Below are 119,067 nucleotides of genomic sequence, written 5' to 3' on the forward strand. Positions count from 1 at the left end.
CGGATTAACGGTTTGATTTTTATGCGCGAAAACGTAGAAGTTGAATTTTGCATAGTCTGCTACTGTCAAAATCATGAAGCGATCTTACAAATCGTGAGATGATTTTGACAGAAACAATAAATTTTCTGCATAGCCTGGTGTTGACGAATCATGAAGCGATTTCGCAAATCATGAGGCGATTTTGACAGCAACATCAAATTTTTCTACTCAGTCTGATGCTGTCAAAATCATGAAGCGATCTTACGAATCATGAATCGATTTTGGCAGCCTAGAAACCTTAAAAATGCAATTTTCTTTGATCCAATTGTTTTCAAACTTATTTCTAAGTATAAGGACTTTATCCTAATCATCTAGGGGTGTTTTTATGAGAGATTTAACCTTGTGAGAAAGGGGTCTCGTGGATTCTTATGTTGTTTTGTCTTGGAACTTCTCATACGAACTTAAGCTATCCTTTGAACTAAATTCTAATAGTTTGTAGGTGGCTTGAGTCCTTGACTACATGATTGATTAAGATTGAATTGTAGGATTTCAAACTTAAATAAGTTGCCTAACTTTGAAAATTATCAATGTTGGCCGTTTGTCACATGATTTGGATTTTTGTCGGAAATGTTTCTTTAACAAATTGTCTTGTGAGTTATTGAGATTATTCTTGTATGACTAAGTGAAGTTGTATGAATGAGTGATTATATTTTGGATATGATGCTTATCATGAGATATGTATGCTATCTTACTTGGAATGTGAGAAATGCTTGAATTAGTGAACTATATGTGATAGTTGATGTTGAATGACATTGTTGATTATTGATAGTCATGTTTATGTATGATGAATTGTGGATGTTGAATATGATATTTATCATGAGATGTTGTTTTCCCTATTACTTGGAATATGAGAATGCTTGAAATGGTGAAACTATATGTGATAGTTGATGTTAAAGGACATTGTTGATTATTGATAATCATGTTGATGTGTGATGGTGAATACTATGATTTATTTGTGTATGGGCATGTTTTTTTGATAATGCAAATGATGTGGAGATGAACAATATAATTGGATGTTGTCCTATATATTGTGGAGAAAATTGTGGATTGTTGTCGCATTATCAAGTCTTTATACATGTCCATGCATCATAGTCGATGTTGCTGTAAAAGGGTTGAGCTCTTTTACTTCGAGATTATTGTAAGGCAGAGGTGAGCCTTACATACGATGTGCAAGTGGCATCGAAAGGTGACGACCTTGTTGAGATTTGGTACCACATGCATTTATGTGTCAATAAGTGCATATCATAACATGAGTCTTATGTGAAATATGTGATTGATGATGAAATGAGATGAATGATTATTGATGATGTTTGTGATTGATGATTGTGAATGAATATTTGTGAATTGATATTTGTTCCTCATACATGTGATTGGTGATTGTTCATGAAATATGATTAATGATTGTTCATGGCTTATGATTGGTGACTGTTCATGATGTATATGATTGGTGATTGTGTATGAATAACTGTGAATTGATATTTGTTCATGACACATGTGATTGGTGATTATTGATGCGAGATATTGGGATGTGATGTAAGTATTAATGTGTGATTATTATTGATCAAATGCATGATGTTTATCTTGAAATATTCATGTTACCTGTTATTTGGATTATGATAATGTAATACTTACCCCCAGTGGATCTGTTATGGACCGCCTGCCTATCTGTATGGATGGGTAGACGTTGTGCAGGTTTAGTTGCTTGGTGAGTTCTTGTGCTTGGTGGATATCTGGAGCTTTCTCCGATATCGGTGTTTAGAATTAGTCGGCTCTGATCTAGGTTTCGTTGTGTCGGTCTAGATTAGGTTATCTTTGGTTTTGTTATGTTTGGAGATGACCCGTTTGTTGGGATTTTTGAGAAGTACCTATGTTGATGTAATTTATTTATTCATAACATGTATATTTGAATTTACTCTGGTTTATATTCCGCCGCGACTGTTGAGGTTATATACATGTTTATTGGTTTTTAAATTTTGAATGTGGCGTAGCCTCTATTTCTTGAGTATTATTCGCATGTTTAATTGCTTTAATAGAAGTAGGGTGTTACATATAGCACATGTAATTTAAGTTATGCAACATACATTAAATATAAAAAAATTCAAATACATTCAAAAATTAAACAATACTCAATTATACAAGAACGTAAAACATATAATAAAACGAAACATAACAGATCACAAATAAGCCAAACAACTTCTTCATCTCATTCATCTCTAATCAACGAAACGTCAAATTCAATTTTCCACTTAATATTGTACTGACTAAATATCGAGAATAAGGTTCTGACATCGTCGTCGTTCTTGAGCTCTATTTGGGTGAACTTGGTGCTTCCAACTGAGTCGGTCCATTAATGACGATACTCAAATTTGACAACCCTACTTGTGTCCCTGTGGTTGAGTAGACAACTGATTTAATCTAGCTAATCCTTCAAGCTAGACAACGTTACCTCAACCTGGACCCGGAACATATTTGGTTTTCCCTCGTTGTAGTAAACTACAGTCAGCTTGGTGGTTGAGATCAATGATTCAAGGGTCCATGATTATTTGATGTTTTTTTTATCACAACAAATGAACCAAACACATCTATTTATACAAGTTTATGTGTGTCGTGGTCCACAAAAAAAATCATGTACTTAACTGGTTCAGATTGTAAAATCTGAAATGTTCTTAACCTTACAAAGTACGCATTTTAACACAGCCTAAGTGCATATCATATTATAAAATCCAAACAATTCTGGGGATATTTTGGTTTATGGAATTTGAACCACCATAGAAATTGGATTGTGCCTTGGTCAACATGACTAACTCATTAAACACATTGTTCTTTGGTAAGACCAGTTTTAACATGTTTTTTACTTAATTAATGTATTGTTACTCTCTATGCACCACCCTTCACAAAATCTCTCCTATAAATACCCACTAATCCTTTACAATTATCTTTCCACATCTCATATTCTCTCCTCTTTTCTTCGACAATGTGCTTCTACCAATGACGTTTCATATAAAAAGGCTACTCTAGTATTTTAAGGATTGTATGAATGGTCAAAGGACATGTTGCCGCTCTATAGGTTGGCACCAATTGTTTAGGTGTAAGGTTGATCTGTCTGGATGTAAGGTTGATCATCAAAGTCTTCTTCTCTCTAGATAGGAAACAAATCTTACTCCAATCTCATTCCCCCCTCCATATTTTTGTATCAGATGTTTGTTTTGATAAATTAGCATGTGCAATAAACTTCGATTTTAACGTGAACATACTATGAATGTATTTATATATTAATAAAATGAGAATTTATGTCATCATGTTTGTCTCTTTACTTATCTATCTATTTATATATTTTTTTTCTCATTTTCAATTATGACATCTTAATAATATATGTCACGGTTGTTCTCAAAATTTGGATGATAAAAGGTTTTAGATTATAAAATTCGAAAATTCCTATAATGTTGTTCGGAGTATATAATCCGAACAAAATATATTTTTAAAAAAAGAAAGGACGCACGAGAAATAACTAAGATGATAAAAGTTATAGTCGAAAAATGATGGTCTTATAGTTTTTTTTTCTTTTTAATTAAAAGATGGCCTAAGCCCAAGATGATGTTACAGTTTCTAAGCATAAGGAACTTGCAAGGGCAAATAGTCAAGGAGGAACAAAGCAATAATACTCAAGGAGTCAAGAATGTGAGTGTTCGTGTTAATAAGACAATTACGAGAGCATTGCCCGCCAAATCAAACTCAATCTATATCTTATGGGTCATAGAGTTTAGGGTGATTAATCGATTATAACCATGGTGATGTTGGATTATATATATATATATATATATATATATATATATATGAGGTTTGTTAACTCAGACCAACAAAAAACATGAAGGTCCAAGTTAGCAAAAGTATACCTTTTTAGTTGGACATAAAAATCAATATCCACTAGTTTAAACCAATTTAAAGTAAGGGATAGTTTAGTAAATATCCCTCAAGCTATTTGTTATAAAATAAAAGTGGGTCTAAGTTAGCAAATTGGTGCAAGTTAACAAATATGTTTTAATAAAAATTACTAAAGTAACTTTCAAGCTATTATTAGGGACGGATCGACATTGGGTCTATGTGGAGCTTTAGTTCGCTACACATGCTTTTGCCTTTTTTTTTTTTTTTTTTTTTTTTAAAATACAAAACAGCAGCAACACACTCACTTTCACTTTCACTTTCTCTTTCTTTTTTCCTTCATACGCATCTCTTCTCTTCTCATCATATCTCTCAAATTTCAATCTCTCTCAACTGATAGCAGCTCTCCATTTCCCTCCTTCTCAACTCTCACCTCTCACTCATTCTAAGGTAAGCCATTGATTCTTCGATTTTTCCTTCATTCTCCAATTTCTTGTTTTAGGGTTTTAAAATTGGGAATTTGAAAATGGGATTGATGCTTCGCTGCATAATTCATTCATTGTTTCGATTGTTTTATTTCCTTATTATGAAAATTAAATCTGTTTTGTTAGGGTTTCCTTTGTGGTAGAATTAAATGTTATATTTCTCATAATCTTGCTTCAATTTGATGGACTTCATTTTCATTTATAGCATTCTCAACGACAACAATTAGTATTTGTTTTGCATGATTATTTATTCTCTTTAAGGTTTGTAGTTAATGTGTTTGATGAAAACCGCAATATTGTTTTGATGATGGTTTATGTTGCAAAATTACCTATCCACATTTGAGTTTCAAAACTAATTTGAGAGCAGCTCCTGAAATTAAATTGATAGAGGAATGTTGCATAGTGCATACATACTTGCTTAATGAGATGACTTGTGGGTATCTACTAGACTTACAATTAGTTCATATTTTATAAAGGGTTAATAAGCCTTTAACCCTCTGTAATATAGGTTACTTTTGATTTTGCCCCCTGTAAAAAATAATTTGGATTCGGTCCTTGTAATATTTTTTTTGTTTTGAAAAATCCTCTTAGGCCAGCTGACTGTGTATTTTTGCTGATGTGGCATGATGCATCACCTTTTTCGGATGAGGTGGCGCGCTGATTGTATAATTTTTTTTATTTTTTATGGGGTACACGTGGCATTTATGATTTTTTTATAAAAAATTCTTAATTTTTTTTTTAAAAATGAAATAAATTCTAGAAAAATGATTTAAAAAATTTTAAAAACGAAAATAATTATGGAAAAAATGAAAAACATTAGAAAATTTAATAAAAAAATCTAGAATATTTTATAAAAAGATTGAAAATAATATGGAAATATGAATTTTTTGAAATATATTATTTTTTTTTAATTTTCCAGATTTTATTTTATTAAATTTTCTAGATTTTTTTCATTTTACCAGATTTTTCTAGATTTTTTCATTATTTTTCATTTTACCAGATTTTTTTTTCTTTTTTATTATTTTTTTCATAATTATTTTTGTTTTTTTAATCATTTTTATTTTTTCAGAATTTATTTCATTTTTGTATAAAAAAATTTAAGCAATTTTTTTTAAAAAAAATAAGAAATGCCACGTGTATCCCATAAAAAAAATTATACAGTCAGCACACCACCTCATCCAAAAAAGGTGAGACATCATGCCACATCAGTAAAAATGCACAGTCAGCTGGCCTAGGGAGGTTTTCCAAAACAATTTTTTTTTACAAGAACGAATAGAAATTTTTTTTTTACAGGGGGAAAAATCAAAAGTGACCTAAAGCTTATTAACCCTTTTATAAATTCTGCTTTCATGTATTAATGCTATTTGATGCGCGAGTTTTTGTGTTTCTTACACAATCTCGACGAGATTAATTTGTAGCGATTAAAAAAAAATAGTCTGCATTATTATTTATTGGGAAATGCTAACCGGTGCCCCGGGGGCACCGGTTAAGGATATGAAAAAAGAAATTATATAATAGTTAATGCATTGAAATAGTGTAATTAATTGATAATAAAGTCAAAAACAATTTCCTTTTATGGTATGCTTAACCAGTGCCCCGGGGGCACCGGTTGGCAGGACCCTTATTTATTTGAAATTTTAGCTCCATATGTACTTAAAGTCTGGATCCGCCCCTGGCTATTAGTTTTAAATAGTAAAGATGAATGATATTATTAGAAATCGTGGTTGGGCCTAACACAACCCCACAAAAACGGCTTATGAGGTGAGAATTGCCCCCACTTATAAACAAATTGTTAGGTCAACTCCTAATCGATGTGGGACTCTTAACATGCCCCTCACGCTCAGGATTGCACATCTGAAGCGTGAACATAAATGACGGGTGGCCCGATAACGGAAACCTGATAACAGGTGGCCCAAAGAATCGTGAAGAGGCTCTGATACCATATTAGAAAGCGTGGTTGGGCCTAACACCACAAAACGGCTTGTGAGATGAGGATTGCCCCCACTTATAAACAAATTGTTAGGCCAACTTCTAACCGATGTGGGACTCTTAACATATATTTTTGTCCAAATGAAAAGGTGCACTTTTGCTAACTTGGACCTTCAAGTTTTTTGTTGATCTAAGTATTTATATATAGACACACACACTATCTATAAAAAAAAAAAAAAATCAAACCACTTTGGACTGACTTGTTTTCTTTCCAATTATACCCTTAATTTGATCTTAATAATATTTTGTTGGTGTCGTTCAAAAATATAAGAATTTATATTATATTTGTTATACTTTTTGAAAGATATTATATTTGTTATATCGAAAAAAAATAAGTCTAATTTGTTACAATATAAAAGTACAAAAACATATATTATTTGTATCTATAATTTTATTCAAAATCAATATAGTTTTGATCAAAATTCCATAAAAAATACCATTTATAATTTATATGCATTAATGCAATAAAAAAAAATGGACAGATGTACATAGAGTGTCCGTCTAAACGATAGTCTATATAATTTTTCATGACATACATGGTAAAATTACAAATAAAGTCATTTGCACCAAAAACATAGTAATCTTTTTCATATAAAAGTATAGATATTTGGTAAAATAGGTTATTTAATAAAATAAAGAAATATTAAATTGTAAATAAAATATATTTTTTTGGCAAAAAAATAAAGTCGTTTATATTAATGGTAAAATTAAAAAGGATAAAAGCTTCACCGAAATATTCGAGTTCCATTTATACATAGGTATAGTTTTTTTTTTTTTTTTTGAAAGAACATATAGGTATAGTTAAAATATGAGAAAATATTTTAAGATTTGGTTGTAATTTATTTATGTATATCATCAAGAAGAATTTTTTTACCAAATATTCCAATCAATAAATTTATTTACACTGAAAAAGATATATACCATCAAAATTTACTTTTCTTTTTGGCTGCAAGTTTTCATCAAACTATTTATTTACGATATTATTTTGTGAGTAAATAAAAAACGTGTTCTTATATATTAAGGCTCTAAGACTGGTCTTCTTCTTCTTCATATATATACGTTAGTTATTACCGGTTTTGTTTTTGTGTTTGTTTCTCCGTCAATATTTACAGTTTCAAGTGTTTGTTCAATGGAGTTCAAATTTCGTGCTATCGACAACATCAATCCATCAACCATGCAGCCTTCTCTTCCCACCGTCACATATCTCCCTGATCGATCTCTTCCAAGTAATTCAATAGGAAAATCCTTTTCTTTCTTTTTCTTCTTCTTTTAATTCTTGATATTTATTTATTTATTGTTGTTATGATGATTAGTGGACGGTGGTTTTTCTGGCTCCCGGGTACCGTTGGCCACCAATGAGGCGGCATTACGACGAGAGATCGAGAAGGAACAAATCCGGCGGGATATGTTGAGGCGGATGGAGTTGGAGGAGGAAGTGAGGAGGGAGCTTGCAATGGAGGGGGCGTTTGGAACCATGCAGAGGCCTCTCAATTCTCTATGGTCAAATTCTACACCGACCTGTGACAAGGACAAAGTTATTCTATTGGTCAGTTTCATTACGTTTTCTACTCTTTTCTTTTGTCTTTGTTTTGTGTACTGTAATTGTTAGTTATATTGACACCCATGTACAAAACCATCAATTTAATCTAGGACATCGATAAATAGACATCTCTAAACTTAATATAATACATCCTTTTAACATCTCACTTTTACTCATGTTTTTTCTTTCAATCGAATTATTAAACTATGACATCTATCATATCACTTTATTTTTTTTCTCTTATCCACACGGGTATCAGATACCATCATATTTTTTATCATAAGTGTTAGTGTTATCAAGACAATCAATAATTTAAAGTATAATCTTTAAATTATATGAAAGTGTTAAATCTATTCTTAATAATAGAGACCAGATGAATGAATTTTATATACTTTAAATTATTGACTGTCTTGATAGCACTGACAGTTTTGATCGAAGACATAATCGGTATTTAATATTTATTTGTGTTTGACACTGACACATATAATTATATACAATTTTCTTTTTCAATGAAGTTCCTTAATAGGTTGAACGGTTGAAGTAAATGACTCATCATTCAAGATATTTTAAATTGATGTTTTATTCTGTTGTATTCTTTTTTTTTTTTTTTTTAGGGATATTCTCTTGTATTCTATCAACTCTTTTTTTTGTCTACTAGATTTTGCACACATGTTTAACATGATTAATTGAACGAGTGGTTAACTAGTATATCAAGATTAGATCATTCATTAACCAAAAACTAAACTTAATTAACTACAAATTTTAACATCATTATCTATATGATTCGAGATTTTCTAATTATATATAGATTTGAACACTTAAAAATTAAGATTAATCCCTTTAAATTTCTCGTTAATAAATTTCACTAGATGGCTAATAAGTTGCAATACTTGATATGTTTCTGAACTATTTTAACCGTTTAAAAAGTTTGTTTTTGGAGGAACCATTTAAAAAATTGTAGAGTTTTGTTGTCCCAGATAAATGTTGAGATAACATTTCTAATCTATCTATGTATATCATTCGGTCACTGTTATAAATAAAAATCTACGTTTTAGATTCATTCAATAAATGATGTTTGTGGTTTATAATAAAAACCACATAAATCATTAATTATATGAATATAAATCCTACCATTTTGCTTATAATAGTGACTAGAGGTGTATATAATTGGGTGCCGTTATTAAATTTTCTTGTATAAGTAGGTTAAGTTTCATTGTTTGGTTTTAATACGTAGTTGATCCTTGCAAATATATTATTTTTCGTTTTAATCTATGCAAAAGAAAATTTGCTCTTCGTCTTTGTAAAAATATACTAAATTTTGTTTTTGGTCCCTTGTTTTGGCAAAATTTAATTATATAAGAATTGCAGAGTCTATTATTATGTAGAGTATTTGATCCGATCCTTCTAATATGAGTAAGATAATGGACTGTAATACATATTCAACACAATACATGGATCAATGCCTATATGAATAAATTTTGCAAGAATTAAAACAAAACAACAGGGAATAAAAGCGATATATTTGCAAGGCCTAAAATAAAAATAAGAACAAACATACTATAACTCAAGCATTTATACATTCTTTCTTAGTTAATTTTGAAAACTAAAGTTTGATCAACGATGGTAGTGAAATCATTTGTAGGCTATCTTTCATAAGTAAAAATTTCAAGGCTATTTAGATCCTTGGTTAACATAATGTGATGATAAAATTTGAAATGTAGTGTATTTGAACAAGTAGTGAATGTTTAAGTTCTTAATTGGTCAGTGAGCATGTGATGTTTTATCTGAGTATCCTAATTACAGGCTAAGCCAGACCTTGGTCTCGATAGTGCAAAGCGAAAAGCAGTGACACATGATATTGTTCTTGACGACGAGCCTTCTGCAATTGGTTCGAACAAAAAGCTGAAGAAAGAGTGGAGTTGTGAACTGTGTCAGATTAAAGCCTCAAGTGAGAATGGCTTGAATGATCATCTGAATGGTAAGAAGCATAAGGCTAGAGAAGCAAGACAGAAAAGTGAAAAAACTGTGAAAAATGCTACTGATGCAGTTGTTAATACAACAATATCAAGGGTTGATGAGAATGGAGTTGATGCAGAATCAAAAACTGAGGAGCAGCATGTGGAGACTATGGCTGGTAATGGTTTAAATGTAACAGAATCTAAAACTGAGGAGAAACTTATTGACACAATGATTGATAAAAGTGTCGTTGAATCTAAAAATGAGGAGCAACTTGTGGAGATGATGGCGGAGAATGGTGTAAGTGTAACAGAATCCAACAACGAGAAGCTCGAGGAAATGATGGTTGATAAAAGAGTAACAGAATCTAAAAATGAGGAACAGCATATGGAGAAAAACGAAAATGTAGATTCTTTTGAGAGTATAAAAGGTGCTGCGACTGAGGAAGTAGGAAGGAAAAGTGCATTGACAGAAACAATTAAGGTTGGAGGTTTATGGTGTGAACTCTGTCAAATTGGCACTACCTCAAAAGTTGTGATGGAAGAGCATAAAAAAGGGAAAAAACACATTAAGAAAATGAAGATGTTCAATCAAAAAAGTCTTTCATCAGCATCCTCTGTATCGTAATATGCTCCTCGGTTGATCAAAGATACATTCATTCAGCTGTTGGAACTTATGAAGGACTATATGAGCACATGCAACTTCATACATTTGACGTTTACTTACATTATTGTGTTTATGAACTTATTTATTAGGTTATTTTTGAGGAAATGAACTTATTAGGTTATATCTTTCATGTCATTTTTCGCTATGGTTTTTCTTTTTGGTTCTTGCTAACAAGTGCTCTAGGACACTTGTAAATGATTCAAAAAATAAAAATAATTAATAACTTTTATATAAAAAAAAAGTAGCTTTTTATATTTCAATGTAATGCTTGTTTGTTTTAGTTGTCAACTAACTCTGATGTAATGCAACTTAGGAATGACTATCTTCAACTAAATTGCATATGCTCATTACTAAAACATAAATTTCTTTTAGTTTCTTTAAAAAAAAAAAAAAAAAATTAGTTGAAACAATATCATGCTCCAAAAATGCTCATTTTTCTTTTCTTATATGGTAAAGATGATTGAATGGGTGATTTTCTTGTAGAGGTAAAAGATAATTGAATCACATTTTAACGGATACTTATAAAAATTATGGCAATTCCTAGATGTTAGTCATCAAATGGGTGTAAACTCTGGTCTAATCTGTTATTTCATTTTTGTCATTCAAATTATAATTTATAAATAAATATAAAATATAATGTTATTTTTGTCAAATGAATGTGTTTGATCCGCTAAAAAATAAGAAATGGACTGATATATGACAGTAAACGAGTACTCATATGGATCATTATGATAGTAAGTAAGTATATAAAATGATTGATATAACAATATTAACGAAACATTTTCACGTTAGGGACTATTTTGACTAACGTGGAGCACAATCAGAGACCATTATAACTATTTGTTATACATTAGACACGTTATCCATTTGAAATAGTTTTAGAAAACAAAAAACCAAAAATTTAATCAAAATACCCTTGGTGTTTATGATGTTCCTCATCTAATTTAAAAGTTGTTGTAATTTATTATTTACCAAAAAATTACATAACAAATAGTATGCGATTATTTAAAATAGATTAAATATGTTTTTTATCCATGTAAATACAATAACTTTTCTTTTTAGTCATTTTAAAAAATTTATTCGACTTTTAGTCTCAAAAAGTTTTCTATCACCATTTTAATCCTTACTTTGAAGTCAACTCATGTATAGCCTTTATATTTTTTAATGAAGTTTTGTAGAATGTTATAATAGTCTCTCCATTTTTTTTTTAACAAAATATAAATTAAATATGAATTTTTAAACGCCACGAACATAAAATTTCATATTTAATTCTTAAAAAATACTTATTTTTTTTTGAGAGAGTAAGAGTGTATATCATTGCATGGGATATGCTTGATATAAGCAGAAAGATGGAGGAATGGGTTTTCGTAACCTATATACTTTTAACGTGGCTCTTTTGGGAAAACAAGGTCGGAAGTTAATTAAGCAACTGGATTCGTTGTTATCACATATCTTTAAGACTCGTTATTTTTCATGTAATAATTTACTTGATGCAAAGGTTGGAAGTAATACAAGTTGACGTTCTTGATGTGCAGCAGAGCCCAAAAGTGCATTGTACTTGTTCTTCTTCAACTACTGTGTTTTGCATCAGCTTTCATGTGATAATAGAGGTCCTTTTGCAGCAACATTGTGGAGCTTGTGGAAGAGTACAAAGTACAAACATTGCAGTTTGGGAGAATAAAGTTGAACGGCCAGCTGAGTTTATTTATAGGGGATTATTTTATTGGACGAATGGAGGAGGGCAGCTAGAGCAATTGACACAGAAGCATGGGAACAATGAGCATTTCTATTTTCTAACTTGAACAAATAATGGCAGCAATTTGGTTGATGCTGAGTGATTAGTTCTATATCAGTTTGTAAACAAAAATAATTAATTGATAATGTCTCTACTCTCTGCTCAGCTTCTTTGAAAGAAAATGAGTGAAGATGACATGACAACAAACAGAAATGTTAAGGGAGGGTGTTAGAGACAAGGGAAGTTTGTGTTCATTGGAAAAATAGAGGAGGTGTGGATTATATTTTAAAAGACCATACCAGAGATTAATGTAATTTTCCTTAAATTTTAGTCAATATAAAAGAGTTTGTTGAAACATGCGTTAAAAGAGAAGAATGTGGCTAACATCCTCAAATAAAGAATAATGCCAGTAACAATCTAAATGCAGTGGGGCTGTGGGGCCCATTTAAAACCGTGATCATTATTCATCACTCACGATTTGCTTGACTAATTTTAGTTCACAGTTTCCTAATTTTAATTATTGCTTTCTTTATGTGGGGAATTGTTAGGGTAGGTTGGAGGGATGGAGCTGATAAGTTTAAGATTAAATTCAATCTTCTGAACAAAGAAAATAATCTATAAGAATCATTATATTAGCTTAAAATGGAAAATGGTTTCAAGAATTTGTGGATCAATGAATATTCATAAACTGCCTTATTGATCCACACCATGACTCGGTAAAGATAATCAAATGTATTCAAGAAAATAAACCAACAAAGTGTTCAAGAATTTCCATGTCTCAGAAGTCACAAGGGTATCAAACACACATGCTTTCAAAGTGGTCCTGGAAAAGTCCCATTGTCCCTCTGTTCATTCCACTTGTCAACCTGCAATTTTGCATCAAACAAATTTTAAATAGAGAAGCACGGTAACAACAAGAATTTCAGTATAATAGTATTTTGTAATGGATGTTTGAGTGATAACTAACCACCTCACGTGGTGCACTACCAGAATTCAAATTTGTAACAAAAATTGACATAAGTTGGACTTTGCACAACTGGGAAAAATATATTAGTAGTAATGTAATAACTAGTGTCATGCATTGAGTCTATGTTGGGGTGAGTATATGTCTAGAGTTTTAATTAGAAGGGCATAATTTTTTTATGAATAAGCAATGTATTCCAAGCAAATTCACTATCCTAGATTTCTAATCCTAACAAAATATACAAACATCGAAATTGGAACATATTTTACGCATCATAGTTACAATTTACCAAGGACTGATGTATGGGCACATTTGCAAATATATGAATTAAAAAAAAGAGATCACAACCAATTTATCTTATTCAAATTATGTAAATAAAACACTGCCTGAAGATTAATTTCAAGCAACCATGGCTCTTGGAACAAGTTAACTTCACTGAAGATAAATGTCTAGGAAGGGAAAAAATGCAATGCCATCATTATTCATTAGTCAATACCGAATACTAAAATAAATAAGTCCATTTGTCGACAAAGAAAATTGCCTAACATGTGAAATCCTAAAGAACTAGACTACATATATTGAATCTTACGGAGGTTTGACATAGAGGGCAACAGATAAATGGCACACTAGTAATCCAAAACCAGAATAGTATATCAGCAAACAATTGTCAGAAAATAACTTCCATTAAATGTTGTAGAATATATTCTAAAAACATAGATAGACAATTGCATCAATTAGTAATACTACATAAGGGCAATCCAAATGCATAAAAAGTTGAGAATTGAACTGAGAGTTCATTGATTCTTAACACAACAACAAAAAAATTCCAGTTCCTAAATGTTTAAAACTGGCTGGTGGAAAGGACTAACTCTCATGGAGTGTTAAACACCATAAATCGCATTAAGTTTCGCTAACATCAATCTTTACATTAAGGTAAATCTGCAGTCAGCCCGAACCAAGTAATCCAGTAAGTTAAGAAGCTTGCTAATAAAACAAAAATTAAGGGATGCTTACCCATTCACCAGGGCAAAGAGAACGGTAGTATTTGGCAAATTTCTCACATTCGCCTGAGTTTTCACCTTTTACTGTCATGCACCTGTAATTAAAGTCACAATTAAATTAAAGACTTAAAAAACTCTTTTTGCTGAACATATAGCCAAGAGTCGGGAAATCCACCTATGAAACTCTATGTAGCGAGTGAAACAGTGTCGGGTTTGATTAGTTGTAGGAAAACGAAAATCAACAGGTGCTGTTTTTAGCTCAATCTGGAAAGGAAGCAACACAATATTAAGTCAGGAAAAAGACTACAGGACAAGATAGAAAGATGTATCCGGCATTAAAATTAAAACACAAATGGGATAGTATCTCGACAGATAGCTAGTGAGTGATCATGTAACATACTAACTATGTAGTTTTAAGCAATGAATATTAGCATGTCCTAAATATATGATCCATATGAACGACGAAAATGTAAACAGACAAAATACACATCTTGATTCAAAATTATATGTAATGTAAATTGTGTCATAGGGGGGTCAATGATATTGAAGCAAAACTAGAACCAACTTTAGACAGCTAACTTAAAACGCTGTGATCAAATGTCAAAAAGTTCAGCCAAATTGTTACATGACATTTTTTTGTGATAACTACGATATAGGTGAAATAAATCATAATAAGTAACATACCACCAATATAAAGAAAATCATCATTGTGGAGTCAATATTCAAAAAATAAATTAATCCCTGAGGCAGTTGTGACATACTGACATACCACCGTCCACCAATACACTATAAAATGGTTATGGCTATTAATTTAGACCTTTTAATTTGATTAAATAGAGCAGCAACCATACTAACAAAATCTATAGTTAAATTAAATTGTTGTAAGTCCTTTCTCTTTCTGGGATGTTCAATTAGACCTCCACCGAACTAGGTCCTTATAGTTTTAAAATTGTCAACTGCAATTCGAATAGATTTAAGAATTTACAATCCGATCCCTACCATTAGAGCACTGATTATAAGAAAGCAAATAGAAGTTATTAAAAACTATATAGATTTTAATAGTTTGAAAGTTGGACCCTTGTCCCTCTAGCTGGAAAATATTAAATTGCTACCCTCAATCCAAACTACCAGTGAAGGACTACGTCTGTATATCAGTGCTCCAGCGGTAGAGATCCCTGTAAGGTTTTTATACCTACATGAAACTATTAAGTCAATAACTATTAACTATTCTTCTAAATATAAAACGTACTTTCTTTGTCTCGATTATAAGCAAAAATAATTAATCACACACTAATTAAGTAATTTAGTTAAATACTTCATCTCATGAAAATATAAGTGGATTCTCAAAAAGTACTCTTTACGGTCATTGAAAATAAAACTTATAATAATTGAGGGGTATTTCAGAAATGATTTCGTTGAATCCAGTGAAAGTAGTTAAATTTGCATATTCGACAAAGCCAAATATATGTATTTTTAGCTTATATATTATTTCAACATCCAAAAAGTAGAAGGGAACTAAAGATTAGTTTAAGAGTAAATAACCAATTCTCCCCTGAAATTGTAAAGGTTGGACATTTACATCCCTGATATTTGAAAATAGGTATAAAAGACCCATTTTGAATGATGTTGGGCAAATTGATGATTCTTTAATTTGTAAAGACTAATTTGACAATAAGCGATATTATTCGGAGATATAAGTGATATAATTCAATGACTAATTTGACATTAAATTAGATACAAGTTATTAGAAGGACCAAGCTGCTCCACATAATTCAAAATCGGGGCTTTCTTATCTATTCGCACATTTAAATGGTGTAAATGCTCGAACCATACAATTTCAGGGAGTGAATTGGCGATTTACTAATCTTAATATATTAAAACAAAATTGAACAACTGAACTATAAGAAAACCAGCAACAACGTTAATTTAAAATTAAAAACCACGAAAATGCTGCAAACGTGCAATCCACAATCTTACAGGAAGGATAAATACTCAAAGGAAACAAAAGGATTGAATAGATCAGCGAGAGAATACACATTTTATAACATATGAATATGCAAAAGCGAAAGAGGAAAAGGAATCAGAATTATTGAAAAGCGAAAAAAGGAAATTAAATTGAAATTAAAAATGAATATTGGGTTGTGATTCAGGAGCGTACCTCCGCCATGAGTGAGACAGACTCGATCGATCAGCAATTCAACAGAAAGAACAGAGAAAACGAAATGAAATGCAAGAAAAGTGCAACTTTTTATAGAGGATGGTCATATCAACGGGCCTTCGTTAGGCCCAATTAGTTGTATGAAAAACCATAGTTCAATTTTTTTTTTTTTTAAGATAGACGAAATGACAAAGTTATTGTAAACTCACACATGGATGAAAATGTCGCAGTTCAAACTCCGGTTATGATGTCCGACCTAACAATTTCAGCATTTTTTCGAATTGAGTTAAGACGTGTGGACTAGTTCAAAAAATTATTAACGAAAAATTATGCACAAATCACTTGGCTTGATTTTCACTTTCCTTTTCTTACTCTTTTTTGTGCTAGATATCATTCACGCACAACTTCAAGATCATTTAAAATGTTGAATTTGAATGTCAGCTCAGATGGTTTTGACAATGCATAATATATGCGATGCAAGGTCCGAGGTTCAAACCCCAGTCACCACAAAAAAAAAATATGTTGAATTTGAATTCAAGATCTACGATTAAACTTATCGAGACTTGAGCTATCTCATCCAAGTGCTCTTAAGTTTCATACTTCTTTTGTAAGATTTTGAAAATTAGAAAAGCTCTAAAAAAAAAAGACAACGTTTGATTTTTAGATCCATATTTTTGTTACTTTTATCTTGAACTTTTAGTATTAAAAAAAATTATATTTAATTCATCTAATGCTAAAATATTTTAAATTTTTATAGAGGAACAATTTATAATGTCATAAACATGTGTACAAAAAATCATTTAATGTAGGAACTAGAGTGTGATTTTTGTAAAGGGACGGAAAATAAAATTTAAATTTTTGTAGTAAACTACAAAAAAACATATTCAACACTTATATTATTGTTTAATATATCCAAGTCTCACTAAATACATATATGGTTGTAGCTCAATTGGTTGAGTCGAAAACTGTTATTCAACGGTCCAAAGCTGAATCCCTGTTATTGGAAAATTTAAATTTAAATCTAAATTAAATTATTTATTTTTAACATATATGAGTAATTAATATATTTATAGTTTAATTTTGTAAAACAAAATTTGAAAGAATTTTGTAAAAATCTTATTTGTTTTCATTACTCTCACTTAAAAATGTCTGCTCCAACTCCATTGTTTTGGGACGCGAAGTTGAGATTTTTTTTGGTAGATAAAGGAAAAGAAACAAAAGAAAAGAAATGGAACTAATGCCTTAAAAAGGTCAACATTGATGTGGTCAGACCAGTCTGAGGGTCATCAAAATTCAGCAATCTATCATTGGAATATGCTTCCATCTTTGCATGAAAATCAGCCCATTGATTTCCCTCACGCAGTGTGTTTGACATGAATATTTCAATTCTACTGCAGAAGATATAATATAATGAAGCTAAGGGCGACATAGATGTGGTAAGGAGGAGACACAATATCATAAATTAGCTCAATGTAATGTAGAGTCAGAGTAAAGGCTTATAAAGCTCAACGTACATGCTTAAAATTTCAAGGCTACCTGACATACTAGAGCCAATTCCCCACAGAATTTTTGGTAACAAACCCCAACCAGCATGCTCTGGGTTCCTAAAACAAATGACATCCACATTAATATTGAAAGTTTCCCCTGAAGGGGGTGCCAAGAAACAAGTTTGCTGTCTCTATCCTCAAGAATATGGTAAGGAAAACAAACATTTAAAGTTTTAACCATCTCATTAATATTGGACAAGGCTGCGTTAAGATAAACCAGCTTACAAATACAATGGGTGCTTCTGGATCTCCAAATCTACCAAAGGCCAACAACTAAAGCGTTGGAGATAATTCCCAAGACTCAAATCATGATTTGGAGTTAATTCAACTGAGCATGATATTTGTTTGCAAATAAAAACTCAAATCATTTAACCCTAAGGTATGCCATATTCATGAGGAAGCACACAATCCCTTACACAATGGAGCACGTCTCCAACTTAGGTCTGACATTGCGGACGACAATTAGAGGCACTCATTCCTCTGTGATGAGAAGGGACAAAATTGTGACAAGCCTGCTAAATGGAGAATTTAATATTTTCAATGACTTCTAATTTCCAACTCCTCAGTTCAAATCTCATTTAAATGCTAGGACAAAGGCCAAATGCAGCCCCTCCTTTGTTAGGTAGGGGTGTACACTCCCTTGTAGAGATGTTTTTTAGTGCTGTAATAGGAATTAGGAAGCTATTCCTGATGACAGTAAGGTTAGTTGTTATTGTTGTTGTTGTTGAGATCTTAATAAGATTTAGTTCTTCAGGACATACTTTTGTTGATGTAAGTTATTTATTGTTTGTATAAGATTTGATGAAAGTATTTCTAGCTATTCGCATATTTTCCTAAAATTGTCGAGGGTGTTTTAAGTTTACCTGCTTATATATAACTAGGAGAATGTCTAATGTGCCGGTTACCCTAGAATCACTTGGTTGAAAATTTGTTCTTCAACCTTGGTGGCCTAGGTTTTATACTCTAGCACACCGAAAAAAAATAGAATATCTGATGTCAATTTCCTAGACCTAGTTATATGTGTAATTGTTGTAAATAAGTCTAGTATCCCGGAGAGTATACACTGCAAGTTATAGCTCAGGCATCTGCAATTGCTAAATGGAAATCAAACTCAAGTTGCCAATTTTGAGTATTGATGTGAAAAGTTAAGTAAACCGTTAAACGAACAAAATCCAGATATGCACCACAAAAGGAAAAGAAGATTTGAGTGTACTCGTTAGTATCCATAATGATTTTCAAACAGTCTCATCATTTCTGATGGAAAACAAATCCTAAGCATGTTTCATAAGATTGCTTGCTTCCTCCAGGTTAAAATCTTAAAAATCAATAATATATGGCTCACTAATACATGGATATGCTTACGAGACTTACAACTTCACCTACCATAAGTTGTTTGAGAGACATATCTCTGACCCACCCCTTCATTTGCAGTCTAATTCAACAATTCTCAGAACTGCATTATGTTTTAAGAAAATGAGCCATCAATAAAATCATCACATCCTCATTGCATTGTACCAATAAAAGCTGAAATCAAGCTGCATTTGATTGATCCTCACTCATTAAACTTCATCTCCCAGCAACTGATGGGTCATATTGACCTGCCCAACCAGCACCGCTACCATCATTACTATTTACAACTCCTGCTCCATTGCTGTCGCCAACCGGTACCATAGACTCTCCTACTTGCCCAAAAGCCATTTGACCATGAACTCTCCCATAAGGATCAAGAAAGGCACCACTGCCATCTGCTGGGGTAACAGCTCCAAACAGATTAGGTGCTGTTTACATAATATCAAATATCAATGCATCAGAAACATATATGTATAGGAGTATCATACAGAGAAACAACAACCTACTGAAGCCAGAGACTTACCATTTATTCTTTTCTCAGCATTTGAAATCTCAGCCCGCAACATTTCAACTTCTCTTGCCATCCCTATTAGTTTCTTCTCTTTTGCTTTCAATTGATCGACTAGCTCAACATTTTTGCTCTTTTCGTACTCGAATGTGTCACTATTAACCAAGCAGAATTGAACAATTACAAGAGAGGTTTAACATAAAAAATTCAAGGCAACAATCTGCGACAGAAAGTAAGCAATATGATGCAAAAGAGTAACAAATGATTTAATATTTTAGGCATATAATGGCACAAATTGATAGATATCGAAAACAATTTCACCACATCCTCAAGTGATTCAGGAGTCCTCCGTACAAGTTTTGAACTGACTTAGTGATTTTCAGTCCACCCAATGCTAGTTTCACCTAAGTATATCATGACAATTGACAATAGGAGACTCAAATTATCATACCAGACACGATACCCACTTCAAAGACAACATGACATATCCTGAGTGCAGTCATACGGAGAAAGGAATAGTCCTTGTCAAGAGCACATGGGCCCTAACTTCTCTATTGCTGCCCTTACCATTGATAAACTAACAAGAATAAATTTTTTAGATTGTTTCATATTATTTTATGTTACGGGAAGGGATAAAATATGCAGCTTTTGCTGATAGAAAACAGTGTAATTATGTTCGTTCTCATGGTATATATAACAACTAGTATATATTCAAATTGGTCCTTGAAATTGTACAGTTGTCTCAACCTAATCCCTACATTATGAATATTCCAAAATTTTCCTTGAAATTGCAAAATATTAATCAAATTTGTCCCTCTGACTAGGGGCCTGTTTGGATCGACTTATTTGAGCTTATGACATAAGTTTTGTGGGACTGTTTGGTAGGATTTTTGAAAACAGCTTACAACAATTTTCATAAGCTGTTTTTAACTTATTTTCATATGTTCTTCAATATAACTTATAAAAACAAATTATAGCATATACAAAAACAATTTAACATTATTTTATCTTTTGATATAAAAATAGCATATGCAAGCTTATACATAAGTGCTTTATCACAGTAAGTGTTTGTGCTATAAGCTGAAAATAAGTTGATTCTCCAAAGAGGCCCTAGATTTGTTGTGAAGCGTTATAGACATTATTCACTTAATTTCAAATTCATCTGATACTACCAACTTAACATCAATCTAGTCCCCGTAAATACCAACAGAAGAACAAATTTGATTAAAAATTGTACATTTTCATGATCATTTTGGAATGCCAGTTATAAAATTGACTAGAACAATACATTCCTACAATTAAAATCAACAACTTAGGTATTTACTGATATAACAACTAAAACAATAAAAAAAAAAAAAAAAAAATCATACATGGCGGAATCATCTGCATAGATCAAACAATGCCAATATATTATGCGTAAAACTAAGTTTCTCTGGCGCTTACCGTATCCTCTGATGCTCCTGCACTAAATTCTCCAATTCAGCGTGCAAATCCGGCAAACACTTAACATCACTAATAACCTTCTTCAATTCCTGAGTAGCCAATTGAATTTCCCCACTCAATTCCTGTCTCGATGCCGCTAAACTCTGCGCCTCAATATGCGCCTGTTGAAGCTCTTTCTTAACACTATCACTAGCTCTAATATCAACCTCCATTTTCGCAATCTTATCTAACAACACTCTAATTTGAATATCACTTTCAGTTTGTGTGCTTCTAATGTGTGACTTAATCTTCTGCACATCTTGTGCAGCGGAAACAAGTGCGTCTCTTAAGGCTTTGTGTGTGTTTGCTAATCGGCGATTGTCGCTAATGAGTCGCTCGATTTCTGCTTCTTGAGCGGCGAGTTTGTTTTCTAAAAGATGAGGATGAAATGAACCATGGCTATGCCTCATTGTGAACTTCAATCGATGATGGTGCAATAGCGTCCCTGTGGCGCGTAGCCTGTTGCAGGGGCGGTTATTGATGAGGCAAATCGTGTTGAAATCGCGTCATCCCGCTTACCAGGGGAGAGGGTAAGGAATTGGACGGAATTTCTCACTGTTTTTCTGATGACCGGCGATGAACAACTTCGTCTGTGTTTTCCGGCGAGTTGAGTTTGGTGCGACTCTGATCCAACTTGTTTCTGATAAACAATAAACAACAAGAGCAAATTGGCAGCGTTTTTTTTCTTCTTTCCCTGCTGCTGAGTTCTGTTATTTTGGGTTTTAATTTATTAATTAAAAAAAGGGCTAATTTTATCTATAAAAATAAATTGATTATGGGTTTCAAACTCGGTATTCCACTTAAAATGTAATAATGGGGACCAAATAGATATAAATAGATTTGACATGGTTATTGTACCTATATAAATTTGAGCTCATGACTCGTCTGAAAGCACCTACACGTCTTGAGCCCCATATATGAACTACTTGGCCTACATTCGAGCTCGACAAACTCACTCCTAAATTTTGACAACCCTAGTCATGATTGTCCTAGTACAAGTCATTTTGGCTCGGTCATAATGGGATTAACCATGTGGGCAAAATCCCGAGCATAAGACTGTGTCCATTGGTATAGACCTAAAGGAAGCTAATCGGGCTATGAATACACCATATAGGAGGTGATTGTGATACAATCCTAATTCTCATCTGCCTCTTTGCATTGAAGAAGCGGGTAAACTTACATGCACACCACCCATTGCTAATTCTAGGAGGAACACTTGGTGTCATATATGGAAAAAAAATAGTCACAGTAACCTCAGATCATTTGAGAAAAGATGGTATGATCAACAACCAAATGTAAACATGAAGAGACGTTGACGGCAATTCAAACGACAATTAATGAGTTAAGTCGGAAAAATGAATACATCAAAATGCAAATAAATATAACATGAGAGGCTATCAAGAATAAGAAGTGGAGGTCCAAGATCCACAACCCCCTATGCCCCAAAATATGGGATGTTGTGGTCATATTAAACTTTAAACCCTCACATTTGGAGAACTTTAACAAGAAAGGATATATTCCATAACATCCGGCAGTCTTCAACACTTTGATGGCCATAATAGGAGCCTCGAATCTTTGAAGTGCAAGTTGTTATTTGAAATCCTAAAGGAGAAAGCACTCAAGTAGTATATGAGCTTACCTAGACATTCGACCACATGGTACGTAGATTTCATTAACAAAATAATGCACCAGTTTTCTACAACTAAACACCGACAGGTAATTGCGACAAGCATGTTTAACGTGAGATAAAAATTTAAATCACGAGAATTAAGTATGTTTAACTCAATTTGTTCAAAAAAAAGTATGCTTAACTAAAAAATTTACATTACACAGATTAATGAGAACAAACATCATAGACAAACGCATGAAAGAATAAACGATGACACTACTAAATCAAAGTTCAAAACAACAAAATAAATAAAACAAGAAGAAAAAATAGATGCCCGACTCAAATGGGACTGAAGTCCTAACCAAAGTATTGGTCCTCACGTAATACGGAATCTACCTTATTTTGTTGGAGATGAAACTCCATAGGTGGATGCTAAGGATAAAACTTGGGAAGAGGATAAGTAATTTTCACAAACCCGATGAACTTAAATCTACAAGTCTAGGTGATTTTCACCATAATCAAAATGAACCCCTAAATTACAGTTAAAACTATATAAATTAATAATGTTAGGACCGGAGAAATTTATTAATTTAGAGAGTTATTAATTTATCGATAAATTAATAGTTATTAATTTAAAGAGTTTTTAAGTAATTATATTGTACAGGTGAAAATGAACTATGTTCAGAGGTTCAGAGTTTAAAAGATATTGTAGGTACTATCATTGAGAACAATGCAGAGGATGACAGCGAAGATGATACAGTGTCTTTGGAGCCTATTACGCGAAAGGAAGCACTTATGGCGTCGAACACTCTTCACAACTTTATGATACAATACAAAAATACAACACCTGAGCTATTGGATGCAATAAGAAAAGTTAGAGATGAGCTCAAAACAGACTTGAACTTTAAAGGAAAACAGACAACTATTGAATCATATTTCAATAGAGTGTAATATATTTTTTTTCAGTTTCTATGAATTATTAATTTATGATTTTTTTGGGACCGAAAATTATAAAGGGATCTCCCGAAAAATTATTATCTTATTATTTTATCGAGTTTTTCAATTTTTTACATTGGCCTAAGTCGGAACCGAACAAATTTATTATTTTAGAGTTTATTAATTTACCGAGTATTAATTTAAAGAGTTTCTCCCGTGATGGAAGTCTAATGCCAGAATGAAATCGATCTCATCCTAAAGTGAAAATACTCAGTGCTGTTACCGATCAAAAATCATAATCCATCGGGTTCGTTGCACAGTGATTTACCCAACCTACATCAATGGCTTTCTTAGGCATCTCAAACATGTCATCATACAAAGTTTCAATTAACTCATGCATTCAAGTAGAGTTTATAAATAATAGGCACATCACTAAAACGGGCTTTGTTGTCATTTGTCAACAAAGCAGTTCTCCAAACTCATCCATCTCACCACACCAATTCCATTAAAATTTTCTCAATCTTTCTCCTTAGTTGAACCAAACATTCTCTTACACTATTAGTTCATGGTCTTTAAACAAAATTGAATATGATATAACTTTACATTTATTGAAATCAAATGCTTAACCCTTATGATCTATATAAAAATTATCATAGGAAAATAATCACAATAATTTTTTTCTATTGAGTATGATCATTTTATTTAATCTATCTATCTATAAAAATAAAAGTAACTGAAAAAATAGTTATAAAGGAATTACTACCTGAATAGTATTAGCACTATCGCCAATATAAAGAGCATTCATCCTTTATATTTGATTAGGAAAATGCTGAACGACACGAGAGAGTTCTCGTATGGATCCCGCGAATGCATAAAATGTCCAATTTACCCCTGTTTTATTTGTTAAACTACCAGTAACCATGAATTAGATCTCCGTATCGCTTCTGTTCTTCTGTGACAAGAAGCTTGATTTTTGATTTCCACCGTCAGCCTCTTTCTCCTTGTTCTTCATATTTCTTTTAGGTTTCAATTTTCAATTTCCACACTGATAATCTTTCTCTTTCTCTATTTGATTTGTTTAGGGGAAAATGGGCAAATCCTATAGATTTACACTCGATTCTCCGTAGTTAAATGTTACCCACCGAATAAAATTGGTCAGTTTACAACTCCATCGTTGACAGTGGTATTGAGATCACAGAAGCTCTATGACTGCAGATGGAGTTCCAGAAACAGTTGCATGAACAGCTTCAGGTTTGAATTTATTCTTTTTGTGAATTTTCTTCTGATGTGCTCATTTGATTGTTAAAAGATTAGAAATGTGAATCGAAGACTTATAAGCAAGCTATATTTGTTGCAATTGCCATGGCTTTTAGAAAACTTTCATCTATAACTTAATGAAATTAGTGTGAATAAACTATTTATGATTTACTAGGATTATGTACTTCAACTGGTGTTGTGTTTATGAGCTTAGTGAAGAAAATCAAGGAAATTAGAATGTAACTAGCCTGTATAGGAAATTGGATTAACTAATGTAGTTAATTTTGTTTTAATTCACAAACTTTGTGGTCAAAAGCTGAATTTTTAACAACAAAAAAATACTGCAAAAAATCATCAAGATAGTGAGACATAATTGAGACAACTGAATTTTTCATGGTGGGTTTTGCAGGTTTTCACATAGTTGTGTTAACATTGGATGCTTTGCATAGTGCAACAGGGTAATTGTGTGGAAGGAGTTAACCTTGGTTACATTTTAAGCATGTTTTGCCGTTGTGTAGAGGTAGCGAGACAACTTAGATTTTGTTAGAATAACACAGAGAAAGAGCTTGTTGCACATATTGTGTACATTGAAAGTTTTTGAATAAATTGTCATTATATTGTGCATCTGTTTGGTATTTTTGTTTCTCTATTTTATATCATACTCCTCAAACTGTATTGTCTTTGATAATTATAGAACTATTACAACTTACGCTTTGCTAAAAATTCAATTGATACTTCTATTTATTTCTTCTGTTTGCAGAAGCTGAATAACACAAGAGAATCAGTTATCCCAAAGCTGTTTGCAGAAGCTGAATAGCACAAGAGAATCAATGATGCTAAAGAGAAATGATAAAATAGATAGTGTTGTTGGCCTAATATGGAATGGTATCTTGTACTTGTGTTTGGGAAAGTGCTGTCAAAAACACAATGTAACGGTATCATGGTCTAGTGCATACTTGTGTTTGTGTTGTCTCTGCTGCTCCAATGTTGATGCAGTTGTTGTCGGTTTTTAACCTTATTGCTCAACCTGCTGTTGTTGTTTCTGCTATGAGTGGTGCGTTTGCAGCTGCTGTTTTGTTTGAGGTTTCCGACGGCTTTCTTGGTTTATATAGTTTATGTTCAGCACGGCTTTTTCTTGCTGAGAGGCTGCTGTGTAGGCATTGTTCTGCTCATGTTTTTGACAGCTTCTGCGGCTTTATTTGAGATTGATCGATGTATTATTCCTATTGAGCAGAAACATTTGTCTGTCTTTTTGATTTTCAGGGTGATCCACCTATATATGGCGCCCTTTATATTGTTAATGTAATTACATAATTGTAATGTTTTTTTAGAATAACTTTGTTGTAATATTTGAATATTTAATATATTGAAGAATGATACTTTCCGAAATCAAGATTCAACATGTTTTTTCTTAGAAACGGCTAAATTTATTCATGTCGAGTGTGTGCAAGAAGCACAACAAAAACTTGCGGCCACAAATAAGAAAAATACAAAGGGCTCTGATATAGCAGAAACCCCGAACCTCCACATGCTGCCGACAACACAGACACAACAAAAATAAAACGTGAAAAAAGGCAAGCCAAATGCGCGAACAGCAGAGGGCAAAGAAACAAAACAGAAAAATGAGGCTACCATATGCCTGCTAACAGAAACTCAATTTTTCTCCATATGCCTACTAACATAAACTCCATATGGCTGCTAACAGAAACTCAATTTTTCAACATGATTGATAATCTCTGATTCAAAACCAATTACATAAAAAGGACCGAAATTGAAATATATTAAAACATTCAACCAATCAGAAAGAGTGCAATGATGGAAAAATTACAAAAAGTTTAAAATGATAAATGAAGGCTAAGCAACGTTAAAGCCAAAATGAAACTAAACTAGACCAAACTGAAATATGGCACTACGACAAAACCAAGAAAAAAAGCCAACAACAGCACTTAATCAGGCTCTGCAACACAACAACCAGGCTAGCACAAAACTCCCACACCCGCTGCTCCTCCAACCTATTCTGCACAAACAGTCCCAGCACCAAACAACCTTAAAGCACAAAAAAATAACCATTTTCACTCCATCATGATGATGGATGATCATTTATATGGTGTTGTGCCTGCAAAAAGCACACATGAATGAAATAATTAGTGACTTATGTTGAAATTTGACTATATTACCAAAACAAATCATAAATCAATACCTGTAAAAGCTCTAAATATGAAACATCGTGGTTTATGCTTTGAGAATAATATGGAACCTAAAACCAATATATTTTGAATGAGTTATTTTCATATTATAGATTTATATGTGTAAATAAAATTGAAGAGTGTTGATATCTATATTCACCTTATCAACATCAAGATATTTTTGATTTGGATTGAAGGGAGCTAACATTTGTTTTACATGAATGCTCTCTTGTGTGTCGATCACATCAAGATCAATGGTCTGAGATATAGAGAACTCTTGATTTTCTTGAACTTTAGATATACTAGGCCCCTACATAAAAATAAATAAATTAGACATACATTTTGTTACTTGTAAATGAGATAAAATAAACTTGAAAATTTCAAGATTACCTCTTCTTGACTTTGATAAGTGTTATTTTTTTTGTTGCTTTTTTGTCCTTTCTTTCCAGCAAGCTTCCTTTTCACACTTTGATCAACTTTAGAAGCCTTCCTTTTTGAAGGAGGACGCCCTTTACTTCGAGTCACTGCAGGATCAAGAATTTTAGTCATCTGATTCTGAACTAAGTTATCTCCTTCAGTGATCTCTGAAAAACTTTCTTGACATGTCATCTCCAGTTTTAAGTTCTCTATTCTATCCATTACTTTCGATAAATCTTTTTCAGTATGGATACATGAAGAAGCAACTTCGTAAAAGGCATCGCAAGCTTTAGCTACACGCTGCAACTCTTCATTTTCGGATAATTGATCAAAACCACTTTTAATAAGTGTGTATCTTCGCTTAATATCCTTCCTCCATCTCGGCAATATATAACAAGAGGGCACTGACTCTGTTTTAGCTGTGAGCTTAAGAACACAAAGGATATGTCTACATAAAATACCCTTAAACTCAAATAAACAGCATGTACATCGTATTTCAAAGTCTTTCTCATTGAAGAATACCTTGAACATTATGTCTTTAACTTCATCAAATACCTTTTTACTTTCTGTAACACAGTATGTTAAGTTCATAGCCTCTATTCTCTCAAAGAAAGCATGGCAGTACATCATAGAAGCCACTTCTACTTGAAACTCTTTGAATTTTGCGTTGGTATATGCCTTTTGAAATTGAGATTCAAATCCAAAATGACTTATACAAGCAATAATTCTATTGAATGAACTAAAATCAGCCATATTTTCCTTTTCAATTTTATCTTTCAATGCATTATCATATTGTTCAACAAATTGCTTCAATGATGTCTTTGAGTTCACATATCCATCAAAAAATGCGTTCATACTTTCACTTCGTTGTGTAGTTGACATTCCAGCCCAAAATGTGTCTCTCACATACACAGGAACCCAACGATGACGCTCATCAAACAACCCTTTCAACCATTCATTATCATGAAGTTCATAACATTCAATCATTTTTTCCCACTTCTCCATGAAATCACTTATGCTCAAAGAATCATACACCGCATCATGCAAAAGTATTTTGATAGACTCATAGTTAGAGAGTCTACTCAATTTTTCTGGAACCTTTTTCATTATATGCCACAAGCACCACCGATGGCGAGCTTTTGGGAAGACGTCCTCAACTGCATTTTTCATTGCTCTATCTTGGTCAGTAATTATGGCTTGTGGTGCACGCCCACGCATACATTCTAACCAAGTAGTGAACAACCAAGAAAAAGTTATAGAATCCTCCTTCGACAATAGGGCGCAACCTAACAGAATTGACTGACCATGATGATTTACTCCAACAAAAGGAGCAAAAGGCATGTCATATTTATTTGTTAAGTAAGTGGTGTCAAAGGTTATTACTTCACCAAAATACTCATAAGCAGCCCTGCATCTCGCATCTGCCCAAAAAACATTTCGTAAACGACTTGTGTCATCCACATCCATTACATAATAAAATTCACTATTTCTTCTTTGCATTCTAACAAAATAATTTTGAATGGCTTCAGCATCTCCTGTCCCAAGTCGAAGCCGCCTCACTTTGTCTATGTAGTTTCTAGCATCTTTTTCCCCGAATGTAAGGTTATCATATCCACTTGCTTCAACAACCATAGACCGAAAATTTCTACTTACATTAATCCCAGCTTGGTCATTAACCTCCAATCTCCTTTTTATACTAGGGTCTATATTCTTGTTGCATCTAAAATATCTTGATTTGCTTGGACTTATTAAGTCATGATTATGCTCAAGAGCAACCTTAGAAATAGCAATTGTTCCATCTGAAGACACACATACATTTATTCTAGCCATACAGTGTGTTTTCATGCTAGGATTTGGCTTTAAAATATTTTTGGACTTACTCGCATAGCTTCTTGCACGGTTACACCCTAGAGTAAAATACTTTTTTCCATCATCTCCATTTTTTGTACTGATTTTGCTAACTCCAAAACCTATACATCTAGCATAATTCTTGTAATATTTGTCAACTTCTTCTGTAGAATTAAATTTCATGCCAACCTTAGGTTCATCATCTTCATTTTCTGTTAAATTAAACTGACAATTTTCATTTATGTGATTACTCTCTTCTTCTTCTTCACAAGATGTAAATCTTTTCTCCACTAATACAACAAATTTTTAAAAAAAGAAACTTAAATTAATCAACGTAATTAAAAGTAAAGGCAACAGAGTTAATTCTAAAACAATAAATAAATAGATCATAGACTTACTATTGTCTCTTGAACTGGATGCTAAATTAGGGAAAATCATATTTCAATTGATGGTTGAGGCTAGAGTAGCAATGCTGATAAACAGAGGCAGTAGCAGGTTGATATGCAGAGATAGTAGTGCGATGACAACCACAACGAGAATGACGACAACAATTGCGGAACAGAGACAACAAGGTTATGGAGAAGGAAGTTTGAAAACGGCGGTGAATGTTGGTAACGGTGAGTTTGTGTTGTTGAACAAAATCAGAACATAAGGTTATGGAGAAGAAAGTGTGTGTCGTGATTGTCTCTGCCATATATTTGTTTATTTATTCATTTTAATGTTAATATCAAAAAAATAATATAAAAAGGAAATTGGATGGTGGGGTCAGCCATTCTCTCGTGTAATTCGTGTGGTGCTTGTCGCACCATATAGCACAACTGATTTGATTATTCTACATGGTCTCTGTGTTTTATTTTAAGTCAACTAATTGCTATCACTTTAATTCATAATCTATCTTATAAATACTTATTAGGCATAATTCTTCATATATTTGGCATGTGTCGTAGCGGAAATTGAAGGCTGTTGGTATTGTGAGTGAGTTTGAGTCCCTCTGCTTCCTTTTTCTGTATTTCTAATGCATTTTTATTTTTTTATTCACAAAAAGCAAATGCCAGGATTCAAACTGTCGCTCCTAAGGCTATATATTATGAATATTTGGCTCCCCTAAAAAATTAGTCAATATCCGCCACTGTGTGTACACACACAAAAACTTCATAGAGTAGAACATTTTTGTAAAAAAAAAAAATACTTCACTGTGTAGAAATAAGAAACACAGAGAGTGTCAAAATTATGGATATATAATGTATAGTTTATGAATAATGGTTGATACAACATGTATGAATAATGTATCATCTATAAAATATGATAATGATATTAAATTTTATGACTTTTTTTGTTTAAAGAAAAAAAGAAAGAAGAGAAACACAAATATATGCATATTGTACCAAACAAAAACACAATAATAAAACACATAACCACGACGATTGTTAGATGTCAATTTTGTTTTAAGAGAAGATGATAATTTTTAGGATGTTTGAAAATGACTCCAGGTGATAACCAACATCTTCACCTTTAAGTGAAAGTTCAGGGTCACCAACGTCCTTAAAGTTGCAAATGTAATTTGATCCGTTAACTCAAACAACAACAAAAGAGATCTATAAGTTGAACGTCCTCGTTCCAATCTAGTCTTGTGCATGCAGCAACTTAAAACTCTTAGGAAGAATTTGTCGTCCATTTGGTCCCACCAAGTTCGAGGAATTACTCTCTGCGGCTGCGAGCGAATGAGATACCTGATTTACGCAAAAAAAAAAAAAAAAAATTGTCGTTATTCTTTGTTTAATCGACATTGGCCATCGCCTTATAAATTGAGAGTAAGCAATACATAATTTCTATTCACTGAGAGTGGTACCATCACTATTAAAATATCAAACGATTTTCAAGCATCCTATCTTAGAAGCCACTCCAAAAATATGATCATTAACAAATGAATCCAAAAGAAGAGTTCAGAAATGATCAATGATCCCCTACTGAGTAAGTCACTCTCAGAAGGGTAAATATAATAGCATTCTTGAACCTTGTATAAGAATGAACACCTAGATATAGTAATCTAAGTGCAAATTGGTCACCATGCAACAAAAAGTTAATGATATATATACCACTATTACCTTATACAAAACTTAGGAGACTGACAGTGGCACCACCACTATTGGCAAAACAAAAAGTAGACTTTCTGGTGCACAGACAAAATCCCTACCTCACCTATAACCATGAGATGAGCTGTCCACGCAAAGGATCAGTAATAATAATAATAATATAATTAAAATTTTAAAAAGAGCAAAAACACCATGTCATATTATCATGCATATAGTCAATAATAAACAGCCTTTCATCCTCCACTATGGTTAGTGGCCATCATATGAGTCGACATATTGTATTGGAACATGTCATAAATCATGCGAATGTGCATGTTCAAGGGGCTTCAACCACAAGTTTTTGTTCATCCAAATCCAAATATGCCACGCAAATATGATTTCCCCCACTTTCTAGCCTCAAACTTAAAATAATCATTCCACATGTTCACACCAAAACTAGAGCATTCAGCGGCTATAAATATACTTCAAAACCTCTTCAGAGTATCAACAACAAATACACTGCATACCCTCTAAAGTTTGTTCAATTCTATATAATAAATATTATACTATATTGTTCGATATCCTTAGTTTACCTTTGCTTGATTTGCTACTTCAAGCTGCTACATTAATGGCTGCACCTTGGTCGTGTTGTTTACTTGCACTGCTTGTTTTGGTGTCAATTATTGAATCAGAAAGCAGAGTGGCTAGGAAGGATTTGGGTTTGGACCTTGGTGGATTGGGAATTGGACTTGGTGCAGGAGTTGGTTTAGGAATTGGAGGTGGCAGTGGCTCTGGAGCCGGAGCTGGTGCAGGCTCTGGTTCTGGTTCTAGCTCTTCCTCAAGTTCATCGTCCTCTTCGTCTTCTAGTTCTGGGTCTGGTTCCGGGGCAGGGTCGGAAGCAGGCTCATATGCAGGCTCTCGGGCTGGTTCGGGATCAGGTGGTAGAAGTCGCGGTGGTGGTCGTGGTGGTGGTGGAGGAGGTGGTGGAGGCGGTGGTGGAGGAGGTGGTGGAGGCTCTGGGCAGGGCTCTGGTTATGGTGAGGGTTATGGTCATGGTGGGGGTTATGGTGAAGGTGGGGGTGATTAATTCAGGAAATGCATGAATTGACTAATATATAAATAACTAATATGGTTGACACAAATAAAAGAAAATATAAGTAGCAGCTGGTGTGAATGAAATAATGAACACGTTAGATGGTTGATTCCATGCATCATGTGTGTTTTAGTGAAGAAAAATTAGTTGTGTTTCAATTTCAACCTTTTGTTTTAGTCTTCTTGTTATGAAAATTTCCAATATCTACTTGTAATTTGGCATAGCTTTAACTTTTTGAGTTGTAGATGATGGCACTGTTGTATTGTACCATGGTTGAATTCAGATATATATCATATCATATATATACAAGTATTGATTAATTTCCACTCAAAATTGCCGTGTTCTTATCTAGTTTGCTTTCTTTTTCATGCAGACCAACTTTTAAGTACTGTATAATTAATATTCCTCAAAAAAAAAATATCATGTATAATACTTAAGTTACAAATTTATACCATTTGGTTGCACATGAAATTTGAAACCTATATATATAAGTCTATATATTCTTTTCCCATTTCTAATTACATGCAGATGAAATCTTTTCTTTATGGCAATGCAGATAAAAGTTTTGTTACTGCATATATAGTTTTGGTTTCTCTATAATAAGCAATTTATTGTGGATGCAAATATACCTATCTTATATGGATTGTATGACAAGTGGGAAGGGACGAACGTACAAAGCTAGTGAGACGTAGGTACAATAAAACGGAACTACATCTGCTGTGTAGTCTATATATTGTGAGATATGGCCACAATTGGCTGAACTTGGTTGCTAAACTTTGTTTTTCTATAACTCTATTGTTTGCTTCTAATAATGCCGCCTTCCCACACCATAGCCTTCCTTCAATGGAACCACATTTAGCCATCAATAAAATTTACGGGATCTAACTTTTCTATACCAAAGGTGTAAAGCCGTGGTTAAAGGGTCAGGGCACTGAAATAGTTTAAGGAGGTCCATGGTTCGATCAATTCGGCTAACATTTTTTTTTCCTCTCTAACAACTAACATTTGCCTATAAAAAAAACTTCACTATAAGTGAAGTGCAATTCGATGCACTCCTCGTCTTTATGCTCAAATTTGTTGATGCCGCAACTCAAATTTGTTGATGCCGCAACTCAATCTCAATGTCCAGCCAAACTCATGGAGACTATGAATATTGGAGAAGGCAAGATCAACTTGTTTTTCATGTCATTCTCTCATCCATGGATCAGAATGTTATCACTCTACTTGGCAGTGAACAAACTTCCAAACAAGCATGGGACTCACACTCACATCATGTAACGCTAGGATCGTCTCTCTCGCTTCAACAAAGGCTCTCAATCTATTTACCTTCAAAGTATAATGGCTCTATCAAATGAGCTTGGTCTGATCAAATATCCTCTGGATGACATAGTCATTCACACCCACAATGGTCTTGACTCTTGAGTCTAAATAAAAAGAGATCTCTACATTATCCCGTTATTCAAGATCCCCTTGGATCACATAAATATACCAAACAGAAATCACCCTAAAATATGGTCATTAACAAATGAATCTAACATTTGTTAAAATAAATAAAATGAATCTAACATTTGTTAAAATAAATAAAATGAATCTAACAGAAGAGTTCGGAACTGTACACTGATCCTCATTGAGTAAGTCACTCATAGGCAGGGCCGTCCCTAAAAATTCGGAGGCTCGGCTCTGAGAATGAAAAGAGGTCAGTGATAAAATCAAAACGTATTTTTTTAAAAAAAACAATGATCTATTTATATTTTTTAAAAGATAAATATAAGGTGCCGTATATATGCGGTACACCCAAAGATAAAAATGACTACCGTATACATGAGGAACCCCTACCTAACACCAAAAGCAAGAGGACCTAATTCTAATAGGCCTAAAAGGCTAAAACAAGGAGACAGAAAATGGCTAGGGGTATTAAAAAAATAAAATGGAGGACAGTAGTACTAGTGGGTATTAAAAAAAAAATTGAGGCCCATGACTGAGGGATGCCCAGCTCTATTGAGCTGTTTGCACCCCCTCAGGGACGGGCTGCTCATAGGGTAATAAAAGCATTCTTGAACCTTCCATAAGAATGAGCACCAGATATAGTAATCTAGGTGCAAATTGATCATCATGCAACAAAAAGTTAATGATATACCACTACTAGCTTATACAAAAATTTGGAGACAATTGATCAAAAAAAGCTTATACAAAAATTAGGAGATTGGCAGTGGCACCAGGCAAGCAAAAAGCAGACTTTCATGTGTATTAACAAAATCCTTACCATAACCATGAGATGAGCTGTCTACACAAAGGATCACTGATATATTTTTAAATTTGAAAATGAGCAAAAAAACCAAACCATACCTTTGTAGCACCGACACTTTTAATTAAAGACGTGATTAATGTTCAACACATATCAATTTCTAAAACCGACACGTGTGGTTTTATATATCAGTAATCAGTGTTAATGTCGTGTCTGTGTTTGTACAACTGTTTCGTAGTACCATACCATACATAGTCAACAATAAACAACCTTTCATCCTCCACTAAGTAGAGTGGCCATCGTATGAGTCGGCATTGTATTGGCACATGCCATAAATCATGCCAATGAGCAAGTTCAAGGCGTTTCAACCACAAGTTTTTATCCATCCAAATTCAAATATGCCACGCCAATATGATCTCCTCTACTTTCTAGCCTCAAACTTAAAATAATCATTCCGCATTTTCACACCAACACTATACATACTCTACAACTTAATTTCACGCCATGCCATCAACCATAGAATTCAGCATCTATAAATACTCCAAAAACCTTTAAGACCTCTTCACAGTAGCCAACAAATCAAATACACTACATACCCTCTAAAGTTTGTTCAATTCGATACTATACTTGTACTATATAGTTGGCATTATAATTAATAACAAGGAATCAATGGCTGCACCTTGGTCATGTTGTTTACTTGCGGTGCTCGTTTTGATGTCAGTTATTGAATCAGAAAGCAGAGTAGCAAGGAAGGATTTGGGTTTGGACCTCGGTGGGTTGGGAATTGGACTTGGTGCAGGAGTAGGCTTGGGAATTGGAGGTGGCAGTGGCTCTGGAGCCGGAGCAGGAGCTGGCTCTGGAGCCGGAGCAGGAGCTGGCTCTGGCTCTGGTTCTAGTTCTTCCTCAAGTTCATCATCATCTTCATCTTCTAGTTCCGGTTCCGGTTCTGGGGCAGGGTCGGAGGCAGGCTCATATGCAGGCTCTCGGGCTGGTTCGGGATCAGGTGGTAGAAGTCGCAGTGGTGGTCGTGGTGGTGGTGGGGGAGGTGGTGGAGGCTATGGGCAGGGCTCTGGTTATGGTGAAGGTGGTGGTGATTAATTAAGGAAAAGCATGAATTGATTGACAAATATATAGATAATACGGTTGATTTAAATAAAAGAAAATCTTAGACTGTTTGGTGCAATAAATTAGTAGCTGGTGTGTACCTAAATAATGAACATGTTAGATGGTTGATGCCATGTTTTGTCAAAAAAAAAAAAAAATGGTTGATGCCATGCATCATGTGTGTTTTAGTAATAAAAATCAGTTGTGTTTCAATTCAACCTTTGTTTTAGTCTTTTCCTGTTATGATTCCAAATTTCCAATATCTACTTGTAATTTGGCATAGCTTTAGTTTTTTGAGTCGTAGATGATGGCAATGTAATGATGTATCATGGCTGAATTCAGATATATAAAAAAGAGTATTACTTAATTAAGTGCGATATATATCATATTGGGCATAAATGTCCAATATATTCACTCGGTACGTGAAGTCTTTAGTTTGACTGCTGGCGTCTCTAACTTTTATTATTTCTCCTGTATTTTTTACATTAATTAATTAACATTTTATTCAAAAAAGTGTCCTTGTGGAGACTTGAATCGGTTACCCCACACTCTATTCAAAAGAAACAAACTAATTCTTCTGCTAACAATTTCTTGTTACATGTTGAAACGGTTCAATATATATTGCATACAATTTTGGCACCCCCAACAAAATTAATCAAGATCCACCATTGCTTTCTTTGCATCGCTACAAGAAATTTATCACAAATTTCACTTTTACTGACAGTCAAAATTCATCACTATGGTAAAAAATTTCGTAACTAAATCCGTCTGTCATTGTCAAATGGCTGTCACAACATGTTTTCCACCTTTACCTACGGTTTTGTCCGTAGATAAAACTTATCATTGTTTTATTTTGTTCAGATTATATAAAATTTCTGGCTCCGCCACCACTGGTGCTGCCTATATTTGTCCATTGTAATTACATGCAGATAAAAGCTTTTCTTTACAATTACCGCATGCAGATAAAAAGCTTAGTTGCTGCATATAGTTTTGGCTTCTCTACAATAAGCAATTTACTTTATAAAACAAAATAAGATATATCAATTGACGGAAAAAATCAAGTGTTGATATTTTTAAAAAAAATCATAAACCAATATATTGTATAGTATAATCAAACTGGTAAATGCCAAATAAAAATTGGAGAAGTGATCCAAAAGTCCTAGCTCAACTGACAAAATACCGAAATTGTTAAGTCGGATACCATGATCGGGGTTCGAACCCCAATACCTCCACTTATATGTATGAGTTTATAATGATTTTGTCATTTCATCTATCTACCAAAAAAAAATCGGAGAAGTCTGGAAGAGAACAAAAAGAATAAAAATGCAGAAGAAGACAGAACCCCGAAAGCAACAAATGAAAAACTCCTAAAACAGAAGTTAAAGTTATGATTGCACCAAATCTGCAACGTCAAACAGATTTGGTTTGTTGCGTGTATGTGCAAAGAAGAGCTCTGATTTTTATTTTTTTTTAGAGGAAGAAGAGCTGTAATTTAATTTACTAATTTGTGTTGTGGTTATAATAGCTATGATTTTACTAAATTTAAAGGTTTTTTCTAGATTACTTTGAAGAATGGTGGATAATTTATCCACCAACCAATGAAAATGAGTAATTTGTTGGTGGGTCAAGATAGTTCATGGATACCGCTTAAAAATGTGCTTATGTGGCTAATGTGCATTGGTTGGGGTAAATTACCCACCATTCTTCCATGGGTACCCTAGTTGTCACCAAATTTAAAACATGACATATAGTTACTGGTGTGCTTTAAGCTTGCATTCAATTTGCTATTAATTTTATAAAGCAAAAACAACACATGTTGGTAAATAAATATTTGGTTTAAATATGTATTTCATCCTTGCAATTAGGGGTCGTTTAAAAATTGGTCTCTGTATTCGCTAATCCTTCAAAGCTAGTCTTGTAATCATTAATCATTTAAAATTTTGTCCTTTGACCAACTTAATCACTGCCACGTCACTAATTCGATGACATGACAATCACTACCACATATGAAATTCCAATTTTGCCCTTAAGAAGAGGATAAAATATTGAAGAAAGAATTGAAAAGCCAAGGGTAAAATTGAAATTTCATGTATGACAGTGATTGCCACGTCATCAAATTAGTGACATGTTAGTGATTAAGTGGGGAGAGAGACGAAATTTTAAATGATTAAACAATGCAAGGGTAAATTGTCATGATTAACGATTACAGGGACCAATTTTTAAACGACCCCTAATTACAATGATGAAATACATATTTAAGTCTAAATATTTTAACTTAAAGCACATAACTTAACTTAAAACATAAAGGTCTCCTTGAAAATTTACTTTAGGCCATGTATATATTCACTTGGAAACACATAATGTGCATATGGATTCTTTTTGAACGGATTTAAATTTGTCTTTGTCACCAACCAAATGAAAAGGCGGTATGGATTCAACATGTCATGTCATCGAAATCAAGACTTTGAAGGTCTTGGTTCAACCACTTGAGTTACGCCTTAAGGACAATTATGTAGGATATTCTTTCTCGGGCATTGATGAGTAAGCATGCATGTCATGACATGAAGTTCTTTAATGTATATCTAAAAACATGCTTATAAGAAAGTGAAGAGGAAATTTGCTATTTACAAAAGGGTTACAACTGTTACATAATCAAAATATAAACACAAATAGTCCGGGACATATATTAAGTTATTAACATATGAGTTAACCAACGTTTAGTTTTATAAATCAATGGAAGATCAATAATTACAGATAAAAATAAATTTCTAACAAAATAGCTTGGTAACTCTTCCATAACGTTCTCAAATCTCAGCATATGTTTTACATCTTGAATTAACGTGTTTTAGTGGCCCTGCAAATAAACATACATATCCTTAATAGCATTTCTTCTTGAATTTGGATTACACGTATCAAAATCATGTATATCCCACTATGTATTATACATTATGCTGAAGTGAGTGGCATGTACTGTTACTAATGGACTCATCTCAATAACGACAAATAATGTACACATATCCAAATTAATTTCTGCTATAAAAATTTCCACCAGAAAAAAGTTGACTTGTGCCACAAGTGACACCCCCACTTCCTACATTGTCCCATTTCCATACGCATGCACACCTCTAGCTTTTACACATGCTTGCCGACGTACATTAGCGCTATCATAATCTCATCTATAAATAGCATGCATATCTCAACATACTTCTCTACAATTAAAACATTTCAATCTCTAAATCAATATTGGCTTTAGATAAGTTCAAACGTGCTGATATATATATTTGCCTTTTATTGTTTGATCCGTGACAATGGCTTCAATGAAGATTTTAGCTGTTGTTTCTTTGCTTGTTGCAATGAATGTTATTGCATGTGAAAGTAGAGCAGCAAGAAAGGACCTTGGGTTGGACTTGGGTGGTGTGGGAATAGGGTTGGGTGCTGGTTTAGGACTTGGACTTGGTGGTGGTGGTGGTGCTGGCTCTGGTGCTGGTGCAGGGTCTGGTTCAGGGTCTGGTTCGGCTTCCACTTCAGGATCAGGATCGGGATCAGGGTCTTCTGGAGCAGGTTCTGAAGCCGGCTCCCATGCAGGATCTCGTGCAGGGTCAGGGGCTGGGTCAGGAGCAGGTTCTGAAGCCGGTTCATATGCAGGTTCTCATGCTGGGTCAGGGTCTTCTGGAGCGGGTTCTGAAGCAGGTTCTGAAGCCGGTTCATATGCAGGGTCTCATGCTGGGTCAGGGTCTTCTAGAGCGGGCTCTGAAGCTGGTTCATATGCAGGATCTCATGCTGGATCAGGAAGTGGAAATTAAGTAAAATCATATCCATATTATAATAAAACTTCACCTTCACTATGTGATGATTAAGCAACAATATAATTTCAATAATTAGTTCAATATACATTTTGTAATTCAATTCTCCCCTTATATATGCATGTGTGTCCATGGTTCAATGTTTCTTCCTTTCTATTTCTTTGTATAAATAAACATTATATATATAAATAACGAGCGGAGACTCTTGGTTCTCATGCTAAATTATATACATGTGTTCAATATTAACAGACAAATCCTTTAAATTGATGTAGGAACTTGGATGCTTATCCAAACGACACTTTGCTGCCTTATTATATCATTCCAAATTTCATTTTCAGTCATGATTAATTCAAAAGCTATGATCTCTAATTTGTACGTGTGAAAGAAACAAACACACACATATCTTCTCTTTAGAATAAAAAACAAGAATATGCCGATCTTTAATATAATCCTTAATTTAATCCATAAATTACCACTCTCCAATTTACTTTACTACTTAGGTCTCACTACCAAAAAAAAGAGACTACTTTGGTCTTTTTTTTTTGTTACAAAGCTAACAAGGGAAAAAAAGAAAAGACAGAAAAAGAAAAGAAAAAGACTTAAGCTCTTGGAAACAAGGTTCCCATGGCGTCGATCCTGATCAAAGGGAGAAGGTCATGAGGAGGAGTGGTGTGAGAAAAGTAGTCTGCATTAGAGTTTGCTCCTAGCCAGGAGAAGTCCAATTGAAAAGGGAAGACTCAATTTTTTCACGTATCTTTTATAAGCAAAAAGAAAGATCGGTGTGTGTATTGTTACATATATTTTTTAAAGGACATATTGTTACATTTCTGTTGTGTGTACACACACATCATATTTACAATATCTTTCTTTTTTTTTCATCTCAACGACTCTTCAAAGTTTTTATTTAAGCATTTTCTTCAGTTTGGAGATCTCGAAGGTTTCACCAACAACTCTCGTTTGACTTTTAATATTATTTGGATTGAAGCTCTTTTTACTATTTGAAAGGATCGCAATATGAGGCATTTTCATAATAAATTGAAACAGTTTCTATCTTTATTGAAAAAGGTTAAGCTCCAAACATGTTGGTAGTTTAAATCTTATTACGCTGTTTTTTATTTTGAGTATTCGATTTGGAGGTTAAGTCTTTTGTTATGTTTTCATGTTGTAACGTAATTTTATTTTTCTTGGCTACTTTGTTATAACTTGTGAATTGTCTCATTGTATTTTTTGGATTCTTTAACTTCTTTTGGCACACTTTGTGCTAGAGGAGCTTGTGTTGGTTTTATAATATAGTTTGCTTAGCTTCTCCAAAAAAAAAAATATCAACAATATATTCTTATATTTTCTAACGACACCAATGAAATAACATTTTTATAGTCCAATTTATTTATATAGATAAAGAAATTATTAACTTAATACTTTAGAGAGTAAACGTCTCTTTGCCTTAGTTATGGGAGTGTGGGGGCACAGTGGCAGAGCCAAGATTATTATAAAGTATGGGCAAAAAAAAATTGCAACACATCTATAGGGTTTACATAAAAAAATTGCAAGCAAATAATAAAAAATCTAAAAAAATTGCCCAATTTATAAGAGTTTATATAATAAATTCAGAGGGATTTACAAAAGGAATTGCAAAAAATTTGAATCAGAATCCGGGCTTACCGGACCTTGAAACCACCCATGTGGGGGCAGGTGCCCCACTATGTTATCAATATTTCTTGAGAGTTATATGTATGTTTGATTAGTTGAACTGATAAATTTAATTTTTTTTTTCTAACCGAAGTTGGTTCCTGCTGCTAGCGCAAGAGTTTCATTAGTAAGCAATTTTATTTGTTAGCATTTTTTGAGTCTTGGTGTTCAGTTTTGACGAGTCGTCATGACTTAACTCATCCAAAAAAATGAGATTTTATTTTTTTGTTGTGAATATTATCAAATGTTGGACGTAAAATTACATAAGGCATGAACAATTGAATGCTTGTTTTTTGGTATAAATTGTACATCCATGATGCACGATTGTGGAGTACTAACCTTTTGAGTCACTTGGGATCGCAATGGATGATAAAGTTCTCTCTTAACACTTGTATGTTCTAGACTAGATTTAAATCCAAGATCCGTAGGTTTTATTTTGGTCCATTAACTTTTTTTCTTTTTACTTTGTTCATTTAAATTACATATGCTAGACACTTTCCCTTTTATATTATTATTTTTACTAAACTATCAAATTGGTCTTTATTTTTGTAAGTCATTTTCAAATTAGTCTTATACTCTGTTAATATTTCAAACTAGTCTATGTCTTTGTCGAAACTTTCTCAATAAGATCCAGGTCATTATGTTTTTGTCACATGACGAGGGACCTAATTGAGAAACTTTGGACAAAGACATATACTAGTTTAAAATATTAATTGAGTCAATGACTAATTTGAGAATGACTTACAACGACATAGATTAATTTGATGGTTTACTCATTATTTTTTCTTTTCATACTAGTTAGATACTTTGGTCTCTTGAATTACTAACTTTGAGACACTTTCGTCCTTTATAAATTAGACAATAAAAGAGATGATTAGGGTATTTAACATTTGTTACTTAAAGGAGAGAATTGTCTTATAATGTAAGAGAGCAAAATATGCAATGTAAACAACTTAAGGGATTAATAGGGAACCTACAAAATTTAAGACCTTATTTACGAGTTTGAAAGAGAAGAGATAGGAGGGATTTGGTGGAAAATGAAAGGGGGGAACTTTTCTGGTAGTTTGTTCTTCATCAAAATCCAAAATACTCATAATTTGAGGAGCTCAAAAACTTTATTGGATGAAGATTTTTAAGAGATTTATACGAGTTCTTCAAATTTAATTTACGTTGCTATAAAATTTTTAAAATTAAAAATATATTAATCATATGAATTAATTTATCATTCTTTAAAAAAAATATAAAAGATTTGTTTATTCTTTGCTATATCTGCCTACGTTTAAAAAAAAATATTAAGAAAAGATTTAAAGACGAAATAAAACTTAAAAAATAACTTAAAGAATCGAAAATATAATTTAGCCCTTTTCTAATGTATGACCGTATATTTCTTTTTTTTTTTTTTTTAAGGAATGACCGTATATATTTCATGTCAACTCTATAACTAGTATTTTGATTATGTCAAAAAAAAAAAACTAATGATTTTGATATACCGAGTAATTTTTACCTAATAAAACAGTTTTATGATGTGTTTTTCAACAAGGATAAATTTGAAAAAAATACTCCTTCCGTTTTATAATAAGTGACACAAGTTAAAAAAAATTGTTTTAAAATGAATGTCAATTTAGATTTTTAATACAACTTTAATTTTTTTCTCTCAACTTTACCCTCAATAAATACTCCAACTTTTCTCTCGCATAATTTTCAATACAATTTTAAGTTTGTCTTTTTCTTGGGCAATTTGGTAAAAGTATTATGTTTAATGACTATTTCATTTCATTCCTTAATTTGTATGCAATTGATTAAAACGACACTCATTTTAAAACGGAAGAAATATTAAATATATTAAAGTGTAAATTACACTCCCTTCCCCTCTTATGTAAAATATACACTTCCCTCCCCTCTTATTCAAAACATATTAGAAAATATTTCATTCCCCTCCCTTGAGAGAAGCTTGAATTACATTCTCCTCCCCTTTCATGTTAAAATCTACGCTTTAGTCCCTCAATTTTTTATTTTTTTTATTTCTAATAATCTAACAAACAAATAATCTAACACAGAAAAATAGCATTGCGGGTTCATTTTAATATAATCAAATTTTGAATATATATCTTTCTCTATTTTATATTCACAATTTCATTACCATATAGTTTTAAACCCTATTATAAAATATGAAACAACCCAAAACAAAATTAAAATATGTGAAAAATTATTAAATTCGATTAAGTATGGTTATTTAAAAGTGAATTTTATACTCTAAATTATAAAATTAATAACAAAATATTTAAATTTAATTGTTATTGACATTTAGATTATAAAGAAACAAATTTATATTTTATAAATGGAGATTCAAAATTAATATATATTATACAAATATTTATTTATGTTAAAAAAGATTAAAGTGTAGTCCATATTTAATTATTAAGGGAGGGGGTTGTAATTCAAGTATCTTATAGGGGAGGGGAGTGTAAATTTTTCTTTTCAAGGGAGGGAATTGTATATTTTAACATAAAAGGGGAGGAAAATGTAACTCAAACATCTTTGAGAGGAGGGGGGTGTAATGTACTCTATACTAAAACATCAAATATTTTGAAATATAGTAAAGTCCCAAAACATCAAAAGGAAAAAATTATCGTCTCATCACTATTATAAACAAATATTTATTTTAAAAACTTATTCAATAATTTTTTAACGGTTATTCCTTTTAAAAAAATAGCATATAATTAGGAACATTATTTTATTTTACTTTAGATAAACAAATAATTCAAAAGTGTGAAGGGAAAAATTAGGTTAAAATTATGTTAAGTATAACGAGACGGATTAACATTTATAAGTAAGAGTTAGGAACATAATTTTATTTTAATTTAGATAAACATTAAATGCAAAAGTGTGGAGGGAAAAATTAGGTTAAAATTAGGTTAAGTATAACAAGACGGGTTAACATTTATAAGTAAGAGTTAGGAACATAATTTTATTTTACTTTAGATAAAGATTAAATGCAAAAGTGTGGAGTGAAAAATTAGGTTAAGTATAGCGAGACATGTTAACATTTATAAGCAAGAGATTAAGTTAAGTATAGCGAGACGTAGAGCTGTCAAAACGGACGGCCCGGCCCTAAACGGGCCGGCCCTGGCGGGCTTCGGGCTTTAGCGGGCCGGGCCAAAAAGCCCGGTTGACAAAACGGGCTTGAAATATACTACCCGAGCCCGGCCCTACACGGGCCGCGGGCTAAACGGGTCGGCCCGTATTAAAAATTATATTTTTTTTATTTTAAAAAGTACTATAAAACACTGCTATAATTTTTTTATAAATAATATTTTTAATATGTTTAAATAATGTCTAGCACAAAAGTAAATTGTAAACATTTTCGTACAAACGTCGTAAACTAAAACGACAAGGAACATGATTTTAAATAAATTAGATATGTTATGGTTATAGATATTTATATATTCGATCTTTAAAACTATAAATAACGAAATGAATAAATATAATTTTATATTACATTTATATTTGTGTTAATTCATTGAATTTTCACTTTTGTTTTTTACTTTGATAATCAACTAAGTAAATAATTATTTGAAAAATATATATAATTTATAGAATTTTTTTTTGTTATGCGGGCTAACGGGCTACCCGCAGCCCATTCGGGCTAGCCCTAACGGGTACCGGACTTTTAAGGGCCGGGCTAAAAAGCCCTATTAAAATTCGGGCTCAATATTTTAAGCCCAAGCCCTATATTTATTCGGGTTAAACGGGCCGGCCCGTTTTGACAGCTCTAGCGAGACAGATTACCGGTTATTCCTTTTTAAAAAATGTAGCATATAATTAGGAACATAATTTTATTTTACTTTACATAAACATTAAATGCAAAAGTGTGGAGGAAAAAATAAGGTTAAAATTATGTTAATTATAACGAGACGGGTTAACATTCATAAGTAAGAGTTAGGAACATAATTTTATTTTACTTTAGATAAACATTACATGCAAAAGTTGGAGGGAAAAATTAGGTTAAGCATGGCAAGACGAGTTAACATTTATAAGTAAGAGATTAAGTTAAGTACAGCGAGACGGGTTAACGGTTATTCCTTTTTAAAAAAATAGCATATAATTAGGAACATAATTTTATTTTACTTTAGATAAACATTAAATGCAAAAGTGTGGGGGAACAAATAAGGTTAAAATTATGTTAAAAATAACGAGAGAGATTAACATTTATAAGTTATAGTTAGGAACATAATTTTATTTTACTTTAGATAAACATTAAATGCAAAAGTGTGGAGGGAAAAATTAGGTTAAAACTAGGTTAAGTATAGCAAGACGGGTTAACATTTATAAGTAAGAGTTATGAACATAATTTTATTATACTTTAGATAAACATTAAATGCAAAAGTGTGGAGTGAAAAATTAGGTTAAGTATATCGAGACGGGTTAACGTTTATAAGTAAGGGAATAAGTTATGTATAGCGAGATGAGTTAACGGTTATTCCTTTTTAAAAAAATAGCATATAATTAGGAACAATATTTTATTTTACTTTAGATAAACAAATAATTCAAAAGTGTGGAGGGAAAATTAGGTTAAAATTATGTTATGTATAACGAGACGGATTAGCATTTATAAGTAAAAGTTAGAAACATAATTTTATTTTACTTTAGATAAACATTAAATGCAAAAGTGTGGAGGGAAAAATTAGGTTAAGTATAGCAAGACGGATTAACATTTATAAGTAAGAGTTAGGAACATATTTTTGTTTTACTTTAGATAAACATTAAATGCAAAAGTATGGAGTGAAAAATTAGGTTAAGTATAGCGAGACAGGTTAACATTTATAAGTAAAAGATTAAGTTAAGTATAGCGTTTTAAAAAAATAGCATATAATTAGGAACATAATTTTATTTTACTTTAGATAAACAATAAATGCAAAGGTGTGGAGTGAAAAATTAGGTTAAAAATAGGTTAAGTATAGTGAGACAGGTTAACATTTATAAGTATGCGATTAAGTTAAGTATAGCGAGACTTGTTAACGGTCATTCCATTCCAAAAAAATAAAATATAATTAAGAACATAATTTTATTTTACTTTACATAAACATCTTCCTATCTTCTTATATATTAAAGTTAACATGTAAGCCCTAATTTTAACCTAAACTCTATTGCATAATTTTACTGTTTTAACCCTAATGCTCACACCTAATCTCCTATTTTCATGAAAAACCCTAATGCTATCATGTAATCTTCTTATATATTAAAGTTAACACCTAAGCTCTAAATTTAACCTAAACCCTATTGCATAATTTTACTGTTTTAACCCTAATGCTCACACCTAATATCCTATTTTCATTTCATGAACATCCCTAATGCTCACACCTAATCTTCTTATCTTCTTATATATTAAAGTTAACACCTAAGCTCTAAATTTAACCTAAACCCTATTGCATAATCTTCTTATATATTAAAGTTAACATGTAAGCCCTAATTTTAACCTAAACCCTATTGCATAATTTTACTGTTTTAACTCTAATACTCACACCTAATATCCTATTTTCATTTCATGAACAACCCCAATGCTCACACATAATCTTCTTATCTTCTTATATATTAAAGTTAACACCTAAGCTCTAAATTTAACCTAAACCCTATTGCATAATTTTACTGTTTTAACCCTAATGCTCACACCTAATATCCTATTTTCATTTCATGAACAACCCTAATGCTCACACCTAATCTTCTTATCTTCTTATATATATTAAAGTTAACACCTAAGCTCTAAATTTAACATTATTGCATAATTTTACTGTTTTAACCCTAATGCTCACACCTAATCTCCTACTTTCATGAAAAACCCTAATGCTCTCACGTAATCTTCTTATATATTAAAGTTAACACCTAAGCTCTAAATTTAACCTAAACCCTATTGCATAATTTTACTGTTTTAACCCTAATGTTCACACCTAATATCCTATTTTCATGAACAACCCTAATGCTCTCACGTAATCTTCTTATATATTAAAGTTAACACCTAAGCTCTAAATTTAACCTAAACCCTATTGCATAATTTTACTGTTTTAACCCTAATGCTCACACCTAATATCCTATTTTCATGAACAACCCTAATGCTCACACCTAATCTTCTTATATATTAAAGTTAACATGTAAGCCCTAATTTAAACCTAAATCCTATTGCATAATTTTACTGTTTTAACCCTAATGCTCACACCTAATCTCATATTTTCATGAACAACCCTAATGCTCTCACCTAATCTTCTTATATATTAAAGTTAACCCCTAAGCCCTAATTTTAACCTAAACCCTATTGCATAATTTTATTGTTTTAACCCTAATGCTCACACCTAATCTTATAGGGGAGGGGAGTGTAAATTTTTCTTTTCAAGGGATGGGAGTGTATATTTTAACATAAAAGGGGAGGAGAGTGTAACTCAAACATCTTTGAAAGAAGGGGAGTGTAATTTACTATATACTAAAACATCAAATATTTTGAAATATAGTAAAGTCCCAAAACATCAAAAGGAAAAAATTATCGTCTCATCACTATTATAAACAAATATTTATTTTAAGAACTTATTCATTAATTTTTAATTTTTTCTTTGTTTTGTTTTGGTAGACAGACGAAATGACAAAGTCATTATAAACTCACACACACAAGTGGAGGTACCGGGGTTCGAACGTCGGTCATGACATCCGATCTAATAATTTCGGCATTTTGCCACTTGAGTTAGTACTTCTAGATTTTAAAAAAAAATTTAGTCAATAAAAAAAAGGGTTAATGGTGCTTTACCCCCTGTAATATAGGTCATTTTTTATTTTTCCCCCAGTAAAATATTTTTTTTGATTTACCCTGTAAAATATATTTTTTTGGAATACCCCCCTAATAGGTCATAAAAAAACGAAAAATTCTGAATTATAGGGGGTAAATAAAAAATAATAATTTTACAGACAGGAAAACAAAAAATGACCTATATTACAGGGGTAAAACACCATTAACCTTAAAAAAAAAAAATAGAGAAATGTGTAAGTTTGTGACAACACGAGAACATAGTGTGTCCTTTCTCATTGAAGAGTTAAGCGACATTCATATTCGTTCATTTCACTACTAACAACAACAATAAAAACAGAACTGTATTAAAAAGCTAGGGTTCCTCTCTCTCTCAGCGATCAACGAAAGAATCTCAAATCGATGGCGATGGCTGCTGCACTCCGACGCGAAGGGAAGCGTTTGGCTCCTCTCATGTCTTCCCAACCACCAATCAACACCACTCTCCGATCTTCTCTCATCTCTCCCTTGTTCGTTCTCTCTCACCCTCTCTAATCACACAATTTTCTCTTTAATCCTTTTCAATTAACCTCTTCATTTCATTTCTATTACAGAGATCAATCTTCTATTGGAGGAGCGCGTTCTATTTCAACTCAAATTGGTACTTTCATTTTATTATCATTTCCCTAATTATTATTCTTTTCATTTTTTTTTTATTCTTTTGTTAGATTTATGATGAATTAGGTTAGAAATGATTAAATTTTGATTGTGTTATGGATCTGTGTAATTGTTTGTGCAGTGAGAAATCGGATGAAGAGTGTGAAGAATATTCAGAAAATTACTAAGGCTATGAAGATGGTTGCTGCGTCTAAGCTACGTGCTGTTCAAACTAGGGCTGAAAATTCACGTGGTTTGTGGCAGCCATTTACGGCCCTTCTCGGCGATGCTACAAGTGCGTTATTTCATATTTTATTCTCTCTTTTTTTTTGTTACAATTTGTTTTAATTTTAGCATTTTTCTGAATTGTATGATTGTGTAATAATTGGAGACTGAAAACAATAACTGAATGGACCCTTCACCAATGAAGCACTGACATGAACACGTTGACACTAGTAAAAATTTGTTAAAAAATGAATTAATTGATTGTAATCACACATGTCGGTATCGAACACCGATGAATGTTGTGTCCAACAACACTGAACACACATTTCACCATAAGTGTGGGTGCTACATAGCACTTCACCCTTTGGTTTTTGACGAATAGGAATTGTCCACATTGTGTGTGCTAATTGTATGTGAATGTGAGTTTTCTGTTTCCTGTCATTGCTCATTGTGGTTCTGTTTATATTCTTTTAGGCGTTGATGTCAAGAAGAATGTTGTAATTACCGTTTCTTCAGACAAAGGTCTTTGTGGTGGAATCAACTCAACGTCTGTCAAGATAAGCAGGGCCTTGAGCAAGTTGAATTCTGGTAAGTTTTGCTCTTTGTTGTGTGTGTATTGTGATGGCTGCAATAAGTGTTTTGGATGTCCACATCCACATTTGCATCAGTTGTATTTGCCCACAATTGTCAGCAATTTCAAGGATCATAATGTAACTTTATCCCCGACAAAATTTAGAACCTTTGCAATGTGAAATACTGTTTTCATTTGGCTAAATTGTTTATAAGATAACGAAACTGATGCTAAATTTGTAACGTTGAAATATTAAGATAAAATCTGGTAATGGTAACGGTTCCAAACCTATTTGCTACTATAGGACCTGATAAAGAGACAAAGTATGTCATATTGGGAGAGAAGGCTAAGGCTCAGTTGATTCGTGACTCAAAGAAAGACATTGCACTCAGCTTAACTGAGATACAAAAGAATCCTCTGAATTATACTCAGGTTAGTATGTTGTGTCTTGAACCTTATGTTTTACATATATCTAGAAAACAAGTTTAATCCTAAATTAAATTGTTTTAAGCAATATTGAAAAATATGGACATTGCTCTTAATGGTTTTTTAGCAAAATTGTTTTCTGAAACCTTGTGTTTTACATATATCTAGAAAACGAAGTTTACAAGTGGTCCTGAATTAGTTTGTTTTAAGGAATATTGAAAATATGAACGTTGCTCTAACTGGTTTACAGCAATATTGTTTTCTGACTGAATATAATGTGGTGGTTGCTTAATGCTGGCAAGGGAACCCAACCCAGTGACATTAAAGCCTTTTTGTTGTTGAATATTGAAACTTAGCATTTCTGGTTCAGCTTTTGTAAGGAAAATAACTTTGTTTTCAAAAGCTCTCCTAAAAGCTGCCAAAGAAAGCATTTTCCCCCAAAATAAGCTATTTAAACATTCAATGTGGGTTTTTTGACTATTGCAAATCAATAATCGTCTCTGCCACATATACATTTTACATCTTTATTTTACAGTCTTGCACCGTGTATATCCCCATTGTTTAATTTTAATTGTTGTATTTTCAGGTTTCTGTCTTGGCTGATGACATTCTAAAAAACGTGGAGTATGATGCACTGAGGATTGTTTTCAACAGATTTCAATCCGTTGTACAATTTCTACCAACGGTGTCAACTATACTATCCCCTGAGGTACTTTCATCTATTAAACAATTTTTAATATTGCCTATTGTAATGAAATTTTGTTCAGGTCCCCTGACATGAAATATTGTCAAGTTTCACGTTTGATGTTGCTTTATATGAAGAAAGCCATGAAAACTTATTTCGCAATATCAGGCTTTGATATTGTGCTTTTTGCCTGTTTCAATGATGTGATGTAATGCAATTTTCACGTAGATTGTTGAAAGAGAGGCTGAAGCTGGAGGAAGTCTCGGTGAACTGGATTCGTATGAGATTGAAGGGGGTGACACAAAATCAGAAATTCTTCAGAATCTGACCGAGTTCCAGTTCTCTTGTGTGAGTACAATCTTCAATACTTCCTGACAAACTTTGTTGTGCACTGCTTGTTTTTACCCATTGCATCAATTTGAATTAATCTAATTGCCGTACGTAGGACTTCAGAATCAAATTCAAAATATGTCAGTGCAAGGAAAATTGATTTTGAATTTTTTGCATTTATAACATTCCGATAGAACAGAGACTACGAAACCTAGAATAAAAAATGTTATCTGGGACAGGGGTGAAATCCATATCAGGGATCAAATTAAGAGAACATATTTGATAAAGTTTATGAACAATAGAGCAATTCTCCTTACAGAAGCACATAATCAACTATGAACACAGATAACTAAGCTGCTCTCTACACAAATACTTCATACCAAATTTTCTCACTTTCCCCTAACCTAGCCCCTACCTGGCTATATAGAAATAATTCCATATCTATACCTCCACACAACTTTCCGCTTCCTATTGACTTTGTAACAAGTTTATTTTGGCCTTGCATTAAAATGATTATCATTTCATGGATGGCACAACTTCTGCCAAGAACATTCTAGAGCAGTTTTGATATCATTTTACTTTCCAAGGTTTGTGTGAGCAAATGAACTTTCTCTCAGAGCATTCAAGGACATGTTCCCTAGTGGTTTTGAAAATGTGTAGTTAGAAATTGCAGATACATGATTTGTTGTGACCTTTTGGTTACTAGGAAGAGGTCAAAGTATAGGAAGGAGACCAGAGAGAAAGTATCATGAGAAGGGTGATCAGATACTTGTTGATTGATTTTTCAGTTTTCACCGCATTCCATACAGTTCATATATACTCACATATAAGCTATAAAGTGGTGCATTGAAATTATATACTACAAGTACTCTGTGATACCTAATTGGGGATTGAATCAGTTTGTATAAAACAACATTCAGTAACTGGAACTTACAACTGTGTATTAGACGTTAACTAGTTAGAGAGAGGAAATTAGAGGGTGCATATAATATGAGTGAAGTGATAAGGGGTTTTGTTCTGTAATTTGGGAGCCAGATCCCAGGTCTCTCAAATGCCTCAATTGTCGTTCATATTTTCTCATCTCTGTTGATGTAACTCTGTTCAGCAGTTCACAATTGCTACATGTTTTCCTTTTTCGTTTCTTTTATACTTGCTTTTTAATACTTTTTGCTTAGAAACTTTATAAGGAAGATACTGACCATTTAATTATGTGAGGGCTTGATGATGGCAATAGTATTAGTATCACGCGGTAAGAGAAGAAAAGAAACACATCACTGGTATTGATTATCAGTTAAACACCTCTTATACTGCAGTGTTGTGAGAATACTACTCCAACATCCACAAAGTAGTGACCTCTCAAGTTTATAATGGTAAAGCTTGACAAATAACAAACTACAAGCTCTACACCTCTGCTCCCTTACCAAAAGTCCCCCTCCTTCCTCAAGAGTCCAAGACTTACACCTCTGCCTCCTCCATTACATTCCCAACTCCGCAGGTTTATTTGGACATACCATAACATCAAAAGGCCCATCTTGTCTGCGCCCAACCTTGTTCCTGATTCTTTTGTGTTAACAAGAATATTGTACTACATCAACCTTGAATATTGTGCTTATTGATTTGTACTCTTTCTATTTCCTTTTGCTGCTTTTTGATTTGAAATGTTGTACTTGAGTCAGTGTTTAAATTGAGAACTTTTGACGTTTGAAGGTGATGCCCCTCTTTCAAATTATACTTATTGTTCTATACTCTACTGTTGTATATAGGTCATGTTCAATGCGGTGTTGGAGAATGCCTGCAGTGAGCAAGGAGCAAGGATGTCTGCCATGGACAGCTCTAGCAGGAATGCTGGGGATATGCTTGATCGTCTGACCCTCACTTATAATAGGTATCTTTTTCTTTCTCTTGTAGATGCATGTATTATACATTCAACATTGAGACGATTTTTTTGTTCTGGTCCATCCTGTATAATTGCATCAGTATCTCAGATTCTCTGCGAACCTATGATTTCACTGACTAGTCTCTTTGTTCATTTTGTGACAGAACTCGTCAAGCATCAATTACCACTGAATTGATTGAGATTATCTCTGGAGCATCAGCGCTGACGGGTTAATTGCAAGATAGCGCGATCTGTATTATATTTGACAATGACGATATTCAGATATATCGGTTGGTTTCTTTTGAAATTGTTGGTTCAACATTTTTTTTGTATTCGCCTTTTTATAATAATAACCCTTTCAAGGCGAAACCAGCCTTGGGGATTTCATGGTTGACCAGATATTTCTGGAATTGTTTTTTGATGTTGAGGTGGTGCGTGTCTTTCTAACTCAAATGACTTGTCATGATATTTTTATTTCCAATAAATATTGGCCTTTGTTTCTCGAACTGTTATTTACTTGTGGCAAAAGAATAATTGAGTTGAATCACCCTTCCAAATAACACCTACAAAAAGATTATGAAGCGGTGAGCTACCCTTGTTGATTTATCTCAAATTGAATATACTGTATAGATAAATGTTTATCAGCACATTTTAACACTGTTTCAACAGATAGAAACCAAACCTATGAGTTCCACTGGTGTTTTGTTGTGGCAATTGAGATGTAGCTTTACTCTGGATTCGAGAAATGTTTGGCAGCACATTCCGACACACTATAGATATAGTATTCATACATTCAAATATTATATATTAATTCCATACTACTTTTTCTAGTCTAGCCGCTGAGTAAATACCATTTTTTTTTCAGGCTTAAATGTATTTTTGTTCTTTCTATTTGCAAAAGTTAAAAGTTTTAGCCCCTCTATTTCTAAATTGAGATTTTGTTCTCTCTTTCACAATTTTTAGAATTTTCCACCTCTACTGAATTGAATTTACAAAATGAGACTAAAATTTTATATTTTACAAAATATGGGAGTCAAAATTGTATTTAATTTTTTTTTTGTATGTATTTCAGCCTTGAGTTTAATTCTCGCTGCAGAAATTTAAACATCACGGAAAATTTGGCGACTGGCATTTTTGCAGTCTTTTTTCTTTCTTATATCCCGTTTAATGGCTATGATAGGATATAGAGAGTTGGATAGAGACAAACTATAATATATGGACATGATAACAAATATGATATCATTATTTTAATAAAATTAATTGAGAAAATTACTCTTGTAATTAATTAAAGAAAGTATTTAATTAATTAAAAATAAGTAAGGAAGGACAACATTTTAAAAACGGCATAATATAAATAGGGAATGAATTTCTTTAAAATTAAAAAAAAAAAAAAGAATGAATTTGTAATGCTGTGAGGATAGTTTATTTTTTCTTGGGTGTTTGGGGTTCAAACTTCAAACATTGCATATATTATACATTGTTTTTATCAATTGAATTACGCTCACGAGAACTATGAGGATAATTTATAATCCAACATATAATGAGGATAAAAATTATAAAGATAAGTCAGAATATGATAGGAAAACGGTTTATTTTATCCTATCTCTTTGGAGCGTCAAACACGAGATCCCTCTAATTTTTTTTTTGGTCAAGTAGTCTAGTGGCTAGAACTCTCACAATTTAACCGTGGAGAAGTGAGATATCCGGGGTTCGAACTCCAACCCCTGCATATAATATGCAATATCCCTATCAACTGAGTTAAACGCACGGGGATTATAGTGTCCCTCTATACCGATCAGCAAACGGTCTCTATAAATTCATATTTTCCGGTCTCTATCTATATATATCCATGTATAAAGTTGCATTGCCCAAAAAAAAAAATATATATAAAGTTGCATCTTCCATTTAATAATATTAATATTTGCTGTAAAAAAAAAAAAACATTGAATTGAGTTAGTTTGTATCTCGTCTTGTCTATAACCAACAGTGGAATTGGGTTGGACAACTAGTTAAGAGAATTTCTCATCGCCCTCGAGCTTTCTGCGCTTCTTACGATTTTCAAGTGTTTCTTACGATTTTCCTATTTTATCTCTGTTTGGATTCTATACAAATATATGTACATTGCTCCTTCATTTCCTATTTTTGAATTTTAACCTAAAATCTTTCAAAAATAAACCCTTCAAATCCAAATTTCCCCTAATTCTGTCAATTTTCAACTAACTTAGAGTACGTTGTCTCAAATTCATAGCTCTCCTTACACGTCTCTGTTCCACATATAAATACATATTTGACCACTTATGATGACGGTTAAAACATGTAGAAAATTGCTCTTAAGACAAATATGAATTGGTCACAGACACCTCAAACTAACGCAGATACCTCCAATGACAATTAACTGTTGTTCGCTCTCAAACGGTAGTTAATTGTCGTTCGCTGCCAAACGACAATTAATTATACTAACAAACACAAACTCAAAACCATTATTTTCAAAGTCAATCAGATACAAACCTAAACTTTTCCTCTCTACCCCAACAATTCATACTCTATCAAATTTCTTCAAACTTAAGTAAGTATTCAAAATCTTTTAAGTATCTTAATTTTATATGTCTGGGCTTTTTTTAATTGTTCACGTGTTGAGGATTTTTTATTGTGGAATTTATGAATGTTTGAGTAATTATTGATCAATTACTTGTTTATTTTGACTGTGAATGTAGTTTAAACTACGTTTTAATGCAATGTGGTAGTTTAAGAATTGATTTATTTTGTGCTCCAAGTGTTTGATGAAGTCTCTTGAAGAATTTTTTATCGACTTTTTTGTTTTGGTTGATGTGTAGATATGGTTGATGACGTTGGTAGGCTTAGGCGTTGTAGGACTAGGACAACCCAACACAGCTCGGTACGTAGAGTGAATGTTGTAGCAAATTGTCCTTTTAAACATGACCGACGTAGGCACGACGATGGGACATGCACCTCACAGACAAGCACCTCACATGTGGTTGACCCTACACCATGTATGCTTGAGCGGCAATACAAGGTTCAGGACGACCAACATTAGGCTCCATCACCACCACCACCGCAACACCCATCATTACACCACCACGTACCGAGATACATATCATGGTTCAATCGGGTATCTCACCTTAAGGTACTGCCACCTGTCAAGGGAGACCCTACTAGGCCGACAAATTTGGAGGTATTGATTGACGATAAGTATGTCAGGGATACTCTTGATACATTGCAGCTCGACGGGAGTATTAGAGCCATTGTGATAGAAGGTCTGGAAAATGGTATGACATTTGAAGACATATGTGCTTGTCTTTTGCGGATTGTGGATGAAACATTGCCTGCAACTTAGTATCAAGCTCCCATAAGGAGGAGAAGCTTCATATGATTTTTGTTGCATTTTGTTTTTTATTTTGGTTTCGTGTAGATGATGAATTGATAAATGTTGATATCTAATTACCAAAACGGCTAAACCACCTTTGAATGAATGAATGACTTTCCGATGATTTGTCTAATTTTATGATTGAATGAATGAATATCCAAATAAATGAATGAATGTATGAATGTATATACCAAGGAATGAATATATTAATGTATGGAAGATGGGTTGAATGAACGTATGAATGAATATACGAATGAAGGAACGTTGATGGTGATTTTGATCTTTTTTTTTTTTTGGTAGAGAATGATTTTGATCTTTATAATACGAAAAGAGAACTAAAATATTAAAACATTGGAAGGTTGACATTTTTTTTATCTGCTTATACGTTTTGGTCAGTTTTTTCTATTTGTTATTTAAGTAGCTATTTTTAATTAGTTTGTTTCTTATTTGTTATTCTTTGGTCAACTTGTTTACAAAACAATCTTCATTTGAGATTACTCTTTGGACATCCACATCCACATATGTTTAAAAGCTAACAAGTTAAAAGTAAGATATTTTATTATTTATTAAAAATAAAGATATGCTTACATGTATACCACCTGTATTGTTCTAATTGAAGTCTTCCGGGAATTAAACAAAACGTCAAATACTAGGATAATGTCTCGATCCTAAAAAAAGGAATTTCAACTATGCATTTGTTGGCTCTCTCAAAAAAATAAAAAAAAACTATGCATTTGTTGGAGGGTAAAGCTCAAATTATATTCTTTGTTTGCTATAGAAAAAAGTAAACTATATGCTTTGTTTTCTCCTTTTTATCGGTTAGATCAGGAGGTTAATGACACTTTTTTTTAATTCAGATTGTTTTCGTAAAATAAATTAGGGTCATGATAACTAGTGTTTAATTTTCTTTTTTAATTTAGATTGTTTTCGTAAAATAAATTAGGGTCATGATAACTAGTGTCTAAAAATATTGGTTTAGAAAACTATTTTTTTACACTTTTAAATGTTTGACTATATAAGTTTCAAAATGTTTTTACTATATTTAGTTGCTAGCATTTTAAAATATAAAATAAAAGAAGTTTTTTTTTCTTTTGGTATAAAATGTTTGTTTCACTTTACCACTAATGACATAAAATTATTTGTCAATAGCCACTGTGATATTACCTCAAGAAAGAAAACAGTCATCGTGATTCTCAGAATTACATCGATAAAAAGTACTCTACACTCTCCGGTCACAAATATAAGCAAAAATTCATATTTTAGATTCATTCAATAAATGATGTATGTTGTCTACAATAAAGATCACATACATCATTTATTGAATGAATCTAAAACATAAATTTTTGCTTATATTTGTGACCGGGGAATGTATTAGATAATAGAAAGAAGGAAAAAAAATATTATTCACAACAAAATGTACTATAGTAATAATTAATAATTCATACTATCTAAACACTATATTTGAGTAAAAAGTTACTAGATTTTCTATAAAAAAAAAAAAAAAAAAAGCATTTTTGCTAAAGAAATTTAATTTTTTTTTTACACAAAATTAATTTAAATGTTAAACTTACCTTAAAAATACATATTTTGCGTGTGATCATAGAATGAATAAATTGTTTCAAATGAATGATATTTTTATTTTTATTCTTCGATTTTTAATAGGGCTTGATAATCTGAAGAACAATAAAAAAATAAATAAAATTTGATTAAACTAACGAAAAAAAATCAATTTATTTTGAATTTAGTTTGGTGATGAAATTTGACATGCACCTATTTAGTACGAGCAATCTTGAATTTTGTTTTATATCCTTGTCTTGGAGTGTTCATAAACCGCAGAAGAAGCATCATGGAAGGTTCAAAGGTACTAAAATATAAACCACAAAAAGAGGAGAGAACATGTTCCCATGATCTGCCAGATAATAAAAAACCATAAACTTCACCGTCTTTTAATCTCTCATGCAAATCCAATTGGCATATGGAAGAGGATAGAGGAAACAATCGAGCGGCAATTTAGTCAAACAAATGCATATTCTATTCACTTTAAAAAATTAATCTATTACCCAAATAAAAATAATTTAACTACACGATTCTAAATTTCTAATACAGTAAAAAAAAAAGAGAAAACACAATTCTAGAACCCAAAGTTAGGCTTTTGCAACTGAGGTTGCAATGTTAGGCTTTTACCTCTCAACTAACACCTAAAATGTGATCTTCAATATTAAGTGAAAAGGATAATAAAAATAATAATTTATTTTAAATTGATCCGAATACTAAGAACTTTTTTTTTTTTAACAAAAATTAATGCTCATTCAAGCAAACTGAAAAAGTACATAAAACACAAACACAAATTCAACACCAATAGTAACGAAAATGATGAATCTTTGAATAAACTCTCAACGTTTTGATTAATAGCATAAAAAGACAACATGTATAGAAATAATGTGACAAAGTCAAAATTACCGAAATAACCATGCAAACATTGCAATGTTTATGAACTCGTCATTGATTGAGTCTACAATTCACTGAAGTTGAATTGACGATCTGAACCAAGCAAGCATTGCAACAAATAAACAATCAAACAACGCAACACAAGATGACAAATTAAATAATGTCGCATTAAGACGACGAAATCATGAAAAGAAACACAAGAGAAAACTAATGTATGTGTAAACCGCCTATTTAAAATAGGCTAAAGTGTATTAGCCCCTTTGCATCTTTGGTCTTTTTGGCCAATTTTAACCAGTCAATGCCTACATGGCACGCCACGTGTGTAATTATTGAATTAAAAAATTAAAAAAAACCATATAATCATTTTTAAAATTAAATAAATGAAAAATTAAATTAAAAAATTAAAAAAAATAGGAAAAAAATTAAAAATAAAATTCAAGGAAAGAAAAAGGAATGGCAGATAAACTTCACCTTTCTCCCTCAACACATGAATGTGCATCCCTTATGAATTTCTTCCCATCTTCATCCCCTTCTCCATGATTTCTTCAACAACATTGTTTCAAACTTCACCTTTCTCCCTCAACACCCGACCATATTCTCTCCCAGGTTCAAAAAAACTGATTCATTTCACTATCAAATCCCAACAACCTCACTCAAAAACAACGTCCCCCACGCCTCTCCTTGCAAACCACCATCGTCACGCCGAAGAAAAATGAATGGCCAGAAGTGTAGAAACTCAACTCATAGACACATCCAACAAATGAGTGGCCAGAAGTGCAGAAACTCAAACAAGCCAATGAAGCCATCTACATCCCCTCTTCATCAAGCTTGTTGTTGTGTTGCAAGTGTGAGTTATGTCCCATATAGGATAAAATAGTAAAGGTTGAACACCTTATAAGTAAAAGGACCCATAAAATTCATTGCCTTAAGGTTTTGGCTAAGAGTGTGGTGTCTATCTTGCTTGTGTGGTTGTTCTAGCCTCAATGTGGCGGTCCCCCATAGCTCCCCCAGTGACCCAACAGCGGTATCAGAGCCACGTTCGACGAAGGGTACGACGAGGCAGCCGGTCCGTTTGCGCATAAAGCAGCAATGGCGGTACAAGTAGTGTCGGTTCGTTTGTGGAGAAACCAGCAACGGCGATACAAGCAAGTAAGAGCTTCCGCTTGAAGGGGGAGCATGATGAATTAATAGACTCACACTTAAGGGGGAGTGTTGTGTGCAAGTGTCAGTTATGTCCCACATCGGATAAAATAGTAAAGGTTGAACACCTTATAAGTAAGAGGACCCATAAACCCATTGCCTTAAGTTTTGGGTAAGAGTGTGGTGTCTCTCTTGCTTGTGCGGTTGTTCTAGCTTCGATGTGTGGGTTGTCCCCCTGGCCTCCCAATGACCCAACAAAGCTGACAGGTAAGGAGATACTTATGCAAAAAATCAAACATCTACCACTACTCTAATTTATTCACCGCAAAAATGGAGGAAATAAAGTTAGGGTTCTTCGATTTGAAGGATGTTGAGAATATGCATATGTTTCTATTTCCAATCATTGAGGTCGATGATGATGATGATATTGTTGGTGCTTTTGAAAGTAATTCTAATCTTTTTTGGGCTGGGAGGATTTTCGTTTGATTCTTCTTGATTTTGGGTGAATTGAGATGTATGATAATATTGTTTGATTTCATATTCATTGTTGTGTAGTGTGTTTTGGATTTGCAATTACCGTGAGGGGTAAAGCAATGGGGCCATATTCATAGTATTTATTTTGGGTTTTATTTTTAATTTTTTTTTTCTGATTTTTTTAATAGCTTAAATATGATAATCGTCCCTGTAATTTACTCCAGTTTTGATTTTCACCCTGTAAAAAAAAACTGTGGCCACGTGGCAGTTGCTGACTGTGCAATTTTTGCCACGTGGCATGCCACATAATATTAAATTTTTAAAAATATTTTAAAATTTTGAAAATTGTATTTTGAAATTAAAAAATATGAAAATAATTTTAAAATATAAAAAATCATTAAAAAAATTCCGATTATATGTTTTTTTAAATTATAATTTTTTGAAATATGAAAAAAACCGAAAATTATTTAATTAAATAAAATTTGAAAATAAAATTGACAATATTTGAAAAGAAAAATTTGAACATATAATTTTCAGATTTTTTCCAAGAACTTTTTTTTTATTTTTTGAAAAGTTATTTTCTTGTTCTCTTACAAAAATTTCTTGTTTTTTAAAGAAAAAACTTAAAAAATTTTAATTTTTGAAAACCTATTTTTTTGACAAAAAAACTGTCAAAATTAAATTTTTTGAAAAAAAAAGTGAAAATTAAATTTTTGAAAAATATTTTTTTAATTTAAAAATGATATATATTTTTTTTCTTAAAATACTGACAATGATATTGTCAAAAGTTATGAATGTGAAGATTATATAATTTCTTAAAATTTTATTTCCAGATTTTAGAAAGAAAAAAAACTAATTTCCAATTTATTTTTCATATTTTAAACAAAATATATATTTAAAAATTATATGATCGAAAAAAATATTTGAATTTTTTTTATGATTTTTTGTATTTTATTAAATTTATTTTCAGTTTTTTTTTTAAAACTATTTTCAAAATTTTAAAAATATTTTTTATGATTTTTTATTATGTGGCATGCTACGTGGCAAAAGTTGCACAGTCAGCAACTGGCACGTGAGCAAAGCCATGCCAACTCAATGATGAAGTGGGGCTAGGGATGTTTTCAAACAAATTTTTTTTTTTTGTAAGGATGTATTTTAAATTTTTTTTTACAGGGACGAAAATCAAAACTGAAACAAATTACAGGGACGATTATCATATTTAAACCTTTTTTAATTTATAAAATGATTATGAGGTATTTTTTATTTTTTTAATTCATTATTTACACATGTGGACCAGAAGAACCAAAGATGCAATTGAGCTAAATTTTAGGGGGCTAAAATTATAATTTTTGTACATTGGAGGTCAAAATTGCAAATTTTTTAAAGTTAGGATAAAAGTACACTTTAACCTTTAAAATAATAATAATAATAATAAAGGTACAAAATGGTGATTCTAATCAATCCATTATGTATTTGATCTTGATTTTGAAGACAAAATCAAGCTTTCAAGCAGAAGGTTAGTTACAAAATAAAGCATTCAATCAATCATTAATAAAATTATTTAATTTAATATATGTGAGTTGAGTTACAAAATCAGACATTTAAACAGAAATTCAAATACAAATTAAGCATTAAATCAACCATTAATAAAATTAATAATTTTGTGAGATAAATATGAGCCACGGAATCAAGGATTCAACTACAAAGTTAATTACAAAAGCAAACCTTGGAGTAAAAACAACCAACTATTTCACAAATTGTTTAATTATATTATTTCATGAACAAATTCATATATTATTTTGAAAGAAAAAAAAAATCATCTTCAGCTAATATTGATTGAATTAGCATCATTATGTCGTTGATGACGAGATCAAGCATTCAAACAACAATTATCACATTCAAGGTGTAATTGATACCTGATTCTAAATTCTATTTCAATATTTTCAGATTCAAATTAACCAACATTTCCTGCACTTAGAACTCAAACTAAAATACCCAAGTTATATCCGAACATGAGTTAAATTAAGGTTTATAACAACAGCAGTCTACAAATAAGTTGCTCACTGTTTACACCTAAAAATAATTAGTGTTAGCTGAATTTAGCAAATAAACAATTAAGGGATCCAGAGACAGATGCATGTTGTAGGTTGTGTAGGCATGTGCCTACATCGTTTGTATCTCAAATTCTTTCTTGATAATATGAAAAATGAATATTATCGAAAATCAAGTAGAAGATGACTGATTAAATGATAATTAGTTACTATATATAGAGAGATATTTTCATTGATACTAAAAATGAAAAAAATCATTCAATGTTCGTGAATAAGTGATCATGTGAGAAAGCCCTTCGGCCGAGTGAAGGATAAGCGATGCTAGAGCAGCCGAGTGAGCTGGTTCTTTATTTATTAACGTTGCTAACTCATAATGTGGATCTGCATAGACTCAAAATTGTGTCAAAAACATAACAGGATTGGACAACGGAGCTTTACCGATGATGCCTTCTTATAGCGTTCTGAGGAATGTAGGGAAGGACATGATTTGTAGTGGAACTCTGCATAAAAGGAACTTGTCAGAGGATCATGCAGAAAAGAGGAAGTTGAAGCCAAACATGGGGCGCCAAGATCTCGTTATCGTGGAAGTTATCACGCAACACCCATAAAAATTAGCCGAATAAAGGTTACAGGTTGTAAGTCACGAAGTTTGGTTAATAAGCAATAGTTTTACTATAAATACTTTGTTCATACATTGTATTTAATACACTGAAACAATAAAACAAGCTTATTTCACAATTTATCCCTTTATCTTTCAGTTTTTTTTTCTAATGCATTTTTTTGCGTAGCTCAAAAAACTCAAAACAATCGTACGTAACACTCAACTAAAATAGTTAGGGAACCCACAATAGGGAGACAAAAGTTCATCCATCAATATTAATCGATTGAAACAATAGAATCATAGTTGAGGAAACTCACCCGATCTCAACTAATTCCAGCTTCCATCAATACTCTTAAAAATACTTTTTTCACACAAATCCCTCTTACTTTTAAAATGCTCTCATTCTTTTTGAAATGAAACAACAAAACACACACCTCATTTCAAAAATCACATCTAAAACAGTTGTTAGAGTCATTAGACATTGCATAGTGAAAGAATACATTTCAAAGCAATTTCACAATACAAAGAACATGGGTTCAAGATCTAATGTAATGTATACAAATCAAACGGCATCATTTTTAGTATTTTAAATAAATTTATTTTTACTATAGTTTACCTTTGTAACCGCTATTTTTTTTTCTACTCTTTCGTAAGGTTGGAGAATCCATTGTTCTATAAATACACCCTTTAAAGAATGAACTTCATGAGTATAATGGGATAACACTTGTGTGACATAAAATTGGATGACATTATAATTGATCAATATCATCTAATTCTATGTCACCTAAGTATTATCCGAATATCATAGATTCGGGCCTTCATGATCTTTCATGATATGCTAATGAGCAGTCGATCTCCTCCGTATTAATTAGTTTTTTTTGAGGGGTCTGTATTAGTTAACTAGAGGCAAAATTTCTTAGTTAACAATTACATTCCTTTGTGACTTAGGTAATAACTATCGAAGGTGAAGACAGTGTGACAAAACAAAGAGATAGTAGTACTGTTTTAAGTCGGCCATTGTGGAAGTGAGGAAAATAATAAAGAATAGCACACGGGTTTGCTCTGCTCTTTCTTTTCCCAAACAGCCAATGGGTTATGCATTGAATTTCCAAGTCTTAATAAAATACTACTATAAAATTACACAGTCACAAACAAGACCTAACTATAGTTGCTTAATTTTGACTGTTATTTTTGTCCAGCTATTGTACTACTACACTTTTTTTTTTTTTTTTTAATAATATTATACTCCTACACTACTACACTCCTTCACGACACATGAATGAATCATGAACCAATTTTACCGCGACATAATGAGCCAGTTTTAGGAATAAAATACAATTATAATATTTTGTGAAAATTAGGAATATCATGTCATTTTTTTTGACAAGAATATATTGTAAAAAGATATAAAATACGAAATTTCCAATCCAAGTTAAAAAGAATTAGGAATTTCCATATTTATTGATAAAATATAATCATAATATATTGTACAAAAATATCATTTGAATATACTGTAATAAATACGTACCAAAATTTGGGTCCAAGTTAGTAAAAAAAAATCGGAATTACAACCATATTTATTTATCAATCAACCTATATTCAGACTAATGAGTCATCAAAGACACGCAGATTCTTCTCTGTCTAGAAAATTTTCCTTACTTAGATAGAGAGAGAAAGAGAAAAACTCACTGTCTGAGTTATTGTGTTTTCTCTCTCTTCCAACCTGTCCCAATTTTTAACGCGTTCACGCGTTTAGTTGTCGCTTCAAAGGTAAATAACCACTATATATAATCACCCTCCCAATTCCTCAAAACTCAGGTGCAGAAATTAACTTCAACAATTTCTCCCTTTTTATTATCTGCATCTAAAATTACACTTAGATAAAAGAAAATGCCATCATCATCTTCATTGGAAGACCAACTCTACCCATCTACACCAGGAAAATTCAAGATCGAAAGAAACCACGGTCTAATGAACCGTCAGGTTCACCGTTGTTTCGGTTCATCAAGCACCATGTTCTTGTGGGCGCTTTTGCTTATCGCATCAACTGTTTCTTACGTCACTTTTCAAGGCGTCGTTGATTCCGGTAGCCGGTATCTCTCCGCTTCATGGGGTGGAATTCAATGGGAAAAACAAGTCAGAGCCTCCGCTCAAATCCACCGTCAAGGCGGCATGTCAGTACTTGTTACCGGCGCAGCAGGTTTCATTGGGTCCCATGTTTCTCTTGCTTTGAAAAGAAGAGGTGATGGTGTCGTTGGACTTGATAACTTCAACGATTACTATGATCCTTCATTGAAAAAAGCTCGAAAAGCGCTTTTACAAAGCCGCGGCGTTTTCATCGTGCATGGTGATTTAAACGACGCGAAGCTATTAGCAAAGCTTTTCGATGTTGTGGCTTTTACTCATGTGATGCATCTCGCAGCTCAAGCTGGTGTCAGATACGCTATGGAGAATCCTATGTCATATGTTAACAGTAACATCGCCGGTTTAGTCACGCTTCTTGAAGCTTGCAAAACGGCGAACCCTCAACCGTCGATTGTTTGGGCTTCTTCGAGTTCGGTTTATGGTTTAAACGAGAAAGTTCCGTTTTCTGAATCGGATCGGACCGATCAACCGGCGAGTTTATATGCAGCGACGAAGAAAGCAGGTGAAGAAATCACTCACACTTATAATCACATTTACGGTCTTTCAATCACCGGTTTACGATTTTTTACTGTTTATGGACCATGGGGAAGACCAGACATGGCTATTTTTACTTTCACTAGAAATATGCTTCAGGGAAAACCGATTACGGTTTATCGGGGTAAGAACCGGGTTGATCTGTCACGTGACTTCACCTACATTGATGATATAGTGAAGGGATGTGTTGGATCATTGGATACTTCTGGTAAGAGTACTGGATCAGGTGGGAAGAAACGTGGAGCAGCACCGTATCGGATCTTTAATCTGGGGAATACTTCGCCGGTGACGGTGCCGACACTTGTGAGTATACTTGAGCGACTATTGAAGGTGAAGGCGAAGAAGAATATCGTAGATATGCCTGGAAACGGTGATGTTCCTTTCACTCATGCTAATATCACTTCGGCTCGAAGAGAATTCGGGTATAAACCCACTACAGATATTCAAACCGGGTTAAAAAAATTCGTCAAGTGGTATCTCTCTTATTATGGTTATGGCAAAACTACTTTAAATTAATTATTATTGAATTTTTTTCTTAGTTTTTTTTAGGATTTTAATTTACAGTCATGGACAGAAAAAAGGAAAGAAGTCCAAAAAGAAGGAAGAATATATTCTTTAGTATTATTCTTTACTTGAGAAGAGGTGACAGCTAGCTAAATCATACAGCTGTTCCTTGACTGATTTCTTTTCTTCTTTTATTTTTGTTATTTTACATTTTTTTTCTCATCTGTAAAGAAAGTTAATGACTTTGAAGTTCGTTTTGTCTTCTTCAATGATATTTATTTCTGATTTTTGGTACATTAGTTTATTTGTTGATTTATAATTTTATCTGGTAGTTTTGATTTCTATTTTTCGGTTAGGGAAGATTTTGATTTGTCTAGATTTGGTTGAACCGTAATCTCCTCCATCAAAGATAAATAAACCAATCATCATCCATTAGAAAATTGGGAAAACAGTAGTTATTTTAATAGATTGTACTGTATAAAGGAATATAGTAACTTTTGAGAGGAAATTGAAAAAAGGTTGCCCCATAATTTTCGTATGGTGGTGTCTTTAAAACCAGCAATAAATAAATTAACTATGCAATCATCATCAATTGAGAAAAGGTTGGTTATTTAATTGGATTAAAGAGAATTAAGTGGATAAAAGAGAATATGGTAATTTTTTGTACAAAAAAGAAAGAGAATTAGAATATGGTGAATGTTGATGGAGGAGATTGAAAGGTGGAAACGGCTGGGATGATAGGGATAAGTGGTGTAAATAGTGAGTGATGGGATCCACATCACATTTAGTAGAGGTGTGGGACAGATGGTACTTTAGCCGTTGGATTTTGGGAGATTGGAATAGAATTTCCCAGCTGTAAAGTTCTGCTTGCCGACAGTTTATTTATAATTTATAATAAAATAAAACAGTTTTTTTTTTTTTAGGGAATTCTCACATGCACAATGTCAAAAATACTAATATCCGGTTATAGGTGTCGTTTAACATGGGAAAGAGGAGTTCTTTTTCACCATGGAAAAGTCCCTTTCCCCAGGATAGCTGTAGGTTTTAACCGGCAGAACTAAGAAAGAAAGAAAAAATACTCAGTTTATTTTTTAATGTTGTTTAACATTACTACTGCACCTTCCCATTTAGTCATAATAGCGCAAAAGCCACTTTTGGAAACTGGATGTTCGTCCACATCTGAATTAATTTATCTAGTTGAACATATTTTCAGACAGAACCTCCTTCCCATGAACTCTCACATTTACGTTTTGAATTTGATTTACACATCTCAAAATCATTTAACCCAAGTAATATTCTTCTCTTTTTGATCTCTCATAGAAACACATTCTGGATTTTAACCACCGTTTCCAAGAATTCACCAGCATTCGAGAGAAGAAAAAAAAATAGAAATACTACTAAGGACCAAAAAGTAGTTTAGCGGTTAAAAGTGAATTTATGCAGCTAAAGGTTTGGTCGATAATTCGTTGCTCTTCACATTCAAACAAAATAAATGGATGTTCATCTTCCATCTCTTCATCTTCTCCCACCTCATCTGCACATCCTATCATACGGTTTACAATATTCTTCTTCCTATTGTATTAAGTTATGCTTATTTCAATGATATAGTTAAATATAAGCTTAATTCTTTTTTGCCATAATTGATGTGTTTTTGACCGAAGATTAATTGAAAATTATCAATGTTGAATCAGTCTCACGATCAAAACTGTGTAATTTTGTTGCGTTTCATTGGCTAAATCGCGAGATCAAGTCCGGCCAAATTGCGGGTCAAAACGACCCGTTTTATGTTATATGGGTGAAGAAGAAGCAGTTTCAGCCAGCTACACCCAGTTGGATCTCATAGCGTGCATGTCCAAAAATAATTGCAAAAGCCCACTAGTAGAAACAAAAGATAAATGGTTATTTAATTATGAGGTGGGGTCACTGTTTTTGTTTTATATAACCCATCAAAAAGTTAACAGGTCACACATCTCAGCCGTCCAAATTAAAAAGTATTATATCAATGATCATGCTTTAACTTTCCCATCATGGGAAAGAACTATCATTTTCCATCATGGGAAAGAACTATCCTTTCCCATACTAAACCTCACCCCGGTTATAATCAAGAGTAACTTACGATCTTCTTATTTCTATGCTAACCGATTCTTCAAAAACTTCAATTTTTTAAATTGTCTCAAATTACGTTGGTGGTTTTTTATGGTTTCTTTGGAACGTGCCTATCGGCAGTTAAGAATTAATCATGGGATCGGATTATTAACTTCAAATGTCTGAAGCATTAGTAGAGATTTGTGTAATTTTTATATTTGTTTTTTCAATTATTGTGATGTTAATTTTTAATCTTTGATTTGTGTTGTTGTTGGATTTTAACCTTTTGTGTATTGTTGTTGAATTATGAACGAGTTAATTATTCTGAAAAAATTAGTAGTTGGCGAATTCTGATGCTGATTGTAACAGCCCAATTTTTAGCTAGATTTATTTTAATTACTTTTATTATATGTTTTATGTGTTTGTGTGTGATTATTCTTCATTGAGTGCATTTTCATGGGTTTCCGTGTTAGAAGGGTATTTTAGTCATTTTAGACTTAGGGGTATTTTGGTCTTTTTGTGAGAACGGGTAAAATAATAATTTTGGTGGGAATTACTTTTAGTGATTAGTGAGAATAGTTATTTTACTAAGTTACTAGAGTAAAATTGAGATTTTACCGTTTAGTGACCGTTAGTGACATTTTACCGTTATTAGTTAATTACCTTTTGGAGTGAAGAAACATTTTGGTTTGAATAGAAATGGGTTAGGTCCACTAGAAACTAGGTTAAGCCCATTAAGGGGTATACCAAATGAGTTTGTCTTAGGAAAATATCACTTCATTCATTTCATAAGATATTTTCTAGAGAGAGGTAGAGAGAGAAAGTGCTGAAGAGAATAACAAGGGTTAGAGAGAAGAGAAACTTGAAGAATTCAAGGGTTTGAAGAATCATAGGAGCAAAAGTGAAGCTAGAGCTAATAGTTGGAGATAATTAAGGTAAGGGGGTTAGTCTTCATCATAATCATCATTATTTTGTGAATTTTCAAATGTTGTATGAATTTTTGCATAATGGATAATTGTTGCTAAATTCGTGCTCCAATTGTGATGATATGTTTGTATGCATGAATTGATGATAATTGTATGATTGTTGGTGAAATTACATGTTCAAATAGGAACAATTGATAAGTTGTGAAAATTGTGCTCAATTGGTGAATTTTGCTAAGTTGTTGTTAGATTTAGTTATGATTCTTGTTCAATTGATGTTATAGTTGTTAATTGATGTTGTGGTTGATGAATCATTGCTTGGGTATGCATATTCATGAATTGATGATGAGAATTTGAATTGTTGTTGGTGTTTTGGTGAAAATGGTGAATTGGTCCAATTGTCAAGTGTTTTCAAGTTTGATTGAGTCTTTGTGAGTTGCTTTATTCATATTGACCTATAAACATGTTCTGGAAACGCGTTTGGGCAATGAGGGATCAAAATTAGAAATTTGGGGTGAAAAGGGGTCCAAACCCGTAACATTTTCTGCAAACCTGTGAAGGTTCGCTTAGAGGTTCGCTTAAGCGACTTGGTAAGCGAACATTCATAGTTTTTTTGGGTTCAGTTCGCCTAAGCGAACTGTGAGCGAGCTAGTAAGCGAAGATTTCTGGTTGCTACTGTAACTTGTTCGCTTAAGCGAACCAGGTGGTCGCTTAAGCGATCAGCTCCAGTTTCAGCCACTTTGATCTTTTGTTCCGGGTCTTTGGGGGCCATTCCAAGCTTTCTTAAATGATTCTTTAAGCATGTTTAACTACTGTTAATCCCCCAAAATCTACTGGAACAATGATTGCTTGCCTAAACTTGAAATTCTTGAATTGAGTCTTAACTTGGGAAATTTTGGGAATTCCAAACTTTGTCGAAAACAAATTTTATAAACTAATAAAGCTTGCAAGTTGAACCTACAGCTCATATAGACTTAGGTAATACTTGTAAGAGTGGTCAAACATCTTAATCATGTAGAAAGTGATATTTCGGGTGGAAAGTGAAAGGTTGTGAAAATGGGATTTTCATATGAACTTAAGTTGTGCTTGGGTTAACGTTAATGATCCGGAGGCGACTTAACTTCATGATTATATTGTCGATTAAGATTGTTTGAAGGTTTTCAACTTGTCTTTTGTCTTGGGAATTATCAATGTTGGCCGTTTGCCACATGATTTGGATTTTTGTCGGAAATATTTCTTGAGCCAATTATCTTGTGAGTTATGGTGACCATTCTTGTATGACTAAGTGAAGTTGTATGAATGAATGATTGTATTGGATATGATATTTATCTTGAGATGTGTAAGCTATCTTACTTAGAATGTAAGAAATGTTGAATTGGTGAAACTATATGTGATAGTTGATGTGGAATGACATTGTTGATCATGTTGATGTGTGATGATGAATACTATGATTTAATTGTGTGTGGGCATGTTTTCTTGATAATGCAATGTTGTGGAGATAATCAATATAATTGGGTGTTGTCCTATATATTGAGGTTGAAATTGTGGATTGTTGTCGCATTATCGAGTCCTTATACATGTCCATGTATCATAGTCGTGTTGAGGTGATGATTTATTCATTATAGGGCTTAGGGCTTCGGCCTGGCAGAGATCTTTTGAGATCTGGATACGATGTTTGATTTCGCTATAGGGCTTCGGCCTGACAGAGATCTTTTGAGATCTGGATTTGGGTGACGACTCTTTGGAGATTTGGTACCAGATGCATATATGTGTCAATAGGTGCATATCATGGCATGAGTCTTATTGATATATGTGATCGGTGATTATTCATGAAATGTAATTAATGATTGTTCATGATAAATATGGTTGGTGATTGTGATTGAATATTTGTGAATTGATAATTGTTCATGTGATTGATGATTATTGATGTGAGATATTGAGGTGTGATGTAAGTATTAATGTGTGATTATTATTGATCGAATGCATGATGTTAATTGAAATATCCATGTTAATTGTTAATTGGATTATGTTGATGTAATACTTACCCCTAGTGGTTTTAACCGTCTACCTGTCTGTATGGATGGGTAGACGTTGTGCAGGAATAGTGCTTGGTGAGTTTGTGCTTGGTGATATCGAGAGCTTCCTCCGATATCGGTGTTGAGTTTAGTCGGCTCTGATTTAGGCTTGTTGTGTCGGTCTAGATTAGTTTATTTTTGGATTCTGTCATGTTTGGAGATTACCCGTTTGTTGGGATTTTTGAGATGCATCTATGTTGATGTAATTTATTGATTCATAACATGTATATGTTGATTTATATTCCGCTGCAAGTGTTGATGTTTATATATATATGTTTATTGGTTTTTGAATTTTGAATGTGGCGTAGCCTCTATTTCTTGAATAAATGTATTATTCGCATGTTTAATTGCTTTAATAGAAATAGGAGTGTTACACTGATGAAGTTAAGAGAATTTATGCTTGGTAATGGTTATGTCTATGTGTTTTGAGGAACAAATCAGGTCTTAACTTTGGACTTAGGTTTATACCGTAACTCTCCATCTAATAGTAAATAAAATTTAGGGCGTATCATATCTTATCAGTTAAATATGTTTTTGGTTTCTTCAAATATAGCGAGTTTGAGTTTTGGTTCCTGGTAATTTTTATTTTTAAAATTCATTCATGCAAATTTTTTAATTTTTTAAAATAGTCTTTGGCCCACTTTCTTGCTGAATTGGTTGACTTTTGCAAATGTGACAGATGCTGACTGTGCATGGCTGTCCCACGTGGCATTTATATGAAATTAAAAAAAAATTAAAAATCAGAAAATGTTTTATTTTTATTTTTATTTTTATTTCATTATTTTAAAAGATTAATATAGAATAGGGAGATTAAAAATCAAGGTTTATGTCATTCTTCTTCTTCCTCCATATCGCTTCCTCGATGACTACCCTCTAATCTTCTTCACATTTCTGGCCAATCAGTACCACCGCCACCATCATCTCCAACCGACCACCACCATCACCACACCGAATCACCCTCTCCTTCCGGTCATTTCTCTCTCTTCTGTCTTCCATCCTCTCCCTCTTCTTCTCGCATCTGTTTCTCTCTCGCCACTGTTACCCTATATCGACGTCGGATCAGAAACAATGATTGTTTGAAACGCAGATCTGAACGACGCCGTCTCCCACTAAACCACGTTACCTTCGCGTTTTAGATCTGAGAGGTATCGAATGAGAGTGAGGGAAGAAGATTTTGCCATGAATTTGATCTAGATCTAAAAATTGTTGATTGAAAAAAGATAGCCTTAAATTGAAGATTGTTGGACTTGAAAAGAGATTGTTGTGTTATTATGTTTATGACCTGTTTGGATGAGTCAAAAACTTACAATATGTGAATATGTTGTGTTAGTATATTTCTTTCCTGTTAAAAGTTTAAACAACATCTGCCGCATTTGCAAAAACCTGCCAAATCAGCAAGAAAGTGGGCCTAAGAACTATTTTAAAAAACAAAATATTTTGCAAGGATGAATTAAATTTTTTTTTTTTACCAGGGACCAAAACCCAAACTCGCCGTATTTGCAGGGAGCAAAATCATATTTTAGCCTATCTTATCTCTCGCTCCTGTATGATTAGGAATTAGGACAATTTTAATGCACTTAATAATTATATGGCTTAAATATGTAAATCGTCCCTGTAATTTGACATTTTTTTTTTGTTTTCGTCCCTGTATCTTTTTTTGTTCTAAAACAACCCCTGTAAGTTAATAACTTTTTGCTTTTCGTCCCTCCCGTTAAACTCTGTTACAAAAACGCCTTGCTGACTAACGGTGAGTGACGTGGCAGGTGCTGACTTGGCCAAACACACTTATGTGGATTGACAGATGATTCCTGACTATATTACAGGGACCAAAACCGAAAACGAAAAGGTACATAGGGACAAAATTAAAAACACCTAAATAATAAAATTTGAAATTTAGGTGGCCTTCCAGAAGATCCCTGACTATATTACAGGGACCAAAACCAAAAACGAAAAGTTACATAAGGACGAAATTAAAAATCACGAAGTTAAAAATTTGAACTTAAAAACCCTTGTTGTTTCCATTTCTTCCTCTCTCTTTGCCATATTCTTCTTCTTCTTCTCTTGGGCTTCTGAAATCACATGCCTGGCAACAATGTCTTCATCATCCATTATGTTTTTTTCTTCAATTGAATTTCACAGCTTCTTCATCGTATGGAACGAAATTAAAAATCACGAAGTCAAAAATCTCTGTCATCTTCTTCATCTTCTCTCTGTTGTATGGATTCCATTCCAACTTGTATTGATTTTGTTACGATAATATGGAACAAAGATGGATGTACCAATTCATATACCCAATTCCTTCCTTGGTCACCCCACAAGAAAATTAATAATAATAATAATAATAATAATGTAAAGCACAAGAATGATGTTTCCATTGTTCTTCTTATCCTTACAATTGTAATCTCACCCTTCTCATTTCTCATGTGCTTCAAACTTTGTCATAATTCCACTAACAAGAAAGCATACACAACGACAACAAAGAATGAGAATTTGTTTGACATATGGAATTATGATGGAAAAATAACATATGATGACATTATTAAAGCAACACTTTGACATTAGATATTGCATCGTGACATAAGCATATGGAAGTGTATACAAGACTCAATTATCATGTGGCAAATTTGCCACCTTAAAGAAACTTCACAACTATGAAGCAGATGTGTCATCTTTTGATGTGAGTTTCACAATTGAAGTGAGAATATTATAAAAAATAAAGCAGATAAATATCTTTAAGCTTTATATATTTTGCTTGCACAAAAGAATCATGTTTTTAATCTATCAATACATGAAAAAAGAAAGTTTGTTCTCAGTTTTGTATGCGGATTTAGAAGATGTGGAATTCAATTGCAGGAAAAGACTTAATTGATGATGAAGACATTGTTAGCAGGGCATGCAAATTCAATGGTGCAGAATAAGAAGAATATGGCAGAGAGAGACGAAGAAGATGAAAACAACAAGGGATTTTAATTTCAAATTTTGTAACTTTATGATTTTTAATTTCGTCCTTCTGTAACTTTTCGTTTTTGGTTTTGGTCCCTGTAATATAGTCAGGGATCTTCTGGAAGGCCACCTAAATTTCATATTTAGGTGTTTTTAATTTCGTCCCTCTGTACCTTTTCGTTTTTGGTTTTGGTCCCTGTAATATAGTCAGGGATCATCTGTCAGTCCACATAAGCGTGTTTGGCCAAGTCAGCACCTGCCACGTCACTCACCGTTAGCCAGCAAGGCGTTTTTGTTACAGAGTTTGACGGGAGGGACGAAAAGCAAAAAGTTATTAACTTACAGGAGTTGTTTTAGAACAAAAAAATATACAGGGACGAAAACCAAAAACATGCCAAATTACAGGGACGATTTACATATTTAAGCCTAATTATATTATAGTAAATTTTGATTAAAAAAATGATATTTTAGTAAATTGTTTTAAAAAAATGATATTTTAGTAAATGATACTAATTTTATCATTTTTTTAGGGTACTAATTTTATCATTAAAATCAACATAATTAATAATTTTTTTAAAAAATATATAATTAATCATTTAAAAAAAAACGTGTATAAACCGTAAACGACTATTATTTTGAGACAAAAGAAAAGTATGATTTATGAATGCGTGTATTAATTTGTTGTATATAGACTTAAGCAAATAAATATAGACCTCATTGACATGGAATTCACAACAAATAGTCTTGTATCGAAGTCTCATTTCATTCATAATCTTGTCCAAATCAGTGGTTGAATTCGGGTCCATTGGAGCTGATAACATACTTACATGAAATAATCAGATGTTAGCATATACAAACGGAATCGAAAGTGGAAAAATTGATAACAGAGAGACAATTTTCTTTCACCTTTTAAGCAATGGAGTGCAAGCAAAGTTTCAAACTCACGATAAGACATGTTAGCTTATGGTTATGATCACGCCACAACAAAAAGATTGAAGGAGGATGACAAGCTTGCATGCGTGTGGGCTATATATATAGAGCCAACTTCATTAATTAGCCATGCATGGGAAGTTTAAACATGATATGATACATTAAGTGGTACGCAATACAAAAGACATTTAAATGATAAGTGATAACATAAACATTAGAAGGGAAACTCAAAATTTGAAAACAACATTAACCAGACACAATGGCTTGCTTAACACGCCTAAGTTATATGCTTGGAAGGGAAAATACCAAGGCTATTTGGGTTAAACATTTACTTACCTAATAAACTTTTAGATTAAGTATGATCACACAGTCTCTCGATCATAAACATAAGAACATATTTTTCTTTGTCATAGTCATTGAATGACTGATTATTTATTCGATAAATTTGTCATTCTTTTACTTCTTATATTTATTTAGAAAAAGAATAATAAATGTATAAATGGATATCCAACTGAACTTTTAGAGGTAAGTATGAAAATTTGTATAAGATTAATATATTTTGGGAAACAGAAAAATTCGAAATGAGTATTGTAAGTTGGAGTATATCATCTTTCAACTGCCCAGTGTTAGTGTGATATTCATTTCACATCCATTTCTCCTTCTACACACACCGACTTTCACCAGAAATCATCTCATGGCCACTGCACCTTCAGCATCATCATCGCCGTCAACGGCTGTCACCGGCGACACAAACACCACCCCTCCGCCATCTTCTTCGGCGGTTCCCGATGCTTCCCCTTCTCCGTTCGCCGCCATCGAGTTCCTCACTGTCTGTCACCACCTCAAGGTACGTCTGCATTAATCGCCTTCAGAATTTACTCCGTTCTCATAAAGCTGGATCATCAATTCAAGAAACGAATCGCAATAATTGAATGTCTGAAATTGAATGTTGCGAGGATGATCCTTTAATCATGCTTACTAAAATGGTTTAGGTTTGTAACTTAGTTTAATTAGGTTAGAGATACACGATTTTAATGAACATTGATCGCGATTGTGCTACTTCAATTTTTGATTTGATTTACTTTTCTGATTTTAATTTGTAGCTCTTGAACTTGTTTAGGTATGTACATGATGTAATATAGTTTTAATTAATCGGTCCGCCTTACACGAACCTAATGAAGATTGATTGTGATGTAGTTTTGTTAGGTTAGTGAGCGATAAATTAGCTAAATTAGCCTAATGAAAGATTGTGCTACTTTGATTTTTTATTTTCAGTTTATTTTTGTGCTTTTAAGCAGTTGCTCTTAAACTTGTTTGAATGCTGTGTGATTTTGTTATGAAATAGAAAACAAAGAGAGCAGGATGGGTGACAAGAGATGTTAAGGATCCAGAATCTGTAGCTGATCACATGTATCGTATGAGTTTGATGGCTCTGATTGCACCAGATGTTCCCGGTCTAGATCGAAACAAGTTAATCCACTTTCCTTTTTCTTTTTTTAAACCGATAACAGCTAAATGAGACTTTAGGTTTTCTGAAATTGGTTTGTTTGTTAATTTTCAGGTGCATAAAAATGGCCATTGTTCATGACATTGCAGAAGGTATGCCAATTTGCTCATAATTTGTCTATGTTTGGTAAAACTGGCTATGTATTCTTTAAGTATCATTCGCAAATAATATTCGAGACAAGTTTAGATGAAGTCAGTCAGGTGAGTAATAATTTGATGGAATGTAAATCAACGGGATCTGGAAGTGAGCGAGTGAATAATATTTTGTTGTAAATTGACAGCAATAGATTCTTACAGTGTCAATTGACATATAAAGTAGTAACCAGCACACTCATTTTTCCCAGCCATTTTGCTGTTTCTCTGTTACTTTTGGTGAGAAATTGACAAATGCTGTAGAAGTCCACAACTCCACATGAAATAATTTGAATTACATATTATGGATATTTCAAGAATTGGGAGAACTTTAGTGAAAGTGAATTTGATTAATATTTGTCTAAGCTTCGGTGCTTCACAATGCATAATCAATAATATATACTAATACAAAATTTTCTAGATGCTAACAGTTCTGATTAAGCAGCCCTAACAGAAATGAACTGAAACTTAACTACTAACTTTCAGTTATGCCTAGTTGGCATAACTAATAGGGGCTAATACAAAAGGCTCTAGAATACTACAGCATCCAGTGTTAAGCGACAGAGTCTAGGGAAGGTGAATTTATATACTCCTATCATTATAATACTGGGTGTTGAATTGCTTTTGTCATCCCTATTCTGTTTTTGTTTAAAAAGCAATTTTCAGGCTTTCAAAATGGCAGAAGCTTTAACATAGGAGTATCATTTTATCATCATATTTCTCACCCATGCTTCCTCCTTGGAACTATAAATTGATTTTGCTCACTTTGGTGCTTTGTTTAATAGCTTTGATTGGGGACATTACCCCCCTGGATGGAGTTTCAAAAGCAGATAAGAGTGAACGAGAACAAGCTGCACTTGAGTATATGTGCAAAATAATTGGAGTAGGAGAAGGATCGAGAGGTGCTTCCTTGTCATTTTGTCGATGAGTTTATTAATGAGAGAATTGAGAAAACTCACATCTCTTGGTTTTAATTGAATTTTCACACTGAAGGAAAGGAAATTACTGAGTTGTGGATGGACTATGAAGCAAATTCTTCTCCAGAAGCGAAATTTGTCAAGGACCTTGACAAGGTTTGTGGCTTTTTGCCTAATATGTCTTTCTTTGGTTCACATCTGCGCTTTACCTTTTGGCTGGTGGTTTGGATGGTAGGTTTTGGAGGAATATGAAAGGAAGTTGAAATTTTTCATTGTTGAAGAGTGTTACACTGTTTATAAAAAAGATCAATGAATTTGACAATTAACTTTAGAGTATAAAAGTCAATATGTAATGTTTTTTCTTTCCTCCTAAACTTATAAAATAAGAGAAATTTTATCCTCCATTCAAACATGTTCCAAGGGATTTCAACTGGAGGGCCTAGGGAGATGAAGGGTGGACAGGATGTCCTATCAAGGGGTGTTGAATTAGTACATGCAAGCAAATAATGATAATGCCACATTTTGGTCTGGAGCTAAAGTACCTTGAATTTTTGCCATGTAAACTGCTAGTTACTCTGGTTCTATAATAATAATTTTTGTTTCATACAGGTAGAAATGATACTTCAAGCGCTGGATTATGAAGATGGTGAGTGAATTCTTGAATTTTATCTTTTTTTTTTTTTTTTTGAAAACTCAGTATCCGGTCCAAGAACCGACTAATCCGAGGGGACCAATCCCACCGCCCACTTGCGGGGGCCCCGTTTAAAGCCAGAGCAAGCTCTGTATAGACTTAGCCCACCGAAATTGGCACAAGAGGGAATTGAACCTGAGACCTTTGGAGGAGCAAACTCCAAGATCCCAAGCCAACCACTAGGCCAACCCCAAATGGGTTTTGAATTTTATCTTTTCTTACATCTTGTCACTTTATTACAATTGTAGACAGTCCTTATGAAACCATTTGAATTGTTTGTCAATCTTTGAATTTGAATTTGAATATGAATCATCTTCAAGATTAATGTATATGTTAGTAAGAAACTTATGCAAATAATATTGAACTTCGTACATTTTACACTTTTGGCAGTTATAAGTTATAACTAAGATTTACATCTTCAAGTTTCCCTGTTTGTTATCTATAGGCTACCGTTAGTGATGAATCGTATTACAATAGTAATGGTGATGATTAACAGCTTTGAATATAGTTGTGAATGCATGTAGTTTACTCCTGTTTTAGAACTGTTTTATAGGTAGTTTGGTGTCATTTTATGCCATTTGATAGAACTGCTTTGTCTTCAATCAGCTTCCAAGCATTGATAAAACCTAAGTAGAACATTTAAAAATGTTTTGCACTCTGGTACCCCCCGCTCTCAATTATACACAAAAATATCTAATTTCACATTAGAGAAATGATATTTGAAACAACCATTTTTAAACAACTTTTGTGACAACTCTCTCTCATACTCTCATTGTACTTTTATTCTCTCTCTTCATTTCTCTCTCTCTCTCTAATGTTATATAAGGGAGGAAAAAGGTTGTCACTAAAAGTTGTTTAAAATTGGTTGTCAAAATATCATTCCTCTTCACATTATCGAGAATTTTATTTAATCGTAATACATTTTTAATGTAATAAATAAACAGACAAAGTAATGTTATTCTTCAAGCAACCCTTCATTTGATTGAACTTGTTCCATAGGAATAAAAGGGATATTCAGAAAGAAAATCTATATTAAACGAAGAGTGTTTTAGAAGTAACATGATTAGATAATGCAAAATTACTTGAGATTTGCTTGCATTTGAAACTACCAAATATGAGTTCTTTTTCATTTATAATTGTAACTGAAAAGAGTACAAAGATTGGAATGAATGGGTACGTTGATGATTTCCATCTCCGTTTATAAATTTATTTCTATGCGATGTTTATTTGGTATAGATCTTTATGTTCTGAAATTTGTTTTCTCATGGCTTTATGCAGAGCAAGGGAAGGATTTGGATGAATTTTTCTGTTCAACTGCTGGTATGATTTTCCGCACCATTTTTATTCCTGTGATAACTTACACATGTTTAATGATCTGATTACTTCAAAAGATAAAGTGTGGACTTAATAATCATTGATCAGAAAACCAATGGTTGAGATTTCAACAACTTTTTAGTTTATCATACACATGTTCTTGTATATTAGCTTATCAACTGATATTTTTTTAATCAATGGTTATTGCTGCACTTTATCCTCTAAAGTGTATCAATCCTTTGTTTATAACACTACTGAAGCATAATTAACCATCACATAATAGGAGCTCGGTAAAACCGAGTTATAGTTGATAATGCAAGTTTGCACTTGAAAATATGATTAATTTGTTTATAATCTGAAGCTGAGAAGTGGATCCTAGGCTATATCTGACGGTGTTTGTTAGCAAAAAGTCTATTCCATCTTAATGAGTTTTTTTATTCGTCTGGAATCTTTTTGTGGGAGATTACTGGTTAATTATGTAGTAGGATCTGGTTCCTGCTATGAGATGGAATGTCATTTGGAATCGCTTGATTTGGAGATTGGTCCTGTGGTTTTATCTTCCACATATTTTGTTCAGCTGTTTAATAGCTGAGCACTGAAGACAATATGAGGGTGGTAGAAATGAGTAGGAGTGTGGGACATTAGAAGATGAACAGTCATTTGTTGCCAGGGTAAAAGAAATAAATAAGTACACCCATTCTAGAAATGGGTGATCTCCATTTCCTCTATCACCATAATTTTAGGAGTATAAACATGATAATGTGGTATTTGTTTGCCGTTTTTATACCCTCAAACTTTAGTAATGGAGATGGTCCATTCTCCTATTGGCACTCACTCATGAAACACGAGGGAAGGTGGGGTGGGGTGGGGTGTGGGATTAGAAATATGACAGGGCAGGTGCAGAGCACTTGCACATAAAAGCAGATAAAAAAAAATCATAAACCTGAATATGATTGATCATAGAGAACTGACCAGATGATTGGCATCCGTTGATAAAAGAGTTATGGAAGTAATATTAAAACTTAACAATTAAAATAGTTGTAAAATTTGATTAATGGAAGTACTTAATGGAGGAAAACTTGACATTTTGCAGGGAAGTTCCAGACTGAAGTTGGCAAAGCTTGGGCATCAGAGATTGTATCGAGAAGGAGTAATACCTAAATCCCCTTGTCATTCCGATTCAACTCTGGAGTTTATGGATTTCCCTCTCAAGATGGAAGTGGAAAGGGCGAGAGGGCCCTTTTAAAACTTTGTCTCTCAATTGGTTAATGTAGCATATGGAGTGTAAATTGGGAATCCGTGGTGACGGAGATCTCTTAACACTGCAAGCTGTACAGATCACCAAAATAGTAGGTGTGCATGAAGCAACATTGAGTAGATGATTTAGTTGTATCGTTGTCTCATATTCATGAGTCCTCATTGACATGAAGAAGACTGAAAATATTGAACCTTAAAAGTACAACTTTCACGAGTTCCATGTGGGTTGGTTTTACTTACATGGAAGTAGGTTGGGTTCCAATAACCATTGTTTTTGTTGTGCCTTTAGATGTTTTTGGTCGTTATTTTGACTTTGAATGTTCAACCATCTGCTAGTTATGCAATTCCAGTAAAAGTTCCCCTTTGGTGGTGCCATGTTCAACCACGAGAACCTTTGGTGGCCCCACTTAACTATATATATATTTTTGTTTTTTTATTGTTTTTTAGAGTTAATAGGTCTTTACCCCTGTAATATAGATCATTTCTGGTTTTTCCCCTGTAAATTTTTATCTTGAATTACCCCCTAATAGGCCAAACAAAAACCAAATTTTTTTTTTTCAAGAAATTTTCGTTTTTGTTAAACAATTTTTTTTTACAAAGGGTAAATAAAAATAAAATTACATGGGGAAAATCGGAAATGACCTATATTAGAGGGGATAAAGACCTATTAACCCTTGTTTTTATAAACAAATTACACCCTCTTGTGCAAAAAATCACTATGTTTATTACATAGTTAATGTATCTTGTCGATATTATGGATTAGATATATCAAATTATTTAGAATCTAAAAAGTTTTCTTTTGTTTTTAACAAACCTGATGTGTATATTATAGTTATTAGTCATTACATAATTTTACTTCCACAATAAAAACTAAGCGTTTTTTACACTAAAAATTATTCAATATATTTTGTGAAGAAGCAAAATGTTCGATCACATACATAAAGAAAAATATAGTTTTTTTTTTTTGAAAATAAAGAAAAATATAGTTGATTATGTGTTTATAGTATATTTATATTGTTGAAAATAATGACACTATAATAATAACAACAATGTACAAATGAACATAGATGTTGATATGGTTTCAATCTTGAGGATATATTATAATCTATTTTTGCAATTCTTTTTTTGCTTTATTGAAAATTTTGTCACATTTAAGACTTCAAGGATGAGCATATTCTCAGAACTCAAGATCTCAAGCCAACACCACTAAATCAACTCTAATGGGTTTATCTTTTTATATAAGTACATGTAGTATATGGGCGGAGGCTAGCGTGAGCGACCAAAACAGATCTCTCACGGTGCAAATTGAATTTTCACCATTGGATATATTAATTATTTATTATGTGGTCAAGATGATTCTTTTGAAGAATAAGTATCCCATTTTGGTGAATGCTATGGTGAGGTAGGGGTCATGTACTTCACATGTGAGAACAAAATATAACCGCAAGATATGATCAATTGTTAGCTTCTGATGAAATTAATAGTGAGAACACGTATATTTTCTTTTCAAACTCAATTAATCAAAAATTGATTTTCAAATTAAAATAATTTATTTTCTCTCTTTCTTTTTTCTTTTCACGGCGTGTATTTAGTAGGTGTTGCCTAGGTTAGACATACTCAAGAAGACCAAAAAATTCAATGTATGGTATCCACAAATAAAATTTATCACGGATTGGTATGGGTTGAATATCTTAATATGTACACACAAATAGAATAAAATAAATCATATTATAAGTACTCGTAAATTTATAGATACACAGACATATGAAATTAACTGAATTTAGTAAAAATATTAACACATAGGATAAAATTAATTTTTTTTAAGTTTCTAGACTCGCATAAATCCGTACCCGTTGTTAAATTAATAAAAATATACAATTGTTGTGGTACTTGAAAAATAATCTTCTCTTCATGAAATAAAATATAACTGAATTTTCTAATTAATGATTTTTGTTTGATTAGTAATTTATGAATACCTGGTTTGGATTTGTTGAACTTCAGAAAAAACATCGTTAATTATTAGTTTTGAATTATTATAGGGTGCGTTTGATATTCCGATTTTTCCTAAAAGTCCAAAATATAAAAATAAAAAAAATAAAAACATTTTCAAACAATTTTTAATATACACAATAAACTTTAATTTGAAACACATAAGAATTTCTTAAGAAAAATACCTCTATATAAATTAAACTTAGCCAGTTGCAATATCAAAATAATTGGTACATTTGGATTTTTAGACGTAAAGCCAATAAGTTGATTTGCATATTCTTCCTATGATGTGCACATGAGTTTCTCCCCTCCTCTGCAAATAAATTAAATTATAAATCACATAAGTTTATCAATGTGGGACAAAAACATTAAATAATATTTTTTCAAGATCATCAAACTTCATAAGTATATAATTGGTTGATTGAACATCACTTTTGTATTTTTTTTTTTTTTTTTTTGAGAAGATCACTTTTGTATTTTATGAGTTCACCCTTTGCGGCTAATACTCCTGTAATATCTTAAGAAAATATGAAAGGAGAACTTAATATCCAATGCAATAAAAAAAACTATAGCAAATAAATAGGCAATAGATATAAAAATTAACTCCTTAAAAAATACCAATTAGGCGTGAATCTTAATTCTTAGTTTTAAAAATTTCATCATAAGATGTGAATTTGATTGCATCAAAAATAACAATTAAATAATCAACCGGCTCCATGGTGGTCATATCCTTAAAAAAAATAGTCTATAGTCATGACAAGTTGGTTTAAATTTAAAGTTGTTCTTAGAAACTGAGATATTTGTTATCTCGTAACACATTCCCTCAATTAACATAAATTGATATTTTAAATAATGTAAAGTCATATTAGCTTGTAAAAGTTAACAAAAATTGTGAATAACTATACAATCAAATGTTCTAAAAACAATAATAAAACATAACAAATAAAAATTGTAAAGAATAATTATCATAAAATAATTTTAAATAATATAAAGTCATATTAGCTTGTAAAAGTTAACAAATAATAAGAACTGATGTATATTTTTGATAGAATGTTGACTAGATTTCGATCATGTTAACTGGATTTCTAAAAGGATAGTGTGTCGAATTGACTTGTACCGAAAATTTCAATCGTCGAAATTTTCGTTACTACTTTGTTCTTAGTTTAGTTAGATCATATCCAACAGTCGAAATTATTTTATTTGATACCATTTGTCAGTTAGGTCTGTTTTGGTCGTCAGACGAATATCCTTTCATATTGACTAGGTTTTTCGATGGATAGTTTGACGGATTGACTTATACTGAAGATTCCGATCGTCAAAATTTCAGTTCCTACTTCGTTCTTAGTTCAATTAGGTCACATCTAACAGTCATAATAGTTTTATTTGATACTATTAGTCGGTTAGGTCTGTTTTGATTGTCAGAGGAATGTCCTTCTATGACCCAACCTATTAACGGTGTCAAAATGAACATGACCTAATTGAACTAAGAACTAAGTAGGAACTGAAATTTCGGCAATCGAAATCTTTCATATAAATTATTCTGACAACTTTTGTGACAATTTTCTCTCTAACACTCACATAATATTTTTACTTTCTCTCTATTACTTTCTTAACTCCCACATTCATCATCATCGCCATCCAATCACCAACAACAACAACTAGCACCATCTTCATCATCAATAATTAATTGAAATTATAAGTTGGAATTTAAGATATATTTTTTTACAAAAATGAAATTGAGGAAATTAGAAACGCATAAGTGTCCCTTCTTCATATACGTTTATTTAAAAACAATAAGAAAAGTTTGAACCCAGATTCACACCCGTTTGCCCATCATTGTTCAGAACAATTCACATTTTCAGATTCGTAAACTCAGATTCCAAATCAATTCCAAAAGTTTGATTCCCAATTCATTGAATCCAACGAAAAAAATCAAAGATAGAGTTTTGAATCTGCAATCGATTGCGACCGTGTTAGATCCTTCACGATTTACGAGATCCTTCAAAATAGTGAATTTTAAGTTTGTCTTGTTGATGGTGTTGAATGACTACAAATCAACCTCTCAAAAATCTGGAAATTATCGGTTTCTAACAACACCATCCTTTTATTGTTCTTTTCCTTCATCTTTATTATTTTTTCATCCTGATCTAAACTTGCTTTCTTACTCACACACCCAAAACTCATTTCAAAACTCTCCAGACACAATAGAATAATAATCAATATTATCCGTCATCATGAATACCATCAAATACAAAACTTTATTCATTGTAGCTAGAGCTGTCAAAACGGGCGGCCCGGCCCGGCCGGGCCAAGGGCTTTCAAGGGCCGGGCTAAAAAGCCCGGTTTGAATATGGGCTGCAAAAAATGAGCCCGAGCCCGAGCCCGGCCCTATACGGGCTAACGGGCCGGCCCTGGCCCGTATTTTTTTCTTCCCTTTTCCATTCTTTTAAGTACGGAACATACATAAATATGTCGGGCTAACGGGCCAGCCCGGGCCCGTATCAGTCTCTCACACACACAGACCACAAAAAAAAAAAAAAAACAGTTGTATTTTTTGCGGGCTTCCGGGCAGCCCGGACGGGCTAGCCCTAACGGGCCAAGGGCTTTTACGGGCCGGGCTAAAAAGCCCTCTTCAATTTTGGGCTCCAATTATTCGGCCCAAGCCCTACATTTTATTCGGGCTTTCGGGCCGACCCTTACGGCCCGGCCCATTTTGACAGCTCTAATTGTAGCTCAATTTTAAGGTTGGATGTGAAATAGGTTTCACTTCAAATATCGAGATGTTGCTTCACGTGTCTTTGATCTACATCTCCATTCATAAAAGTATGTTGTGTTGTTAAGTCAAAATCAATTGAACGCTAGTTTCCTAATATAAAAAGCTTATTTAGAACCATTAACATATTGAAAATCACATGATGCAGTAACTCTTAATTTTTCTTTATAGAATAAATAAAATAGTTTGTGATGAACGTTAATATTTTTTTGTTAGGAAATCTTCTGGGTAGTTTTGAGGTACGAGGAAGAAAGGAATCAATTCTCATCACTCATCAGATGTTGATAGTGGATTAATGTTCCTTATGTTTAAGTTGAACTCATCTAGACCATAGATCTAATCCAAGAGTAATATTTATTGCCTTAAAGGTGAAGTACCTTATGTTAGCAGCCACCATAAATGCAGATAACTTATTGCAAACAAAAAAAATTCAACTTTAACTTGCAAATGCAGGTAAAAAACCCCAAACCACCGTGAGAGATATATAATGGCCTCTCACGATAGCACCCGCCGTAGTATATGATATCACTCAACTTATACATTGATTTTAGTATTATGCCAAATAACATTATTATGATTTCAATGACGAAAATTGTGTATAGTGAAAGTGGTTAAACTTACGCAATAAAATGAACTGATTTTTAAATCTAAGTGGGAGAGATAAACCCTATTAATCATACTTAACACATCTCAAATATGATTAACTCAAATGAAGGGAACTAATGAAAGAAAAAGACAATTGTGAATTCACCCTTAAATACATGACATTTAAAAGGATTCGTAACTTTTTTTATAGAACATAGTTTAACGAGTTAGGTTTTAAAGACTTACTAAGTCATATCATCAAGCCTCAAGATTCTAAAAATTGCAAACCGTTAAAAGTAGTAACATATCAATATCTATAAATGAAGTCCTCACACCACACAAGTGAAGTTGAATCAATGGCCTTGCAAGGTACCACATGAGGCAAACTCTTTGATTTTGTTTGGGAGTTTGAAGAGGAAAGGAAGGAAGCGCTTTGGGGACGGTAAATATATAGGGGAATGGAGAAATCTTACACATTTTGTTGAAAAAATATTTTTTAAAGAATGATAAATTAATGTTTATAATTCATATATTTTTAATATTAATATTATAACTAACGTAAAATAAATTTAAAGAATTCATATAAATAATCCAAAATCCTCGTCCAATACAACTTTTTAGCCCCTTGACGGAAAGTTTTTATATTATTATGAAGAAAAATTAACCTCCAAAATCCTCCCCAATATACTTTATTTCTTCGCTCGTGCTCCTTCTTTTTTTTTCTTTTCCAAAACCCTCCACTATTTAAAAATCTTCCTCTCCTTTTTCCTCCAAACTTGCAAACAACGCCAAATTTTTGTACGAGGCATATTTTATACGAGTCATTTCCAAAAGGCTAAATTGCATTTTTGGTCCCTTAACTATTTAGGTAGTATCGCTTTGGTCCCTTAATTAAAATTCGATTTATTTTGATCCTTTAATTTCTCTCTGTTACACATTTTGGTCATTTCCGTTAGTTTTAATTCAAAAATGTTAGGTTTTCTTCACCTTCTTCTCCTCTTTTTCATCTTCATATCATCTCCATCAACCTTCAACAACAAGAATCCCAGAAAAATTTCAGAAGAAAATGAAAAAACCCTAATGTTTTTGAATTAAAACTAACGGAAATGACCAAAATATGCAACAGAAGTTAAGGAACCAAAATAAATCAAATTTTAATTAAAGGATCAAAACAATTCTACCTAAATAGTTAAAGGACAAAAATTGCAATTTAGCCTTTCCAAAACTAACCTGTTGCAAAATTCTCACCATATTTTAGACTAGTCATTTCAAATTTTTTGAATCCTTTCTTTCAACTTCAGAAAATTGCTTTCTCGTTCCCTTCTTCATCTCAATTACTCCATGCAAGTAGGATAAACTTATCTCTCTTTTTCCATTGCCCAATACTTTACTCATTCTTCTATAGCAGAACAAGTTTCTTTCATCTTGTGTTCTTCAACAAGGTATTTAATTTTTCTTTCTATTCGTCAATTTTTTATTAATTAATTTTTTCCTCTTGCTTTTGCTATTCAATTTTCAATAGTTATAAAAGATCATAGTGCATTGTACCTGTTTGTTTATTTTCTTTGGAAAAAAAACAAAAATGTGTTTGTCCATTGCACGGTAAATCACTGAACTGTGTAATGTCTGATTTTAGGGTTTTCTGGAAGCTAAAGAAGCTATGGCAGGTTTGAATCTTCTCAACAGTGTCTCTTGGAGGGTGAAGAGATACCAAGGCTTCGTCGCCAATTCGAAGCTGAATCCTAAAGGTTCTTCTTTCCTTCGGTGTTTTATGTGAATAAGAACTTGAGATTAGATAGATTGCAAGTCTATGCTTTCAATTACGATTGTTAAATGAGGTTGAATCTCATATCAAAAGCTATCTCAAAGGGTGAGGGTGCCCAAACAGATTTATACACTCAACAACCTAGAAACCTGAGCAATTTAGGAGTCCAAACAAACTACAAACAACTTTCAATACCACCACCCTCACGCCTAGAGTGGGCCTGGGTCTAATTCTCACATTGCAATCCTTAACCCGACTCTGATACCATGTTAATTGAGCTTGAATCTCATCCCAAAAGCTAACTAAAAGGCTAAGGGTGCTCAGACACATTTTCACGATATGATACACATCGTTTATCGTTCAACCACTTTTTTGAATCGTGTATCGTATCATGTATCGTAAGATACATGAACAAAAAAGAATATGAGTTAAAGTATCATATATAAACTTCAAGATACTTGAAAAAATGTGTGGGAAGTTGTAAAGTACAAGAACGTGTGTGGCTTTTGGGAATAGTTCCAATTTAATTGGACGGCTACAAAACAAAACCTTAGAATACAAAGTGGTTCACCCTGTAATATCTGACGTGTCACACAAACCGATCCAGTTCTAGTATCGACCCATGTAAAAAACGAAAAAAAATCCGACGTGCCATGCAACACGACTTGGTTTCTGCAAGTGAGACACGAATGTCACAATTATTGTAAGATACCAGATTGAATCGGAATACGTAGGATATGCCGGTGATAGATAGGATACGCTCGCGATACATGGTCATTTGCGATACATACCCTGATATGTATTGCCCATGGCTGTTTTCGTATCGTATCGTATCAGGATTCGTGGGATACTCACTACACTGACTCAACAGCTCAGGAACCTGAGCAATGTGGGATTCCCAACAAACGACAAACAATTTTCAAGGCCTGAGTCCAATTTTGTTAACAATATAGGGTTTCAGAGAGAATAACAAAAGAGACTGTTAGGGTTTCATAAGATTACAATGACATGATATGAATTGCATGACTTGTCAAAAGGATACAATAGAATATATAATAAATCCACTATAATACCAAACATGCATTAAATTGTAAATTTCTTTCGATCAACATGATTGATGAAAAGTGAATTTTTTCTTATAACAGGATTTAGAGCGAGTATTTAGAAAAAGAATAATAAATATATATGTAAAAATTTGTAAAAAATTAGTATATTTTGGGAAACGTAAATATTCCAAATGAGTCTTGTAAGTTGGAGTATATTTTCTTTCAACTGCCCAGTGTGACATTCACATCCATTTCTCCTTACACACACACACACCGACTTTCACCAGGAACCAACACATGGCCGCTGCACCTTCATCATCATCATCATCACCGTCATCGGCTGTCAGCGCCAGCACCAATACCACTCCTCCGCCATCATCTTTGGTGGTTCCCGACGCTTCCCCTTCTCCTTTCTCCGCCATCGAGTTCCTCTCTATCTGTCACCTTCTCAAGGTACGTCTCCATAAATCACCATAATTTACTCCTTAGTTTCTCATAAGCGTTGGATCATTAATTCAAGAAACGAAGCACAGCAGTTTTATGTGCAAAATTGAATGTTACGATGATGTTCATTTAATGTAGCTTATTAAAATCTAAAATGGTTTAGGTATGTAATTTAGTTTTATTAGGTTAGAGATACACGATCCTAATGAAGATTGATCGCGATTGTGCTACTTTGATTTTCAATTTTCGATTTCTTTTTGGTCTTTTAATTCGTTGCTCTTTAACTTGTTTGAATGCTGTGTGATTTTGGAATGAAATAGACAACAAAGAGAGCTGGATGGGTGAGAAGAGATGTTAAGAATCCAGAATCTATAGCCGATCATATGTATCAGATGAGTTTGATGGCCCTGATTGCACCAGATGTTCCCGGTCTAGATCGAAACAAGTTAGTCCACTTTATTTACTATTATTTTTTCCGATAACAGCCAAATGAGAATTTAGGTTATCAGAAATTGGTTTGTTTGTTGATTTTCAGGTGCATAAAAATGGCTATTGTGCACGACATTGCAGAAGGTATGCTGAGTTGCTCTGTTTAATCTGTCTATGTCTAGTAAAAATAGCTATGTATTCTTTAAGTATTGTTCGCAAATAATATTCGAGAGAAGTTTTGTTGAAGTCGGTCAGGGGAGTAGTAATTTGGTGAAGTGTAAATCAATGGAATCTGGAAGAGACCGAGTGGATACAAGGGTGAGTTTAGATGTGGTACTGGTAATTTCTTGTTGTAAATGGTAACCTTGACAGCGAAAATTTGCATAGAAAGTTGTAAACCAGCACACACTAGCCACTTTGCTGTTTCTGTGTTACTTTTCATGAGAAGTTGACAAATTCCTAACATTATAGAAATCTACATGAAAGAATTTGTATAACATATTATGAAGTTTCAAGAATTGGGAGAATTTAAGTGAAACTGCATTCATTAGTATTTGTTTGAGCTTCACAATGCATAATCAACTATACACACACACACACACACGCACGCATGCGCGCGCACACACACGAACGCGCGCGCGCACACACACACATATAATACAGAATCTTCTAGACGCTAACAGAAATTAAGTGAAACTTAACTAATAGCTGTCAGTTATGCCTAGCTGGCGTGTCCAACGTTAAGCGGCAGAGTCTAGGGAAGGTGAAATTATATACTCCTATCATCATAATGCTGTTTTTGTTATCCCTATTCTGTTTTTGTTAAAAAAGCAGTTTTCAGGCTTTCGAATTGGCAGATGCTTTAACACGGGAGCATCATGTTATCATCAAATTTGTCATCCATGCTTCTTCGTTGGAACTATAAATTGATTTTGCTTACTTTGGTGCTTTGTTTAATAGCATTGATCGGTGGCATTACCCCCCCGGATGGAATTTCAAAAGCATATGCGAGTCGACTAGAAGCAGAAGCACTCGAGTATATGTGCGAAATACTTGGAGTAGGAGAAGGATCGAGAGGTGCTTCCTTGTCACTCTGTTGATGAGTTTATTATTTAGAGAATTGATAAAACTGACATCTCTTTGTTTTGACTGAATTTTCAAACTGAAGGAAAGGAAATAACTGAATTGTGGATGGACTATGAAGCAAATTCTTCTCCAGAAGCAAAATTTGTCAAGGACCTTGACAAGGTTTGTGGTCTTTTGCCTAATCAGTCTTTCAGTTGTTCACTTCTGCACTTTACCTGTTGGCTGGTGGTTTGGATGGTAGGTTTTGGAGGAAAATGAATGGAAGGTGAAATTTTTCATTGTTGAAGAGAGTTACACTGTTTATAAAAAAGATCAATGGATTTGACAATAATAAGCTTTTGAGTATAAAGTTATTATGTCATGTTTTTCCCTTCCTCCTAAACTTATTAAATTAGAGAAATTTTATCCTCCATTCAAACATGTTCTAAGGGATTTATTTCAACTGGAGGGCCTAGGGAGATGGGATGAGGGGTGGACAGGATGTCCTATCAAGGGCCGTTGTATTGGTACATGCAGGCAAATAATGATAATGCCACATTTTGGTCTGGGGCTAAAGTACTTTGAATATTTTCCATGTAAACTGCTGTTACTTTGGTTCTATTATAATTTTTTATCCATGCAGGTAGAAATGATACTTCAAGCCCTGGATTATGAAGACGGTGAGTGGATTCTTGAAATTTATCTTTTCACTTTATTACAATAGTATACAGGCCTTATCAAACCATTTGAATTGTTTGTCAATCTTTGAACATTAATGATCTTCAAGATTAATGTATATTTTAGTAAGAAATTTATGCAAATAACATTGAACTTAGTACATTTTACACTTCTGGCAGTTATAACTAAGATTTACATCTTCAAGTTTCCTTGTTTGTTATCTATAGGCTACGGTCATTCATGGATCATATGACAGTAGTGATGATGATGATTAACAGCTCTGAATTTAGTTGTGCATTCATGTATTTCACTCATGTTTTCGAACTGTTTTTTAGGTAGTTTGGTGTCATGTTATGCCATTTAATAGAATTGCTTTGCCTTCCATTAGCTTCCATCCAACCATTGATAAAGCCTAAGTAGAATACATTTATCAATGTTTTGAATTCTGGTGCATGATGTATGCATAGTTTAACGATTTATATTTGTATGATACTCCCCCTGGTCTGGTTATACGCAAAAATACCTAATTTCATATTAGTTAAGAATTTTATTTAATTATAATACATTTTTAATTTTTAATGTAATAAATGAACAAACGAAGTAATATTATTCTTCAAGCAGCCCTTCTTGGGAACTTGTTCCATAGTAATAAAAGGGATACCAGGAAATAAAATCTATATTACTTGAATTGTTGTAGAAATAACATGATTAGATAATGTGAAATTACTTGAGATTTGTTTGTTTTTAATTTACCAAACAAGTTCTTTTTTGTTTATAACTGAGATTGAAAAGAGTACAAAGAATGGAACGGAGGGGTATGTTGGTGATTTCCATCTTCGTTCATAAATTTATTTCTACGCGATATCTATTTTGTATAGATCTTTATGTTCTGAAATTTGTTCTCTTATGGCTTTGTGCAGGGCAGGGGAAGGATTTGGATGATATTTTCCGTTCAACTGCTGGTATGATTTTCCGCACCGTCTTTTATTCTTGTGATAACTTACACTTCTTCAATGATCTAACCACTTCAAAAGATAAATTGTTGACTTATATTCATTATGAAAAACCAGTGGTTAAGATTTCAACAACTTTTTTGCTTATCATGCACATACATGTTCTTGTGCTTATCAGCTGTTAATTTAGTCAATGGTTATTGCTGCAGTTTATCCTCCATAGTGCATCAATTCTTTGTTTGAATGTTTCTTGATTGGTTAGGTATACACTAGATACCTATGAGGCAAGTATAATACTACTGTAACATAATTAACTATCACATAATAGGAGCCTGGTAAAACCGAGTTATAGTTGATAATGAAAGTCTACACTTGAAAGTTTGATTAAATTGTTTATAATCTGAAGCTGAGAAGTGGATCCTAGGCTAAATATGATAGTGTTATAAAAAAATTCACTCCAATTCAATGTTTTTTTCTTATCCGGCTGGAATCTTTCTGTGGGAGATTACTGGTTAATTATGCCTTAGGTAGTACCTGGTTCCTATCGTGAGTTGGAATGTCATTTGACATATTTTGTTCAGCTGGTTAATAGTTGATCACTGAAGACATGATGATGGGTAGAAATGAGTAGGAGTGTAGGACATTAGAAGATGAATGGTCATTTGTTGCCAAAGTAAAAAAATAAATGGTTAAATATGTTATTAGTCCCTACATTTTGCGCGACTTTGAAGAATAGTCCATACATTTCAATAAATGTTTTTAAAATCCTTACATTTTCTCTCCGTTAGTACAATTGGTCCTCGCCGTCAATTTTTACACAGTCAGCAAACAAATTGATGATTTGTTTTTTTTTTTTACTTCTTAAATGGGTTGGGCAGGCAAATATGGGTAAAACACAACCCGGTCCATGTATCATACCCATTACAAAGACTTTCTCTGAAAACCCAAATAAGCTATGCAACGTCTCACCTATCGTCGGCGTCACAGCTATGCAACCAAATCCAAACAACACAAGGTTCCCTGGTGGTACATTTTTTTTATCAGAAAACTAAGAAGTGAGCTAGTGGGTCATTAGAATTGTGAACCGTGATTATGGTGGAGTTTTATCTGGAGGTGATGTTTTCTGGGTTATTGGTTTCCTTCTGTTACTGTACTTTACCCATAGTACCTTTAATTTCAGCCTCTTTGTAGTTGAAAAAAAAAAAAATCCCCAAATCAAACTCCTTCTTCCTCACGATCTCTCCATTCATCTCTCTACAAAAGGAATTCTTCTTCCTCATTTCGATTGTTTAAGTTGAAAAAATTCCAGCAAATGAGCAAAAAACTTATTCCCAATTTTAAATTACTGAGATGTGGATTTTGATTGTGGAAGTAGAAAACAGAAATTAAAAAACAAAGGAAGAAGTAGAAGGAGGAAAGGTGAGTTTAAACTACATGATAGAAATGGTGGCTGAACTATTCCTAAAAAAAAAAATGGTGGCTGAACGTGATGGAAATGAAGGGGGTAAAGGGAAATTAGGGTTTTTTCTCTCTTCATTTTCAGGTTTTTTTTTTTTTTTTTTTCCAGCAAGTTTTGAAGTGAAAGAGATGGCATCACATGGGAGAAGATAAAGGCATATGAGGGAAGGAAGGAAGGAGAAACTAGTTTTATGAATTTTTTTTTTGTTGAAGGAGATTATTTTTAATTGTTTTATTTAATAAATCAAATAAATAATTAAAATTTTAATTTATATAATTTTTTTGACATGTTGCATCCCATGTCATTTATTAGGCCACGTGTGATCCTAGTGTTGTCAATGTGGCAACTTCTGTTTGTCTGGTCAACAAAATTTGACGGCAGGGACCAATTGTAGTAACGGAGAGAAAATGTAAGGATTTTAAAAACATTTATTAAAATGTAGGGACTATTCTTCAAAGTCGTGCAAAATATAGGGACTAATAACATATTTAACCCAAAAATAAATAAAGCACACCGGTCATTTGGGAGTATAAACATGATAGGGTGATATTTATTTGCCTTTTTTATACACTCAAACTTTAGTAATGGAGAGGATCCATTCTCCTATTGGCACTCACTCATGAAGCAAGAAATGGGGTTATAATTATAAATATGACAGGGTCAGTGGAAGAGCACATGTACATAAAAGAAGATAAAAAAAAATCATAAACCTGATGATGTTTGATCAAAGAGAAGTGCCAGATGATTTGAGTCTGTTGATGAAAGGGTTCTAGAAATAATAATTCAAGAACAACGTTAAAAATAATTGTATAATTTGATTAATTGAAGTACTTATTGGAGGGAAATTTGATGTTTTACAGGTAAGTTCCAAACTGAAATCGGCAAAGCTTGGGCTTCGGAGATTGTATCGAGAAGGAATCACTCCTCTAGAGAGGAATAATCCGCTTGTCATTCTGATTCAACTCTGGAGTTTATGGATCTCCCTCTGGAGAAGGAAGTTTAAAGGGTGAGGGGATTCCCTTAAAAGTTTGTATCTCAACATTTAGTAGATTTCTTAACACCTGTAAAGATCACCAACATAGCAGGTGTGCATGAAACAATATGTGGTAGATGATTTACCTGGATTTCTTGTATTAATATACATTCCTACCTTGTCTCATATTCATTAAATTTAAACCTCATTGGTATGAGATGAATGAAAGTATTGGACCTTAAAAAGATGAATTTCTTGAGTTCCATGCAGGTTGATTTTAGTTACATGGGAGTAGGTTTCGATAGCTATTGTTTTAGTTGAGCCTGTAGATATTTCGGTCGTTATTTTGATCTTGAATGTTCAATCAACAGTTTCGTTTATGCACTTCCATTTACTCCCCTTTGGTGGAGCCAAGTTCAATTACTTGAATCTTTTTGGCTTGAATCAAGGCAAGCCTAAGTTCAGGCATGCTCGTGGGTTGTGAATTTACAAATATGCAAATCACATTTTATTTTTTTGTTAAGGAATCTATTTGTTCGTGCACAGAGCAGCTAACAGATCCAGTAAAGTCAAGGAAATTCTATGAACTATTTTTAGTATCAAATTATTGGCAAGTGTTTTGTTTTCTACATACTTGCCGTACCTTGGGAGGTCATGTATGTAAAGGAACTGGAACTAATTTCTTTTACTACATACAGAGCAGCTAGTTTTTTTTTTTTTTTTTTACCGTATTAAAAAGGTTGGAACTTTCAGACTAACCTAGAAAGCTATGTGATCCGTTTAATCAAAGCTAGACACTATCAGCAAAGCAATTTTCTTGCATCATCAGTTTGGCCATAATTAAAGCTATAAGGTTCTAGTTCGTGTGGTAGCTTCATGAATTCTAAAACCTGAATTCCTCAAATTGTTTGTTCTCCGTATTTCAATTCTAATAATTATAGAGTAAATTACACTCCTCTCCCCTCAAAGATGCTTGAATTACACTGCTCTCCCCTCCTATTCAAAACATATGAGAAAATATTTCACTCCCCTCCCTTGAGAGAAGCTTCAATTACATTTCCATCCCCTCTTAAATTAAAATCTACGCTTTAATGTTGAGTCATTTTTTAAGTTTGCATTAAAAGATTCTCTTTGTTATTGCTAATAATCTTGGAACTCGGAAAAGTTTAGATGCCATTATAATTACTGATTCTTTTGGGCGATCTTTTGGTCATTTTGCTAGAGTTTCAATAGATATTGATTTGTCTTGCTAAATTTAGAAATCAAATTTGGGTTGAAAGAAAATGCTATGATTTTCTCGTTAATGTCGAATATGAGAATATGTCACCTTTTTGTTCACATAGTCGTAGTTTTTCCTCTTGTAAACTTTTGGTTAAATCTGATAAGGAGAAAGTGGTCCCTCAAGAAAAGCTTAAACTTATGGTAAGTAAATATATTCATGGTGAGAATGATAGTTTGGCTAACATAAAATTGATATCTTGCAATTGTTATTCACGAGGTCTTTGGGTTCAACTTATCTAACTCAACTAACACAGAGCAACCAGATGAGGATTATTCGGATATGCATACTGTAGGTCCTTGAGTAAATGTTAGAGGAAGACACTGTTCAAAACAAGTGTTCAAAACTTCTTATTATATACTATTTGGGGTTGCAGTTTTAGGCTTTGTTTTACAGAATTTGCACGTTTACGTTTTTTATTTTATTTGTAATGTTAAAAACTGCGTACAATAAAATTTCTTTTTGATAATATTGTTTCCTATTTCTATTCTTTCCATTATACACATTTTTTTTTTTTTTTGGTAAAAAACAATGCAAATTATTTCTTGAAAAAATGTTGGGATATCAATAAAAAGATAATCTATATAAAGTTAAAGATGAAACCATTCTTCCAAGAGTATCAACAACCTCACTACCTTGTTTCCGAACGAACTCAACATGAGAGTTCCTAAAGTTGTTCGATAAAATGCACTTACAATCTAAAATAATGTCATTGAAAATTGAGATGTCGGACTAACTAGTGTAAATAATATCCACCACACGCTTGGAATCAAGCTCAAAGTAAACCCAATTTAGATCAGTTAAAAATCCTAAAGCTTCACCCATCTGTATCCACTTCGAGAATATGTGAGTACCACTTCGTCTTAGCAAGAACAAAACGACTGTGATCATCCCGGTTACAAACACCAATGCCCACATTGTTGTGTGACCTTGAAAACGAGGAATCAACATTACATTTGTATAGACCCACAATCGGGTTTGACAATGCAATAGTGGGCTGATTTTACAGCTGATTTGTACGCGCAACACGCAACAGTTGTGCATTCCCTCTAACCTATCAGCAAATTACAGCCGCGAGCACAAATCACAGGCTGGTTCCACGGTGTTGTGCATTCCTCCATATCATGACAGTTTGGCCTGCTGCTTGGGTAGTAAAACCTGCATAATGGCAGAGACATTTCCTGCTACAACCATACGATGAATTAATTGACTTTGTATAGCAGGCCACAAACCAACATTTTGCTAGCATAATACATTGTGACTGTTAGATAATAAAGTATTAAGCTTAAACTATTAGGCGCCTTTATATTAGTAAGTTAGAGTCCATTAGATTTATCATATATTCTCTCATAACATTTTGTAATATTAAGCTATTGATATTTTAATGAAACCTAGCCGTCTTTGTTGTTATCTATCTTTCCCTATTTTGTATGTATTGTTAACATGATATCTAGAACTTGTTTTGATCCGCCTTGAACCGCTTGTCGCTTCCGCTGTCGAATCCCAAAAGTTTGGGATATGTTTGATTTGCTTGTTGATGATAGATCAGTATTGGTGGATGTGAAGGTTTCCTCTTTATGTTGCTTGCTTTTACGGTATGTTGGCTTCTTGGTTATTTTTGTTTCCAATCCTTTTGGTCGATTGGTGTTTTTTCTAAATTGGTGGGTTTGTTCATTTTTTATTTGGCTGTTCTAATTGTTCTGTCAACATTTGGGAAATTTGTGAGTGTTCGTAATTAGGCTTTTCTTTGTTCTAGTCAATCCTTTTGTTCGTCCATGACTATTCAATATGGTTTGTTTCTTCTTTTTCTCATTTAATTTGCTGGTCAAAATTAGTTCCTATTGGTTGATTAGCATGTTGCTTTTGTTTTGATTGGGAGACCGATAAATTTATAATGGTGAAGGTAGTGTACCTAAGCATAAATTGGTTTTTTAGTGCTTGGGAGTTAGTAGGCTTCATTGTTGTGATAACATGGCATTGGTAACTAGTCTTCTCAATGTCTACAAAATTGTGTTGGTCTATGAGTTTGTATTTGTTCTCTTTGGATTTTGGGTTTAGTTTGGTTTTTCAATTTATCTTGTTTGGTTTTGCTTCGTTCAAATTGTTTGTGTTGGTTTAGTTTCGTTCGGTTTGGCTTGATTCATTGTGGTTCATATTGGTTCGTCAATTTGTCTTTGCATGGTTCGTTTGGTTCAGTTTGGTTTGATTTGGATTCATTTTGAATTTGTTTGGTTGTTAGGTGAGTCAAGATAGTCCTCACAATTGGTTTGTTTGTTTGGTAGGTCAAGTGCTCACTATTGGATTGTTTGTTTGGTGGGTCAAGTGCTCATAATTTGTTTGTTTGGTGAGTCAGGTGCTCACACTTTAGTTGTTTGGTGAGTCTAGTTCTCACATTTTGGTTGTTTGGTGAGTTTGGTGCTCACAATTTGGTTTCTTTCCCCCTTTTGATTCTTCTGATTGATTGTTTGGTGGGTCGAGTGCTCATAATTTGGTTTCTTCTCCCCTTTTGATTCTTCAAGTTGGTTGTTTGGTGAGTCGAGTGCTCACAATTTGGTTTCTTCTCCCCTTTTGATTCTTCTGATTGCACTTCTCCCACTTTTGATGATTCTTTGGTTGTTTCTCTCTCGATTGGTTCTTCTGTATGGTTGCTTCTCCCTACCAATTTTTGTTTGGTTTAGTTTGAAATGGTTCTTCTACTTGGATAATTTCTCTCTTTGGCTGATTGATGGTTCTTGCTGCTCTTCATTCGTTATACTACAAGCTAATTTGGTTTATTTTTGGGGTTAATTTGTAACAAGCTTAAAGCTTAGTAAGCTTCAGCTTGAGGGGTAGTGTTAAAAGTTTATATTATTTACTATGTTTTTCGTATTTTGTTTGACAAACTCACAATGCTTCTTGTTGATGCATCATGAGTTTGAGAGTATGTGTTAGATAACAAAGCATTGAGCTTAAGCTATTAGGCTTTTATATTAGTAAGTTAGAGTCCAATAGATTTATTATATATTCTCTCATAACATTTGTATTATTAAGCTATTGATATTTTAACGAAATCCTGGCCGTCTTCGTTGTTATCTATCTTTCTCTATTTTGTATGTATTGTTAACAGTGACAAATACACCACAAGAAAATTTTCACTTTTGGCGGAATTTTAGCATGCCAATGACCATTAACACGAAGGTGCTCCGTATCACTGGCCTCATTAACACAAAAACGATTAGTACTTCTAACGAATACTCACCATCTTTCTCAAATCTCCAAATAACTTTATCTTCTTGAACCGAATCAATGAGGGAAGTTTGCAGAAATTTTAGAGCTTCAGCATTTCCAACAGAGGTTGCATTAAATCAACATTTTATTCCTTTCTATCATAGCCTAAACAGACTTGCCACCTTGAAATTTTCTACCATCGGATTCAAATGCCATGGAATAGCCAAAGCAGTACCGTCATGTAACCAATTTTGATTCCAAACTGAGATGTTCTCTCTAGAGCCAATGTTCCATTTTTACCCTCCTCTAACAAATCTCACGCTCCAAATGCTTCGCCACACGGATAGCTCGGATTGTGACCAACTCTTGACTCAAGCAAACCACACTTAGGAAAATATTTAGCTCTAAATAATCTAGTGATCAAGGTTTGTTTAGCGAGCATAGCATAATTAAAAGCACCAAGGATTTTAAAACCCAACCCACCCTCACTCTTGCTCATTGAAATACAATATCTTTCTCAATTCTGTTTTGTTTTGAATATTTAAAATACTGATTTATAAATATTTGACTTTCTAGTTGTTATAAAATGTGATTTTTTTTAATGATTGCGTGTGCACTTATAACTGGTCGAATTATTTTAGATATTATTATTTTCAATTAAGATAATAAAATGTAAATAAGAATTGAACAGAAATTTGAAAGATGGTTAGGTATCCTGGATTAAAAAAGGCTAACTAATATAATAGACCATGTAACTGTAAGATTCATAGCACACATGTTAATGATGGTCATTCTTTTATAACAGTGTGCATTAATTAAGTACTGTACAATACTTCACCCTCTACTCATTCACGAAACCTGCGCATTTTTCCCTGCAGAAAATAGAGTCACTCCAAAGATTGCCATTGCAGCTCCAACTGCAATATTATGAATTAATAAATCATTAAATATCAAAACAAAAATCATAAACATATAAAATAACATGTCAATTTGTTTACCAAATCAAATCCTAAATAAGCCAATAATAATTATCTTTCAAGCAGTATACTGAATATTTAAAAATACATAATGCAGAATAGATCACAGTCAAACACCTATATACCTTCTGAAACAAGCAGAACAGTATTGTTCATTAGCCTCGTGTACAACTTGCGGCTTTTTCCGACATCAGTTTCAGGAATGCTTAAGTGTGTGCTTGGCATCACTTTTCCACAAGCCAAAAGTGCTTTTCTTTTGCCAGACTCCGTTTCCCCAATTTTTATCTTGTTTGGATAAAGAAAAAGCGATTCTAGGAAACGTGATTTTATGCCCAAAACGCCAGTTCTGCTGAAGCTCACATTCCTAGCTTCTGCGGTGAATCCCAAAATCAATTTTTGTTTACTGTACATTGGCAGTTAAAAAACTCATTTCCTTCCTTCTTTGCCCTCAGATCTATATCGTTTTCTTCCTTCTCTCCCTCTTGAACAACCCATTTCAGTTTCTATTCTCTGTCTCAACATTTCTGAATTTGTTAAACATTTTTTTTCTTGTTTTCTTTGCATCAAGCAACTTCCAGGATCTCTGTTTTTTGTTTTCTTCACATCAAGCAGCTTCCAGAAAATTTGTATATTTTCTTTTCTGTTTGTTTTGGGATGCGTTTTATTCCTTCGCTTTGTTATATATTATAATCATTAATTAATTACTATATGTTTTTATTAGTTTTTACGTTTTTTTTTAGGAAAAAAATAGTTTTTAAGTTATTATTAATATTTATTACGGTTCTTCAACAAAACAAAGGAAAAGTTATTATATGGTCCTTAAAAAAAGAAGTTATTATCATGGATCCCCTAAAAAAAAATATTGTTATCGATGTATTCTAATTAATTATTTGAAACAAAAAAGAATATTAACAAAATTGAAAAACCCATTTTGATAATTATACATCTAAAAGCAATTTTGATTTAATGTATCCAAACAACACCAACTTATAAGAATCATTTTTAACGAAGTGTATCCAAACAAAAATCAATTCACATCTAACTCACTTTTAATCAAAATCAATTCTCTCAAACTCAATTCTATCAAAATCAATTCTTGCCACCGCCATACCAAACACACACTAAATGAGGGTGCTGAGTAGCAGCAGTTACAATTCGGAGGAATAGATCGTTGAGATTACCTAACAACAGACTGATTGGAATAGGAGCCTGTACTCCCATGTCTCGACTAACCTGAAATAAGCATTGGCACGTCAGAAGCATTGATGCAGTTGCTTGAAAATTCTAAGCATCACGGATCAAGTGATATTTATTGGTGCTTATAGAGAAGGGTGTTTATATAAGGACCTTCTCTCTCTTCATTTTTTGTATGAATTTCATTTAACACTTTCTAATGAAATAAATGAGTGTTTTAGAAATGTAATAATATAGAGTTTTTAGTGGGATCTATTAGTAAATTTTGTTGTGGTCCTGGATTGGAGGAATTTGGTGCTTATTAAGTATTGACGATAAAAATGAATGATGTGTACATGTGTGGCCCACTTAAGCACCCAAATAGGGGAGCTCCATTGTGGATGGTCTGATTCCCCCTCAAAAAAATTATTGTTTTTAAGGTAAAGTTTCTATTTTTATTTTTTTAATAAATGTCCTTAGAGCATTTATTAACAAGATACATTCTTAAATAAAAGTTTCAACAAAGTCAATATCAATTAAAAAACACTAACATAAATGTTGAGGCTTAAATAAAGTCAATATCAATTATTATATTAGTATTTTTTTTTTTGAAGAAAATTTTATATTAGTAATTTTTTTATTGATTTTATTCCTGACCCATATTTTTCACCCAATAGTGATAGTTTTATGTATTTTCTCTTCAAATTTGAAATTAGAGCAAAAAACATGCATTATGACCAAAATTGCGACAATGTATTAAATTTGAATATCAAACACCTAGATTTCCTTCCAAAAAAAAAACACCTAGATTTAAAAATAGAGGGACTAATTCCTCTTTCAAATAAGATAGAATATCCAAAAGTGCATTTAAACCTAGAATTAAATGGTAAAATCTAAGATTTTTTTTATGATGGTCGAAGTTTGAACCCCCGGACTTTGCATATATTATACATTATCCTTACCAACTGAGTTAAGCTCACGAGGACAAAAATCTAAGCATTTAATAAAGTAGAAGGTTATTCAATGAAATTGATGAGAATAATGATAATGCCACGGAGCTAAAGTCACTTGAATTTGTGGCATGTAAGCTGCTAGTTACTCTGGTTTTGTGCCTACATGAGTTAACTTATGTTGAAAATTATCGAACATAAGTTAACTCATGTGAGACATTTTTAAGAAAAGGAACAATTTTGAAAGGGAGATGTGCAATTTCCTTTTATTTTTCTTGCATCTTTTCACTTCATTACAATAGTACCGACCTTATCAAACCATTTGAATTGCTTGTCAATCAAACATTAATCATCTTCAGGATTAATGTATATTCTAGTGACAAATTTATGCAAATAATATTGAACTTGTGCAATTATACTTAAAATTTACATCTTCAAGTTTCCTTGTTTGTTATCTATAGGCTACCACTAGTGATGAATCATACTACAATAATGTTGATGATGATGATGATTAACCGCTTTGAATTTAGTTGTGCATTATATGTATGTGTTTGGCATCACTTTTTCAGCAGCCAAAATTGAGTTTACTTTTTTAAACGTGGTTTTCAGATTTTTTTTTTTTTGTTTGGGTGAATGAAAAGTACTTTCAGGAAACTCAGTTTTGGTACAACAGAAGTTGGTATTCCTAGCTTCTGCTTTTGTGAAACTCAGTTTTGATTACAATGACATATATAGTTACCAATATACCCATGTTTTCTTCCCCAATTTCCTATGAATAAACATCTTTCTTCTTCTTCTTCCTCAAAAAGAACATCTTTCTTCTTCTTTATTTTTGCAGATCTATCCTAATTTTGTTGGATTTGCAGATGAAAAAGGAAAACAGTGATGAGTGATGGAAAGATCTGTTCTTAATTGATGAGTTGTGTAATGGAGAAATGGTATGAGAGAAAAATGGTGAAATTGGGAAGAAGAAAGGTTAGAAGAAGATGGAAAAGGAAAATGTAGAGTATTGAGAGGTGGAGAAAAAGATGAAAATGGATAGTGGGTAGAAGTGGAAGCTTATGGAGAAATGAAGAAGGGAGAGTGGGGGAGACGTGAGGGAGTTATTAAAAATAACTTAATTGATCAATTTTTATTTTTTATTTTTATTTTTATTTTTTTTTATGAAAAAACTCAATTTTTATTTTTTTTAAAAAACTCTTATAATATGAAATTATTATTTTTAAATAAATTTGTGAACCAATCAAAATCCATTTATGATTTTAGATAAGTTTAAATAATTATTTTAATTAAGATTGAAATATTTAGTTTTAATTATAAGGATAATTTAGTCATTAGACATTCAAAATCAATTTTGATTCAAACTATTCAAACAACATCAACTCATGAGAATCACTTCTAGTAAAGTGTATTCAAACATAATCAATTCACATTCAACTCACTTTTAATCAAAATCAATTCACTCAAACTCAATTCTATTAAATTCAATTATCGCCACCGCTATACCAAACACATACTTAGTTTTAATTATAAGGATAATTTAGTCATTAGACATTCAAAATCAATTTTGATTCAAACTATTCAAACAACATCAACTCATGAGAATCACTTCTAGTAAAGTGTATTCAAACATAATCAATTCACATTCAACTCACTTTTAACCAAAATCAATTCACTCAAACTCAATTATATTAAAATCAATTATCGCCACCGCTATACCAAACACATACTTATTTTACTCAGGATTCAGAACTTCTCTATAGGTAGTTTGGTGTCATGTTATGCCATTTGATAGAACTGTTTTATCTTCCATTAGCTTCCAAGCATTGATAAAACCTAAGTAGAACATTTGTATGATACTCGCCCTGATCTCAATTATACCTACGCAAACATACCTTATTTCATATTAATTAATTAAATTTTTTTTTTGGTTACAATTAAAAAATATATTTAATTGTATGCTTTTTAAATTTTAATATAACAAAACAATATATGTGCTCCCAAGTGGTCTATTGGTTTATGCCCCAATTCATCTTTTTTATCAATTTACATATAAATTTTCAAGATTCAAATATATGGTTTTATTCAATATCTACTTTTAATGTTCATGTATATATTCACTACTCATGTTTTTATATGAATTTTATTTAAATTTGATGTTAGAAAATTCACATACAAATTGATCATAATGACCAAAATGACATGAAAAAAAAATGACAAAATTGTTATAAAAAATTAAGTCAAGGACGATGAATGTCATTTTTTTTTTATCATAACTAAAAAAACTTTAACAATTCACTGTTCTGTCTGTTCAACTTAGTTTTCATTGCTTCACTGTTGCAAACTTCATACAAGGAACTAAAAAAAATCTTGCTATCGTTATTCTTTCTCAATGAAGTCTTGTTTCACAACATCCCTATCGTCAAAGCAATCAACAAACCTTCTCAACATCAAAGCTCCAAATAACCAATATCATTAACAAAGGGGCGATGAAAATCACATTAAAAAATGGATTTGGATTTCCTGTTTCTAATTTTAATTTATAGGTGACTGAGAAACCCATAAGAAAAAAGAGAGAAGAAACCCATGGAGATGAGAATCCGACATTTGATTAATGCCTAATTTGATTTTTGATTCCTTTTTTCAACAATGATAATCGAAAAGAATCGCAAATCCAATTTGCCTAGTCGGAAAAGGAGTAGATTCAATAAATCGGACGAAGAAGAGTCAAGGTTGACTCATAAACAAAAGAAGAAAACAAACAGAAATTATCCTTTGAATCTCCTCACCTGTCCAATTCCCACTAGTCTCACCAGATTACTCTATGCTTAGCTACCGCTGGTTCAAACCTTTGTGACTGTCTTTAGGTGACTGCTGTCTAGGTTACCTAAAAGGATTATCTTTTTCTAATACTTAATTTACGGGTAACCATAAATACACATGACTTCTTGATGCAATGGTGACAAAGAGGAAGAACACATTTTTAATTAACATAAAAACAACTACAATTGCATTATTGTTAAAGACTCTTCTTGAAAATACCAAAACTATAACAACAAACCTGTTGTTCAAACAACCCTTCTTCAATCTTGACCATTGAAAATTTTAATACTCATTTTTATACCATACACAACAAGATTGACTTTAGCACCCTAAACTTCACTGCTTTGTGCAGAGCAGGGGAAGGATCTGGATGAATTTTTCCGTTCAACTCTGCTATGATTTTCCGCAACATTTTTATTCTTCTCATAACTTAGAAATGTTTAAGGATCCGACTACCTCAAAAGATAAAGTGTGGACTTATAATCATTGATCAGAAAACCATGTCACAACCTTTTAGTTTATCATACAAAATTACACATGTTTTAATATTTATGCTTCTCAGCTATTAGATTTTTAAGCAATGGTTATTGCTGCACTTTACCCTCTAAAATGCATCGATCGTTTACTTTAGTATATTTCTTGATTGTTTGGTTAGCTTTCCGTTTATTAGGGAGCACCATAGTCTATAATAATTCCAAAGAAAGCGCTAAAAGCTATTGCAAACTGATGCATCATGAATTTGCTTTAACAGCCCCGTTATAGATTGTTTACGTTAGAAAAACATGTTAAAACAGTATGCAAGGCACTGTATCTAAGTAATTCTCCTAATAATACAATATATTTCTCAATTCAGTTTTTTTTTTTTTTTTTTTGTTACAAAGATAATAAAAAGGAACAAACAGGAAAGAAAAAAGAAAACGAAAAAACAAACAAGCTAACTATTGCGTAAGGAAGAGAGTGCTAGCGGCGTCACTTCTAAGAAGATTGGTGAGACCGGCAAGGGGAATTCAGTTTTGTTTTGAATAGTTAAAATATTATACTTTTAAGTTGTTACAAAATGAGAAGATATTTTTAATGATTGGGCGCACTTTTAAATATTTGATTTATAACTGGTCGAATTATTGTAGATGTTATTTTCTATTAAAATAATAAAATATAAATAAGAATTGAACAGAAATTTGAAAGATGGTTAGGTTTCCTGGATTAAAAACAGCTAAATAATATAATTAATATATAATATAATATAGATTATCCCTCTAAAAAAAAATACATAATATAGACTGTAAGCTTTTCATAGCACACATATTTAATGATGCTTCATTCTTTATAACGTTACGTTAATTAACTGGAACCGATAGTATATGAATTAATTAAGTGCTGTACAATACTTCACCCTCTACTCATTCATGAAACCTGCGCATTTTTTCCTGCAGAAAATAGAGTCACTCCAACGATTGCCACTGCGGCTCCAACTGCAATATCATGAAGTAATAAATCATTGACCATCAGAACAAAAATCATAAACGTATAAAATAACATGTCAATGTGTTTAACAAATCAAAGCCTAAATAAGCCAATTATAATTCTCTTTTCATGCAGTATACTGAATATCCAAAAATACATAAAATCAAGCATGGATAGCTCTCTTTTACCCCAATCTCTAGGCTTCACTCTCTGGAGGAACCAGAAATGGCTCCCAAAAAGGCGCGATTATGCATGGTAACTTCCATTTATTTATTTACTCTGCTATCATTTGATTGATTTTGTTGGTAAATTCAGTTGCAGATGTTAGTGATAACTGGTTATTATTAATGTGTTTAAATAATGAAAAAAGAGTAATTATTAATGTTCCTCTCCCAAACCAACAATCCAACTTGTCACTCCACACATTAGAAGGGCATGAAACAAAAAAAAGAGTGAATAATGGAAAATGAAAGAATTGGTAAAGTTGCAACAAAACACAGAAGAAACAAGCTAATACAAAACAAAAATATGGACCACAGTCGAACACCGCTTCAAGGTTAAGAGAAAACTTTGGATATCAAAATAAATTATGCAAGCAAAAGACACAGAAGACATGAACCAAGAAACATATCACTTTAACCAAAAATCAAACAAGTTAATAGGCTTATTCTTAGTTAGCATACAAGTTCAGACAGCTTTAAGATACTAAGTCAAAGGGAACAAAATGAAAGACCAACAGCCCGAGAGCCTATATACCTGAAACAAACAGAACAGTATTGTTCACGAGTCTTGTGTACAGCTTGCGGCTTTTTCCAACATCAGTTTCAGGAATGCTTAAATGAGGGTGCTTAGTAGCAGCAGTTACAATTCGGAGGAATAGATCGTTGAGATTACCTAACAACAGACTGATTGGAATAGGAGCCTCTACTCCCATGTCTTGACTAACCTACAATATGCATTGGCATGTCAGAAGCATTAATACAGTGGCTTGAAAATTCTGTTATGACTATATATACTAACGAAGACAACAGAATACAATGATTTTTACAATATTTTTTCCCAGCAATCTATTATAACACCCCTATGCCGAACATCAGGCTGTACAGTATCTACTATCTAGATTCTAGTGCAATGGCTATAGGAAAGGAGCGAAAAATCCAACCCCACAGTCTCTCGATTTTTCCATTCAAAGATGATTAAATAAAATACCAGTAAAAGGTAAATGTGCAAGAAAATGATGAGTCTAAAACATCATCAACAACCAAGCCTGATAGTTTAAAAGATGACTATATATAAAAGTGAAACAATGACAATTAAATTAACTTTCAATCTGCTCAATCAAATTTCAATTTGAAAATCAAAGCATACAGACAGGTACACAGACTACCGTATGCTAAATGTTGGTATTCAAAAAGTTTGGATGAAATCATAATAACAAGATGTGTCATTCACCACATTAAATAGCTATTTATCTAACCATCCAACAATTATGTAAAGCAATATGCAAGCTCAATATGGAGAGAGAGAGAGAGAGAGAGAGAGAGAGAGAGAGAGAGGATCCATCGACTCCAAGAGTAAGTCTAAAGACTTACTCCAAATCTTGACCCTTCATTTTAATAACAATAGTTAATGACTGTGATTAATTCATAATAATTGTTAAGGTGGGGATTTTTTACTCTCTCCACGGCAGTACACCATACACAACAATTCACAATTATCTTTCTGACAATACGTATCAATTATTGTCAATTGTCCATGTTCTTTATCACCTCTACCTACTACAACCGTGTTAAGTACATGCCCTTCTTTTCAATATAGAGGTAATTAGGGTTCAATGCCTTCTTTTTCTTTTTCCGATGCCTTTCTATTATATTTTTTTGATAGAAGCTTTTCTAATTTATTTATTTTTGATAAATCGATGCCTTTCTAATTTAACCATTTTTGTTTTCTAATTTATAAAGACGATATTATTTGCTGTGTATAAGATTCCAGAACCTCTTTGTACCATGCACATAGACTCAATTTCTTATAAAATAGCAACCAAAGATGTTGTATCAGATAAACCCTAATGAGATTTTTGGAGGAAGAAAAAAAGCCCATAATTTTCACTGTGAAGAACCCTAATGAAGAACTGAATCCTAGGCTAATATGAAGAACCTGAAAAGAGAAGTATGAAAGCTTTTGAAAATTGAAAGAAATAAAAAGGGTTGAGAGAGAGAGAGAGAGAGAGAGAGAAGAAGAATAAAGGAACGATTATTGCCTGGATTGTCGTGGGCTTGAAAGGAGTTAAAAACACCCCACCTTAACAATTATTATGAATTAATCACAGCCATTAATTATTATTAAAATGAAGGGTCAGGATTTGGAGCAAGTCTTTATATATAGGGTTTTGCTAGAAGACACCTTTTATGAAGGTGTCTTTTAGCAAGTTATATATATTATCCAAATTAATAAGTTAATGAAAATTACCCTAGTAGACTCTTGTGCAGCCATTGTAAATGAAACCTGGTCATCTTTAGCAGCAACTATAAGGCAAGGCACCTCAAAGCCAGAATCTTCTCCATGAGCAGCAATATCTACAAGAAGTTTAGATGATGCCCTCCATGAGGACTCATCAGACCTACAATAAATATTTAGTAAGAATGTAAGATATATACAACAAACGAACATGAAATTACATATAACTAGGAAGCTCATAGATGAGGTTGACGTGTTTGTAAATTTGAATACCATGCAAACTCACAGCGACTTACACATCTTATTAAGTGCACAGCTGATTTTTTTTAAGTGATTTTGAATAAAGATGTTGAAATGTTGCTTATGTGCTAAAATACCCAAACTGATCAATGCTTAAATTAAATGAAACAATTTGTAATTTCTTCAAGTCCTATAAACACCACCAACTAATTTAATACTACCTCCATCCTTAAATATAAGAATCTTTTGGCCAAATCATGGAAATTGAAAAAATTGGTGGTAGTATTAAATTTGTTTGTAATTACTATTATTTTTACAATTTTATCCTTTTAGAGAGAGAGAGAGAGAGCTAGTTTATGTTTTCACGATAGTATTTATTGTTGATTGAAGAAAAAAAATGTAAAACATAAAACCATTTCAAACACGACCAAATATACGACCCACGTATTTTACAAAATCCCTATGTAACAAAGGTAGTCCCTATTTTCAATGGTATATAGGCATAATGAACACTTAAATATCATCATTCACCTGTCATGAACAATAATTGCAATGTCACAAGAGGCCAAAGACTCCTTATTCGCCAGCAGCCCTTTAACTCCATCTTCAGGAATCTCTCTCAGCACAAGATATTTCTTCTTTCCCTGCAAACAAAATGATAAAACATAAATATGAAGAAAGAAATGCAAGATATTAAAAAATGAATATATCAAATGAAGACACGGGTCATATGTGAATCATGTATCATTTACCATAGAATCATCAACCACATTCACAGCATAATGATCCTCGTTGGTTGGATTGTAAATTTCAGAATATGGCCTGCAATATGAATTCAACAACAATAAGATACGATCCTTAATAATTGAAGTTATAGCACCGCTGTAACAGAAAGCTAAGAGGTAACATATAATGAAAATACCATCGAATAAAAGATTTCAACAATGAAGATTTTCCAGCACTCCTGGGCCCAAAAACAAAGCACTGAATGACGTCTCGTTCCGAGTGCTGCAATTTGCGATCAAAACTTCGCCTCCTAGTCACGCGGATAGCAGATGATGGATCGCCAGTGTAACCAATGTAAAGCAGATTCTTCACACTAAAAGTTGGGTCTATAAGTGTCATGAGTGCCCACTGTACATAAAAGATAAAATATATGTTTAAAAATTAATGTCAATCCATTGCAATATTGCAGATAAATTGTCAAGTACACTTAAAAGATACACAGACCAGTAACACATGATATAAATTGACGCAACTTTGATTCATAAAACCCTTCTCAAATTAAGGAATTATAAAACCCTCAAGAGAAGCCCATCACTCTCCTACAAACATTGTTCAGTAAAATTCAAGGACGAGGGAACAGAGACCAAGGTGAAAGGCTTGAGCACCTTTGACAAAAATGCTTCAAGTGATAGTCCTGTAATTCCATTCTCACCTACAACATTCTCATCTGCAGCATCCTTGTAGGGAGGTCCGGTCCAGGGACTGAAATTAAAAATCATAAAATATCAATATGGCTAGAGTCCTCACTGACATCAAGATTCAGGAAAGGCAAACACGTAAAAAAATTCCATATTAAGACTTTGTAAAAAAAATTAAGAAGCAAAGTTAAAAGTAAATACCAAATCCTTTAGCATGTGTGTGTTTGAAAAATTAATTACACAACGTAGGAAATATTCCACATCAAACTGCCCCATTACCAAAGTAAGAATTCAAACTAATCCACCATGAAATGGTGGATAATAAAGTAAACAAAAAGTGTAGCAAAAAATGTGAGAAAGCAATCTACCTTTCTGGGGCAGTAAAAAACAATTCTTCAAGTTCTTCAGGTTGCAAAATCCCATTCTGGAGTAATGAAAACTCAACTTGTATATCACAATAAAGCCGGAAAAAGTCTGAAAATCGCTAACGGGATGCATAAAAGAGTGAAAATATTCAAGATTGTTTGAGCGAAAGACCTACACAATCGACATCAAATTCAACAAATACTTTCTTCAAGAAGGCTAAAGCTTCATTTGTCAACTCGACACTCTGTACAAATTAAATCCAATCTTTGATTAGAATAAAATAAAAGTCCCATGTTGTCAAAAATACAGAACACAATACAAACAAGGCCACAATTTGTATAAAAAAAAACCTGATCGGGAGCACGTGTCAGAGGCGGAATTAGATGATCAGCAAGTCTGATATCATCCATATACCCAAACTTTCTTAGCATAGCCCACGGTACCTCCCGGTGCCATATTTTCTTGAAATCAGCGTGTAAAGATTGAAATCCTGCTAAAGTAAGTCCATGTTCATTGACACCTTCAGGATATTTTTTCCTTAAATACTTCACTAGAAGCTGAATTGCAGATTGTGGCACCGGACCTATGAAATATTTAGCCTGTAGATAACTTTGTTAGATGTTTCACAAACCAAATACAAGTTAACCTGCAATAAAATAAGTTTATAATCAAGCTATGTTTAATATGAGAAGGAAGAAGTAAAACCTGAAAATCATTAAATTCAGCATTGTTAAGTGAGCTATCTCTGTTACGGTCGCTTAGGATGAAAATCCGCTTTAAAGCCCGGGCAAATCGAGGTTTGAGAGTGTTAGAATTTCGAAAATATAAAGGCTCCAGTGGATAAAGAACCGACTTTTGGGCAAAGCTGAAAACATCAAGAACCTTCAAAAAGAAAATTAAATTAATATTGTATGAAATAAATTGAGATATATTTGAAAACAAGGAATCAAATTGAAATAATATGAATGAAAGATACCTTCAAATTCATAGATGCTGAACACCCAATGCTAATTTCAATCTCTGGGAACTGTTGCATTACTGGTTGCATCGCCTCTTCTATGCCTGCCTTCTGATTTTCATGTTGTAGCTTACAAGCAGCAACTATAACTGGAACTTTTACCTGTGTAATTAAGTTAAAATATCTATATCATGGATACATTCTCTGAAAATGGAAATACATGTGTATTATGTGAACCTGATTAAACTGTACAATAAACCAAGAGAGAACGGAACCCACCCCCAAATCGCGAAGACGAGGGAGCCAAAATGCAGTCAGACTTTCAAGTGTGGCTTGGCGATCACATGCATAGGTGAGGATGATTACGTCAGCAGCCAATAGTTCTTCATCAACTTTATCACTGTCCTCAGGACTACAACAACAATAACAACAACAAGATGAAGTGAAATTCCTTAGACATTCAGATTAGGGTAAACATTCAAATTTGTAACTTATAGCTAGCACAAGAGCTTATGAAAAGCGATGAACAGTTTTAGCATAAATATGTAAAATCCTCCCTCGCTTAGAGTTACAATTACAATTAAACAGCAAGGAATCGTTACCGGGAAGAGGTGTCGATGATTGTGAATGGCACCCCGTCGGGAGACATGCTTTTAGGCAGGATGGTGGGAGTCAATACCGGCGGAACATCCTTGACAGAGTTTCCGGCAGCGAAAGTAGCGATTAGACTGGACTTGCCAGTTCCATCGTCTCCAGCGACAACAATGCGAATTCCAGTAAGAACGTGTGGGGAAACTGTTCCATCGATACAGCAATCGCAAGCAGAACAAAAATTTAAAATCCAAGTTTGTTTGTGCTAGAACGAGTAAATATATTATAACCTGAACCCTAACCAAGTGTGTGCTAAATAGTTTCTGTTTCTTTTTCAATAAGTAAATAGAACTTTTGTTTTAGCTTTTGAGAATTTTATGCAAATATTGCGAGCAAAAATAAATATGGAAATATTTTTTATTTTTTTAGCAAATAGTTTAGTGTTAAAATTCGTCTTTTACTAATTTTTTAAAACAAATTCGTACTAAGTACGGACTGGACATCGAGGTGCGGGCCTAAGTGAATTTAAAATCCAAGTTTGTGTAATTAAACGAACGAGTATTATAGTGCTAAATGATTTTCGTTTCTTTTTTAATCTTAACCGAAATTATATATTTTATTTTATATAACTTTTTTTCCGTTCAATTATACCTTAAAACAAATTTTGTCAATGTTATATCTATATCTATACTTACTTTTTTCTATACTTACTATATATAATAAAAAAAACTACCTCTTTCAGCATTTTTGATTTGATTTTTCTTTTCAAAAATACCCTTAATTTTCAATACAAATAACACATGTAACAACTAGATAAGAATAAATTTAAATATTTTAAAAAATGTAACAAACACGATATGAATATATATATATATGTTTTTTTTTGTCATTTATCATTTAAAAAGTATAACAAACTAGATGAGTATGTTCTCGTGAGTTTAACTCAGCTGGTATGGACAATGCATAGTATATGCAAGGTATGGGGCTCAAATCCCGACCACCACAAAAAAAAAAATATATGCAAGATAAATATAGTTTGTTACCCATATGAAACTGAAAAAATATTTATACTTATAAATTATAATTTTAATCAAATTTCATTGAAACTATTGTTCGTAATTTATACATATTACTCCAGCAATAAGAAAGGACATACGAAACACTAGTGATTTTTTTTTTTTTTAAGTTTTGACAATTTTATGCAAATATTGTCAAGAAAAAAAAAATATAGAAGTAATTTTTAGATTTAACCTTTGAGATTATGAAAGTCCAGATATATAATATGAATGTGGATACGATACACTATGGATACACGAATAGACAAAATTTATAAAACTTAGGATACGATATAGCTAAGATACTTTAACAAAAAATTTATACTATAAAACTTATATACTTGAAGGAAAAAAAACATTGATTACTCTTCATCATTATATAATCATAAAAGTCACAATTTGCTCTCTCTTTGTGTGTGTGTGTGTGTGTGTATATATATATATATCATTGCCTTCATCCACAAAAAAAAAAAAAAAAAAAAAAATTAATCGGTTAATCGAAAAACATTTATAATCATATACAACTCCATTGAAATTTCACAATATAATCTCACTTTTTTTCTTTCTAGAATACGTATGTGTTAAAGTATTTTATAAATATATGTGTGTCTGTCGAATATCATATAAGTATCCAATAAAATATATATTTTACATTAAAATAATTAATTATGATAATCCATAAATGCATATACACGAGTATCTGCGAAGTATAGATATTTGATATGTATATGATATCGATACGAATATGTCTCCATATTTAAAGTGTCAAAGCTTCTAGGATACTATTTTTTTCAATTATCTACTTCTCTTACACAAATGTTGGAAGAATATAATTGACATGTAATGTCTTGGACAAAACTGATTAGATTGACATGTAACAGAATTGATTCAGCATAAAACATACCCTTATGCTGATTCAAATATTAGAATTGTAACAAAAATAAAGAAAAGACATAGTCCGCAACGACTCCATGATTTTCGGCCTATCTCTTTAGTGGGATGTTTGTATAAGGTGTTAGTTAAAGTTTTCGCTAATCGTCTCCGTTTAGTAGTGGGTAATGTGGTGTCAGAGTCACAGTCGGCTTTTATTCAGGGGAAACAGATTTTTGACGGTATTTTGATAGCTAATGAAGTGGTAGATGAAGCTAAACGGATGAACAAAGAATTTTTGTTGTTTAAAGTTGACTTCGAAAAGGCGTATGATTTAGTCGATCTGAGGTATCTGGACATGGTAATATAGAATATGAATTTTCCGAGACTCTGGCGGAAGTGGATTTATGAATGTGTCGGGACAGCAACAACATCAGTTTTGATAAATAGTAGTCCGACGAATGAGTTTCCTAAAAGGATATATGGGGAAACAGTTGTCATGGATATGGCAATCGCAATATCAAAGGAGACTATGTTGGACTGAATTACGTCGGAGTTACGAGAACGAGTTAAGTATATAGTATGAATATGAAACCTGAACGCTGACCAAGTGCTTTTTTATTTTTTGAAAGGCCTAACCAAATGTGTCTTAAATAAATAGTTTTTGTTTCTTAGAATAAGAAATAGCTTTTGTGTTAGGTTTTGAGAACTTTATGCAAATATTGTCAACAAAAATATGGAAATATTTTTAATTAAGATGCATAATATATTTAAGGGTTAAATAAGTAAATAGTCGTTCTAAATATACCAACATTTGATTTTAGTCCTCATAAAATATATTTTAGGCTTTTGGTCCATCTAAAATTTTTCATTTATGAAATTAGTCTCTACTCTAGTGTAATACTCAATGTAGAGCAGTGACTAATTTCATAAATGAAAAATTTTAGAGGGACCGAAAACCTAAAAAATATTTTATAGAGACTAAAATCAAATGTTGGTATATTTAGGGAGACTATTTACTTATTTAACCCTATATATTTAATAATTGCACTAATGTCATGAGCTGGAAGCTAGGATTTGAATTTTTGTAATGATATGGTTATTGAAAAAAATATATACACCCTCCGGTCACTATTATAAGCAAAATTCCACTTTTTAGATTCATTCAATAAATGATGTATGTGGTCTATTTAATGGACCACATACATCATTTATTGAATGAATCTAAAAAATAGATTTTTGCTTATAATAGTGACCGGAGGGTGTATTTGATAGCTCAGCTAGTGTATGTCGTGCTAGTAATTTGTCTATTTTTTTGAATGATTGCAAATTATTGCGTGTTTCTCAAATCCAAACCCCCTTTTTTAGAGCAATGATATTTGTACATCCATTTAATGACAACTTTGTTTTCCTCTCTTTTGATTGGTCAAAAACAATGAAGAGAGAAAAAGGAAGAGAGAGAGGATAATAACATCATGTGAGTATGAGAGAAAAAGTTGTCAAAAAATTGTAGTAAAATGGTTGTACAAATATCATTTCTCTTTTTTTTAACGTAAAATGAATTATATTAACAATACAAAGTGTTTCTCGTATCACAAGATGTATTAAAGAGAAACACCAGAGTCTTACAAAAAGAAAGAGTGTTGTTAGCCAGCCCTCAAATCCAACCCTTAATCACCAATCATAGATGACACAGGGACATGTCGATTAACATTCTTCGACAAAAACTAACGAGTTGGACAAATTTGGCAGAAAGAAGTAACGTTAAGGGACCAAAACGTATAACAAATATTAATTATATAACCAAAATGAAACTAATAAATAAGTTAAGGGACAACGGCGAAGCTAGTAAAAAGTTTACGTAGAGGCCAGCTATAATTTTTTTTTGAACCAGTATATTAAATTTAAAGATAAAGTATGTTTTTTGTCTCATAGATTATACTTTTTAAAGTTTAGTCCTTATAGACATTTTATGCAATTTTTTAAAATTTCACAAAAAAAAATGTTTTAGTCTTGCATTTAATTTCTATAACCAAAAATTAAACAAATTTTATGAACTTAACTCAAAAATCACAAGTATTGTAGAGACTAAAAACAAATGTAACTTGTAAATTAACCAATACAAGACAAAAATCACAATGATTTTTACTTAAATGAAATGTAAATTAAAGCAATAACAAAGGATAAAAATTGACAATAGTTATTAGAAAAGTTGGACAAAATGTATTTCAAGAAATCAATTTTTTCCATAATTGAGCGATTATAGATTAATAATGTATTTTTCAATGTAAACTAATAGGTTATTTGCAATAAACTCATTGTCCATTTAATTTATTTATGAATATTGTCTTGATAATTTTTATTGTTGAAAAAGTTTTATCTATAATTGTTATTGAAACTGAAAGTATCAAACCAATATAATAAAATCTATCAATCATGTAGTAATATTTTTACTTTCTTATTTATCCTAATTTTAGACAACTGAACTTGTTTGAGGTAGCTCAATGTTTATTATTTGGGATAGCTGGATAAAAATACTTACCGACCGATTGAAGAATAATTTTTTTTTTGGGTAGCCAAAGCTCCTCCAACATGCAAGGAACCGCCCCTGTTAAGGGACCATAGTTAAGGGACCAAATAAATTAATTTGCTAAAAAAAATTATTGACAAAAATTAACTTGGTAATATTTTAAACAATTAGAGCATCCACAACATAACACCTAATTTTAAGTGTTCAAATGGGTCCTCTATGTCCACCTCACCTATTTCATTGTAGTACTAAATAAACATCAATTTTCTCCAACCCAACTCTTTAAAAAAATTACTAAACAAAATCCATTAATAATTTTATATTTCAACAAAATTTATTTATTGTACTAGGATTTATTAATAGAGTCCTAAAAAAAATGAAGAAATGGGTACTTCCGTAGCCATCATTTTCCTGTTTTGAATACTCTCCATTGACTTTTTTTTTTAAAAAAATTCTTAAGTGAAATCTCAACCATCAAACATGAGAGAGAATAAGAGTTAAATTATAAAAAAAAAACGATTGATTTGTTTTAATAGTGGAGATTGAAAATGGAGGAAAGTTGAGAAAAATTCAATTGAGAAAATCCAAATATCCATTCTCTCCCTAGGTACCCGAGTTCTCTACATCAAAATGAGAGTGTATAATAATTAATATTATGCTAAAATGGTGGAATGTCCAGCATTGTGAATGACCTTATATTCATAATAACATGGATTGGATAAGATATGCGATTGCTTCTGAATTATAACAGACGTGTAACACTACCCATTATTTTTTGTCAAATAATATTGTGGCTAAAATTCTATCTTTATAGTAGCATGTGTTGGATTGAAGATTTAAGAGAGAAAAAAAGTAACTAAAGAAAGTGCGATTGAAAGAGAGAGAATAACTAAAAAAAGTGTGATTATTTATCATGTTATTTGTATTTTTTTAAAACATTTTATAAGGTTTGTAATTTAAAAATAAAAAATAAACACTCATCTCCTAAACCATACATCTAAACACACAATTAAAGTGAATAAGTAAAAATTCAAAATTCAAGTTTCGAACTTCAATCTTTGCCTATATAATGTAATATTTCTACCAATATTCACTATAAGACACTGCCCATGTTTTACTCTAAATTATATTATAATGAAAATACTAACAAGTGTATTGCATTTAATGTATTTGTTAAAAAATTAAATATAGCAAAAATATAATTTGTGTAATCAACTTTTTAAAAGTGTTTAGGTCTTCCTAAAAAAAAAGTGTAAAGGTAGTTTTTTTAAGGGTTAAATATGTTTTAAGTCCCTACATTTTGCGTGATTTTCAAGAATAGTCCTTATATTTCAATAAATGTTTTTAAAATCCCTACATTTTTACTCCGTTAGTACAATTGGTCCTTACCGTCTA

General features: G+C 32.5%; 12 protein-coding genes and 1 long non-coding RNA gene across 17 annotated transcripts; 9 read left to right on the plus strand and 4 right to left on the minus strand.

The window, feature by feature from the left end:
• Window positions 1-7,422: 7,422 nt before the first annotated feature.
• Window positions 7,423-10,675, plus strand: LOC25494267 (uncharacterized). Its single transcript, XM_013603101.3, has 3 exons — window positions 7,423-7,618; window positions 7,706-7,938; window positions 9,736-10,675. The coding sequence occupies exons 1-3, from the start codon at window positions 7,522-7,524 to the stop codon at window positions 10,513-10,515; spliced, it is 1,110 nt and encodes a 369-aa protein (XP_013458555.1). The 5' UTR covers window positions 7,423-7,521; the 3' UTR covers window positions 10,516-10,675.
• A 2,225-nt stretch (window positions 10,676-12,900) lies between these two features.
• Window positions 12,901-16,552, minus strand: LOC25494268 (cytochrome c oxidase subunit 6b-2). The gene is made up of 4 exons (XM_024782416.2): window positions 16,413-16,552; window positions 14,430-14,518; window positions 14,268-14,349; window positions 12,901-13,155 (listed from the first exon to the last, which is right to left on the minus strand). Exons 1-4 carry the CDS (start codon window positions 16,419-16,421, stop codon window positions 13,102-13,104), a joined length of 234 nt encoding a protein of 77 aa, XP_024638184.1. The 5' UTR covers window positions 16,422-16,552; the 3' UTR covers window positions 12,901-13,101.
• Window positions 16,553-19,136: 2,584 nt separating this feature from the next.
• LOC25494269 (protein FLX-like 4) lies at window positions 19,137-22,053 on the minus strand. 3 transcript variants are annotated; one of them, XM_024782415.2, is made up of 3 exons: window positions 21,261-22,053; window positions 19,833-19,972; window positions 19,137-19,707 (listed from the first exon to the last, which is right to left on the minus strand). In XM_024782415.2, exons 1-3 carry the CDS (start codon window positions 21,707-21,709, stop codon window positions 19,526-19,528), a joined length of 771 nt encoding a protein of 256 aa, XP_024638183.1. In that variant the 5' UTR covers window positions 21,710-22,053; the 3' UTR covers window positions 19,137-19,525. The 3 variants fall into 3 exon arrangements, with proteins under 3 accessions (XP_024638183.1, XP_013458558.1, XP_013458557.1); XM_013603104.3 differs by having other exon boundaries at window positions 19,137-19,704; window positions 21,261-22,050; XM_013603103.3 differs by having other exon boundaries at window positions 19,137-19,737; window positions 21,261-22,035.
• Window positions 22,054-24,690: 2,637 nt separating this feature from the next.
• Window positions 24,691-26,089, plus strand: LOC112420806 (uncharacterized). The gene is made up of 3 exons (XR_005645722.1): window positions 24,691-24,829; window positions 24,927-25,095; window positions 25,862-26,089. It is a non-coding gene; the product is annotated as an uncharacterized lncRNA (long non-coding RNA).
• A 1,092-nt stretch (window positions 26,090-27,181) lies between these two features.
• On the minus strand, window positions 27,182-29,534 carry LOC112420980 (protein FAR-RED IMPAIRED RESPONSE 1-like). The gene is made up of 4 exons (XM_024780841.2): window positions 27,678-29,534; window positions 27,448-27,597; window positions 27,302-27,358; window positions 27,182-27,217 (listed from the first exon to the last, which is right to left on the minus strand). The coding sequence occupies exons 1-4, from the start codon at window positions 29,532-29,534 to the stop codon at window positions 27,182-27,184; spliced, it is 2,100 nt and encodes a 699-aa protein (XP_024636609.2).
• A 2,588-nt stretch (window positions 29,535-32,122) lies between these two features.
• LOC25494270 (putative glycine-rich cell wall structural protein 1) lies at window positions 32,123-36,374 on the plus strand. Of its 2 annotated transcripts, none has more exons than XM_039833923.1 (2): window positions 32,123-32,577; window positions 36,008-36,374. In XM_039833923.1, exons 1-2 carry the CDS (start codon window positions 32,253-32,255, stop codon window positions 36,058-36,060), a joined length of 378 nt encoding a protein of 125 aa, XP_039689857.1. In that variant the 5' UTR covers window positions 32,123-32,252; the 3' UTR covers window positions 36,061-36,374. The 2 variants fall into 2 exon arrangements, with proteins under 2 accessions (XP_039689857.1, XP_039689856.1); XM_039833922.1 differs by lacking the exon at window positions 36,008-36,374 and adding an exon at window positions 32,629-33,050.
• On the plus strand, window positions 35,258-36,003 carry LOC25494271 (glycine-rich protein 5; the record flags this gene model as incomplete). Its single annotated transcript, XM_013603106.3, has 1 exon — window positions 35,258-36,003. A coding segment is annotated over exon 1 (372 nt), but the record flags the coding sequence as incomplete, so codon positions are not given.
• A 2,875-nt stretch (window positions 36,375-39,249) lies between the features above and the next one.
• Window positions 39,250-40,094, plus strand: LOC25494272 (glycine-rich protein DOT1). Its single transcript, XM_013603107.3, has one exon. It carries the CDS (start codon window positions 39,375-39,377, stop codon window positions 39,867-39,869), a length of 495 nt encoding a protein of 164 aa, XP_013458561.1. The 5' UTR covers window positions 39,250-39,374; the 3' UTR covers window positions 39,870-40,094.
• Window positions 40,095-48,640: 8,546 nt separating this feature from the next.
• Window positions 48,641-53,600, plus strand: LOC25494273 (ATP synthase subunit gamma, mitochondrial). The gene is made up of 9 exons (XM_013603108.2): window positions 48,641-48,854; window positions 48,939-48,985; window positions 49,124-49,276; window positions 49,681-49,794; window positions 50,082-50,209; window positions 50,790-50,912; window positions 51,117-51,236; window positions 52,982-53,103; window positions 53,259-53,600. Exons 1-9 carry the CDS (start codon window positions 48,748-48,750, stop codon window positions 53,326-53,328), a joined length of 984 nt encoding a protein of 327 aa, XP_013458562.1. The 5' UTR covers window positions 48,641-48,747; the 3' UTR covers window positions 53,329-53,600.
• An 11,291-nt stretch (window positions 53,601-64,891) lies between these two features.
• On the plus strand, window positions 64,892-66,670 carry LOC25494274 (UDP-glucuronate 4-epimerase 1). Its single transcript, XM_013603109.3, has one exon. The coding sequence runs from the start codon at window positions 65,084-65,086 to the stop codon at window positions 66,386-66,388; it is 1,305 nt and encodes a 434-aa protein (XP_013458563.1). The 5' UTR covers window positions 64,892-65,083; the 3' UTR covers window positions 66,389-66,670.
• A 9,193-nt stretch (window positions 66,671-75,863) lies between these two features.
• On the plus strand, window positions 75,864-81,540 carry LOC25494275 (5'-deoxynucleotidase HDDC2). Its single transcript, XM_013603110.3, has 8 exons — window positions 75,864-76,179; window positions 76,678-76,802; window positions 76,894-76,931; window positions 77,756-77,872; window positions 77,964-78,043; window positions 78,497-78,533; window positions 79,857-79,898; window positions 80,986-81,540. The coding sequence occupies exons 1-8, from the start codon at window positions 76,027-76,029 to the stop codon at window positions 81,051-81,053; spliced, it is 660 nt and encodes a 219-aa protein (XP_013458564.1). The 5' UTR covers window positions 75,864-76,026; the 3' UTR covers window positions 81,054-81,540.
• A 6,221-nt stretch (window positions 81,541-87,761) lies between these two features.
• Window positions 87,762-95,559, plus strand: LOC25494276 (5'-deoxynucleotidase HDDC2). 2 transcript variants are annotated; one of them, XM_013603111.2, is made up of 10 exons: window positions 87,762-87,938; window positions 88,133-88,244; window positions 89,595-89,760; window positions 90,072-90,196; window positions 90,287-90,324; window positions 91,141-91,257; window positions 91,349-91,428; window positions 91,889-91,925; window positions 92,844-92,885; window positions 95,196-95,559. In XM_013603111.2, exons 3-10 carry the CDS (start codon window positions 89,605-89,607, stop codon window positions 95,273-95,275), a joined length of 675 nt encoding a protein of 224 aa, XP_013458565.1. In that variant the 5' UTR covers window positions 87,762-87,938; window positions 88,133-88,244; window positions 89,595-89,604; the 3' UTR covers window positions 95,276-95,559. The 2 variants fall into 2 exon arrangements, with proteins under 2 accessions (XP_013458565.1, XP_039689171.1); XM_039833237.1 differs by lacking the exons at window positions 87,762-87,938; window positions 88,133-88,244 and having other exon boundaries at window positions 88,259-89,760.
• Window positions 95,560-106,964: 11,405 nt separating this feature from the next.
• LOC25494278 (mitochondrial Rho GTPase 1) lies at window positions 106,965-113,579 on the minus strand. The gene is made up of 14 exons (XM_024781801.2): window positions 113,229-113,579; window positions 112,906-113,038; window positions 112,645-112,788; window positions 112,374-112,550; window positions 112,019-112,267; window positions 111,844-111,912; window positions 111,671-111,726; window positions 111,270-111,366; window positions 110,801-111,012; window positions 110,631-110,700; window positions 110,410-110,522; window positions 109,651-109,801; window positions 107,938-108,127; window positions 106,965-107,189 (listed from the first exon to the last, which is right to left on the minus strand). Exons 1-14 carry the CDS (start codon window positions 113,273-113,275, stop codon window positions 107,122-107,124), a joined length of 1,776 nt encoding a protein of 591 aa, XP_024637569.1. The 5' UTR covers window positions 113,276-113,579; the 3' UTR covers window positions 106,965-107,121.
• Between the last annotated feature and the right edge of the window lie 5,488 nt (window positions 113,580-119,067).

This window comes from Medicago truncatula, chromosome 4 (assembly GCF_003473485.1).
Source record: "Medicago truncatula cultivar Jemalong A17 chromosome 4, MtrunA17r5.0-ANR, whole genome shotgun sequence".
In the NCBI taxonomy this organism is placed as follows: Eukaryota; Viridiplantae; Streptophyta; class Magnoliopsida; order Fabales; family Fabaceae; genus Medicago; species Medicago truncatula.

Excerpts from the sequence above, each read along its gene's own strand:
- LOC25494267 (XM_013603101.3), top strand. The coding sequence starts at position 7,522 with ATGGAGTTCAAATTTCGTGCTATCGACAACATCAATCCATCAACCATG. Across the intron at positions 7,619-7,705 it reads CCCTGATCGATCTCTTCCAA|TGGACGGTGGTTTTTCTGGC; the intron begins GTAATTCAATAG and ends TATGATGATTAG. Across the intron at positions 7,939-9,735 it reads AGGACAAAGTTATTCTATTG|GCTAAGCCAGACCTTGGTCT; the intron begins GTCAGTTTCATT and ends TCCTAATTACAG.
- LOC25494268 (XM_024782416.2), bottom strand. Across the intron at positions 14,350-14,429 it reads CGCTACATAGAGTTTCATAG|GTGCATGACAGTAAAAGGTG; the intron begins GTGGATTTCCCG and ends CTTTAATTACAG. Across the intron at positions 13,156-14,267 it reads CTCTTTGCCCTGGTGAATGG|GTTGACAAGTGGAATGAACA; the intron begins GTAAGCATCCCT and ends GCAAAATTGCAG.
- LOC25494269 (XM_013603103.3), bottom strand. The coding sequence starts at position 21,709 with ATGAGGCATAGCCATGGTTCATTTCATCCTCATCTTTTAGAAAACAAA. Across the intron at positions 19,973-21,260 it reads CAGGAGCATCAGAGGATACG|TGACACATTCGAGTACGAAA; the intron begins GTAAGCGCCAGA and ends CTTGGTTAATAG. Across the intron at positions 19,738-19,832 it reads TGCTGAGAAAAGAATAAATG|CACCTAATCTGTTTGGAGCT; the intron begins GTAAGTCTCTGG and ends TTATGTAAACAG.
- LOC112420980 (XM_024780841.2), bottom strand. The coding sequence starts at position 29,534 with ATGGCTAGAATAAATGTATGTGTGTCTTCAGATGGAACAATTGCTATT. Across the intron at positions 27,359-27,447 it reads AATATCTTGATGTTGATAAG|GTTCCATATTATTCTCAAAG; the intron begins GTGAATATAGAT and ends TATTGGTTTTAG. Across the intron at positions 27,218-27,301 it reads CATATTTAGAGCTTTTACAG|GCACAACACCATATAAATGA; the intron begins GTATTGATTTAT and ends TGCTTTTTGCAG.
- LOC25494270 (XM_039833922.1), top strand. The coding sequence starts at position 32,253 with ATGGCTGCACCTTGGTCGTGTTGTTTACTTGCACTGCTTGTTTTGGTG. Across the intron at positions 32,578-32,628 it reads ATCAGGTGGTAGAAGTCGCG|GTGGTGGAGGCTCTGGGCAG; the intron begins GTGGTGGTCGTG and ends GTGGTGGAGGAG.
- LOC25494272 (XM_013603107.3), top strand. The coding sequence starts at position 39,375 with ATGGCTTCAATGAAGATTTTAGCTGTTGTTTCTTTGCTTGTTGCAATG.
- LOC25494273 (XM_013603108.2), top strand. The coding sequence starts at position 48,748 with ATGGCGATGGCTGCTGCACTCCGACGCGAAGGGAAGCGTTTGGCTCCT. Across the intron at positions 48,986-49,123 it reads TTCTATTTCAACTCAAATTG|TGAGAAATCGGATGAAGAGT; the intron begins GTACTTTCATTT and ends TTGTTTGTGCAG. Across the intron at positions 49,277-49,680 it reads CCTTCTCGGCGATGCTACAA|GCGTTGATGTCAAGAAGAAT; the intron begins GTGCGTTATTTC and ends ATATTCTTTTAG.
- LOC25494274 (XM_013603109.3), top strand. The coding sequence starts at position 65,084 with ATGCCATCATCATCTTCATTGGAAGACCAACTCTACCCATCTACACCA.
- LOC25494275 (XM_013603110.3), top strand. The coding sequence starts at position 76,027 with ATGGCCACTGCACCTTCAGCATCATCATCGCCGTCAACGGCTGTCACC. Across the intron at positions 77,873-77,963 it reads AGTAGGAGAAGGATCGAGAG|GAAAGGAAATTACTGAGTTG; the intron begins GTGCTTCCTTGT and ends TTCACACTGAAG. Across the intron at positions 79,899-80,985 it reads ATTTTTCTGTTCAACTGCTG|GGAAGTTCCAGACTGAAGTT; the intron begins GTATGATTTTCC and ends GACATTTTGCAG.
- LOC25494276 (XM_013603111.2), top strand. The coding sequence starts at position 89,605 with ATGGCCGCTGCACCTTCATCATCATCATCATCACCGTCATCGGCTGTC. Across the intron at positions 90,325-91,140 it reads TGTGCACGACATTGCAGAAG|CATTGATCGGTGGCATTACC; the intron begins GTATGCTGAGTT and ends TTTGTTTAATAG. Across the intron at positions 91,429-91,888 it reads TTGTCAAGGACCTTGACAAG|GTAGAAATGATACTTCAAGC; the intron begins GTTTGTGGTCTT and ends TTATCCATGCAG.
- LOC25494278 (XM_024781801.2), bottom strand. The coding sequence starts at position 113,275 with ATGTCTCCCGACGGGGTGCCATTCACAATCATCGACACCTCTTCCCG. Across the intron at positions 111,367-111,670 it reads TTTTTTACTGCCCCAGAAAG|TCCCTGGACCGGACCTCCCT; the intron begins GTAGATTGCTTT and ends TTTTAATTTCAG. Across the intron at positions 107,190-107,937 it reads TACTGTTCTGTTTGTTTCAG|TTGGAGCCGCAGTGGCAATC; the intron begins GTATATAGGCTC and ends ATGATATTGCAG.